Source organism: Agelaius phoeniceus, chromosome 10 (assembly GCF_051311805.1).
Source record: "Agelaius phoeniceus isolate bAgePho1 chromosome 10, bAgePho1.hap1, whole genome shotgun sequence".
Classification (NCBI taxonomy): domain Eukaryota; kingdom Metazoa; phylum Chordata; class Aves; order Passeriformes; family Icteridae; genus Agelaius; species Agelaius phoeniceus.
The window spans coordinates 8,600,681-8,744,859 of record NC_135274.1 but is presented as its reverse complement, the minus strand read 5'-3'; the positions used below and the strand labels follow the sequence as shown (position 1 = coordinate 8,744,859).

Here is a 144,179-nt window from a genome sequence, read left to right as displayed (position 1 = left end):
TGTTGTGCAGACTGCTGGTACCTGCTGGGCTGTGGGAAATGGTCTGCAAGGACAAGCAGTCCACAGAGCCTCTTGGGACAGAGTGTGATGAGAGGGCATTGCCACTTGGGAGAGCCAGAGATGACAGAGGAAAACACACAGCAACACTTTGCTCATAGTATTGAAGCCAATGAATTTTTATTTTATGTTTCCCATGGGCGAAGAAGATTTGTGCAGTCAGTTCCTCAAGTGTTTGGCAATTTGTTAAGGAGTAGTAAATGGTTCACCTGCTCACCATTTCACCTGATTTGTAACTTGTTTCTTGTATCTAGCTCTGCTGTAGACCTAGCAAATGACTTTTTGAAACTTTTCTGGTACTCTTGGCATGGAAGTAACAGCACATGTTCTTTGATGCCCGGATTTGGCAGTTTCTTGAAGGTGTTTCACTGTCCCATCTTCTTTTTAGAAGATGGACTTCATTAAGTATTATAGACTTTATCTTCTTTTCTCTCCTCAGTGCCAGACCCTGTCTTGCACTCAAACAATGATGAGCCAACTGATTCAGTGGGAACTTTATGCAGTTGAATTTTGTAATTGGCCCAATCAGCTTGTGAACTGCCACTTGATTTTGCTTCCCACAGAAGTTCCCTCTTGGAAAGGGAGTTTTAATTTCCAGCTCTAACTGTCTCAAGTAGACACCTTGCAGAGTGTGCTCATCCCCAGCAGTGGAGAACAGCAGCCCAAGCAGAATTCCTGGAGTCTGGAGCTCATGTACATGGCCTGCAACACAGGGAAGGAGTGAGCCATGTTAGAAATGCCTGCTGTGCTCTCAAATTGCTGACTGGGGAGAAGCCTTAGAAAGCTCCACTAGTCCACACTAGCAGAACTGGGTCTGCTAGGGTCCAGGTGCATCTTTTCATACTTTTTCACAAAAATTAATATGAAATCTTCTCTCTGTATTCTGGTAACCATTTTTATTTCCTTTCTTTTTTTTCTTTTTTTATTTTTTACATCTCAATGATGGTGTGAACCTCTCACACCTTATAGGAAAAGGATTTGGAGAATGTTTCCCTCTATGAGGGAAATGGAGTACCCCAGCTGTGCTTCCCAGGCTTGTTAATAGATCTGTTTTATTGTGTTCTGTTCCAGTGCCAGAGAATTTTGTCAGGCAATCCACAGTGATTGATTCTAGGGAAACAAAACACCATTTCCTTCTGTTTTCAGTCTCGAGTCACGCTGTAGCTCTCATACCAGATTTTTTTCCCAGTAATTCCAGAATTCATGCACTTGTCTACCCACAGCTGTTCAAAATTAACTGAAAATAACTTTCAATTCTGGTCTTCATTCCTAAAAGTTATGACTCAGAGACTAATAAAAATGGCCCGTCATCCTTCTGGATTTTATATGGAACAAAAAAGACATGTCCCAGACAACAGTTTCTGTAACTTCTTGAGTTTCATATTGGTTTTTTGATGTAAGGTACTCCAGTGCTGCATGGAATCCTTTCTCTTTCTGATTCTAACTACTGGACACCAGTAACAGAACTTGAGAATTTGATGCAACATTTACAGTTTACTTTGTCTTATTCTCCTTTCGGATGAACCTCTACAGAAACAGTAGAAAGATAGAAAGACCCAGCAAACATGAATGTTCTTCTTTCCATTTGCAAACTCTGTAGAAAGCCAGTGTTCCATCTAAGTTGAAGCTGATATAGAAATATTTGCCATGGCAATACCCTGTTCTTAGTGACACATGTGAAGTGTGTTCTGCTAAGTAACAAACGGACAAATTTAGGCAGAGGCTGCAGGGGCCAGCATGCTGTCTGCTAGGCAGCCTCCCCCATAATAATCAGGGATTCACTGCTCTTCCTAGAAATGCTGCTTCTCCTGAGGATCACATCCATACAGTTCTCTTCCCACTGGCATTCTCCATTAAGGTGTTTGAAATCTCTTGGTTCAGAGTGAACATTTTTTATTGTGTTACTGTGCAGAACAAGTTGACTGTTGAGCATGAGAAGGGGGGAGATGATAAATGCTTGGAAAAGGCTGCTGGGACGAGTCAGCTGAATAGAAAAGAGGTGATGGGGAGGATGGGTTGAATGTAAAAAACATTCAGGTTGCAGGCTTGATGGGGAGTAGTGAAATTTTGTAAAAAGCTGTTCCATAATAAAGCACATCTATTTTCCAAAATACTGTCACCCACAAGGTGTGTGAGTCTCTGTAGGCCTGACAAGGTGAATCCATGCCAGTCCATCTGGCATGGTAGGATATCAGCTGAGGGAAGTTAACCTTTTCTTCTGTGGGGTTAGACTGCTGCCTGTCACAGCCCAAACACCAGCCAAGGTGTACTCACCTTTCCATTGCAGCCAACTTCCAAGAGTCATTCCATGTCATGTTGTCATGGAAAAAGAGGAATAACATGAGTTACTGTGGGTCAATTTTATCCTAAATAGCTGGAAATTTACTACTCACTTAGAATATTTGTGAAACTCACCCCCCTTAAAAAACAACCTACAAAGAAGCAGCAGTAGTAGCAGTATACTGTTTCTAGAGCAATTTTAATTCTATGGGAAGATCAGCCATATTATTTGCAGTCCCCCACAGGTTCTGATGTATTTTGTGATGAGTTTAAGCCTTCAGTTTTTCTCTTTTTGGTTCAGTTCCCTGATGATTAATTTTCAAATTCTCCATGAACAAAAAGACAAATTTTTTTTCTTTTGTTGACCAGGCTGTCATAATATAATACAAAATAATACTGCATTAAATAAAATGCCAGGTTGTTACATTTCCTTCATGGAATGCTGAAATATTTTCATGCTCTTAGAAGTTTCATCCTTTGGATTTTGTACCTGGTGCATTTTCCCAGAGCTCTCTGGCTATTCAAAGCCAGCCAGCTTCCTTTCACAGAGATTGGTTCCATTGAGGACCTGCTCACTGGGACTGCATCTTTGCCTTGGTGCAGACAGCTGACCTTTGGGTTAACTTCCAGTAATTTGCTTTTTCTGTTTGTTAATGATTGGAGATTTTGTAGAGGATTTGTATGGCAGCAGAAGAGCAGATGAACAGTAATGTATGTCTTCATTAAGTCTTCATTATTTATTTTTCATTGGACTTTTCTTTGAGTGGCAAGAACAAAGCCCTTATTCAACAGGGAATGGCATCAGAATTGTCCTTAAGTGAGCAAGTACTACTGTACTTCTTAATTTACTTTTAGTGGAAGGATTGCACAGAGGCAAAATTATTTGGAGTTCAGCAGTGTAGCTGTATGTTTGGTTGGGTATTTTTGTTTTCCCTGACATGGCTTTTTCCCTTTCCAGGCTGATGGGAAGTTCCTCCATTACATGCTATCCAAGCAGCCTGGGAACAGCCAGAGGTCTTTTTGTCAGTGTTCCAGAGCATTCCCACACCTCTGTTTTGCATTGATAATGAACTATTTTGTCACCACCTTCCATGTTATGTCAATTAGTATCAAAAGGTTTCAGACTATTTTATGGAGTTTCTAGCACTTCTTTTTGCCCTCACTTCTGGAGACAATATATTTTGCTGACTTTTACAGTGGTTTTTCATTTAAGACCCTTTTGTTTTTCTTTCCCCTTGTTTGTTCTCCCCACTAGCCACCATCCTTTTTTATCTTGTAGCAGAAAGTGTTGCATTTATCTTTGAGCTTGTATTGATGTTCTTCCATTGACCTTGCTTTTTTATAGGAATATAAATAAATTTCTGTACATCACTAATGAGTGGTGTCTGCTGTAAAATCATTGTTTAGATAACATTATAAAATTACTGAAACTTATATTAATATGTCTTTTCATATCATGCCACACTTCAAAAAGTGAAATTGCAGACACTGGGGAAGTTTGAATTCAATTCTGATGTGACATGTTCCTATGCATTTAACATATGGCAGCAGCTTTTCTTTTTCTGGCTGTGATCCAAGCCTTGAGTCTCCATTCCTGTTTCTTTGCTCATTGAAACATCCAGTGGCTTTGGGTGGATTTAAGGAAAGGCTATTAGGAAAAAAAATGGCAAAATAATGGTTAATGCAATGAAAAGTATATGAAATGCAGTCTAAACTGGGTAATTAACTGCTTTCTGGTGCTCTTCATTCCTACATCATCAACACCATTCCACCAGGTTTGGTTGTTTTTTGGTTTTTTTTAATTTTGGAAATGTAAGGCCTCTCTGCTTTGGGTTTGGATTGTCCTTTTTCTATTGCAAATGAAACACTCTTATTTTTGATGTTTTTGTCATTGGTAACTTAAGAATTTAATGAGATATTCTTATGAATACCTGTGTGCAATTACTGTGTGGTGTCTCCTTATAATTTATCACATTTAGGTCACTTCTAGGATTGTGCTAATGAGCAGCCTTGTTTGCATGTAACTTCCTGTGTTAATAGAACAGTGTGACAGTTCATAAAAATATTTTGTAATGAAAATTTTATTATCTGTAGACAAATAAGTACTGCACAAAGCATACTTTTTTCCTGTCAGCTATTGCATCCTCCTTCACAGCAAAGCACTAATTTTAAATTATACCCCATGTTGTTTTCCAAAGTTCCTTTCTCTGAGTCTTCCTTGAGTTCCTTTGTCTTTCTCTTCCTTAAGCAACATGTTCAAACTGCCTGATGCACATGGTAACCTTTATGTCAATGTCAAATAGGATTGTTTTAAAAAGATCCACTGACAGAGTGAAAAGGAACAAACAAATCCATCAACTTGCTAAAATGAGGTTAAAAAGACTGGAGATGTTAGCATTTAAATTTTAAAAATGTTGATCTCCTGCCAGCCTCCTACTTTCTGTGCTGAACTCCTATGAATTGGTAGGGTATCAGCTGAGGGAAGTTAACCTCTGAAGCTTTTAGGGGGAAGCTGTTTAGTCTCCTTTAGTTCCCTGCTGACTCAGGGGAAAGAAGCTGGCAGGTTGAGCTGGGAAGTGTGCGTTTGGAGTGGACACATTCTCAGTTTTATTTATCTTCCAGCTCTGCTGCAAAGTGAAGGGTAAGTTTTAAACATAGATTTTGAAGTAGTCATGAAATAATTCTTCATGCTATGTTATCCTACTTTTGAAAGAATTGGAACTGGCAACACTGGTTCCTAACCAGGAGCATGAAAAATGTCCTTAGGCTGGTTAAACTTTCTGGCTGTGTGGACAGTTTGGTGCCTGCCTAGAAACAGGTGAAAAAACTGATGGCTACCTTGAACTCCTATTTTAGAGACTGTATCTCTCAAGCTAAAGAATAATTTCTTTATCTGCACAATGTTTGACTTTTTAATGGTCAGGAAGGAAAGAAGCTCCTGTTTCTTCTGTACAACCACAGTATATGCCAACAGGAGATGTGCTCTACATCCATGATGGTTTAGAGCACGTGATGTGAAGCAGTCTTAGCAAAATTCCCTACTGTTCTGGATGTTACCTCCTTCCTCCAGCAGAAGGAATAATTCACGATGATGAGCTTCGTTGTTTTAGTCCTGAAATCACTCTGTTCTCATAAATGAAATTGGGCTCATTGCTTCTTGATATTATGGTTTTCCTTTTTCTTCCTCAGTGAAATGTACTGCTTTATCTTGCAGGGTTCTCTAAGCTTTGGGAATCACTGCAGGGATGGCAAAGTCAAACAAAACTGTTTTATTTTAGTTATAATTACTTCTGCCTGGTAGCAATTAGGAAACCAGAGAGGCTAGACTGGGTTTTAAGTGGCAGGAAGGCTATGTTTATTGAGATTTTCGTGCACTTTAAAATTATTTTTTCCGAAGAGATTTTTCAGGAAGAAGCCTTTAAAGAGAAAGGTAAAGTAATGAGAACTCAGACTGGAGTCCAATTGTGCTACCAATGTGTCCTTTTTGCTCTTTAGAACAAATAATCTTCCATCTCTTGCTCAATAGTGAATCCCTACAGTGTATTACCTTGCAGTAGTATTTTTGTAGTCTCCATAAAGATCATTAAGAGGGAAATGTACGAGGAATTGCATGACGTAGTTGATCTTAATTTGGTATAAGAGAGTAAATTAAAGAAACTTCTACTTTATGATTCATCAGTTAAGCTACAGCAAGTTTCTGCACAGGATGCTGAAAGGTCAAATCTGTTGTTTCTCAGTGATGTGTCAGAGCTTGTTTTGTTCTGTTCTCTTTCTTTGGCCACCTAATTATGGTTTGCCTGCAGAAGGGAACTGGATGATCCATGATGAGTGCTGTGCCTTTGGCAGATAGACATTGCAGTCATACTCTTAGGCTTTCATTTGCACGTTTCTTACATCTCTGTATTTGCACAGAAAAATTCTTAGAATACATTAAAGTTCCAATGTTACATAGCAAACCATTTTAAAGATACATTTCACAGTTTTAACGTTTGGCCAACACATAGCTCTTGTTTTTACATGAGATGATCCCCTGCAGTACAGACTGGAGCTGTACTCCAACCACCATCTTTTAAACTGGCACCACACCCCAGGAACCTTGCTGCTTGGTTGTGTATGGCTCAGCCTGGTTATTGAAAGAGGAGGGTGCATTCCTGTCTGTGTGGAAAACCTCCTAGTGCACACTCATGCTGGATGGCACTGATTTCTCTGAGCACTGTCAAGACCAGCACCTGCCTCTTTAGGGCATTTGTACTCCAAGTGCTACTGATGTGCCTGTCCTGGGGAGTCCCCCAGTATTAATTCTGTGCATGGTGTGCTCCATGGGGCTGCCCTGAGCAATTCTGGTGTCAGCATGATCCCTGCACACTATCCAAATTTGCACTTATCTCTCTGTCTGGAACATTTTTTTTTGAATGCCTAACAAGTTTATTGTTTGTAGCCAATGTTGCTCTAGAGACCCACTATATACTGAATGGAAAAGGATGGCTGCCATGGAAGTGTGTTGAACTTAAATGTTAGATGTGACAAAACTTGCTGATACAGACTCACTGTCTATAGGAAAATGTTAGTTGAGGAAAGACAGGGATTACTGCACCATCAGTTGATGATACTCAGATCATACATTCACATGTATTAGACTTGTTATTTATGAGAAATAATCCAGATGTACACTCATGGCTGTTGAGAATTTCCTTATTGCAATGCAATGTTATGAAAAGGACTTAATCCAAAGAGATACAAGGCTGTGTCTTTCCCAGTCAGCAAAAAACAAACCATGTTTAAATGGCTTCCTGAGTATGACTTTACTTGGACACATCCATAAATGGCCTAAAGAACTGGATGAACGTGTGTAAATGTAAGAGGTGTAATTATCTTTGAAATAAAAAGCAGGCATCTTCCAGACTGGAGTGAAATAAAGTCAAACCTTTACTGAAATTATTTTGGCAGCACAGTCATAGGAACAATCAAAATGCGAGGATCAACTTGCAAACCTTGACTTGTGTGGAATGTTTCACAGACAGGTAAACAGAGAAAGGGAGGAGAGCAGACAGTGAGCACATCCACAGGCAGTCCCAAGTGAAGCTTGATGTGGCAGATTTCTACCTGGGCACTTCCAAAATTCCCAGCACAATGAGCATTTCTTTCTCTCCAGCCCACAGCTGTTCCAGTGAAGCTGAGTCTTTCACAACAAAACCTGCCTGAACTGAACTAATCCCTGCTGCTGCTTTTCAGGGTGGAAATGGTGTGCAGCAGGAGGGAAGGAAAAGATTAAATGATCCTTGACTTTAGTGGTCAGTGTTAGAATCCAGTTTAAAGCAAAGTAAAGATCTTATTGGTTTTCTGCAATTATGGACTTAGGACAAGTTTATTTTATGAGTGGTTTTATTTTATCTTGAATTCAGTGGTAAGAAGTTTAAGTTTCCTTGTTTGTACCCATTACCTTTTGTTTCCCTTAGCACCTCTTGTTTCTGTTGAGCCTTGTAAGTTTCTAATCTCTTGTGCCTTTACATCTGTCTAAACACAAATGGTGTTTCTGATGTTTTTAACACCCTGAAGGAATTTATAAACTCTGACCCCATGGTTGACATGATTGGTTCTGACTGGCCATGGTTTGTTTTGGGCTGGCTGGGTACAGTAGCACTGGTGGAGGGGACTGAGACACCATTTTTAGTTGTAGGATTTAAGAAATTGGTTTAAACATTAATTTTCTTTGATGTTAGAATAAAATGGGCAGGCAAGCACGTTGCTTCTATACTTGTACCTATAAATAGAACAAATTTTCCTTTTAAGTCTTTGATAAAGACTTGAACCAGCTGAAACGCCTGCTTCTTGTGTTCCAGCCACTAGCAATGAAATGGCTTTAATATTTAAGTAACTGTTTTTATTAGACTCTGGTAGGCTTTAATAGGTGTTCCTGGAGTGCTGTTGACTTGCTCTTTATTGGTTAGCTGAGAGAGAAAGCTTTTATTCTTTTCCAGCAGGACCCTGAGGGTGTCATTCAACACCCTAGGGCAAGATGCTGAGCCAAACCCAGCAAAAAGAGGCAATGATAAATCTGGATTTGAGGGAAATAGAGCAGGTTAGGCCTCAGCTGCACTCTCAGTTTGTTAAATTTCATTTTTGACACATTCAAAATGTAATCATAAGGTTCTATTTCCAACTGATGGCCTTAAAAATATGTTTATTCACACAAAATTTCTGTTGGTGCTTTGAACCAGACTAACTTTCATGTGAAAGATGGTTCTGATAAGTTGTCTTCTTGCCTTACATCAAAGACAACTTTGTCACTTTCAAAGAAATATTTTGAAGAAATAATAAACAGTAGAAAATTGTACCATAAGACATTAGGTCTTCTGTGAAAGTAGGGCCTGGAGTGAGACTCCTGTCCTACCCCCCTAACACTGCTAACCATCATTTTAGCAGGAGTGGAAGGAAAGGATTTTCATGTTAGACTGAAAAAAACAAAACAGAAATGCCACTTGCACCAGTGCAAGTTGAGTCTTTTGCAATGTCAATTGCCATCTTTTTGTGGGTAGGTTTGGGAAAGAATAAAGAACTTTTGGCTTGTTTAAAACCCACCAGAACAACAACAAAGCAGCAATAATTTTTGCTAGTTGGGTGTTGAGCTTTGTATTTTATGTTTGGGTTTATAATTTGAATTAAGGAGAAAATGTATATTTAGACTCTCTCCTAAGTGATAGGATCCCTGTTTGGTAGATAAATACTGCATTCCCATAAGGAATGTTGAAGCATTATTGGTTCCCACCAGATGTTACAATCCCTGTCTAAGGTGGGACTCAGGCTAAAGCCTCCCTTTAGGAAAGGGAAATTCTGCAGAGGCTTGAGAAGTAAAACCAGAGCCACCACCAAGGCTGGGCAGGGCAGAATGGGGCTGGGAAACGTCTGCACTGCTGGAGTATTGTGATGATGTCCAGTCCTGGGGTAATTGCTAATAAAATAATTCATTAATATTGTTAAACTTCTTAGACAAGACTGTTCTGAAGAACTAGATCTATTTATGGGAAGGGGCTTTCACATAGAAAATAGGTTAGTGAGTGCTTATGGAAACTCAGTTTTGCAGAAGTGAAGGTACCAAATGAGTTGTTTGTACCATGGAGATGCAAACATTTGTAAGCTACCTGCATAAATATGTCAGCTTGATGCATTATTCCATGATCCAAGGAAAATTAATACAATTTTAAAATTTCAACTTTATCATTTAAGCTTTTCCTTCAAAATTACTCTGTAATTTTTGGAGTTTTTACAATCTTAACCTAGTCTAAAGTAGCAAAAATATTATTGTTCAGTGAGGATAATTTCTATGTCTTTAACATATTTTTCTTGAAAAAAAGGACCTGTAAAATACCTTTACAACTCAAGGACTGTTCCAAGTAATTTTGCTGAAAATACTAAAAGAAAAGTGTCATCTTATAAGTAGGACCTGGCACAGAAAATGCCATCTGAAAAAAAAAATATAGGAAGGTTTAAGGATATGTACCTAGGTTAAAATAAAGTAATGAGAGTATTTGCTGTCAGATTCTAGAGTATTAAACAGTCCAGAACTGAAATGTGAATATGTGTTTTTCTGAGTTTTCACCTTGTTTTTCTGTTACTGCTTTCAGTAGCTACTGTTGTCAACCGGGCACTCAGGATATTTTTTCTCCTGCACAGAAGTGTTGATGGGTTGGGAACACTGCTTTAGGGTTAATTTTCTGAAGTAATGTTTTGAAATGTGGTTATTTTTGTAAGTCACTAGTCAGAGTAGAGCGGACAAACTAACAAAATGTGAAATATTGGGGCTGCTGGGGATGGATTGAAGACTAAATATAATTAAATTGAAACAACAGGATGAATGATGTCAGGCTCAAAATAGAACTCACATAATTTACAGTCCAATTTGATGTACTTACTGTTTCTTGCTTGAGCAGGTCTAGGACGTTGAGCAATGGGCATTTAGTGGTTAGTATTTAAAATATTACCAAAAAGAGGCATTTACTAACAGAATTTATTGTTTAATGTAAAGGATACAGTTTGATATAGAAGCTAAATAAGGTGAATCTCTACTTTTTAAACATAAAAAAGAGTCTATCTTTATTTGGTGGGAGAAGGTCCAAAGACATGGGTGTAAATAGGTGGTCAGTTTCAGTAAGCAAGTCTTTAGGATGAGATCAGAAAAGCAGAATCTTAATTTTCCACTGTAATTTCCCCCTTAACACTTCCTAACCCCCAGTTTATAAATCTTAGTGGCACAGTGGGGTATGTTTTATAGCAAAGTACCTGTGTGGGACTGTTCCAGGCCTCCATGAGGTCCTGGCTGCTCCTCCCCATCCTGAGCTGTCCCATCAGCAGCTTCTCCCTCCTTTTCCTGAGGGCTCTGTGTAGGAGAGACCACAGAGCCTGGATCCAGCTGCTCCCTACCAACCCAACACGAGCAGAGATGAGGAATGCTGTTTGTTTAGCTCACTCACACACGAGGATGACTCCTCTCCTTCAATCCCTCTTCTGTCCTCCTCCAGAGGTGCATTCCTGACTCCTGGCTGGGGCACTGTGCTGCTGCACAGCCACAAAAACTGAGTCATGGAGCCTCCATGAGCTGCACACCCTCCATGACTGAGCTGAGGAGTCTTCTTGACCTATGCCTGAGAAGACTTGACTGTCTTTTCTCTCAGCAGTCATTTCACTTTCATTTCCCCTATGCACGTGTAGCATAATGAGCCATGTGTTCTTGTGCAAGCACTGTTTGTAACACACGTGGGATATTCTAGAATGGCTCCTTTTCTTTCAGATTCTTCCCACATACCTGCTGATGCTTTTCTGAGGCTGAAATTTCAAAGGTAAAAAGCAGGTTTTTTTCTGTCCTGGGTTATAAGGACAGAAAGACTGTTATGAAGGTGGATCAGGGTTGCAGTGTAAATCAGGGATAATCACAGCAGACCTAAACTGTTTCCAGAGGTACTGGATGGAGCCTAACTGCACCTGCACAGGAGTTTTCTCTTCCTCCTCTAGCAGGGTGTTGGGCCATTGTCCTGTGGCTGCACATCCTGGTGTTGGAAGGATGAATTCCAACACACTGAGTGAATTTCAGCTCCCTGAAAGCCCATTTTTCTCAGGTCTCCTTCTCCTCTATTCTGATCTAACTGTGCCAGCAGCACAGAGAGCTGCTGATCCCCAGGAAATAAGTTCATGGATACCCCATGGATTGACTTTTACTGAGCTGTGTGAGGCATTCAGGAGCATCTGTAATTGTTCAAAATACATTTACCTGTGCCTAAGATGACCAAGAGGAATTATCTATAGATAAATATGAAACCTTTTGCCAACTAAGACTACCACTGCAAACAGTAAAAAATCTGATCCATTTATATATATAAATAATATATAAACATTGTATATTATGGACATTTGTATATTTGCATGTGTACATTTGTAATTTTGCTTCCTTCATATTGTAGAATTGCTAGAAAAAATAGTTTATTAGCTTTTCTAAAAAAACCAAAAATGGATGAAAAAAATCTAGTTAGAAAAATTTGTTTGGCTTTCAGCTAGAATAAACATATCAAATTAAACATCCTAATCTAGGTAATTTAGTTCAGCTCTGACATTTCTGCCTTAGGCACTGATTGGAAATTTATGGTTTATGTCATAACCAGCCATCTAAGCTGCCTAATTTTGATCTTGATATGTCCCTGATCAACATAGTTTGGTTTGTTTTGCCCTTGAAATTGAAGCCTTTTTACTCTGCCTGGTTTTTAGCTAATTAATATTTTCCACTCCTCCAAAATGTTTATGCTTACCATGAAGTAATGAGGAGCTGGACCTTTTGCAAGGCAAATGCAATTCCCTTTGAATTTTTTATAAAAGCTGTGGGGTTTATTCCTGGTTCTTCTGATCAGGTGAAGAAGTTTTCTGGAAAGCTCCCACATATTTTACCAAGCAGTCAAACTTATGGGAAAAGCAGTGTGCCATTCTTTATGAAGCACCAGGCTTTTCACTGTGAAAGGATGAAAGACAACAGACAGAAATTGAAACAAAACAGGAGCACATTGGATAAAATCTTTCTTTTTTTTAAATGTATGAGAGTGAGGCAGTGAAACAAGCTGCTTAGAGAGATTCTGCAGTCTCCATCCTCTGAGAGTTTCAAAACTCAGCCATAAAAACCTTGAGCAGCCTGATCTGACCTCATAACTGACCCTGCTTTGAGCAGGAGTTTGGATTAGAGACCTCAGGTCTCTTCAGGGTGATTATTGTGTCAAGTCACCCAGTTGCTCTGAAAAACACACAAACCCAGCCTTTTTTATATACAAGGAACATGTATGTATGTTACATAGGAAACACAGAGTCTGAAAATCACAACCTCTGAGGAAGAGCTGAGCCTGAGACACTTCAGTAGAATAAGCAGTTAAAATTGTACCTGTTTGAGAAATACCTCTAACAGACACTTGCTTCCCCTTACTGCTGTCCATTTTTGGGAGTTTTTCTGCTTTTTGTTGCCTTAAGGACTTTAAAGTTATCTTCATTCTTTCTTGCCTGCTTGATCATATGTGGAAGCACCTGTCTCAGAATTGGTTGCTACATTCCAGCTTGAGGCTCCTTTTTCATTGTATGAAAAGGTTAAAATAAATATCCTGGGAAATGTGTGAGAAATTAGATTTATGTGTTGAAGCTGCTTCTGTGCAACCAATAAGGCAAGAATTACCCAACTCAAAGATACAAGATATAAATGCCTGATAAGATGATTACAAAACTGGAAAGAAAGCTTAAGAAAGAGCATCTCTTTACTAGAAAGAATGTGGTCTTAACTAGTGTTGAAGGCTTTATTTCTGAATCTCAGAGCTTAGAATTTCTTGGTTTGCTTGGAATCTTTCTTTCTATTCACAGACCTTTTTTTCCCCCATTATGTTTCTGGTCTTTATTCATCATCAAGTTCCTACTAACCCTTTGTTAGCTGCTCTGATTCTGCTGCTGCTGGGAGAGTTAAGCTCTAAGGTAGGTTGAGAAATCCTATTTTCAACTTTTGAATAGGGAAACCAGTGCAGTGGTAGTGGAAAAGGGCAGGAGGTGAAAAAACAGTGACGTTTACAACTCTCAGTTTGGTTGTTTGTAATGCAAGCCTGACAACTGAACTGGTCCAGTAAAAACAAACAAAAAAGCTTTAAAGAATTAATTCTCCAGCAGCCATACCAAACCAAATATCCAAACAAAAAGTGACCAACTGAAAACCAACCCACATTTCTTAGTGCTCCTTTGACCCAGAGCAGCTGCAGTGGTAGTAGGAAAGCTCTGCAGAGGCTCTGCCTCTGACTTGCATGAATGTCTGGCTGCACAGGGAGCAATATTGGAGGAAACCTGTCCTTCTTCCCATCTCACAAATCCCTTCTTTAGCTTTACAGTTACTTATTTAGATATATATATTTTAAACCCAAAGTTCAACCCCTTCTAAGGGGCTTTGAGGGTAAGGTTTGAGTTGTTTATTCTCATATCAAGTAAACCTTTAGTTTATATTGATTAAGAAAATCTGACCCCTCCTCTAATGCAAATGTGTAAGGGTATTCTGAATTCTGTGTAATGGCTGAGCAGATTCAGACCCACGTGTCTCAGGTTCAGTTGTGTTGCTTAAATCCACAATAGAAAAACCTTGCTAGCCAGCAAGAAAGCAAATATTCAAAGATCTGGGAGCTCTATAGAGAACACTGACCATAATGCACTGCAAATTAATTTAAAATCATGTAATATCACATGTATGGAAAGAGAATGTGTACACAAGTTATTACTCATTTATAACTCTATTTGACATCTTTCCATCCTGGAGCTTGGGTGGGATTGATTCTTATTCTGCAAAGATGTGAAGGCCTCAGTAGTACAGAATTCATAGAAATGCAGAAAGCACTACTGTGAACCTGGGAAGAGTAGAAGCAGTGCCTTCCCAAGTGCTCCCGTTCTCTGTGTTTACCTGAGCATGGCAGGTCCAGTGCCCTGTACCCCTGTAGCTTTCAGGGGTGAGACTGAGTGTCTTCAGTTCTCAGTTGTGAGCACGTCTCTCTATTCTTTTCTTTTCTGACCATTCTTTTTTGGCCTTTCTTATGCTAAAAAGATTTACTTTTCAAAGCTTTTAACTTAAAAGAACATACTTCCTAGAGAAATGGTAATTTTAAGGCCAGCTGAAAAGGCTGACAGAAGGATTCTCCCTTCCTTTGTACAGGGTTGCAATTTGGCCTTTAGGGAAAGAGCAGCATTTGCAAAGCACCTGTGGGGGTTTATCTGTGGCTGGGACCCCTGAGTGATTCTGGGTGTGGGCTGCTTGCACCAAGCTCCTGTGCCCGGTGGGGAGCTGGAGGAACGGTGTCTGTGCTTCTGCTGCTTGTGGGAGAGCATCCTCTGTGCTCACAGCTGACTGTCAGCAGTGCTCAGACACCTCCTGGGGTCTGAGCCCCACCTTCCACGTTTGTGTCACTACTGGCAATGTAATTGCATTAAAGTGCAAAGGAAAAAAAATCCTGTGGTGTTTGATTTGAGGACGGCTTGAAGAAAGCTGAACAAAACCCCAGCATCAGCTGTGTTTTAATATAAACTTGTGTGAAGTGATCATGATGTTATTTGGGAGATAGAATGCAATGCTGTGTATGCCTGGGAAAAACAAACAAACAAAAACCCATAAAAGAAAACAAAACCCAAAAAACCTAACCAAACAAACAAAAAAACCACAGAAAGGACAAAGAGGAAAAGGACACAAAAGAGACACTTTTCTTCCATGCCACTTCTTCTAAGTGATTCTTCTTTATGCCATCTGCTGTAATTTTGGCACTGGCTGAGGTGATGTTTCTAGCAAATCACTTCACTCTGTGTTTTGTTTTTCCCTTTTTCATCTCTGATTGACAGTCCCACCAAGAGACAACAATGAAAAGGACTTTCATGGGATTAGATAGAGGCAGTTAAATTTCCTGGGGCACAAGTGTGTTTTGAGGAAAGGGATAAAAGTGTATTATTCTCTGGATAATCCTGGCTGAAATATAAAAGACCCCTTTTGGTGAATAATTAGAGAAAATGTCCCAAAACTATCTTTAATTGGTATAGCATAAAAACATGTATTAACAGAGATGAAAGATATTTTTGCTTTGTCTCCAGATAAGTGAGTAATCTGTTGTATTTTACTTGCATTGGGTTGTAACTTTAATTATTGGTTCACTTTAGTGGCAATAGTGATTCAGTAACTCTGACTAAATCAGTAAAGTACAAAATTTTTAAATGAGTATTAAGGTGAATCTTTGTTGTATGGCATGACTTGTATTCTTGCATTTTCCTTCATTTTCTTCCTCTGTAGGTAAGGATGTTTTGTTTTGCTTTGTTTTTTTTAACTCAGGAGAAAACATAAAAAGGATATATATGACTGACATTAATTTGTGTTTATGATCTGAATTGCTAGGAGATAAGAAGCTCTTTGTTCCTATCAATTGGAAAGTGTGCAGAAGAACAGCTACAGAATTAAGCTGTGCAGGATTCACTTCCTTCATGTGACAGTCTGTTGTGTGCTGGCAATCAGCCCCAGGGCTTGAACAGGAGGAGGTAAAGCCACCTCGGGAAACCAAGCACTCCTCTGTGTTGATCTGCTGGCACTTACAGGACTTTCTGAGGAGGCTGAGGCAAAGGAAGTCCAGGTCTTGCAATGATGTGTAGCCAGAGAAGTCTAGTTCATGAGCTCTGGAAAGAACAAGTATTTCTCATGGTGTGGGGGAGCCTCATGGGGTATGTTGGCAGCCTCTCAGGGCTGCTGGGAGAGCACCAGCACCAAACCAGCCGTGCTCAGGGGGCTGCCCAGGTGCCTTGAGTGCAGCCCACAGGACAAGGGTGTGGCATGCTGAATCCTCACTGTGTCTTTAGGGTTTCACTTGGATTGCCATGTTAAGCTGAGTTTGGACAGGTTTTTTGTCCTTTGCAGAATGAGTCTTGCCTTGGTCTTGCTGACTTTATGGTGTGTGCATCTGAGGCTGCCCATTTTCTTTGTTTCTGTGGCTCATGGTAGCTGCACTATAACCTTCTGTTGGGCAAAGAGGAAGAGAAATTACTGTCTGCCTGATCTGGGTGGAAGCAGCATGCTTTGGTGCCTGCCAGTTTGAGTAGTGTCAGCCAGGCATCAGCACATGTCAGAATCACAGCTCAGAACCATTCTCCTTGGATAATTCATTACCATGAGAGCTGTAAGCTTTCACACACTGCTCTGCCAAAAGGAAAAATGTAACATTGATATAGAGAAATCATAGGGAAAATTGGTACTTATAAGAAAAAAATCTGCATTTTTTATGACAGTGTTTAAAGTATTTTTGGGCAGTCTAGATATGTTGTGACAGTGCTTACCACAAGGTTACTTCTTTCTTTGAGTGATGTGTAGTCATACACATCCCTATATGCTGAAATAGGTTTTGTGTCTTTAAAGTTTAAATTTTATTACGGAAAAAAGTGTCCCTTTGAAAAAATATAAATATGCTCCCTTTGTCTGATATCTTGGCAGTAGACATTCTCTGTCCATCTCATTCTCACTGAGAAATGTCCCTGCTCCTCAGCATGGCTATTTTGGTTCTGCTGGGACTGCTTTAAACCAATGAATGATTTCTAAAGACCACAGAACACGTTTGAGGGGATTTACTTGTGTTGGGAAAGTTTTGGGGTTGTACTGAAAGAAAAGGTTACAAAGTAACTTCTGTATTACAACTCACAGTCCTTAGTTTCCATTGCTGCCCGTTTTAATTAGATGTACTGATAACATATACAAGATTAATCCATTTCTGATGAGGTCATGATTCCTTAGTGCTCTCAGAACATTCAGGCTGCCTGTTGCTGCTTTACCCAAACGCCTTTTTAGCCTTTCAGCTTGTGCTTCTGCTGTTTTTCCAGAAGGAACTGACTCCACTTGCCTTTCTGTAACAGCAGAGGAAGCTGAGGCTATGAGCACTGTGATAGTGAGGGCATTAACTGAGCTATTTCCCAGAAAGCCTCTGCAGAGGTGTTGGGAGCACTTGGATCTGCGAGCTTCCACAGTTGGGTGGTCTGTGAAGCAGCCACGGAGAGCCCAGGCTCTCGCTGGGAAAGGAAAGAATGCAATTACAGCCTAATTAGAAATCCAGATTCCCTTCTGCAAAATGCATAGTTTCCTTTTCTGCCACAAAAGTGACCTTTAAGGCACTTAAAAACAAATGCTCCAGCAAAGAAGAAATTACATAGTTCAGAATAGCCAGTAACCACTGGTCAGGTTTTCTGTTGGATTCATCTCTGCAATCTCCAGCCACTTGCCTAGTGGCTACTCTGATGGGAAAATAAAGCCCAGTCATTACAAATGTCTCCCATAAAACCTCTTTGACATGGGTACGTTCCAAGGAAAAAGGTTATTATTTTTTCCTTTCCTCCTTCCTGCACCCCTGAAATGAGAATATTCTGACTGCAAGAATTTGTTTTTGAATAGCCCTAACACCTATAACTAGCAGCTGCTGAGTATTTTTTTTGTTGAGGAGTGAAGCAGTGTGCTCTGAGCAATGTGGGAACTGGCCTTTCTGGAGAAGAGGCAGTCACTTGTGAACATGATTAATGACAAATCCATGCTGTGAAGCTGATTGGGTACTTGCTTTGGGTGGTGTCTAAGGAATTTATTAGTGGGTAAAAACAGTTTGCAGAAGGATCAGTTTACTAAATGGGTCTAGCAGAGGTTTTTCCTCAAACTTACTACATGTTTTAGGATTGCAGGAAAGCACCTCTCCTCAAATGTGTTATGTTCCTAGTAGAAATACTTGTCAGATATTCACAGTCAGATTTCATACCTGATTTAATTTCACATAACTGTTAACTAGAGTATATTGATTATCTATGTTAATTACATATTTTAGAATGTCAATTGCCTTACTGCAGAGTTCTCAGATCATTTTGAAGCTTTATTTTTCCCTTGACTTAATCATGTCTCCTGAATATAACCAAGGAAAGCAGGAAGCAGCATGGAGCTGTGTGAATAGCTCACACCAAGCAATATTGGACCTTGGGCTATCTTTTCTTTCCTTGCAGTGACTATTTCACTGTCAAGGGATGAATTGTCCATGAGTCCTGTTAGAACCAAGCTGTGGATAATGAATGTCCACAGCAGAGAATGACTCAATACTTCCCAATGGGTGATACAGGAAAGAGCAAAACAAATCTGAGTCAGCTACACCTGCCTTGGGCTTCTATTTCAGTATCCTTTTAAATCATCTGTTCCTCTGCTGAGATCCTTTACAGTCATGCAAACAGACTCTTCAGCTGGGCCCTCCAAACTGACCAGAGATGAGAAAAGATTGCTGCCTAAACTGGACAGGGTTCCACTTATGTATTTGGAAAAAATAGTGTTGACGTTAAAAACTTTTTTTAAGTTAAAAAAGTTAAAACTTTTTTTAACATAAACATGGGTATTTTGTCACCCTGTCGATGATTGGTATATTCCATATTGGCAACTCACTTTTTGGGGGAAGAGAAAATCGAACTTATTAAAATATTTCAAGGCAGAGATGAGCACATCATCTGAATGCCACTGGGGCAGGTGGGGAACAGAGATGGCAGCAATCCCAAGCAGTAGTAGAATCGGGAAACAGGAACTATTTGTGAAGTCATTTAACCTACTTCCCTGCCCCAGGGCGGGATTAAATTCAGCTGGTGGAGTTTCAGACAAAGCGGTACATGAAATGTTCATTTACACACTGCTAGGCAGAATTTGATTTTGCTTGGGTTACAGAACAAGCTACAGCCTGGAGGGGAGGAACCTCTGCTCAGAGGACTGGTCTGGGATTTGATACTTGTCAAGCTAATTCTGTGATCCATCAAATGACTCTGGTCATTCTTTCTCCATTGTACTGTGTGCAGGGTACAAAAAAGGACTGAGCTGGCTGCAAGCACCTCTTGGAGCACTCAGATCAATGGGGCCATACAAAGACACCAGTTCTCGTTCTTTGAAAAGCAGCATAGCCCCGGGGCAGTGTATATGATTCACCAAGCCCTGCTGGTGGGACTGTGCTGCTTTGTTTTAGCTGGCACTGGGAGCTCAGGTGTCATTTTACTGCTCTTTATTACACGATGCGGGTGTGCTCTGTCAGCACCGGGAATCCCAGGAGAACAAGGTTTGTAAAGCAGCTCACACACAGAGGCACCTACGTGCACAAGCACACAAATACTTGTTCATCACAGGTACCTACATATGTTCTGTTTGTCTCTGCCTCCCTGAACGTGAGCAGTCACCAGAGCATTTGTCCCTGTGCTGCTGGGGTTTTATTATTCCAGGAAATGTCCCATCTGTGAAATAAAAGCAGCTTTCTCCTATGTCACTGTAGTGATTGCTAGGTACATAGTGACAGGGAGTGTAAAATACCCACAGGAGATAAAAGTTTAGAAAATCTATACCGGTGTAAGAATTCCCTTGGGTCGTTTGTCCTTCTGCTTGTCTGAAGCTATTCCCGATTTATATCATCCTGAAGGAATCGTCAGGTCTGGGCTGGAAATAGCAGCTGAATCTAGCATGGCTAAAAGGAGAGTCTTGCAGCTCGAAGCTCTGCCCCAGTGTCCACCAGCTGTGCCCCGTTCAGTGCCAGCACAGCGGCCCCAGCCCTGCACAATTCCACTGTCCTGTGTCCCTTCTGCCTGGGTTCCTCTCATCCCCTCTCTGGGTTTGCATTGTGTCAGGCTCGCAGCCAACCTCGAGCAGTGTTTGATCCCTGGTTTTTCAGTGTGTGACACTTTGCTAAGGCTATCACAAGGAGCACCGAAAGGCGTCTGCTCATCCGTAACACATCTGGGCCAGCGAGGCCAGGCTCGCTAGGACCGGTTAACAGGGACAATGCTCATTTGCCTTTCTAAGGGTAAATGTGGAGAGCTCTGTTGGAGTTTGGGTAGTTTGGGGTGTTTTGTTTTGAATTTTCTGCTCATACTAGCCTGTTTTATCTTCTTTATGTTGCTTTTTCAGCAAAGAAACTAAAATAGCGACCCGGGTACTTAAACTACTAAGTAGCTTTGAATCTGTTTATTGAAGTCTGCTCAGTTTGACCTGAATTTGAGGCTCTTCTGTGCTAATTCAAGTTACTTTAAATTAGTTGTTGGGTTTTTTTTTTTCTTCTGTACTCACTTGTTTTAGCTTCTTGCTGTTACAGTGTGTTTATATATGTGCTGTGTCGGACTCTATAAAAATCCCTTTTTGAGAGCTTTAAAGATGACAGTACTGTATGAAGCTGTAGTATGCTTTAATCACATTTTTCCCTTCTTAATCAGCCGTTATGGGTTCTGCCAGACGGTCAGATTACTGTCACCATTCGTCCAGAAATCTGCCTGTGCTCTTTATCCTCTCTTCCTAAATCAGGGTACCCTCTTCTATTTCATATTTATGTAACACTCGTCTGTCAGAGACCTGTCCTTTTCCAGCATTATTTTCTTTCTTAAACCCAAACAGAAACACACCTACACCCACGCAGCACCCCGTGTTGGTGATGGCCCCTTATGCACCACGGACACCAGTAAATTCAGCATATGCCAGCAGTTTGCTGCAGTTACTCCCCAGTCTGATGAGAGCAGAGCTTGGTCCTTGCATTACAGAAACTCTTGTGTTACTCACTAGAGCTGCAGCTTTCCTCTCAGGCTGAATTTAGGTTTAAGTGTCTTCCCTCCTCTCAGCCCTTTTAATCAGGCATCATAAAGTACATTAGTAAATGACTTGCTTTCCCACTTCCACGACTAATGAGCACAGGGCAGAGCAGTGAGTCCTAAAAGCTCGCTGGTGAATGGATTGATTTCAGTCCCCTTGGAAAGAGATTATTTTGTAGCGGTGCCAAGTGAGGCATCTCATTCTGCTTAAAATCCATTTAACCACAGGCAGTTCGTGCAGGAGCCGCGTTCTCAGCTGACGCCCTGGTGCAGACTGGTAATGGCAGCAATATCAGAGGGGCATTGGAGGAAGCTTAGACCCTGATCCTATCTACAACTCCCTGTGAGAGAACAGATTTGGCAGCAGACAGACAAGGATTATGTGTTCCATCAGTAATTAATGTGGTCCCCTGGGTTTTAAAAAAGTAGCCATGGACCATGGGTATTCTGCTCTATTTTTTTTTTTTTACCAAAGTCATATGAGCAAGACATTTAGATATTTTTAATATGCCTCCAGTCTCAAAAAAAAACCCCAAACAACAAAACAACACAAACTCCACCAAACCAACTCACAACAGCAACAAAACACCACCAAAAACCCTCAACAAAAATAATAGAGTTCCAAGATAATTTGTAAGCCTAAACAAGGTGGGAAAGTGGGATTGTGGTGAGGGGTTTGTTTGTATTTGTTTAATTTTTGGTTGTTTATTTACATTTATCTAAAAACTAGGATGATTTTAATTTAATTTTTTAACTATACATTGAAAGCAAATCTTGTAACTTGAAATTAAAGACAGAATTCCCTCACCTTTTGCTAGTTGCCATTATATTCTAGGCTAGTTGGAGTAAGGTAGGGAAACCTCTGGAGAGCCATGTCCAAATCCCAGCTCTTAATGTGTCTGAGTGAGATGCAAAATAATAAACCTGGTATTTTGTGTCTTGTTGATGAGTAAGACTTCAAGACTAGTTTATAATGGATAAAAGTTTACTTTTTTCCCCATGCTTATCATATCTTTATTTCCTATATGGGCACAATCTTGAGTTTCTTTCTCCCTGACTCAGTACAGGCAATTCATGTCTCATATTTATGCTTGCAAGCCTCCAGGATTTATGTTCTTTTCTGGGAAACACAAACCAACTCCAGGCTAACAAATGTTTGTGGACCTTAACACTACTTAAGGAACAAATGATAAAAAATAGAAGTAAAATAAAACGTGCATCTTGGCTATTTCACTATAAGATCTCATGGAATTTGTGGCCTGACTCAGCATCTTTGAACGCTTTGATCTGAAAGTTTCTCATCACCCAGAATATGTCCTTGAATCAAAAGATGATATTTAAGAACAATAAAGAAAACCTCCTAAACTCTTAATTTAATTTGTACTTCATGTTTAAATTTTAAAATTCCCTTCTGTAGTGGTAAAGAAAGTGGTTGGGAAACACTTGAGAGCATAGTGCATCTTGGCAGAAACAGTCTGCTCTCTCTTCCTGATATACATTGACCCCAAAAAAGGCTAAAACCCATGGAAGCAGTTTTAGGTTATGAGCAGTGTTCTTGCTCCCTGTACAACATTTGTTATCAGTGTGTGTATTGCCTTTCCATGGAAATCCTCCAGAAATATTCAGATTAGTAAAGAGGTTAATCAAGGATGAACTCCTTCCTAGTAGGCAATGTGTTAGCAGCAATAATTTTATCTTTTTATAAAATAATTTTATATTTCAAAATAATTTTGAAAATTTAAATTATTGAAAATATATGGATCAGGTGAAAAAAAACAGATTTTTTTTCATATGCTATTCTTTTTTCATGTGTAGCTTTTCCTCTACAACTTCTGACATTCCTTCACCTTTTTTAAAGCTTTCCTAAAAAAAAAAAAAAAATAGTGTCAGGAAAATCCACAAATGCCAGAGGTTTGTAAAGATATTAGCACACATCTTTCCTCTCAATTGCACATGGGATAATTTGCTCTGATTTTCTCCCCTAAACATGTGTATGTGCAGTTTCTTACAGGTTAAATCACACTAGCTACCCTTTGTGTGAACTTTCACTGGGCTCAGATGAAATCAGGAAGAACAATTAAAGTCCTTGAAACTACAGATTAATTCTTATTGATTGCTCTAGTTTGAGAGCCCCATGGGGCCAACAGCTTTGTCCTGGGGACAGTTCTGTCCATGTCCATCTTCCCCTTTTGGGAGAAGTTATTTTGTCCTGTGGCTGGAAATGTGTCAGTGTGTGGTGCTCCTCACCAGCTGGGGCTTCTGTGGCTTAATTTTACATAGATGTAACATATATTCAGCAGAATGTAGGTGATGCTCTCTGAACTGGCAAAGGACTCAGAGGAGGAAAGGGTTAAGAAATGAGCTTTACCCGGGCCACACACAAGCTGCAGCACTCCCATCTCCCTGTTAGTCTGATCCAGACAGGGAGAGGTGTCAGCCTCTGCCAGGGGTAACACACAGAATCCTCCTCTGCTCTTGCTGACTTGTGAGGGCGCTGAGGAGCCCCAGCCAAGGGAACACAGAGGAGAGACAAGCTCCAGACCAAAACTGGGCATAGGAGGAAATTTAAGAAGCAGCTGAGGTTAATTTACATTCAGACCTGTGGAAGACAGTTGGGTGTTCTGCATGCACTGAGGCAGCACTTGATAGTTGGCGTTTCTTTATTACATTCTTTCTGTGCTTCTAATAATTTTGAGGTGATAAAGCAGCCCAAATGTACCTAAACCAGCATCATCTGCACTAAAAGAAATCATGCAAACTGCTCATCCCTTTCTGGGCACAGTGCACCTGGATTGCTGCAGTGGTGGCTGCAGGGTGATCAGCTGGCAAATTGGCTGTCCCTGTGCTGTTACACTTGGCTGCACGCTGGGCACTGAAGGAATGCTACCCAAACTGCTCAAATGGATGGACATGTCCAAGGGGAACTTCTCAGAGTTATAGAATTTTTGTCTTATCAGGAGATTTCTAATCCCTCACAGGCTTTGCAACTCTTACTTCACCGAAGTCTAATAGCAGTTCAAGTCATGAGATGTATAAACCGAAGAAGGAAAATTAAGACATAGGTGAGGGGAAGACAGGAATTCTTGAAGTAAGGGGGAAATGATCCTTGTGTGTGTGTACAGACTCTTTATTTGGTTTTGTTGCTACCCATTTTTGCAACAAGCAGATTTACAAGGAGCTCATTGGTGGCGTGTTGTGCTGCAGTAATTGGGATGTTCCAGGTGTAGATAATGGAGTGTGGAAGATCAGACAGGCACAGAAGATGAGCTGGGTAGCACAACAGATCTCCTGGCCCTGGTACAGTGGAAGCTGTGGGAGAGATAAACTCCAAGAACAAAAATGAAGACACCATGTCTGGTCACCGTGACCCCTCTGAGGAGAGAAGATGTAGCAAGGACACTTCTGGCGCAAAAGAACGTAACAGGGACTTGATAACAGAAAAGATTGTGTTCCTAAGGGAATGGGGCAAAGGGGTCTGAGTGGAAAATTTTGTAGGGAAGTTAGAGAGCTATAAATACTGGTGATTAGTGTAATAAACTGGCTTTGTTTGCACAGCATGGTCTGTGTCTGTCAGTCCCTGCAGTGGAGCACAGAGCAGCCCTGCAGCTGCGGCCTCGCTGGTGGGACAGAGCTGAGCTGTGAGGAGCCGATTGTGTTCAGAGCTTTTTTGGGTCGGGCCAGGGGCTGGGTTTGGTGGTTGTTAACACCACCCATTGATCAGGTAGGACATGCCACAAAGCTTGTTTATAATGCTTTTCTCCATCAAACAAAATAGTGTCTGTAGTGGTGAATAATGACTTCCAAATTAATCTCACTCTGGCCAGTTTGCCCAGACGTTTATTTGAAACAAAAGACCAACACTTCAGTAATTTTTGTTTCTAAAGCAGAGCCTGGACTGGTTCCAGCTGCATCCCCTGGTTTACTAAGTATTGGGTTTGTGACAAACCCAAACAAAGACAAACAAAGCCCACTCCTCAGTTAAAATTTAAAGAAAATTAAATAAGAGATAATAGGGGACAAATTCAATAAAGCAAAAGGAGCAGCACTGAGTGCTTAGCTGCAGCTGGGGGCAGCAGTCAACACAGCAACACCTCTTATATTGTATCAGCCAAATACATATTCATAAATGGTTATAGATATTAAAATATTTTAATATAGTCCCTCCTCTGTCCTTCCACTTCAGAGCATGTGCAGTCATCCTCATTGTGGCCATCTGCTGCTTTTCAATACATTCAACAGGCCTGATTCTTTCACTGGTTAAATGTTAACAGTACAACAACTCCCAGCCTACACTGGTATCACAACACAGCATTCACATTGTAAAAGAACTCTGAACTTCAGCAAAACTTCTCTTACAAAAGTCAACATTATAAAACATTATAAAACACACTGTATTTACTCTAACAATTGTGAAAGTCAATACTGTAATATATTTATCACAGGTTGCTTGCAGAATTTTCCATGTAGGAGGAATTAAAAGAAAAGTTCTCTCCCTCTTCTTCTTCTTCTTTTCACCTGTCTTATTACCCTTTTATGCTTACAAACCACATATTATGTAAAAATAAATGCTAGGGAGAAATCTAAGTTTCACACTGTTTTCAATAATGCTTTTGCAGACATTGAGAACCAATACCAATTCTCTCTGAAAGAGTTTTAAATCTTCATGTTCAATTACTGGGGAGATCTGGTTGCTGTAAATGAATAATTGCATTGGCTGTGCAATCTGGAGCTGATTGACCCTGCACTTAAAGGGACTCCAAAACAGTAATGGCCACATGCACTCCTTTATGCATGTGAAAGAGGTGTGTAATTACCCACAGTTACTGTGAACATCGGGCTTCTTGCTTTCTGAGAGGCTTGAGTATAAATTTTGTAAATATATGATATTATTATGAAATTTCCTCGTACTTGTTCACAGGAATTACTACAAAATAAATTAATGTTTGAAATATTAAAGGTATAAATGTTTCCATTCTTCCATACAGATTTTTATACTCCTACTCTTTATACTTAAGTGGTACAAATGTAGTCATTTTCCTTATAAACTCCTTTATTTTTATGGGTTGATTGTGTGTCAGATGATGAGTTATGCCATGGAAACTAACTCTTAGTTTTCTTTCAGAGAAATCCTACTGATTTTTTCTTTTTTTATTAAATCATACTAGGGCTGACATTTAGCAGGAATGTCTTACGAACTGGGAAAAGGAGTTTTCAAGAAATTTTAAACTTTTCTGAAGAAAGTGTATTCATACAACATAATCCTGTTGCATTCTGTGGGATAGTTTTGAAGCAACATATAGAAATGACTGTGTTTTTAATATATTAATTTTTATTAAGTTTTGATAACATATAGCTCTCTGGGGTTTTTTACTGAAAAAGTAAGAAAATTCAAACTTCTCATGTGTGTGATTGATAGTCTATTTTCTTTTGAATTAAATGTAGTTTCTAAAGTCTTTTTTACCTTTTAGTGAAAGTATCAGTAGAAGATCATGTTGCTTCAGCCTCAGTTTTAACCAATATTAATAGAAAGGATAGGTTCTGTAAATATCTATGTACTTGAGTACCACTGAAAATTAATCAGTGTAGAATTACTCAGATAACGTTAATATATAGAAAATTAAAAGGAGGGGGAACCCAAATGAAGTCCAGTCACCAATTGTACAAACAGTGTGCTCTTATTTATTTTTAACAGCACATGGTGAACTTAAAATTTGTGGATATGTAGTTAAATGATGTAATTTTTTCATTTAATTATATTTCTTAGGGCATCTCTTAAATTTTTCTTTTTATGGAAGGACTTTATAATTTGTCTATGCAAATGTTGAAAGTTTAGGCATCACCTTCAGATGAACCCAGTTCAACTGGGTTCATCTGAAGGTGATGAAAGTTGTAGGTATCTTGTAAAGTACTTTCTTAATGGCTCATATATATATGTATGAAGTAGATTCTTTAAATTATTTAAGAATTCAATTTAGAATGTTTCTTTGAAAAATTGGGAATGATATAGTGTGGCACTGTTTGTCTAATCTAGGATGTTATTGATTATACCCTGATGCTGACAGAACTGTTTTTCTTCCTTTTGTGGCTTTTTCACCTTCAGAAATTGCACAAGGTGACTCAGATATCTACAGCCACATTCACTGATATGTAAAATTAATAAATTATAAATCTCCAGGCAGAGTCTGAAGTTATAATTAAATGGAAATGTATTGGGCATTTTTAACCACAGTTTGTAGATATTCTTAGGAAGTCAAACATGTAGAAATTAAGTTCTCTGAGGTTTGCCATCCAAAATCAAATCTGTCTGTGCCACAGTTCAGAGTGGGATCTCTTAATAATAAGACACAAAATGAATATATTAAAAAAATACAGGCTCAATTGGACATGATTACTGTATGACATAAATATTCATACTGTTATTAATACAGACTGTAAATACACAAGTGAAAATCCCTTATCTAGTTGTACTTTTGTGCTTGGGTAGGAATTGGTCTAAATTTAAAATCAACAAGCAAATGGAAGAAGTAAACAAGAAAATGATCCAGACTGCCCCAGCCATCTGCTTGAAATAGTATATTTGAAATCTATGTAATGGGAGTCACCACTATTTGATTTTCAGACCAAATGCCACTGTAACTCAGCAAATAAATCAGTAGTTGTGAATTAGTGAATGAATTGTAGCTTTTTAATCTTTCTATTTCCCCATTATCCTCAAGCAGACTGTGGACAACTTCTTGTTTATTTTGGTTTATGTTTGTCATTCACAGGTTATTTCAGCAAATCATTGCTGGTTGGCAAATCATTTGAGTTCCTTTCTGTGAAAATTTGCTGTTTGTTTTCTGATAGTTTGGGCTTCTGTTCCACAGTCAGTTTCATATGTAGAGGATCTTTAGTTTGATGCTCTTACGTGAAATTTTAGGAAGAGTAATTTAGGGCAAGGAGTGTAGAAACCAAAATTGGACAGTGTGTGTCCAGAAGTAACATTTATTAAATGACTTTTCAGTGCAAGTAGTTTCTCTGGAGAGTAATAGTCACTGATTTTCCATTCCACATAGAAAAGAGCATGAGGTTATAAAAAACATTTCTAGAGTGAAAGCAATCCTATTTTTATATCTGCTTGATACTTTGGAAATTAGCTTGCTTGGGGCTTGCTTTGCATTAAAAAGGAAATGTTAAAAAATTAGTCTGCCAGAAGTGTCCTTTGTTTGTGGATATTATTGATTTAAAATCCCGGAGTAGAATAACATGGATAGATTCTCGAGGAAACACAAATACTGCCTGTGACAAGTTGACAAAATCACGGTAGTGAAGGTGAAACATTTGTCAATAGTATTGCAAATGCTTCCCTCGCCTGCAGGTTGTCACTGTCACCGTCACCCATCTGGGGGTGGTACATAGCAGGAAGATAAGGTCCCGGTGCCGTGTCCTCACACACCTGTCCGCAGTGAGTGTGACACAAAGCCACCCTGATCCCTTCTCAAGTGCTCCAGATTGCCTGCTGTAACCCACTGGTGACTTTTATTTGATATGTCAGGGATACGTGGAACAGTCTCCAAACTCCAGTGTGAGGATGTGCTCTTGAGCCAAGGGTTAGATGAAGATTACGGGGAACATCAAAGCTGCAGTTAAAATGAAAAAAGATGAAATAAAACCAAGTTATTAGAGCTCACTTTGAAGTGTTTACAGATTAAGCCCTGTCTCTTTTAAGTAGAATACTTATCTGCCTTTCAATATTTAAATAACAAGACACGACAGGCAGTGCTTTTCTGAAGGGTTATTGTATGGCTGGGCTGTGCTGAACAGCATCAGGCCAGAGGGAAGTGTCTTCAGTCCTGGAACACCTGGAATAATGCTTTAATATCTCTCTACACTGATGTCAAGCAGACCTTCTGAAGGTGAGAAGACCACACAGTAACACACTTCTGCTAAGTGTTGGAGATGATGATGTGACACTGGCACTGGGCAGACCTGAGGCTGGCTTTGTACTTTAGGACAGATGATACATCTTCCTGTAGAATATTTTAATGACATTTTACAAGAAAAAAATTTATGACTTGATCAATTTGAAATGCCTCCTGTTCCTGCTACCTGTGCTAATCCCTTTTGGCCTGCCAGTCTTGTTACAATTGTTAGAATAGGCACAGGAGACCTGGTGGATTGTTACTGTGCATATGTTAATGCAAACGAGGGCAAACTGAGTCTCAGAATGTTTTTCTGCACAGAAATGGACAGCTAGCTTCTCATATGTAGATATAGTGGATATATATTTTAGAAAACTCATGGCATTCCACAAATAATTCTAAATATTCATGGCCATATCCAGAATCATTACTTTTATGGTGTGAAATATAAAATTGTTTTTTGGTTGGATCTCTGTATAAAGTGCTTTTTCCCTGGAGAACCTTCAGGATTCTTGCAGTACAAAGGTTAATGGAATCATAAAGTAATTTTTTTTTGGAGAGAGGAGAGACTTCTGCAGGTCATCTGGTCTAGCTTCCTGTAGGCACACAGTTTGTGGTGATTGGGAGTGGGGCTGTGTGAGCCTGATCCCCAATGGGCTACAGCTGTGAGCAGCAGGTGAGCAGCACTGGCAGCAATGAGCCATGGAGTGCCCAGGGGCACTGCCCAGCCACCAAAGGGAGCAGAGGGCACACAGGTGCAGTGCATCAACAGGAGGGGATAAAAGGCTGGGCTAAAGAGCAAGGAGGGCAGATGCTTGCAGCCTTCTGAAGTGATCTGATGTTACTCTGTATGGGCAGGTGCCTGAAGCCTTCTGATGTGGTATGGAGTTACTCTGGCTGGGTTGAAGCTTTCTGAAATTGTGGGGTGATACTCTGTGTATTGTGGTTGTGTCAACTGTGGCAGCTTCCTAAGATGCACTATAACAGGAGAGATAGATGGGAGGTAGGAAGGGAATAATCCATACAAGTATAAAAAATGTGCAATTTTCATCCATGTCACATCATGGCCACTGGATGCAGAGGTTTGTGTTTTAACAAGTAGTGGTGAATTGTGACAAGTCCTTTCAGGGAGAGTTTGATCAGTAGGTGCACTGAGAAATGAGTGGTGCTGAGCAGGAAGGGGAGAAAAAGGCAGGCTTGTTTCTGCTTTTTGTTGTAAAAAAAATAAAAAATTCATTGTTTTATAACATGAAATTTGCATTCCATGGTAGGGTTTCTGTGCTTGGCTTTGAAAGTAAGGGACTGTCTATAGGTAGTGGAAGGAAATAAATATGCTGTACTGCCATAACAGCATTTACTGGGAAAAATAATCATAATAATGGCTTTGGATAATTGCAACTACATTTCATGGAAACACGATATCCTGAACAAATATCTCTTGTGGAGTTTTACTGCAGCCTGTGTATTCATCCCTTCCCTTGAGAACTGTTTCCTGTCATTTCTGTTGGGGCACCTCCCAGGCTGCTGGAGCAGGGAGTGTGTTCCTGGCTGGTAGTAGCTGGTCTGCCAGTGGAAGATTGGAATTAGATTGGGTGTTACCTTAAGCTGAGGTGGGGGAACACATTTCCAAGGTAGCTCTAAAGTAAAGCCTCCTCTGTGTGAATTAACCTTGAACACATACAGGTGCCTGTGGTGGGCATGAATTTGTCCTGGCTGCTTGTCGGTGGGAAGGTGATTCCATGAGAATCAATTTTCCTGAGGTTCAAACTCTCTTTCCCTGATGATGTGAAGATGCAGACGTCTGATAACTGAGCTATTGTAAGCACCTGGAGTGCTCCCTTGGTTCTAGAACTCTCTTTCAAGAGGATGAATACTGCAAAATTATTACCTGTAGGTCTTCAGGACTCATTGTTTAGTCCCAGGTTGACTAATGTGAGCTTCACATGCATCGTGGGTTTTGTGGGTTGCTTTCCATAAAAACCACTGCATTCCACACCCACATTTCCCTATTTATTTTTAGTGCCATTTACAGTACAAAAAAGGAATTTTATTTTTTCATGGAAGAAAAATATTTCTTTTTGACATGGTGCTGTTCAATCCACATTTGATGCCTTTTTAGTATTTAAAATTTTACCATTGGAGTTACAGATCATTCATCATTGTCATTGCTGGAACTGAAGCTGTCTAATTGTGGTGCTTTCAATATGAGGAAGACTGACTGCCCCCTTCCATGCTACATCACTGCCATTCTCTACCATGATACCTGTGCGGTTTTTGTCAGGGCTTGCTGAAGCAGCTGATGAAGTGCTGAGAAGCTGAATATTTTCTGTGTTTGCCATCTGGTTCTGATATAAAGAAAAACTAAAGAAGCTACACAGCAAGCTGACCAGCAAATTTGATTACATATAATATGTATTTCTGATAATGTGAGAGGTTTCTAGGAAAAAAGTGATTTCCCAAACTTCATGGTGCAGTCAGAGTGACAGCCCCCGTGGCCCAGAGCAGGAGATGGAATGTGCAGGCAGTGCCCACTGCACAGGCTGAGTCAGCAGCCCCAGCCTGGGAGCCTCCCCTCAGGGATGTGTCCATGCCCCTGTGCTCCCTAGAAGCTGTTCCATGTGCTGCAGCTCTGAGCCTGTGTGGCCCCAGCCATGGCACAGGCATGGTTTTCCTTTCTGGAGGTACTTCAGTTTTGCTTAGCAGTAATATTTTCAGTTTAGCTAATACTCTTTGCTGGAAGGTTCAAGGTAAATTCCAAACAAAATTGCTGTATGATAATGAAATTCCCGTGGGTTTGTCCTGGCATGGCCCTACCTGTGCAACTGGCAAGTACTTTTCCCTCTGGGCAGTAGGTAATTTTTTGATAATGTGCACATGACACATAATTTTCATGTTAATGCTGTTTTCTGCTTGCAGCAGTTAAAGGCACAATAGTTGGCATCATTCCTGCTAAAAATATACCTTAGAACATTGATTTTTCATTATTTTTCCCCCTAAATTCAAAAATATTTGGATTATAAATGAAACAAAATTATACCTTTATAAAGTACATTTGGAAACTGTACCCAGACACAAACTTCCAGCTTCTCCCTGTCAAACACAGAGTGCCAGGACAGAAATCCTGTTGGGGGAGGGAAGTAGATACAAGGAAATCACAGAGTCCCTGCAGATGGTTAAAGGATATTGAAAGGTCTCTGCTGTTTCGGAGCCTTATGGGTATCAGTTGTATTGTGTCTTGTGTGAAATGTTGTCCCTTAACACGGGGATAACCATCAGTATCACATAATAGGAAAGCTTATTAATCATTCATGAGTCTTGTATTGACTATTGCTAAATGCACCTTACTATGTAATCCAGAAGACATAGGCAAAAGAATTCTGGAGAAAGCAGTAATTTATGGTGAGAATTCCTGTTTTTGTCTGCTGCAGGTTTCCAGATTGCTTGAGCTTTCCTTGCACAGGGCACAGCTGAATGGCTCTCAAGCAGTTTCCTGACAAGTATCATTTTCAGTTTCTATTTTTTTGCCGCTTTTCTCCAAAATTGTCAATATGTTAATTTATTACGGTTTCAGGTTTTTTCCCCCCAGTGGAAAACTGGAGAGTGTTTGTGTTTCTTGGCTAGGCGAGGAGGATTGGTGGATGAGTAGCTTATTATGTGTCAGGTGAGAGAAAGCTTAGGCTGAGAAGAGCAGGAGATGATGGCTTGATGAGAGTAGCTGGGCTGCCTGGTGGGACATGACGGGCTTCAGGTTGTTCTGCCTGAGGTGTTTGGGTGGGAGGGCGCTTCCCTGGAATGGCAATTAAAAGCTGTTGGATTGAACAGAGAGTTTCTATTTGAACTTGCTCTGTTTTGCTGTTCAGCTCTCTAACAGGATGTAAGTGAGGAATGCTGTATTTCTGTATTCCAGGTCCCAATCTGTTTGGGATTTAGCTGTTTGGGGAATGCACAATAGATGATGTTATTGAAACAGAAACTTTTTCTCTCTTGGTGCCTCGTATTACTTTCATCATTTAGGAACTAATGGAGGGTGCCGTTTTCCAATCTGGAGCTTTCTCTTCCAATCAGATTTCTAAAAAGGAGTTTCACAAACATGAAACAGTACACAGTAAAACTGTTCCCTCGAATTATAACTCATACTGCTAAAATACGTGACTCCCTCAGATACATTTCGTCTACCTGCCCTTTTTGTTTCACTTGGCAAATAGGAGGTGGCAAGAAAAGTCTTTAGGATAAACCTTTAGATTGGAGTTGTCAGAATGGCCTAAGGGAATTCTTGTGTCAAAATCCCTGCCCCAGCCAGAGGCTTTAAAACCGTATTTTATTCCTGCCTATCAGCTCATCAGCAGCGATGGGGCCAAATTAGGTCTTTCAATTCAGTCAGGTTTTGTGGGCTCATGTTAACTAAGTGTTTTAGCTGAGCCACTGGCTTTTTTCTACAGCATCTGCTGCTTTACCCCAGGGGTTTCTCTCTCAACCCAAGGTCAGGCCCACCTTGGCTTCGCTGTAAGGTCAGGTACATTCAGCCCAATGTGATTGTGAAAAGCATAATTTGCCAAAACCACTCTTTTTTGGGGTTAAGATTAATTTTTCCACTATTGGTTTTTATTGTAATGAGAAATTATAGTACCTAAACAAAAAACTGGTAGTGGTTATAATAAATTAATTTTCCTCTTATTTATATTGCTGAGGATTGTGCCTATAAAATTTTTTATTGACTACAGCACTGTGGATGTCTCATTAAAAACATTCATCATTGTATGCTGGCATCTTTTATTATGTCATAAAACTGCAATGCTACATAATGCCTGGTTTGTCATCCTGCTGTGGTAAAAAAGCTTAAATCCTGCTTTCCTTTTGGAAGGTAGAGAGGTAGTTTTATACTAGCAAGATTAGAGCTAAATGTTACCAACCTCAGCCATATTCCTCAGGAAATGATGAAACAAAATCCAGTGAGATGATTTGGAGTTGGAATTCTTCATTTTAGTCCTATACCCTACCATCGATAGGTAGTGTAAGACAGGAAGTCTGTTAACTGACTTCAAGAAAGAGCTGCCTGATTTAAATTTAAATTGTATTGTTCAACAATGTTGTGTAATTAGATGGAAAAGCAGCAAAGTCCTTTTATTAGAGATGTCTTTGTAGACAGTAGCCATGAAAGCAGTGGTTGATGCTAATTACCATATTTTGTTTAAACTTCCATCTAAATGAAAGGATCATTCAATTCCGAAGCTGCAGCCATACAAAAACCACAAGTGCAGTTGAATTGCTGCTGCCAAGCAGATGGGGCTTTGATCAGAATAAGTTATTTGCAGCTTTATTGTCTGGCTGCCAGGGAGGAGCTTGTATTGAACCACCTCTCTCAGAAGAAGGGGAAGGGGAGAAGTGAGTCTTGCTGATCTAAGTTCATGGGAAAATGAATTTTCCCATTCTTAGATTATTTTTGCAGATGAAAATCCAGTGTTGAAAAGAACAGCAGTAAGGCACTCGATATTGGGCTGCTGTAACGTGTCAGATGGGTTTGGTAGGAAGGGATTGGAATGTTTATTTTAGAGGAATAGAGGGGGGAACACACAGTGTTGGGCACAGCTGACTGCATATTTCTCCAAGTCAATTCTGTCTGGAGCATACGAGCTAAAACTTGCACTACTGTGCTTTTTCATTTTGTGTTTCACACCATATGGGAGGTACGAAAACTGAGCAGCCTCACACATCCAGGATGCTCCCTGCAAAGACAGAGATGGCCCTTTACAAAGCCATCGAGAGAATGGGACTGTGGTGAGAAGAAGGGGTTGAGATTTTAGGGGGTTTGGGGGTATTGTGGGCTTTTTCCAGTTATTTAGTATTCCATGTGCAAGGGGATTTTTATTTACAGCAATTCACTGATACAAAAACTGATTTCCAAGAAAGAGTGGAGAAGGAAGGAAACATTACATGGCACTGTGTGAATTTGAGGTATCAGTCTAAAAGTAGAAAGGACAACTGTAGAACAGGACTGTCCTGGGAGATGCACAGCAAACTTATTTTCTATTTTTAAATTGTATTGGTTGTTCTCAAACTTGTCTCACAGTGAAAGTATAGAAGTGAGAGTTGATTGCTTCTGTGATCTTTTAGTCAAAAAGTCTGGCCATGAACGTGGTCTTATTCTGACCTATACCATAACTATCTAGATTCAGGCAGTAAAGCTTTCTCCAGCTTAGAAATGCAAAGACAGAAAGGAGGGGAGTATGGGGTAGGGGAAAAGCCAAACCCAAAACTGATAACTCTGAATTTCTTCAATATTGCACTACAAATACTGTGGCAGAACTGTATTATTTCCAGGCAATTACAGCTGGGGATGTTTTGAGGCCACTTCAGAGTTACATGATTTTTCTTTTTTTCTGAGATGCTGGTCCTGTTCATGTGCATGTTTGTACAAGCTGGAGCTCAGTGGTTGGGACTTGGCCATGCATATGAAGCTTGATAATGGTTTGCCCCCAAAAAACAGTGTGTGGCCTCAAACTGGTTTGGATATTGAGATCTGTGTGATTGGTACAGTTGAAGTGGATTCAAGATAAAGCTGTAGATTTGCTGAGACTGGCTTCTATTTTCATGTACTCATTACAAAACCAAGCCAAATCAAAACCCTCAAAGCCAATAATTTAGATACATTTTGCTTTTTTCTTTAATTTTGTTCTTTTTCTTTTACAGTTGCATTTCTTGTCATCTCTCTGAAAACATCTCCATGGTCTTTCCACATTTGAGGGGTTTCAAAAGAAAGTATAACAATCTAGACCTTGTCAGACTATCTTTAAAAAAAAACATGAAAAATTTTAAAGTGAAAGGGTATTTCTTAGCACTTAGAAATTTTAATCACATTTTATAAGTCAAGCTTTGTTTTAGAAGCACAGCAACACAGATGTCTTTGTTTTAAGTAAGTTGAGTGCTCCTCCCAAAAGAAATAAATATGAACACTATTTTTGTAGTAAACAAAGAAACCCAAATTTGTGTTAAAACCAACAGATTTTGGGTGCAAATTCTTACTCTTGTTTGAGAATTTTCAACCCCCTCCTGCTTTGTCCCTGAAATAAGACAATAATAGATATATTTTAGTAGCTTATACAATAGAGTGTTATCATAAACATAGGGCAGTGGAGCATCCTCTAAAATTCCTTTAACTCTGTGGTCATTGCCCCTAGAATGGCAGATTGCCAAATGGAGTGGGAACAAATGAGTGAGGCACCCAAAACTCCAACTCTTCTGTTGGGATTACAAGCCAAAACTGCACACTTAGGAGTAAGGGGATCAAATACTTGTTCCAAGACTGTATTGATCTGATTTTCTAAAAGATCTCAGAAGAATTTAAAAACTCCTAGGGCACATTTTTTAGAAAGTCTGTTGAATTGTAAGATAGGCTGTCTTCCCCCCTCTCCCCCTCCAGGAGTGATGGTGAATAGGCAAAACCTTTTTGTTATATTTTTGGCAGCAATATTATTTACAAAAAAATGAAAGTGGAGGGGAGTGACTTTAAATGAAAGTTTAAAAACCTCCTTTCTGTAAGCTTTGGCTTTTTTCCAGGTACAGAAAGCATCAGTGGTGATGGAGAGAGAAGGCATTGGTGGCAGGCAGAAACTTTGAGGTTTCCAGTTAGTTTTTTTTTTTCCATGATAATGGGGCAGTTCTGATTTTTATCACTGTAGAAATTAGTTTAATGAGAAGGTAAAAATCTCATGTTTTGATCACACACAGCTTGAATTTGAGCAGAGCTGGGTGTCAGGTGAACCCTCACACTGCTTCCCTCTCTCACTGCCTCATGCCAAGAACTACCTGGTGGAGAAGGAGTGTGTGTAAGATGTGTAAGGCAATCGTGGCTGTTGGCTCTTGGGGATTTCACCACAATATTTCCTTGAGCAGTAGAACCTTTTCCTCAGTAAAATGTTCAGATCAATCCTCAAATTGAATTTTCAGATCACATATTATGGTATCATTGAAATACTTTTTGCTATTGAAATAGTTCTTGATGTAGAATTAGATGGAGTTTTGAAATTTTCAAAACTGGGATTGAAAATCTTTCCATGTTGAACTTGCTGTGGTAAAGAACAATACATGTGCATACTCTGTATTGCTTAAAGACCTGTGCAGATGGCCACTCCTTCCACTGAGCCAGGGCATGAAGCCAAGGGCTGACATTGCAATTTGTGATCTTGACAGTACAATGGGTGTTGCAGTCTAATTTGCAGCTTTAAGAATTAATGGTGAGGTGATAAAGATCATAATCTGTGTGAAGTAACAAGGAGCAGGACAGAGTTGTGTCATTTACTTTGATGCAATTAAGGCATTGCTCTGGCAGTTCAAATGAGGTGAAGCACATGCAGGAAATCAGAGAAAATGTATTTGTGAATATTTACCATATCTGTTCCTTTACCACCAAGCTATGCTAGAGACAGATATGTTTTTATTGGCTGGTTCATATCTTTATGTTTGGGCATCTTTACCAGAACAAAATAAAAATGGTTAACTGAAGAGCACTGTACTCATGTGGCTTGTTTTCTTTGTGCTTTGTTTATTGAAACTTCAAGGTATTTCATGAACCATTATCATAACAACCGCTCAGATTTCTGGTCTTATTGATTAATTAAATATATAAGGTGACAGCTCTGCGGCCGTAGTGATAGTTTGAAAATAAGAAATGCAGTATTTTTTTAACCAGGAAGGAGGAAAGAGCAAACCAAATGTCTGATCATGTGTAAGCAATCTAAAACTGGCAGCAATTTGGAGAACTTCCCAAATTGTTAAGGATGGATTACAGCCATTTTGGCATGCTTGCATTGGTATTGGTTGTGCAATGGCATTTAATGCAGTAGCTGCATGTTTTTACCATATTTTGGGGGACTATGTCAGTTCTTAGAAACTTTCATGTAGTGATTTCAGTCTTTTCAGCCTTTCAAGAACTAGTTCTATTTTTGAGTTGAAGAAGTCTCTATGAATAACATTAAGGATTACTGAAGCAAAAGGCTCTGTGAGTTATGGATTTGTGTTGCTTAGTTTCTGCAGAGCTGGTGGTGCATATATGGCTGTTTTCTGGTTTATGTGGGGAAATGACTGCTCCCCAGGTTGAGGGTGAAATCAGTGTATTCATGCTGTTGAACAGTGCTTCTACTTTTACCCTCTCACATGAGGCTCAGGATTCCCATAGAGCTAAAAGTCACACACAGGTACCCCCAGCAGGTGATTAACGAGGTAACAATAATTGTCTCATGGCTAATTGATCTCTAGATGAGCATGCCCAGATCCTTAGGGACACCCCGGTGCTGCCCTCCCAGGGTGAGTGCCCAGGGAAAGGACAGAAGCTCTGGCTGTCCTGGCTTTGGACACCCAGACCTTGTGGGCTCTGGGCTCTCAGCCACACCTCTGCAGCCAGGCTTGGGCAGCCTTCCATGGCTTTTGATGACCTCATTTTATAAACATACCTGGTAATGCCTCTGAATCACAGCAATCTGAGAACCTGTTGATGTGGAAAGCCTGCTCCAGGCAAGATTTTAATCTCCATGATGAGCTTTAATGTACATTTTGTCTATTCAGTGAGCATCGGTGTCTCCATGTGTAGTGAGTTGTGATTGACTACTGTTTTCTACATAGTAGAATTTTCCTTCTGTTGTGTTCAAAGAGTAAATTTTGTGCAAACAAATGTTCTTCAGACACATAGCCAATCTGCCACTAATTTCAGAGTAAGTCTACTTACAAAACAGGTGTAATTAAGGAAATGCTTTAAAAAACACCTGCCCTGACAGTTCATAGTAGTTTTGTAAACTTTTACCAGAACATGAAAATTTCATTGGGATAGCTTTAGTAAGGTATCAGCAGCATATTTAATCTAAATATACGGTTCTGCGATAGATGCATGACAATGCGTGTAAATATAACTTTCTAAAAATAAGAAATAAAGCTTAAAATAATAGAACCTAATCCAAGAAGGTTTTCCCTCAATTTTACTAAAACCAATCTCCTTCAGAGTAGGTTCACTAGAACACTGATTCATTTCACTAAATTGATACTTTTTGTTCTGCTCTAAGAAAACCTACATGGTGAATTGCTTAGAGAATTGTAGTTAACTCATACATTGAGAATTACTTTTTTCTAGAAAGAACATAATTGTGCATTTAACCAATTTTAGGATGATTTTTTTATTTAGAGAGAACTTTACTTTTGCAAAAGAGCCCTGGCGGGACAGACTGCAAAGGAAACAGGGAGAGCTTCCTCCAGGTTGTTTTGCTAAGGAATATTTTTCCCTTACAAGACTTTCCCCTCCCTGTTGGCTCAAGGTCAGCAGCGACTTTCCTGGCTTGCTTGAAGCACAGCAGTAATGAGAACACACTTCTGGAAATGTCTTTGTTGTCTGTTGCCCTTGGAACTTGTCCTTAAGGAGGAGGTTGTCCTTAAAAGCATGGAGGAGAAACAGCCATAGCTCAATTCCTTTTCCTTGGATTCACAGATTGTGGAATAGGAGGCTGCATGTGTTCCTTGGGCTTTCTGCAAGTTTGTGCCCCTGTCTCCTGGCTCAGTGACCCTGTGGGGGTGTCACAGGACAGGGGACAGGAGAGCTGAGCTGCACCAGCCTTTGTGCTGCTCCTCAGGGTTTGCCCACCGCAGTTCCTCCAGCGCTTGACGTTAATTAAGACCTTGGTACATTGTCTTGAAGATTAGTTAATGCTGTCATTGTTTTAGAGCTGACTGCTAATGAAATTAGCAGACATTAATTCCTGTGCTCTGAAATGAAACAATAATATGAAATTATGAACAATAATAAATGAAATGAACAATAATAGGTATGAGCAATAATAAATTAAGTGATTGATAATAGAAATGAGCAACAATAGATTTCCATATCAGCTTGGTTTTTGCAAGCATCTTTCCTGAGCTATATGGCAAGATGGTACTAACTGGAGCTATGTGCAGTTCTACTCAATTTTATAAGTCCACCATTTAATTAGAAATGGCTTAAGAGGCCCTAAAAATACATTTGAATTGTAGATGCCTTCAGATAGCTGTACCAAATATTGAGGGTTATTTTTGTTTTTAGTTTCCATATTTCCAATGCGACAGCACTTCCCTTTACAAGGTCTGTTGTCAACAGCATGAATTATTGTTATCAATCAAGCTATTTTCCTACATAACATAATTTTCAAAAGCCTGCATTTTGCGAAATGGTAGTTGGTGCCTTACCACGGTGTCTTGGGTTTGAAAGACAGATGTCTGCTAAGGAGGGCAGGAGCCTCCCTTGGAATGGAAAATGTAAATCCCCACCATCTGAATTATTATAATTTTGAAATTAGGGGGCTCTCAGGCAAAGATATGAGGATAGGAATAACAGTTCTTTACTGGTATGTACAATAAAGCAAACAAACACCAGCAGCTCTGGCGCTGGCACCGACCAGGACCGGAGACCCCGTCCCGGCCTCTTCCCCTTGGGTGCAGTTCCGGGCACGGCCGGCAGGGGCGCTGCTGGCTCCCGGCGGGCAGCGGGTGCCATGGCCGCTCCCAGCGGGGCGGGGAGAGCGCAGGGCCCCACACCCGAACAGGGGGGACAGGTGCCCTTGGTTGTGAGGTGGCTGGTAACGAGGTCCCAGCTCTGTGGCTGCTCTCACACACGGACAAGAAGCGGCTCTGTCACCCCATGGCAGAAGCAGCAGCTCTGGTGGGAGCAGTGTGTAAGAGTGAGCCAGAGCCAGCAGCTGCCCCAGCCCCATCCTTCACATGCCAAATTCTCATGGTCTCTCAGAGAAACTCCCAGATAAGAGAAGTGCAAACAAATGCCCTCCTCCCCTGAGCCTGGCCACTTCTTTTGTTTTTCCTAAATACTCAGTCATTAGTATTTCTTAGCAACTTATGGGTAAAAAAAAAATCTGTAAGTAAAAAGGAACAAAAGGAAAGAAACCTAACCCCTAACAAATTGTTATGCTGAGATATTGTTATGTATATATTTTTTTTGCTACTTTTAAACGTCTTATGGGTCAAATTGGTTATAAAGGGCTCTGCACTTAATATTTTAAATTTTTTCCCATCAGTGTTTTATGCTACTTGCATCATGGTTTCACTGTTACATAATTAAATTAGATCTTGAATTTATTTAATTTTCACAGATATGTTTAGCATCTTCATTTTAGAAATATCATAAAGAGATTATCTTTTACTAAGGGGTCAAAAATTTTTTCTGTCATTTTTGTTGGTAAAAGTGTAGATTTTATTGGGCTTTTCCTTACCTGGAAAAGGGTGTAACTTTGGGGTTTTGTTTGTTGGTTGTTGTTTTGTTTTGAGGAGAATTATGAACACTTTTTTTTGCTTAGTGAAAATACTTTTTCTGTAGTGAAAATCTGTAAATATATGCAGTTGAATTAGCATTTTGAGATGTTGATTGAACTGTATTAAATTTCTTCAATTAGCTGGATCCACCTTATCAGGGAAAAAAAACCCTGAGAATGTTCTCAAGAGTTCCTTATTCAAAGTCAAGTGTAACTATCTCGAAGCCCAGAGAGAGAAACACATTCACAGGGAGCCATGTCTCAAAAGCAAGGTTTCAATGGCAAACAAGCAATTATTTAAATAATAAAACAAACACCTGCTCCTTCAAGGCCAAAAGCAAAGAGAATGCCGTGCCCCCTGCCAGCCCCCAAGGCAGGCACACACTCCTGGGCAGGCTGAGTCACTGCCTCGGGAGTTTGTGACGCAGAGGCTCCCAGTGGACAATGCACTCAGCTCACAGCATTCTATTTAAATAGATGTGCTTTGGGTGCCTCTTTACTGAACGTGCTCTTTGTTGGTTTTGGGTTTTCTGTAGCATCCTCCTTTCATCTCTTAGATTTCGAAAACATTTTTGACAGAGTGATGTATTTAAAAAAAAAAAATCTGTATCTGTGTCCTGTAGGGGGGAATTAATTTTTATTTTTCAAAACTTAACCTTGACAAGATCCTTTACAATTTTATTAAGTTCTTTGTGTTGATCTAAAGAACTTGAGTTAAAAGCCTTTTGAAGTGTGTGGCAACTGCATCAGCAATTTATATGGATGGAAGATCAGCTATATAATAAATAACTTGCTGCATATTTATAACTTCTGAAAGCCTACTATCTTGTCCATTAAATAACTTTCTTTTAATTAAAAAGCCTCTAATTAAGCATGTGGTAATGTTGTGGTGTGATTAAGGGAAGTTTCATTTGAGCTAGATTTCATTTATTTGCCAACATTTTGACAACGTACAATTTAACTCCATCTCTGACTTGAGCTCTCTGCATGGCAGTAACATTATTAGTTTAATGATAGAGCTGCTGGGTTACAATTCAGTGAGTGTGCAATTACAGAGCCTCCTGAGCAGCCTGTCCTCCTCCCTGCTCCACTGGCAGAGATTCCTGGGAATGATGCCCCAGGGATGACTCACACTCCACGGCTGTGGTTCACCTCAGCATCCCATGCTAACACATTTTGGGGAAGAGAGGCCTGTGCTCCCAAATGATTTCTGGAGGGAAGGATTGACCACTCCCCCCTACTCCATTGTATCAGGTTTAACAGGGAATGCTCAAGTCCTAAAACTAACAGGCAACAGCAAAATCTCCCCCCACACCCTCAGCCATCACCTCCTGAGACTCAAGCTTTGCTTTGCTCTCTTCCTGCAGAGCTGGGGAAAGGGTATCCCTGGAGCATCATTCTCCATCCAGCTCAGAGTAGGTGGTGCAGAATGCAATTTCGTGCTCCTCTGAGCTGCCTCAGGGGCTCTCTTGAGTGCCCAGCACGCAGCCAGGTCCTTGTAGGGGGTGGCAGGGCTGGTTTTCCTCCCTGCTTCACTCCCAGTGTGATTGTGCAGGCTCCTGCTGGAGGCACCTGCCTGCCCCTGGGACCTCATGGGCAGCCCCTGCCAAAACCAGCGAGGAGGTGCTGCTCAGACAGTTCCTCAAACTGCCTCTGCTGCCCAGAGCTCTGCTGTGAATGTGATTGTTTCAAGTCATACTGAAACAAACACTGGTTTTGTTTAAAGTACCCATGTAGTAGAACTCTGAAATTTAGAAGTAACAGAAATTCTCTTATCACATGTTTTGGGATTGGACTGATTGCTGCAGGATATGGCGGGGGGAAGGGGGGGGGCGGAAATAACTTGAGCCTCCTTCCAGGGTTTAATGTGAAACCTTTGGTTTCCTAACCCATGATTGAAATAGTTGCCTTTAAGGCTTCTTTGTGTGAAAAATCTGTGGTAAAAGCAGTTGACCACATGGTCTCCAGTAATACATGAAATATATCATTTTGACTGGATTTGTGCTGATGCTGTTCTGTCTACTGTGTGAAAACAAGGAGAGGTGACAAGATGACAATCTATTTTTTTCCCTTTTTCTGAGCAAAGAGGATAGTTTCTCCATATGTGTTTAAACTTAACATTTTAGGTCTCATGTCTTTTCTCATCAAAAGTCCTCCCTTTTTGGTACACCTGAAATAGACTGCAGCTTTGGTTGGTGGGGAAGGCAAGTGAGTGTTTAGAAGGGGTAAGAAAATGTCTTTCTGACAAAAATGTCATGGAAACTTGTTTTAACTCAAGAAAGCCCAGTTTGTATATGTATATACATACATACATGTATATATATATATATATATATATTTTTTTTTTTTTTAAGTATCATCATTGATATGTATGTCTGTATTTGTATATGTGTGGCTTGTGTTTTGCTGGTGGTGGGCAGCCAATGTAAGAGATGAGCATGGCCTTGCTGGCTGAGAGGAGCTGCTGGTTTGGGCTGGGATAAAGTTAATTCTGTTCCCTGCACAACATCGAGGCCCTTTCTGCTTCTCACACCACCAGTGAGGAGACTTGGGAGTGCACAAGGATTGGGAGGAGACACAGCCAGGACAGCAACCCCAGCTGACCCCAGGGAATTCCTGTGTCATCATGCTCAGCATGTGAAGCTGGGGCAAGAAGAAGGAAGGGGGAACTTTTGGAGGGAAGGCGTTTGCCTTCCCAAGTGACTGTCACGCATGATGGAGCCCTGCTGTCCTCAGGGTGGCTGAGCACCTGCCTGCCTATGGGAGTGATGAATGAATTCCTTGTTCTGCTTTGCTTTACCTTTTAAACTCTTTACCTCACACCACAAATTCAGTTCTACTCTTCCAATTCTCTCCCCCATCTGAGGGGAGCAGTGAGCAAGGGGCTGTGTGGGGCTGAGTTGCTGGCAAGGGTTAAGCCATGACTGAGGGTATCTCAGATGATGGCAGGACAGGGCAGAACCACCCAAGTCAGCATCCTCTGTGGCACTGAACTGTATCCTGCTCTGCTTGGATTAAAAACTCAGCAAACGAATTTTGGGAGTGTATTAGCATTATTGGTACTGAGAGGTTTTTTAAATGGTACTTTGTAGGCTTATAAAAACAGAAAGGGAGCCTGTAAGTAGTATCAGTTTTCCCCAAAGACCTTGCAGAGTGAGTAGATTTGCCTTTTTGGAAGATGAGGTTTAGTATTTTGCATGTACACAAGATGGGGTTTATTGTTCTGGCACTACAGGCACATTTAACTGCTGGAACATGGTGTATTTACCAGTTGAACTCAACTTGGGCACTGAACAACACAAGATTACTGTTACAGGTCCTCTTTCTTTCTTGTCAAATGGCTCTTCTGCCATATGACAGAACTGGGAAGAATTTACTGTTCTAATATATTTTTCTGGACAGAACAATCTGCAGCTGCAGACATTAAATGTTCCATTACATACCATGTATACAGAATCCATAAGACATTTTATAACCTATTTTGGAGCACACCCTGAGAATGTAGTTCATTATTAGAGCTAAAAAATGACTTTGTTTCCCTTAAAGATGTTTTCTGGTAAGTCTGATTAAAAGAAAGAGAAAACTTGTTTTTCTAAGTGAAAACAGTTGAAGTACTTGGAGTTCAGCATAAGGAGAGCCATAGTACCATGCAATTATTAATTTAGATACAAACCAGTCAGTCTTTCAAATGAAAGGAGCTCTTGGCACATTCTGTTTCATGTACTGACTGCGCTTCCTGGTGTCACTAAGTGAGGTATGTGGCAGCACTCCTTCCCAAAAGGCTCTTCTCCTGTTAAAATCTTTGGATCATGGCATCTAGGAAGAAATTAATTACAAGTGAATTACTTGTAGGTAGGAATGCTGTGTTGCAGGCCATGTATTGGTCCAAGTAACTGGATGAAGGAAAAAAATTAAGAGTTAATGAAGTCCTTCTTAAACTTTCAGCACAGAAAAATCTTAATTTTTCCAGTCCTGCTGTCCACAGTTTCTATTAAATGTTCTTTTCTCCCAGTGAATTCAAGCAAACGCAAGCTGTTAACTGGCTTGTAGGATGGTGTTTGTAGCATGGAGTTTGTCTCAAGCTAAATGCAGGCTAAAATTTGAAAAGCAGGCTAACTTAGAGACAAAATATACAGTAGCATTAACTTCTAAGAAAACCAGGTTGTTACAGTGGAAATTCTGCCTGACTCAGCTACATCGATATGAGCAGGACCATTTGATTGATGACAATGTATAACTCCAAAGGTGAAAAAACAAAGATATCTCCAGCTGCACACATACGTCATTTTCATTTTTTGAGGGTTGGAGCTCTGCTGTGATAGAAATATGAAACAAATCCTGAGTTTCAAGGTTTAGGGGCCTTTACACCAAAATTGCAAATATCAGAGGGGACTCTATATTAGTCCTGAATAGTTTTTTTATATTCTTTCTCTAAACAAATTAAAAAAAGAAATCAAACAGGACTATGTTAAAGTTGCATTGTGTTTTCTCTGTGCTGATATGGTAGTGGCACATTTCTAAATTGGCTCATCTTGAAATCATTCAAAATTCACATGCTTTCTGGATAAAAGCTCTCCTCCATGTGTTCCTCATCCTTGTTCTTCCATGTCCTGCTGTACTGGTGGCTGGAGTCCCACATAGCCCCTCACTCACTCCCTTGTCAGATGGAGGGAGACAATGGGAAGAGTAAAAGGCACAAAATGAGCTGAGCTCAAGACTGTTCAACAGGTAAAGCAAAGCAGAACAAGGAATGCATTCATCCCTTCCCCTGGGTGCAGTGCTCAGCCATGCCCGGGCAGCAGGGCTCCAGCAGTGTCAGAGTGACCTGGGACACCCCCACCATCACTGGCAATGTTCCCCCTTCCCTCCTCCCCCAGCTTTCCTGGGATCAGCTGTCCCTGCTGTGTCTGCCCCCAGTCCTTCTGCACGCCCACCCCACTCACTGCTGGGATGAGCAGCAGGAGAGCCCTGCCTGTGCAGTCACTGCTCAGCAGTAACAAAAACACCCCTGCATTCTCTACACTGCTCCCAGCACAAATCCAAACTGCTGCTCTGAGGAAAATTAACTCTATCCCAGCCAAAACCAGCACAACTTGTGGGAGCAGCTGTTACTACAATACCACCTTTTCCCCCAGCTGGCAGGCAGATGGGCTAATCCACAAAGAGCCACTATTTGTTCATGGATCAATTTTCAGAGTCTAAAGTGAACAACTGACAACCTTTCCAAAGATGCTGAACATGTCCATGCCTGGGCAATGTTTCACAAAACAAGAAAAGTCTTTCAAGGCTTTTAAATATTCCTCTGTCTCTCTCAGAAAAGGAAAAAAGACAGACCACAGTTATTTTTTTTTAAATTAGGAGGTTGTTTTGTGTACCTGAATATGCAAATTAAGTTAATTATATTTTTCAGGAGAGAAAGAGAGAAAATATTAAAAATGGAAAAAGGAAGGACTTTTTTCTCCTCAACAGCAGCAACTGCAGTAGTTTAAGTATTTTATGAATTTGGCAAGGATTGTACCTGATCAGAAGACTGATATGCTTTCTTGTATTGAGTTATGATCTCTTTGATTTTTTTGTTTTCCTGCTGACGTTCCTGCTCTTTATTTAAATATTTGGGCTTTATTGCCTGTTGAGTCACTATATCCTTGCTGTTTAAATAAGATGCAAAACATTTTATCTTTTTTTTTTTTTTTTTTTTTTTTTAGTTTTTAGAAAAGCACAAGGTGGGCTAGAACTCTTGCTCTTTCAGAGTTTATTTAGCAGCAGGATGTATGCCAGAGTGTATCTGACACTGTGTAAACTGCACATAAACCACCATAAGAAAAAGTTCTATTGGAGGGCAGCTTGTTACTTTATGAATCCTATTTTTAAATCAATCATAAGAGATTAGAAGATAAGTGAATTATGGCTGAGTGTGTCAAATGAGACAATTGTTTCCTTGGTCTGCTCAGACCCTGAGTTTCTGTTGCAGAAGTCAGCCAGTGAACTGTCTCCCCTGACAAACAATAAGCCAGAGCAGGATCTGGCTGCAGCCCATGTTGTTTTCATTCACAGAGGTGGTACCTCTCTCAAAAGCCTTGTGCATCCTCCCAGGTAGGGCTGGCAATACTTCAGAGACAATATTAACAGTGGGTTGCTGCCCTGCAGGGCCACACTTTTCCCTTCACAGCCCAGGGTGTCCCAGGAACTGTAGCAACTTCGAAGGGAGCAGTGGAAGTGCTCTCCTGGCCCTTGTGCATTCTGTGCTTTTCACCTTTGTTCACCATCTGTCCTTGCTGGGCTCACGTCTGCCATCTGAGGGTGCCTCCCAGTGCTCGGATGGGCTGCTTATGGCACCCTCAAAACCCCCCTCACTAACCCAGAGACAAACAGGGGCCTTTGTGAGGCACACACTTCCCTGTCCCCACGGTGCTTTTGTGTGTGCACCCTTCCCAACAGCCTTTTGTGTGTTCAGACCCCAGATGGTTGCCTGCAGACACTGCCTGTAGCAGGAGAATCATATTCTAATTGTCTAATGGATAATAAACAGTACTGACTTTGCTTCTGAGGTGAATTGGATGCCTTCAAGTTGAAGAAACAAGATCTCCTGGGGAAAATTGCTGAAGATATGTATCACTGTAAATCTCAAACTGGGGAGGGAGGGAAGCTGAATAAATTAAAGCTCCATATTGGGTTTGCTGAGGAAACAAGCACTGCAGAAATTGAAGATTAAACCCCAGAAAATATCATAAAATTAGTGGAGTGTCTCTTATATCCTGTTTTCTAGATTATTGCAGCTAAGAAACTAAAACAGCCTTTTTTCCTATGTTCTGAATTCACATGGGCCATATTTGATACCTGGAATGCTTAGCAGTTTAATTTTACTGAAACAAAATGCTTTTGAGAAGACTTTACGGTTGCTAGAGTATTCCCAGAAATTTTCAGTGGCAAAAACTGAAAACTTTTGAGGCTCTCTTCTGCCCTTCAAATAAGGGAACAGAAAAATGTGACACATCCTGACAGTTGTTTCAGATGTTGGTAGTCATTCTGAGCAAAAAAAAGAGTCCACACTGATATTAGTCAGGCTTAAGTGTTAACTTTGAGTAAGTATTCCAGGGTTGGAAAATAAAGCTGTACGGTTTTATGCTTGGTTTGGGGCTTTTTGTTTGGTTGGTTTTTAATGGGATGAAAAAATGTGTTAATGTAAATTTTTTTAGCTCTCCAAGGCATGTTGCTAGGACATGTTTTTCTAATATCTAAACAGAGATTTTTAATCTTTTTAGAAGTAGTAATTATCACCAGACTTTTTAACATGCAAGTAAGATTATAGACTAGTAAAAGACTTAGGTGTACTAATGGCTCTAGAATATTATATATACAAGTATATTTAAAAAACCATCTAAATCAAAGGTGATTGTTTGGAATGTGCTGAGTAACAGCAATAGTGTATTTTTATATGAAGGATTTTAATAAATCCATCTTTGATACAGCTTCCATAAATTTTGGAAAATGCAGAATTTTCCTTCCAGAAGCAAGGAAGAATGCAGGATAAACTTGAAAAAAAGGATCATTTTTTTGACCTCCCTCTTCATTTGTCTGATAGTTATATGTTGAAATCTCATGGATTTCAACACTAAGCAGTTGGAACACTAATTTCTCACTAAGCAGTTTAGGAAAGCAGTTTTGAAACAAAAGCAGTCTGTTTCAGTTAAAAAATTTCTGGGCACTATGTGTGAGAAATACATTACTATTATTTACATTTCCAGAAATATATTGTGGAGAAATCTGGGTGACAGACCTACCCACATGAGCTTATGACAGGATTTGGAAGAGCAGTTAATATGCTGTGATTCTGCTCACCCAAATTGCCTGTGATCCAAAGTATGCACCTTGTGGCTTTCCACAACTAATTATTTTGGGATGTTGTATTCACAGTAAAAGAAAAAAGGAGAGAAAGACCATTGCAGCCACTTCTTGCTAACTAGAGAGTCAAAACTTTCCTGTGGGAGGCCATAAAGCCCTATTCTCTCCCTGGCTCAATGGACAAGAACCAATACTATCAAAAGTATCAATAACATCTGAGTTTCCTTCGTGTGTGTAGCTGAGGTAACAGCAGAATGAATGCACAGGGACCAAATGCAGCCAGAGAGGTTGGATCAGTCATGATTTAATCTAAACCAAGGGGAGATGCTATTGATGCACCAAAGAGACTTAAGTGAGCTAATGAGGACCCACTTGCACCCCAAACTTGTCAGTGTCACTGTCCTGTCCTTTAGCAAAACAACCACATTTTGTCCAGTGCCAGCATCTTTTATACTGCCCTGGGTTTAGATGGTGTTGTGTCAGCCACTGTCCCAGACTCTGTATCCATCTCTTCTAACTGAAAAATCTGTGTTTCATTTTTCTCTTGATATCCACATTCCTACAGTTCCATGTCATTCCTGCAATGCAATGAAGGCAGTGTGATGTAGTAATACCATGTGAAATTAAAGCTAGTGCAAGATATGATTACAGTTATGATTGAAGTTCAAAGCAGAGACCACAGAGCTTGGGATGTCAATTAGGCACCAGCCAGGTTCTGATGGGCTTTGTGGCACTGTAATGACTTAAAGGGTCTGATGTAGTCTCAAAGCAAGTTTTAAGCAAATGCCTGTGTGACCTGGACTGCAGCAGCCAGCTGGAGGAGCCAGCAGGAGGCACAGGCTCTCTGGGCTTCCCAAACAGGAACTGCCACTTCAGAGACCATTCTCAGACAGAGGTTTCTGTGTTTGAATTTAACCACTGGAATTTGCTCCTTAGGTTTTGCAGAACCCAAAATAAGTAAGTAGAATGAGTTTTGGATTGTTTTCAGTACTGTAATAATGATTTCCATTGTTTATCAGCTGACTCTGTTGCAGCCTCTGAGATGTCCCTACCCTGTTTACTGCTGGCCCAGGCCAGGGAGTGTTTAAGGGAAAACCCTTCCCTAAAAAGCTTGTACTCTCCTGTTTCTGTGTTGGTGAAAACTTATGGCTGTCTTTGTCCAATGAAATTTTGCCTGAGAGAAAAAATTGAATACCAGCTCCATAGAAAAGCAGCTCCTTCAGATAGTCCTTGAGACCATGAGCTCTGATGGAGATAACACACCAGGAAAATGAAGGGGAAGTTGAGCTGCTTTCTTCTTACCTGGGAGTATTGTGTACTTATAGTTTGATTATTTTTCCCCCTTTATCTGATGTGTTTGGGAAAGGGATTTCACTGTGTTACATGGACATGAAGTACATAGTGAGCTTTGGAAACACATCTGAGAGTGCAGGTAGCTCTGCTTTTGAATAGATGGACTTCTGACATTTTAAAATACTCTACTTTTGAATTGTTAAGTATTTCTGAATGCCATCCTTATTTGTCTAATGTGGTGTGCAGGATCTTTATGCTCACTTAAGAATCTTTGAACTAAGGAAACATTGAGGCAAGTGCTGATTTCCTAATCTCTGTGGGGTTTTGTCTTTGCTTGTAGGGGGATGAACTCCAAGAAGGTAAATTCTAACTTCGGCCCAATGGCCTAGGGAAGCAGATCTCAGTTCCAGCAGCAATTTGTCAGTTCATTAAGAGATGCAGTATCCTGACTTCTTGGGTAATGGTTTTGCTAGGCTCCAAGGAGCAGTGGTAAATCTGATTTCATGGCTACCAGGATACGGCCAGGTCAGAATGGAAACACCCAGGTAGAGGAGCTCTGTCCAGACAGTGTTTTGAATGGCTGGAGCAAGGCAGAGGCTGCTGTGCCTCTCCGGGTAATTTCATACAAATGTCCAGTGCTCATGGAGCAGAGCTATAGGACTGGAACACTTAAAGTTTAAACATCTTGTGTGGGAATTCTGTGGACTTTAGACTTAGAGTTAAGGTCACATCTTCACATGTGGATATCTAAAATGCATGGAAATACAGATTTTCATAAAAACTTTCAACTTTGGCTCCTCTGTAGGAATGATGACTGTAGTATTGCTGTACTTAAGAGGGCTGTTAGAAATAACATGCATTACTTAAGCTCCATAAATAGAAATTATGGTGCAAAACACAGTTCCATAAATCTCAGATGTGTATTTGTTTTGTCTTAGGGATTTCTAGGTGGGCTTTGTCCACACTGTCCATCAGCTTATAACCTTTTCTCTGTGGCCTCACTCAATTCTCCCCTCTACCTTTATCTGGAGCTCACCCAAAACTCCAGTCTGGAAGGAGGAAGAATCCCAGGGATGTAAATACACAAGATATAGCAGTGCCTAAATGGCCTTTTGTTCCAAGTTCCTCCTGCCTGTGCTGGGACACAGCTCTGTCTGCAAAGCTGGGCAGCTGCAGGGCAGCCTGGAATGTCAGCAGAGCAGCTCAGCCTGCTGCTACAAACCAGAGCAGATGTAGCCACCCCAAGTATAGGAGTGCCCAAAAACCAGGTGGGTCAAATATCAGTGATCTGATGAGTTATTTAGATGGATCACACGATCAGGACTCAGTACTTTTGTGAGTGTGTGTAGGAAATGTTTCCTAATTGCTTCTGAGTGGAGTTGAGGGTGTAGGAAGGTTCACCATGCAATAATGTGGAACTTACCTTGAAGGTGAGTGTGTAGGGGAAGAACAAATTTGGGCAGTTATATTTTTTTGGCCTGTTTGCCATCAGATGACAAGATGCAACTTCAAATGATGAGTCTCACGTGAGACACAAGCAGAAAGCAATTACCATCTTCTTGATCTAAATCAACTTTCTTTTTCCTCACTTTTTCTTAACTGCACTTACTGTTTCATGGGTAACAGTGAACAATTTTTATTCTCAACTCTCTGCCCATGAATTCCAAGTGACTGGAGAGGCAGAAGATTTCTCACCTGGCCCTCATTACCTAACCATGGTGTTTCTCAGTCAAGCATCAAGTGTGTTATTCTCAAGATTTCCTTTCTGACTGTGATTTTTATTTTGTGAGGTAATTTCAAAGTACTGGAAGACTTTGGGGAATGTGAGCAATGCACAGTGCTTATGACACAGCCTGTGCTCTGCCCTTTGTGATGCACAGCTCCAGGAACTGTACCAAATGGTTCATTTTGTTGACTTTGTGTCACAGAGTTTATCTTGAAAGGTTTGTAGTGTTACACAAACATGTGCCTCTTCCTCCTCTCCCCAGGTATTTTGCAGGATCAGCTCAAAAGAATGGGCTGTATCTGTACCATGCTCAAGTGTGTTTTAAAATCACAGTTAATATTTTAACAGGTGATTGTTTCCTATTCTTTTACATTCTCATCTATCTACAAATAGCATGTTGTAGCCCTCATTAATCAAAATGACACTTTCTACACCCTCAAGTGTTTTCACATTTGCACATGAAGCGTGTTCCCAAAACTCTGTGCTGCCTGATTGATCTCTGCATTGTGCACTTTTCAGACCTATGTGTCTAAAGCTGCCTGAAAAGATACAAAGCTTAACTTCTAATGTGATTTCTTTAATCTCCTTTTGTAGAATTAGTATTACAAACCATGTAGAAAGTCTTTCCAAGTTCGCTTTTTGCATCAAGCTTGGCACAGGCACAAAGGACCACATCCCATCTTACACTGGGAAACACACTGCTGGCTGCCAAAAGAAGTGTGAGGAGACACTGCTGTTTTGGGAAAGGGTGTAAGAGAAATAAGGCTGTTAAAAACTGAGGAAAGCAAAACATCCTCCAAGGCACAGACTTGCCCCACTGACTGTTCAGACACGGCTCATTCCAGGGCTCCTCTTCCCACTGAGTGCCACAGAACAGACATTAGCTGGTGGTCACATCCAAGAGAAGGATTTACATTCACTAACTTGTCTGCTGCTAAGAGCACAGAGGACTACTCATGTCCGTGTATGTATATATAAACCAGACAAAGACTGCCTGAGGGAATGGGAAGTGGCACAAAGCCTTTCCTAGGCATAAAGAACTGTGGAGCAGATAGAAAACTCCTATTCATCCTGTGCTTTTTATTTACTGTACATCCCAAAGGCTGTGGGGATGGGTCAGTGTGCAGGGTCTGGAGAGAAACTGGACTTTAATACTCTTTAAAAGATTTCATTTGGGTTCAGGAGTGTCTGACCCCTGGAGACACCTCTAGGTCCCCACAGAAGGGGTGCTGCCATTGTCTGACACTTTTTCTGCCCACATGGCATGTGTGAAACACAGCCAGTTTTACAGCAGCTCATATGGAGGATTTATTGACTGAAGACTCTCAAAGAATTTGCAGAATTTCCTTTCAATTTTTTTTATGGTCTGAGCATGGATATTTCTCTTGTCTGGCTCAGTTTTTTCCTAAAAGCCTGTCTGAACATTTTAGTAAAAGAAATAAAAATACTATAGAAATAAGTATCAGCATGAAAGTGGAGGGGGGAAAAATTCTGCCCTCTCCATTGCCAGAAGTAGAGTGTAGGTAGAACAGCAGAATTTGAGGAAAAATACTTACTAATCAGTAAGGCTTTCCTCACCTTTCTCAATTTTTAGTTTCTTGTCCTAGAAGAGACAGTTATTTTATGTCACCGTTCCGGTCTAAGGTCTCTAAGAGAAGATAATCTATTTTAGGGGTGAGAACTGCACAGCTTGAGCAGAAGCAGCTTGTAACACTTCTTGAGTGTGGACCCAAGTACTGCATACATGAGAGAACACATGTGTGTCAACCTATGTTGGGGGCAGAGGGGAGGGAGGGTGATTTAGACCGAGCTTATTAGGGTTAGAAACCACAGCTTTTCAGGTTGTTATTTACTGATATTAACGAGTAGTGACTGAAGCACTTGCCTTATGACTGTTTTGTAACTTGCACTGGTTTGACAGGACTTGCCTTGCCTGTAGCCTTCTCGAAGACGTGAAGCTCACCTAAGAGTGTGAGGTTGGTTTTGGCAGCCAAAAGTATAATTAGAGTTTCACCCGCGTGCATCTGGCTCACAGAGCCCGCACAATGCAAACCTCCCCTCTCCTGCCGCCAGACCCAAGGACGCGTGTGCTGAGTTTTCACGGCGGCGGCGCCCGATGCGCGGCACGGATCCCCGCCCGGCCGCGGCTCGGCTGTGCCCCGCACACCACGGGCCGCCCGCAGGGACTCGCTAGCCGGACTTCGGGCGCCTCCCTGTTGCTTCCCCTTGGAAGCGCACGCCGGAAGATGCTGCTGCGCCTTGCCGGAGGTGCGAAGCCGCTCGCTGTGGCCCGTAGGGCGGCGGCCAGACGCGGTGCTGAGAAAGTTTCCTGGTGCCCGAGGGCGACTTTGACGCGTGAGCGGCGGGGGCTGCCGGGCCGGCCCGAGGCGTTCCGGCCGCGCTCTGCGGGTGCCGGAGCCGCGCCGCGTCCGCGGGGGCCGGGCCGGGCCGGGGGGAAGGGGCGTTGCCATCTGCTGTTAATTCCGCGGTCATTGGATTAGTAACCAGCGGTGATGAGATCAGCGGGATCGGCTTTCGCGAGGGGGCACGGCGCTCCCCAGCTGTGCCGGCTCTCGCATGAGGCGGCGGCGGGCGGCGCAGGGGGAGGCAGCGCGCACAAAGCCCGGTAGCCGCCGCAGGCCGCCGCCCCCGGGCAGGGCTCCCGGGCGGCCCGGCCGCCCCGAGCCCCGCAGCCGCCCGCGGGCCCCCGGGCGCGGCGCCCGCCTCGCTCCGAGCCGCGGCTCCCCCCGGCTCCTGTGGCCTCCCCGGGCAGCCGCAGGCGGCGGGAGCAGCCTCTGCTGGGCGGGCGCGCTCCGGGCGGGGGGCACGGGCTCCGAGCGCGGCGAGTCGGCCACGGCGGCTCCCGAGTTTGTTTACTTGTGCTTCGCCTCTCGTCCCCGGTATCTGCTCTCTGCCGGCATAGCGGATCGGTGGCGGTGCCGTGCGAGGGGTTTATGGTAAGTTTGCGATGGGCGAAGCCCTCAGTTCGTGGGAATTCGGTGGTTTTTTGCACAGTATGTGAAGACGCGTTTGTGAGGGGGGAGTTCTTGTTTGTTTGTTTTTTAGTAGTGCTGGGTTTCAAGTGGTGTGTGAAGAAATACACTTGAGAACCGTTTTCCGCTTTATAATGAAGTGGCTTACAATATAAATTAGTTTCTTGAGCTACGTAAGAAAATTATTTCTAGATGTTGGATGAGAGATCTAGAGATCTACGTTTTCTCATAAACTGTCTGTATCTGACTTTGCGCTGCCGGACGCAAACCCTTTTGCCTCACGATTGCTATAAGCTAATGTTTTACAGTGGTTACTTGGTGCTTTTCGGGCAGTAAAAACCAGACCTCGGTTCAGGTGTTTAGATGAATCTGAAATATTAAACTGTGTTCTCCGTAAGAATATGAGGGAAGCTGAACCTTCGTCTGAATTTGTATGCGAGACTTGAGTTTCAACAAAGAAAGGTATTGACTGAATTTGCCCTCGCGTTGCTGTAAGCGCTCGGAGCCCGGCCGTGGCTTTGCTGTCGCTGCTGGGAAGCTGTTCCTGCCCAGGCACCAAGGGCAGAGCAGCTGAGCGCTGCCCCCGCCGCCCCATTCCTTCCTGGAGGGGCTCCGGCGTTGATGTGGCAGCGTCCGTGCTGGCAGCAACTCATTCGTATTTCTTTGTGCCTAGCACTTGGAGTGTAGACTGCTACAGGGGGGAAAGTGTCCTATATAGAGAGATGGCCAGCTACCACTTCAGCTGCTGGTTTGATGCTGGCTGCAGCCCTTCGGTGCTTAAGTCATACCTGATATTTTCACAGTGCTCTGTTTGCCTTCCGGTGACAGAAGCAATCCCTGATAAGCTATCTCCACGCTGCAAAAGAGCTTATCAGGAGAAAAAAAAAGCACTCCCAGAGAGTTGATGCTTGTGGCTGAAACTGGCCTCACTTGTGCAGCGTATCTCGAAGAATGCTACATTTTTAATGTTGTTTCTGTAACTAAAGCAGCCCGTCAGGGACATGAATATCAAATTGCTGTTAGATTATTTGGTGCTGCTGACAGAGAAATGCCAGATACTGTAAGTTCTCCTAACAACAAGCGGAAGTTTTATAACTGGCCTTAGTCATATAAGTCTGGTTTCCTTGGTAGCTAATGTGCCTCGGTGTCTTGCTGCTGACTCCGGATGTCCTTGGATGACCGTCCTGTGCTTCAGTGACCCTGCCAGGGCTGAAGGGAGACTCGGTACTTCCCTGCATCGCCAGGATGAGAAAACTTCCCAGCGCCGTGCCTTGCTGCGGCCCTCATGTGGGTGTTGCTCTGGAAGCACACACTGGTGCTGCTGGGCTCCGGGAGCCCTGTGTTCACTCCCATCCCATCCCATCGGCCTGTTTGTCTTTGCAAATGTCACTGCAGCCAGCTCCGAAGCACCGGGCTTCCTACGCAACAGGCTCTGGGCTCGGGATGAGAAAGCAGTGCCACCTTTTTGCAAAGAGCTTTTCAGAGTTGTGAGACTTCAGGGTTGGGTTTTTTTTTCTGGGGAGGGGGGGTTGTTTTTGTTGTTGTTTCTGGGGGGGTGTTGTTCGGGTTTGTTTGTTTTTGGAGAGGTTGTTATTGGTGGGGTGTTTTTGTTTTGGTTTGGATATTTGGGGTTTTTTTAAGAGAAGCACCCCCCCCCCCCCCCATGAGAAGTACTAATTGGATATCTTGTTTCTTGTGTTTCTTGAAAGAACAGATTTTTCTGATTCTTGGTTTGACTAAATTGCAGTCATCTTTATGACTCGTGTTTGTGCAGCATGTGAATTTCTGAATGATGGGACATCTCTCCTATGACTCTACAAGCAACAAGTCATGAACTTGTCAGGCTTCGTTGTTGCTGTGCAAACTTTTTTAATGGATTTTCCATGTACCAAGAAAATTCAAGGCAGCTATTTTTGTCTCATTTTCCTTCACAATCACTGTTTTCCCCTCTTCTGTTTATAGGGCATTGACCTCTTTTTATGGAGAAGGAAAATAATTTTCACAGTGGCACTCAATGACATGTTGCAGGACTCCATGTAATGCTTACTTTGCCTTGACTTCCTTTAATTGAGACAGCTGGAGAGTTTTCCTATAAGGAGCTGATTTGCCTACCCATTTGAGCATAGTGACAGCATTGAGGAAGAAGGCATTACATGATTTTCTGAGATATCATTGTTAAAAATCCTTGGCTGAAGTGATTAGCAAGATTATGCTAGGTACTCAACTGTCCCATCCTGGTAATTCTTCATGGCCAAGAAGAGGAAGGTAGAAAGAGGGATGCCTTATTCAAATTCTGTAAGCCATGCTGTGTTTTAGCTGTCTGCTCTCTTCAGTCTGCTTGGCTGCTCACTCCTGCTGCACTGACATCCTCTGCTCAATTCTTTTTGTGCTGGGGCAACCTCACTTCAATGTAAACTTGAGGCTCTTGCAGTGGTAAATCCCAGGTTGAATAACGATAATGCAGAGTGGCCTTGATACTCACATCTATTTCCTGCATCAATTAGTGAGGATAAATGCAATGTTCTTAATAGAATATCCATGTAAAGGAAATCTAGATGTAATTTCTTCTCAGCAAGTTTCCCAGGACAGAGGGTGGATGTAAATGTTGCTGGACTTCTTAAATCCTCTCTGAAGGCTGAGGTGAGGCTGATGGTAGAGGAGTGGAGGCTGGTACTGCTGGGTGCCCGCCTTCCTGGCACTGCCCAGGAAGCAAAGCTGGGCTCATGGCTGCAGGGATGAGGGGCTCCATGCTGGCAGAGGATGGATGGATGGATGCCATCGGTCCATCTGAGCTATGTCAATGCCGTGTGTACCTTGAGGCTAGTGAAGGTGCAGGCCACACATGTTGTCCTGGGAATTTTAAGTATTTATTAAGCCAGAATAGATCATTTTTCTGTGATGGAGACATGGGTTAGACCTGCCCACTGAACAGCTAACCAGTTTTGAAATCAAAACTCTCTGTAAAGTTTCTGTGTTATGGATAAATATTTGCCTATAATTCTGGAAGTTGATGTTGTTGGACTGACTGAAATCAACAAGTACTGTGGATTGAAACTTGCCAGACCAGACAGCTCCCTCACACACTGTGTTTTTAATGGGGTTGTGTACATGTCGGTGAATCTGTGTCACTCTCTGCAGCACACACAGCCCTCGGGGGTGACTCTAGGCTGTCTTTGCAACATCCTCTGTTAGCTGACACAGGTTGTACTGGAGGATAAGATGTTAATGCATCACGTGCTTCCTGGAAGAGCAGTTCGTGTCTTCTGACTTCTTTAACTTAGGCTCAGGTTGTTTGTGGGGGTTGTTTGTTTGCTTTTTGCCTAGAGAATGTGTGTGTGTGTGTGCATCACTGCCCCTGGTGCTGGGCTGTGTATTGCCCATGAACTGGAGGGTGCTGCTCCAGAAGGGCTGGAGGCAGCTTCATGGGTAACCAGCTTTCCCAAAGAACAGCAGATGTGTTCTTCTGGTACAGGATCCAAGCGGCTGTTGCTTGAAGCCAGCAGTGCAATGTCAGGTGCTCCCTCAAGAGTTAAAAAGTATCTGAAATGGTGAATGCTGTCTGAATCCTGCTTCCAGGTGACCTTTGCAATGATGTCAGGAAATGCCTTATCCTCAGCTCTACAGCCCACAGCCATTTAGATTGGATGGTGATAAAGTTAAAAGTTACTTTTGGTTTGTTTTTTTGTGTTTGGAAAGCTGGCAGGATACTCAGCAGCATTCACAGCCCATCAGGGAAAAATCCTTGCCCTGAAGAGTTTTAACGGTGCTCCTGTGGCCTTGGTGGCAGCATGGAAAAATGCATAAAGGAGAGCTAGAAGATGTGAGTTATGTTTTTGGTAGCAGTCGTGGTTAAGAGAGATCAGTGCTCACAGGGTGCCATGACTTTGGGCTAAGAACTGCCATTTGACTGGCAGTAATTGATTAAAACTTGATGGCTCTAATTTGGCTGCCTCTGCTCTTTTAAAGACTGGCCCATCAAGAGTTCTGTGCAGAGCTCACCTCTTTCCTTCCTTTGGCTCCTTCCACCAGAAATGGAGTAGTGTCAGGTACTAGCCTGTTGAAATGCACATATGTGTATGTTTGTATTTTTTGGAGGGTGTCTTTTTTAAGTGGATGTTACCTTTGCCTCAGAGGCCAATGTGATGCAGCATTTTATTTCTGTAGCAATTGAATGAAGAAATTTTACGTAATTTATTGTGGTTTGGCCATAGCAAAGAAGCATGTGAGGAGAATTTATATCTGTTTCCATCCTTAGTAAAAGGCGAGGTGCCTGGACTTAAACATGGGTGTTCTGTGACCTAAATCTGTTCATGCTGAAGTCATTTGAACTTAGACCAATGCTGAGCAGTATTCTGTATAATTTTTTTGCTTCCCTGTGCTTATTTTCTGTATCTTTGAATTGAACATTGTGGGGTAATCCTGCTCATGAGTAGTGTCAGATGACAAGTTTTATTGTGTTGCATTGCAGAGTGTGGTGACTTAGCAACTTTATCTTTGAGGATTTGTCAGAGGCTGAAGGGACAAGTAAGCTTTGGTGTGCAGCAGTGTAGGAAATCCATTTTGGAGCTGATTGCAAGCTATTTCTTCAGAGCTGTACAGCAGAGTCTTTGATGAGTTTGCTTTCTTGATTTAAATACGTATTTTCAAAAAATTGTGTTATACTGCATTTCTCATCCTAACCCATTGCTGAAGTCTGCTGTGCACTTGTCTGCTGTTGTGCCTTTCTGCAGTAGCAACCCCTAAGGAAAATTTTGCCAAGAGATTTTGAGAAAGAGAAAAGATTGGTTGTATTTACAGTGTCTCATCAGAAGAATGAGGATTTCCTGCAGAAATGGGTCCATGTCCTGGGACCCAGCCATGGCCCAGACTGCAGGAGCTCATCCCCCAGAGCCTCCCCTTGCTGGGGTAGGGAGCTGCTGAGGGAATTCCCTGAAGAGGGGCTGGCATTTCTGCTTTGTCCTGAGGCAGCAGAGGCACTGCTGACAGCTGACTTGGCTGCTCTGTTCCTTCAGCAGTTTTTCTGCTTGGCACCTGAATATGGCCCAGCTCTTTGTGAGAGGGGGAAGCCAGGCCAGTACCTAGAGACCTTTCAGGCTCCATCTTCACCTCACAGCAGCAGCCTCATGTAGCCTTTGTAGAGATCAGTTTCTTGAATGTTTAAAAATCAACATATTTAGAGTTGCTTTTTAAAGGAGTATTAATCATGCAAGAGCACTTGTATAGCTTTAGGCATGGAAAAAAGGTGTGATTTTTCAAATCTGATGAAAGGTTTATGTACTTAATTATAATTTAATTTTAACTGCTTCTCCTCTATCTCTTTTTCAAATGAATGCGGAAACAAATTACCTCCAGCAGAAAGATGCCTTTTTTCAGTAGATATTGGTGGTCATGATTTTTAAAAAGAGCCACATTGCACTAAGTATTTACATCAGTGCTACATTTCATACCGAGAGTGTGCTGTCCACAGAAATCCCCAGGTGATGGAGGATTTCTGCTGTGTGTTGGTTATGAGCTGTGTGATGGTTCTTTGTTTTTCTATAAGAACATTCTGAACAATAGTTTTGCTCTGGAAGAATGAAAATGGCTTGAAATAAAGTTGGCTGTTGTCTTTGAACACTGAACTAATTCTCGAAAATGTTGATCTTATTCCCTAATTAAACTATTTCATTATAGAAGCCGCATAAAATTAAGCAATGAATTCACAGTGTTCTCAACAAGGACTGTATTACTTCAGATGTGAGAAACTGCCATGGGAGTCAAATCTATATATATAGCCAAAGAAATAGGTGCTCTAAGTGGTAAAGGCAATTTTGAGCTTTAACTTCTTTCTGAGTTACTGGTGAAATTATAAACAATTTCTTGTTTTGAGAATGACTTTAAGTTGGCTTGGACACACTCAGTAATCTGCTGGCCAGTACTGGTAACTGGTTACTTTTTAAACTTTGTTTTCCCAGTGTTTTAGACTCCATTTCCAGAATAAGCTCTGCTGTCATTTGCTTTTGACAACAGAATCATTGCAGTGTTGTCAAGTGAATGGTTGCTTTAAAATAAAGTTTACATGTTAATTTGTTTGTACTTGTATTCCTTGCATATAATTTTGTAGTGTGTCCATTTGTCTCCATAGTGTTCCATTTATGTTAATTATTAGTTAAAATTATAAATAATCCCAAAATTGAGTGTAGCTGACCTGGGAATTTAAGAGTTAAAATTGAAACCTGGTCCTTATGGTGCTGTTTGTGTGGTATTTTCTGGCTGAGACATTTTCTTGAGTTTAAAAAAAGAGGCCATTAAAATGAAAATTTACTGCTTCATTTGTTTGATTATCTTGAAAGTTAATCCTAATTTAACATGTTAAAAGGTGTACTTGTAGATACTTCAAAATTGTGTAACATCTGTGCATGGGGAACTGAGTATCTGTTCCTCATGGCTTATCACTAGTCTGCTTGGGTTTAAATTGAGGAGCTGAGAGTGTGATAGGAGCACATGCTGAACTCTTTCAGAGATTTAGGGTATTTTGAGCCTCCACCTAGTTCACCTGGGCAGGGCCATTACTTTGTTCTTTGCCTAGGAAAGGAGCAGCAGTAGTGCTAAACCTGAGAATAATAAATTAAATTCTGACCTTTGGTATTTTTATCCCATGCTTGAGCAAAATCTCTGTCTATGGAGCACATTTTGGGAGTCTGACCCTGCAAGCAGGTTCAGGTGCATTGCTATCTTGCTTTCAAAAATTATGGTACAGCATAAAGAAATCAAAATACTGTTTTCCTTGTTGTTGAAAACTATTGTCAAGTGTGTCAGAGATGACAGAAGTTGTTTGAACTAAAGATGGTAGTACATCAAAGTGTATGAAAGACAGAAGCATTGCCATCCCAACCTCATTTTACTGTGTTGCTGCATATTAGTGTAATTTGTGGTTTGTTCCAGCACCTAACTATCCCTGCACTTCAGCACCATCAGCCTCTGATGCTGTTAACATCTGGGTAACACTTGCTGTGATATTCTCACTTCTAAGTGTACTGGTCATTCACTAAATATTTATAGAGTCCTTTGGTTTTGATGTTCCAAGATAAAAAGGGTGGGTTTTCTATCATCTTTTGTATTCAAAGGCAAATAGTACATTGAAGCTGGTGATTATTTAAAATATTATCACATCAAGAAGTTCCTTTGTACTTGGGTCAGTGCTGATGTAACTGTTTCTAGGAGTCTGGAAAACCTTGCAGAGTTCACTGCTGGCTTGTTTAGACTAAGATGCTGTGCTGTAAGTGCAATGATCATCTACCAAAGATGTGAGAATGTGCTCAGGAAGGATTTGTTACAACATGTGCAGTATCTTATCCTTTGAGTTAAATAGAACAAGATGTATTAAACAAGCATGAGCATGAGACCTGGCATATGTCCTTGTTCTTTTTAAATTTTTTTGCATTCTTATTAGTGTTATTTGAAACCAAGTGTGTGGGTGGAGAGAAGGAAGAGAGGCTCACCTGTGAGATCTCCTGGTAGCAATGTACTGAAGTGTGGACAGGGAAAGAGAGGAACATTCAACAGCCGTTTCTGAAGGTGATGGAGAAAAAGGTGATTAATTTGTCAAAGGGACTAAGGCTAAGTATTTTTCAGGATTTAAAAAATGAAAGAGGGAGTGAAAATAGACCCCCCAGGCAGGGTGCATGAAGGGAACAATCAGGAATTGCTGCAATGTCCTCCTGCTGTGGTGCTCCAGCTCCTTGAGGAGTCAGCAGTGATGTGGTATCAGAACTTCCCTCACCTCAGTGAGCTGCAGTGGGATGGGAGGAGGTGCACGAGGCTGCAGCCTTGAGTTTGTGTCTAGGGATACAGTGGGCTTTCAGTTTATAATAATTGGGGTTTTTTTCAGTGAGTCACCTTCAGCATTGATAATTTGCTTGCATTTCCTGCTCTTAGACCCAGTAACAAGAATCAATAGTTTGTTTTCACTTGAATACACCTCTGTCTAGCAATGGTGAATAATGGTGCAAGGGAAGAAAAAAAATCCATATGTTTTAGTTTGTGACAGTTTGACTGCTGGAAAAAGACACCAAAGGGAAATTCAAAGTGAAATGTCTCAACACTCTGGGGACGTGAGAGTGACTGATGAGCTTGGTTTTACCGCTTTACTCCATCCACATCCTGCTAATAGAGGACATGGCAGCAGGAAGTCTTTGGGAATGCAGAAGCCAACCCCCCTCCCTTCACTCCCTTTATTTTAAGATTTTGTTTTCCCTGTGGTAACATCTTTGGAACCTGGGTGAGCAGTGCCCAGGGTTAGATGGAGATGTGACTCAGTAGAGCCTGGTGTGCAGTCATTCAGGAGAAGAGCAGGAATTGTCTCTGACCCTGTAGCTGGAGGTTGGGAATGTAATTCCAATGTGTACTTCTGACATCATGTTTTCTTCTGCACATGGATGAAGATAGTGAATTGATGCAGAACTGTTTTGCTTTTGCTTTTAACTTATTGGAATAAGTGGAAAAACCATTGGCTAAACCTAGCATCTAAATTTAGACATCTGAATTAGCAATGCAGGAAGCAGTAGTGTAGCAAACAGCTCAGTTCCTCCGGAGCACTGCTGGCTGGCAGGATAGAAAATCTGGGCACTTAACAGATGCAGGCATCTCTTTACACCTCCTGGGAAAAATGTGTGTGGGATGCTTCCTCTGGATAATCCTTAAACCAAGGCTAAACTGGCAGTTTAACTTTCGTCAGAATTCCCAGTGAATGGGTTTTCACAAGGGATTTTTTTACTTGTAGGTTTTTTTTTGGTCTGAATATATGCTTACAGTGGGGTTTGCTTCCACAGCTGTTCTGCATTTGGTTTCCGTAGTGGTGAGGAATGTGGTGTGCTGCAATCAAAGCTGAGACTAACAGTCTATTGTAGAAATAGGATTGTAAGGAAAAATTCAAGCAGTTACTTTATTACAGCAAAGATGTGTGGGTTGATGGTCTTGGTAGAATTCAGTTCAGTCTCATGGTACAAGAAGAAATTTCATTATGTGTAATAATTAGCTTTTGAAATAAAGAGGATTATCTTTCATTTTAATCACCCTGTCTTAATAGCAGGGAAGAAAAACCATTTCATAAGAGTACCAACTCTGTTCTCTGTGTTTTCTAAAAGAACATTTTAATTGAATTTTATATTTATGGGACTGATACTTAAAACTTGTCATTCTTGTGGATTCTTACCTGTTTCCCCCTGTATATTAACCAGCTGTATTTTTAAAGACTGTAAGCTTCTGTCCTGCTCTCTTGCCAAAAAAATTTCCACAAACAGTTCCTTGTGAGGAGAATTATTACTTACATTGGTCATTTTTAATGTGCAACTCTTTAATACTCAGCCACATTTCTCTTGTTAACACAAAGCGTTGTGTATATATATGCTTCATATCCAGTATGTGAATAGCTTGTAAATAAATTACAAAACTAGGTTTTGTAGGTTTAAACTAGGTTTAAATTCATTAGTACTTAGCAAAACTAATGGATTGTAATCAGTGTAATGGCTGATGATAGATTGTGCTGTGCCAGCAGGGAACTGGCTCCCAGAAGAAGTTACACCAGCTCAGGAATGACTAGAGACTGGCTGGTGAACATGTTCTTCTCCAGATGCTTTTTTAATTCCTTCAATTAACTTGATTAAGCAGCTTAGCTTAAGTAAGCAGAATTTGTGACTTGGAAGTTCTCCCATGTAGTATGTTCCCAGTGCCTTAGGAATGAGTCCCTTTAATGCTGTGTCTGTGTAAGGCAGGCAGCCGTGGTCTCCCACAGACACAGGATGGTGTGTGCTTAGTATGAGGGGCACACACAGGGGAGGTGTTTCCCCTCTCTGCACTTGGTTCTGGGCAGAAGTCATAAATCACAGTGATTTCTGCACAGTGCAATTGAATGGAGCCTGACTACCTTTATTTTTTTATTGGTGTTGGAAGTTCCCTCCTGCTTAGATCACTCTGAATCCTCCATCAGGGGAGAGGGGAACACTCTCTTCTCTGTGCCCTGTGGTTCCCAAGCAAGGGAATTGCATTTCCTAATTGTACCACCAGTGTCCCTCCCAGGGAACCCAGTGCATTCTCTTTTCTGCCCAATGATTTATTTTCACAGCATGTGTCATTAGGGAATAGGGAAAGGGGTGTTAAATAGGGAGTCAGATGGTAGCACAGAGTTCTTGTCCATCTGTCTGCTTTCCTTGCAGACATCCCCTCCCTTTCCAGCAAGGATGGTGGTTATGTTACAGTATCCTATATTTTTCAGAGCACAGAAAAGTGGCCTCAGCTGGAACCAATTTCTATCCTACAGATCCCTGTGGTACTGGGAACCCACCCATCAGTAACTACTGCAACACAAACAGTATTGACTGCTCAGTATTGTGGCAGCCTGGAGCTCTGCAAGGCTCAGCTCTTGTGTTTACAGCTACTGGCTCAACAAATTATTTTCCAAATTATAAATCATTCATCCTTGTCCCAGCTTGCAGTTTTTTGTAGAAATAGAAATGATTTCTGCAGTATCAGAAGTTGCAGTGCACAGGCTGTCATTAAATCCATGCAGTAATTTCAGAAATTTAGATCTTTGTTTACAGGTGGGTTTTTTTTTTCCTTAGGAGAGTTTCAGAGAGGAGCTTGACATTACATAGACTTTTTCAGCTCCCCTTGATTATGCTGTGTTAATAAGATGATAATGTATTCTGATAATTGCTCATGAGTCTGCTACCTAACGAAAGGTGAGGGTTGAGTGTGCTTCCATATGCTTCTCTTTCTAGCAGTGCCAGGTGGGGAGGTGAATATCTGAAAAGGATGCTAAAAAATGGGTTAAATTTTAAGCCAAATGTGGCTTCCCAGTATTAAGGAAACTGACAATGGGATGTACAGGAAAAGGAGGGGAAGGATTGAAAAAGAGAGGGAAACTAGAAAGACTGGGATTGTAACAAAGAGCTGTTAGCCATAGATGTGATGAACATTATATGTGGGGCAATTGAAAATACTTTTGTTTTCCATTCCTTCCTTCACTGTGGAGAAAGACCTCTGTTCATGAGAGAGATTCTCCAGGTGTTTAGAAGTGTTAATAGACTTCTGGGTTTTAATGCTCCATTAAACTTTCATACTGTGTAAATTATTTTCTTCAATCTTGCCTCTATTTTTGATCTCTTGACTGTGAATTGTGACAAGACTTCATGCTAAATATGAAAATGCACAACTTCTCTGCACCCCATGATTCTTGTAGCAATTTCTGTGTCCACACAGCACTTCAGGGAACAGTTCATCTGTTCAAAGAATGGTTGGAATTTAAACCCCCTCAGATTTCCAGTATCCTTAGATATTTTTTTCCTTAACCTCTTGGCCAAAAGACTTACTTTCCTCCTCTGAAACTATTTGTAGTGTTTGTGCAGTATCCCACATGGTTTTATATTCAACAGTGCTGTGGTTTGTACATGTCTTGCAAGTCTTTTGCAGCAGTAAATGATTGTTTGAGAAATGCAAGTTTGTATTTAGGCTCAAGTGAACATCTTGGTGAGTTCAAATGGTTCTGGAAGGATCTTTATATAAATCTACTTCATTTTGCACTACTTGTGCTGCTCTTGAGGATGTTGTAAGCAAAAACAAGTTTAGCTCTGATGAAATAGAAAAAAGAATAATTTTCCCAGTATTTGTTCAGGAATGCAGGCTATACTGACTATAATTTTTACAACTCAGTGGGAAGATGACTTATTTTTCTGGAGGTAGTCCTTTACTTTTAAAGATATTTCTACATACTGCTTTTATTCCTTATCATGCTGGAAATCAAGATTATCTATATATCCCAATACAATGTAGGGTTTTGTTTTTCCAGAATTAAAAACTCAGAGCACTTTGTTTTCAGTGTGTTCTACCTGTTGCTGAAGATTAACTTGTAATTACTGATGTGCTTTCCCTTTGTCTAAAGTGCTGCTGATCCAAATTTAGACTGAACACATTTTTCTCCAGGGCAGAGCAGGTCCCTTCCTGAGTTATTGGAGAATCAGAGTCTGGCAGATTTAGATCACGTCTGGAAGATTTTCTGCCATCATATCAAATATAGGGAGGTTGTACAGAGATTAATTGGAATATGCTATATTTTTATTTTTAATATAGCTTTTGCAAGGCTTCCAAAACACAGTGTTACTTATTTTATTTCAGCAGCAGTACACCTAAAGATTAAGTACTAGTATATTTGTATATTTTTATTCACATCAAAACTTGCATCCTGGTGCAGTTTTCTTCCAAATAACTTTCAATGTTTTTTTCTCCCTTTTTATCCAATGCATTAAAGAAGGAAATATGGTTAGTAATTAATTGTTATAAATAAAATACTGCTTAAAAGAAAATTCACTGCAGAAGACTGCTTAGTAGAGGGAACTAGAGTGTAAAGTTATTTTGAGAAATACAGGCCTTGTGTTTGAGCTTATAGCTCACAGTTTGTGTTGAGAGTTGCCCTATAGGCAGGCACAAAGCTGATTTATTTTTATCCATACCTCTATGAGGAAGTCTAGTGTGGGCTTTTTAAAGTACTTTCCTGTGGTCAGAAATACCTGGAATTGTTGGCACTTGCAGCATGAATTTCTTTGAGGGTGTACATTGTTAGGTCAGTAATAGAGAGATGTCAATGCTACTCCAAGTAGCAACTTCTTTCACTGTGGCTTTTCCTAGTTGGAGGCCCTCTCTGATTTTAACACTGCCAAGTCTGGTATAGTTTTTCTCCATAGAACAGTATTGATTTGAAAGAGCAGCCTTTCTGCTTAATCTGGCTCTAGGACAATGAAAGAGCCAGAAAGAAAATCACATTCCACACAGCCAGCAGGGCTTTACTGAGGGCCAGTTTAGTGGCCTTCTGTGGTGAGATTATGGCATTGGTGGATCAGGGAAAGCAATGGATAGAATCTACCTGGATTTATGCAAAGCATCTAACACTGTCCCACAGGACATCTCTGTTTCTAAACTAGAGAGATGTGGATTTCACCAAAGAATCACTCAGGGGATAAGGAGCTGGCCAGAGCAGGGGGCCCAGAGATTTTATGGATGCCTCATCCCAGGAAGTGTTCGAGGCCAGGTTGGATGGGGCTTTGAACAACCTGGTCTAAGGACAGGTGTCCCTGACCATGGCAGAGAGGTAGGAACCAAATCTTAAAATCACAGAATATCCTCATTTGGAGGGGACCCAACAGGATCATTAAGCGAACTCCTGGCCCTGCACAGGACACTCCAAGAATCACACCATGTGTCTGAGAGCATTGACCAAACACTTCTTGAACAGGCTTGGTGCTGTGACCTTCCCTGGGGAGCCTGTTCAGTGCCCAACTACCCTCTGGGTGAAAAACATTTTCCTGATAGCCAAACTGAACTTCCCCTTACTCAGCTTTGTGCTATTAACCCGAGTCCTGCTGATCTTTAAAGTCCCTCCTAAACCAAACCATTCTGTGATTCACCACTGTGAGACCTGTTCTGGGATCTCACCAAGGTGGCCTTTGTGTCTTCAGGAGCCAGATTTTTGACATGGGAACATAACTGTCTGTAAGTCTTTAACTCCTTAAAGCCCTGTGCCTTTCCCCTGCCTCTCCTGTGTTACCAAGTGCCCTGTTTCCTAAATTTCCTAAATAAATAAAAACAGACACAAAAATATTACTTAGTAAAATGAAAAGCTTTTATAAGCATGAGGAAAATCAATTTTGTTGCTTAGAGCTTAGGCAGTTTGTTTCTTATGATATTACTTTCTCCATTATCTCCACTTGTCTGTGCAATTGTTCTCTACTGACAGATGGGCTGTAGTAGTGGCTGGTGTTTGAAACAGATGAAATTCATTGTTGTTGCTTAAATAATGTGGGGTTTTGCAAAAACATTTATTTGTTTAACAGGAAGTTATTTTGTTGTTTGGTCTTTTTGTCAGCACTCCAAAGAAACTTGATTCGTTGCATCACCTGGAAATACAGATTCTGTGCAATCTGATTTTGTCATATTGTTTCCTTAACATATGTGAAGTGTGTTTACTTAATTTCTGTTGTTTAGAAGAAGGAACTGTGGGACTGATGAAGCATTGCTTCCTGGTTTTGTGTCTTGTGGCTGACTTGACATGAAATCTTCAGGACACTTTGCCTGCAGTTGCAGCTTTGATGTGAGCTCCTTCTCATCAGGGTTTCTTGGCAAGATGTGGCCTGGCAGCCTAGCCTGATGTTCCATGTGCTCACTTCCAGGATGTCTGTCCTGTCCTGTAGGAACAGTTATTCCTGAGCCTGCTGCTGCCCTGTCAGAGTTGGCTGAGGCTGGCTATTGACTGAAGTAGCTGAGGGGGAAGGACTGGGAGGGATGCAGATGGTGTGATTGTGTAAGTCTATTTTCCTATTAAACAAAAGAATACGCTTTTGTTCAGCATCAAACTTATTCTCATGCATTCATCTCCTGCATGTTTGTGCAAGAACAATGGCTGGGTTCCCTCCAGCCTTGGCCTCCCCCTCTCACTCTGCAGCCCTGACTGGGGCAATGGGCCTGACCCCGTGTGCATTTGTGTGCACCCGTGGTTTGTCCAAGACAGCCTTTTGGGGCATCTCTTCTGCATCAGTCTGTTCAGTTCACAAGGGGAACAATACCTCCAGCTCTTGTGTGCTGTGTTTGGCCAGAGGCATGGTCTCTTTGTGTCACTGGACTGCTGCAGCACTGCTGGAAGAAGTAATGACATCCAGGTGACATCAGGAAGTGCCTCTGATGGGCTGCTTCAGCTGAGCACATCTCACAGGTGTTGTCTAACTGCTTCAGTCTAATGGGAATTACACAAAGTAAGACTTGGGTGCAAAAGATGATCACAAAAGTATCCTGGTCATTCCAGAAGCATTGTAAATTTTAAGCTGTTAGTGAATGTCTTTTATAAAAGATAGCGAGGCAAGGCCCTAGAATCATCCACTGCAATGTACAGACAGGCACTGTGAGAGTGGAGCCATCTCTTGTGGAGTCTGGCAAATCTGCAGTAGCCTTGTGATGTTGTAGACACCCACAGAGCTGCTACTTGTGAGTGTTCCTCCTTAGCCCCATCCTTATCATGGTACTGGTAAAAACCAGTTGCAAACCAAGGCTGCCTTATGATTTACAAAGTCTTGCCAAGCTTGGAAAACACTGACACAATCAAAGACTGAATCTTGAGCTGAGGGGCCAAATTTTCACTCCAGTGTGATGTTACAGTTTCTGCAGTTGCAGCAAAGTTCTGGTGAACCATTCTGTCAAGCCAGAGGAGCTCTCATCTGTCTGCTTGTCACTTCCTACCATCTGCAGGCCTTCCCTCAGTCTGCTCAGGGATCATCTCTGGCACGTTCCCTGGGATTTGCAGCTGGCTAGACTGAGGAATGATGCTTTCCAGGAGTATTTCTCTCATTTATGGCTTTTTAACTTATTTCATTTTAAAGGCCAACTGGCTCCACAGCACATTACAGCAAAAGGAACTGCAGTAAAAGAAAGGCAGTGGAAATGTATTCAGCCACATTTTGAGGCTGTCACTTAATGGATGTTCTGATTTTGAAACTGAAGCTGTAGGGCTATTGATCCTCTACAAAGCTGTAGAGGTAAAATGTAAAATGAATTGTCTAAAAAGAAAAGGGTTAGGCTGATGAAAAGTAGGAATGACCGGTGAGAAATTGCAATATCAAAATTTAATTATTCCTTGGGTTTTAAATCTCATGTGTGTGACACCTATTGGTATTACTTACTTGGTGAAGCATGGTGAGTAGAAATATAAAATGGCAAAGGATCCTGTAAAATGCAAAGTGGAGCTGAAAGCATAATTTTCAATTTAGTGTTAAGCCTTTTTCAAGTGTTAATTTGCTCTTTTGATACAACCCTGACACTTGAATATTAAAAATGATCACATCAGCTGTTTGGAAAAAAAACAGGAAGGTATTTGCTGTGACAGAAGGGTGGAAGATGAATGATTCTGAAGACAGAGGAAGATGTAAGCAGAAGCTCATGCCTGTGCTGAATTCAGACATGAGGTTTAGCTGTGCCCCTTTGAGCAGCTTGAAGTGACTGTGGAAATTTGCTCCATGGTTTGGACTGCTGCCTAAAGGAATGGTTCTGCCTTTGAGATTTTAATTTTTTTTTCTCTCTTTCCTTTTGCCAGAGCAAGTATTTACATAACTGTCTGGTATTCTAGATCAGAGGGCTTATTCACCTGAAAATAACCTGGCAAAATAAAACACTAGATTTTACTCACTTTAGATTTCTGAGGCAGACCCATTTCAAGGCCATTTGAATGCAGGTGGCTGAAGACAAAAGAGAGGAATGACTAGGAAAGGGTGGTAGAAAGGATGTAGCAGCTTAAACATCTGTACCCTTATGGTAATTGTGGGATTGCATGGATATTCCTGTTATATACCCTGGAAAGAAAAGTGCTCTTTCAGGAACTTAAGAACTAAAATATCTCTATTTTAAAAGGACTTGCATAGTGAAAAAAGTAGTTTTTGTTGCATTGTGTTACTATATTTGTTTTTCAAATTGCATTGCTGTATTCTGAGAAGTGATTACACAGAAAAACTGTTTACAGACTTGAAGTATTTTCAGTTCATGTTTCTTCAGAATAGAAATGTCTTCATCTAAAACCAACTTTCAGCATGAAAAGGGAGAATTACAGAAACGCATGCAGAGAGAGGAAGGCATAAAACCAACCCAAAACCTCAAGTCAGCTCTGTTCCAAAATACAGTAGATGGAAGTATTTAAAAATATACATTCCACTGTATTCATTGCTACTCAGGATTCTTTCTGCATTCTTCATCATATGACTAAACTGCTTCTAAGTCAGATGGTACAGATGGTATGGTATTTCAGATTATTCTAATTCCAAGCAGCTAAATGCACAGTCTTTTTTAATAACAAGCTTATCCTGATTTTTGAAACAATTACATTTTTGTAGCATTACAAAACAAGTTACTCTTTATGGAGGAATGTCCTTGGGATTTTCAGGATTTGCATTCCTTTCAGGAATCGAAGAAGTCATGATTTACTGCTGCATTGTTCATCCCACATATTAAATGTCACTTGCTAAGTGTGCATGCAGCATCAAATTTTGTCTGTAGCACAGGATAACTTGGAATAGCCAAACATTTTTGTCTGGTTGCATTGTTATTGCATATTCCCAGTTTGACCAAGGAAGCCAACACTGGTGATTTATTGCCCATTCTGAACAATGTTGGATACCAGGATCTATAGTTGAATCCAGGCTACCCAGTCTCTTTAAGTGCCAAAAATGTGCTTAATTCATTGTCACCCTCAAAACAGTGTTGTCATGGTTATGTCGCTGTTTGCACACTGGGAGCAAAGTTGATAGACACTGGGCCTTGTGCCTTCACATTGTCTGGCTAGGGGTAAAAGTCCTTGTCCTTGAACATACATAAACCCTTTTCATTGATCTGCCCAGCATAGCACATCATGTGTTTTTCTTCTTCCTATTCCTTCTGTAGGGACTTTGGGACTGGAGTTACATTCAGAGTGTTCAGACACTGTGTCTGTTCTGTTCAGGCATCTGGGGAAGGAGCAGTTCTGGTGCCCACAGAGGAGTGGCCTTGCTCCAATGCTGCCTCTCTTGACATTCAGGGGTCCTTGCTGGCTGGCAAGGACAAAGCCCACATTGGCAGGGGAGGTGGCAGTGAGGTCTGGCTGCAGGAGGAAAAAAAAGAATGAGGGCCAATAGCAGAAAGAGTGAGAAGTGCCTCTCATCTCCTTCCCTGCATTTTCTGATGGCCACTTTCACTGGTCAGTGTCATGAGCTGGGACTCACCTTCTGCTTCTCACTCTTTGGGTAAGTGTTATTTTAGGAGGATTAACCTGAGCCCTAGCGTGTTCCTAATGTAGTTTTGAATTGTATTTATGTGCTGTCATTTCTTATGCGTTTTTATCAAGTTTCCTGCATGTCTAGTTTGTGATCCAGAGGGAAATACAACTATGAATGCTGACAGCTGACTTTGCTGAAAGCATGTTTCTTTTATCAGTTATGTTCTACTGATGCCAGCATACCAAACTTAAGAAATGCACCCTATTTAATTACAGCAAAGTGATGTCCCAGCTTTATATAGTAAGTGTAATTTGTGCTTTTTTTGTGAATGATTTCCCTAAATATTTTAGCACTCTGAGTGAAGATACTGCTAAGTGACATTGACACGCTTTTCCTGTTTGGAGTTGTATTGTTCCTGTACAGTGCATTTACTCTGATCATTGTAGCCTGACAAAGCTCAGCATGAATGGGAAGCTGTGGGACAGAAATTATTTAGGCTGCAAAAACTAGCAGTCTTTTCACACAGGGATAAGTGGTGAAATGTAGTGTTAGTCACTAAACCAGTGTAATGGAGAGGTCATATATTAAACCAGTTTGAAATAGTTTATTGTTTTTTAACTCCTGTAGAGGTTTGAAATTACAGGAAGAGCAAAGATTCGGGAAAACCTTCAAAGCAAAGCTATACAGTGAAAATTTATGCTCTTTCTATTTCTGAATATTTACGTATCTGGTGAGAAGATTTACCCAAGGAAATCTAAGTTTCTCTACTTTGGTCTAAGATTGCAAAACAAGCAGTTGAATGACACTGTGCTTTGACAAGTTTTTATTGACTCAGGTGATGGTAAGAAGGTTTTACAACCAATTATTTCTGTAAGTGGGTTGAACACTAAGGAGTCTGACAGGAATAATGTGTTGTCCCTAACCCACAGCTTTTGGTAATGCTGTGTAGGTACTGATCCCGTGCTGCAGACGGGAAGCAGGTCTGGGGTACCTTTGCCAGGTGAATTGTCACTCCCCTTCCCTCCATGGGAGTGTGCATGGCTTTACCACAGCGGCTGGTGTGAGGAGAAGCTGCCTGCAGATCCCCATGGTAGTGAGGCAGGAGTGACTGTCCTGAGGCTTCTGTGCTGCCAGTGTGTGACCTGTGGAAGTAGGGAGGATTGTGTTGGTGAAGACAGGCTGAGCCTTGGTGAGCTGTGTCCCTGCAGCAGCAGCTGCTGATAAGGTGGAGGGCATAGCAGCTCAGCTGGGTCTCTGCCATCTGCTTGGTGAAAAAGGACAGGACACAGGCAAGGCCACGGATGATCTGGTTTTTGAGACACATTGCTCCTGCAAGCACCCAAGGGGACTGTAGTGAGCTGCCAGGAGGACTTTAGGGATGAGTTGCTCCCTGTGGAGCTCACGTTGCTGCTGCTTGGGTTGGGAGGCAAGGCTGCTCCTCAGATAAAGTTTTCATGTCAGCTATTGTAAGAAATTGTGCCTGAACAAACCATGTGATACAACATAAACTGTTCAGTGCAATATAAAGACTACTCAGTGCAAATCTCCAATCACCCAGTGCAAAACAACAACTAAATAAACTATTTAGTGCAATACAACAAGCTGCTACTCAGCTCCAGCAACCAGAGCTGCCTAACTGTAAGATTTTCCACTGTTGTTCCATACTATGTCCATGCAAAGCTATTTGGCAAAATATTTAATTATCTAATTAATTTATGTGGTAATGTTCATGTGTAATGAAAGATTTAATATTGTAAGATACAGTTTCAAATTAAAGTACTTACTGAGGGCATCCCAGAGTGCAGGCACAGTTGTGTGTATATCAAGGTACTCATAATGATGCATTTTACTCCTCTGAAATACTGATCTATCTATTAGCAGCCTATTTATGTTGCAGTTTGGGGCACATGAGGAAGAATGTCTGTGGCTTGCCAAGTGAGTCAATTCAGTGTTTATAATTTCTTGGTGATTTGCCAGGCAAACATCTGTGCCAAGTTTAGTTTCTCATGTGATCAGGAAGTGATACAGCAGGATGCACTGAGGACTTCCCCGCCTGTCTCCCCTCAGCACCCTGACAGGAATGTGGCAATTGTCTTGTGCTTTAAAGTAGAAATTTTCAAAGGCATGTAGAGCTAAATCTCAAATAGATGTCACTGACTTTCCCTTTGAAAGTCTGACGTTTTCCCTTTTCATTTCCTTTCAAGCTCAAATAATGACTTTTTAAAAGGAATTACCCAATCCCTGAGCATGTGTCCTCCTATGAAAGTTTGCTTACAACATTTACTCCCATTCCTTCCCTGTGTGTTTATTAGTGTCACTATTTAATTTCTCCTGGCATTATAGGTGTGGAATAAAGTATTGAACTTGCTTTACTGGGCCAAATTGGCATCATAGCTTTGAAACAACCCATGAGCGCTTGTGCACTATTGGAAATGGGAAGCGTCAGCTTAAATGTAATTGCTGTTTAAAGTTTTGGATTCCTCTTACATGGTTTGGAAAGGAATAAAGGGGATCATTCAAGTTGACCTCACATGGAGAGCTCCTGTGAATTGTGAGTCTTCCTGCAAATGTGATATGAGGGGGTTGGATACTTACATATATTGTTTAATTTTCAAACATTAAAAGTACCTGCAATGAGCTGGCACTTTTACACTGATGTGTGTGCATATGCTCTTGTGGGAACCAACCACCAGAAAATATTTTCCTATAACTTAACTGTGATGTGGTTTTGGAAAATGGCCTTTGTACTTCTAAGTAGTAGTACTTCTAAGAAGTACTAAATTTGTACTTCTTTTTTTCTGTTTTTTTTAAAGAAGACTAGATGTGGTTTAATGTCTGTATTTAATACATGCAGAAAATACTTTACATGTTATTTGCCATTGGAAATAGTAAGAGGACTTCATTCACTTCTCAAACTTGGTTGGATGGTAAATTGTATAGGATATTTTTCCTAAACTTCTTTTTGTTCCCTTTTATTACACATACATGTTTCTTAACTTCTTTCAGGAATTATCTTTGGAATGGGACTGTGCGTTTGGAGTAGATGTTCTTTAAAAGGAAGGACACGGGCTTGACTTACCAAGTGAAATATTGCAGGATGATTTTGCAAGAATATTTCTGCCCATCTGCTGTTTGGTATTTTATGACAAGCAACTGTCACTTGGGCTCTTCAGCCTCTTGAGAGTGTGGAGATTTTTTGCTACTTGAAACATGTCATCACTCTGTCAATAAATAAACAGAGTGGGTCTACTCTGCTATATTTGAGCATTCCTGGATTTGGTACTGATTTTGCTAGAGGACAGATGTATGTCTGCTGCTTCAGTACTGTATTTGATTCCAAGTCAATCATGTATTTGAGTTTATAGGACTTTGTCTTAATTTCTATTCCTCTAGTACTTTTAGCAGTTCTTGATTTATCTCTACACTCTACCTGAGCTCTGAAATGTGAACAAATCTAACTTGTTCAGGCTGCAGAGAAGCTTTCCTTGTGCTTTTTTGCCCTGTTTGTCTGTGGAAGCAGAGAAATAATACATTTCAAAATCATGTATTCCCCATAATGTGTCTTACTGTGTTCTGGGTCAGCTGAATACTGAAATAGAGGAACTGTGGATTAGCCTGCTGTCCATTAGGAACATCCCCTGTTGCAGTAGCTGCCCATTAGAAATGTCTGCCAAAGAACTGAAAAAGCCATTCTTCATTTGTCCTTCCATGGCTCCTTTTCCTACTGCCTTCTTTTTTTTCTCTTTTAGCTCCTTTATTAAAAAAAAAAAAAAGAACAAAACCCCTCAAAGTCTTGATGATTTTTTGTTGTTTTTCTCCTTTTTTTTAGTGTCAGGGTAAATTCAAAACAAACATTTAAATTTTGCTGCCATTTGCTGTTGGCTGCATTTGTTTTTAGAAGAACAGAGAAGCTGAAGTCTCTGTAACCAGGGCCCAGGACACAGCTTGTCTGGAAATAAAAGATTCTGCTCTAGTGTGTGTCTGGGACTGAACCAAAAGCACAAGTGAAAGTGAAGCTACCGCAGCACATAAAGTTTGTCCCTGTTGTTGGGGAACAGCATCTGCCTGCTTTGGGCCTGCTGTGAACTTGGCCAGACAAAATAGGTGGAAGGGCAGAAGGTGAGGAATGTCTGCATCCTATCATGAATTGGAGGAAATGACTGTCTGCGCTGGTGGGCTCCGCATCCTGCTGGCAGCCTGGCTAGCGCTGCAGGACACTGCACAAGGAGCAGTGAATTTAGCTCTGGTGTTTAAAATAGCTCCTAGGGATGAGAAGAAGCGCTTCAAAAATATGCTGTGGGTTTCCTATTGGCTTGCTTAAACTAACTGGAAACTTTCTGCTTTCTTTCAGGAGCATTTTTTACTCTGAAAACATTGCTGCTAAAAAACTCCAAACAGGAGGAGTAAATCCACTCAGCTTGTCAGGTCACTGGCTCAGTGTAACGGCGCTTTCATGAGGTGACGTTGGGCCAAAGTCAACTTTTCTTTCTCCTTTGTAAACCTGCAGCCAAGCAATGGGCCAGAAAATCTCAGGGAGCATAAAGTCTGTGGATGTGAGGGAGCCCCCTTATAGACCCGTGAAACGAGAGCTGAGAGGCCCGGATTTCTGCAAGCCCGCACGCCTGGACATGCTGTTGGATATGCCCCCTGCCAAGCTGGAGGTCCAGTACAAACACGCTTGGAATAACGAAGATCGCTCGTTAAATATCTTTGTAAAGGAGGACGACAAACTGACTTTCCACAGGCACCCGGTGGCACAAAGCACAGATTGCATCCGGGGCAAGGTGGGCTACACGCGGGGCCTGCACGTGTGGCAGATCCACTGGCCCACGAGGCAGCGCGGGACTCACGCCGTGGTGGGCGTCTCCACGGCCGACGCGCCGCTGCACTCGGTGGGATACACGTCCCTGGTTGGTAGCAACAATGAATCCTGGGGCTGGGATCTGGGGCGCAACAAACTCTACCACAACTGTAAAAACCAGCCCGGGGTCACGTACCCCGTCTTTTTGGAACCAGATGAGTCATTTGTACTCCCAGACTCCTTACTGGTGGTTTTGGATATGGATGAAGGGACGCTTAGCTTCATGGTCGATGGACAGTATCTTGGAGTGGCCTTCAGAGGACTAAAAGGGAAAAAACTTTACCCCATAGTCAGTGCAGTTTGGGGGCACTGTGAAATTACAATGAGATACATCAATGGACTTGACCGTAAGTGTTACCACTTTTTTTTTTTTTTGTTACCCTCTTGATTTTTCTCATATAGAGGTTTTTCTTTCTCCTTCTGCTGTGGACAGTATGCTGGGGGGAGCTGACTGTTCAGCTGTGAGGGGACTGCACCCTGTCATTACTGCCCACAATGAATATATCCCTGTGTCTTGTAACGATGGTATGGATTGTGTCAAAATACCTTCCTTTTTGACAGGCAGAGTGGCAAGAATTCTATGTCCAAAGAAACTGAACAGGCTGAGAAAAAGATATTGAGAAACTTCCTGGGTATATTTAACAGTAGAACTCTTGTTTACTGGAGGATATGTTTTAAATCTGTGGTTTCCAAATAGGATTTGTGGATCCTGTAAAAATTTCCTGTAGTAGTGGAAACTCTTACTTGGTGTGCATAAACATACTTGAAGACTGGCCAGACAGCTTTCTTTCTGTAGTTGCCTTCTCAGAACCCTCAGAAGCAGCTGTGGATCCCCAAGAATCTGGAAACTTGGGTCAAATACTGCTTTCAGCAGTTTTTCTGAAAGAGAGCTATGTTCTGTAGTTCATTTCAGAAGGTAGTTTCTCTGGGTATTGTCCAGAAATCCAAGCTTTTGGATAAGCATGAGCTATTCCTGATCTAACAGGGTAATATCTAATGGAATTGTTACATAACAAGGAGAAGCATGTTGCTGCTGCAACCCCCAGGCAGTGGCCCAGCAGAAGGTGAGTGGCAGAAGTGGGTCCTGTCCAGTTCTCCATGCACAGGAGGGCGTGGGCTCTGCCAGGTCTGTGCCCAGTTCACTCACAGGAGCATGTACTGCCTCAGCTCCCTAACTCAGCCAACTTGCAGGCAGAGTGAGCAGGCTACTGGCACACAAAAACAAAAGCCAAAATTTCTGTCTGGATGATCTTTAGTCCACCTGTTCCTTCAGGGTAGGTAAATTCAAAGAATATACTTGGAATAATACTTCTGTTTCCTTTGGGGGTGTCAGCAGAGATGTTAAAAGCAGGGGATCTGTTGCATGGTGGGCTCAGCAGCTGCTGAGAGAGCCCAGGGAGCCGTGCTGGTGAGGGCCAGGCCCTGCAAGAATGAATGCTACTCACTGTCAGCTTCTCAGCTGCTGAAAGCTGGGGAATAAAAGAATGGACAAGGTAGCAAGTGGAACTTGGTTCTTGTTTTAACTGTATTATCTGAGGTGTAGTAGGAGATACAAATATATATATCAATATATAGGAAAAAAATAGATGACTGGGCAACATTTTCATGTTATTTTGGGCTCTTCAAATGGAACATGGTCCTTCAAGAAGGCAGTAAGAGCAAGTGTTCAATACTTGCCTTTTAATTAGTAATTTCTAAAAGAATTTACTATCCTTTTCCATTAGGATGGAGTGGTCTAAATTTTTTTTCTGTCAAAAATTATTTCTCTGTTCATTAATCTTGTATCTGACATACCGAGTAGCAACAAAATTAAATAGTTGGACCCTGCTTAAGATTACCTTTTCTAAACATCTGTAATAAGCTCTGGGGGAAGGACTTTTTTTATCCACAGAAGCCTTTCAGGTTTTACAGCTGGATGCTAAATGGCAGCTTACCAAGTGCTTTCATACAGGGGAATATCCAAGGATCTTAGGTATTTTGCAGTAACTCAGTCATTGCAGAAGGATGTGCTGACAGTCTTTTTCTTGGATTGTGGGGGAGAGAGACTTTTGCAAACTGAGTATTTGTTTGTGAAAGCAGTTTTTTTAATACTGTGAATATCTGCCAAACTAAGCAAAGTACAGCTCAGCTTTGTCCATCACGTCCACACAAGGAATTGTTCTGCATTCCTTTTGTAGCTTTCACAGGGCTGCTCAAGGGAGCTCTAGGAGGATGAAAACACAGGAGGAGGATGTGAATGAGTTTGGTAGAAATTACAAAATAAAAGGGACTGAGTGGAGAAGGATAGCTGTGGTCTGTGACATGGCAGAGAGAAAAATTCCCATCTGGTTTCTCGTGGGATAATTTTGCTGGAAGAGGCAGGATAGATTCCTAAACTATCCCTGAGAAAGTCAAAGTCTGTATTGTTTTTAAACACATGAACCCATGGATAAAAGTTAACTTGTGAACCAAACTTTTATGTAGGCCTGAGTTAATCTGATCATGTGAAGAGGAAGTTTAAAGCCACTTGGCTGTGGGGCAGTTTGACATCTTGGAATCACATCATTTGTTATCACATGTTCACTGATCCATTACTGTCCTGAAACAAAAACAGCATTCAAGAAACCAAATGAGCTTGTTTAGCTGGTGCTCCAGAGCAAACACTGTCTGTTTTCCACTAAGGGTGTTTGTATCCAGCCAGCCCTTGTGCAACAGTGCAGGTTTGGCTGTGGCACTCTCCATGTTTGCTCTCATTGCACTTTTGATTGCAGGTTTTTATAATTGCTTGTTCTTGTGAAAATCAGAGCAGGTATTGAAGAACACTTGTGTTCACAAATTTAAATACATTTGAACATATATGTATGTGCGGAATTGTTACTGTTTGATTCCTCTCTGACCTTACCAGTTAACTCTTCTTTTCCCCCTTTTTTTTCCCCCATAATCTTTTTCCCCCCTTTTCCCTGGAAGTATTTCCTGCTCCTGAGTGCAGCTTTTGGTAGATCTGCCCATAGTAACTTAGCTGGTCTTGAAGCTGCTGTCAGACAGTGCCTGGTAACTTTCTATTCAGTGATTGATTGCTGCCGTTCAGAATGCAAACCACAGCTTGGGATGGTTGTTTGTGTGGAGTCCTGCAGGGCAAATGGAGACCTCCACGGCAGGGATTTCTAGTGTTTTCAATACTTGCTGCTTAAATTGAAGACCTCTGAATACTTTAAAGGCCCCTGTATTTCAGTTGCTTGGCAGAGAGTGAAAGGCTTGCAGGAATGGAAGAGTGAAAGGCTCAGATGATGGCTTTCATGCAGCTGCAATGAACTTAAACATACGTCACAGATGGTGCAGAGTTCCAAGTGTGTTAATTACTGCAGGGATGGCAGATTCACAGGAGGATAAGGCTGCAGGTCAAAGATCAAGGACCTCTGTGCCCTCTGGACTCTAGATATTGCTCCTAGAATAATGCTGTAATTAAAATCAGTTGTACTTCTGCCAGCTGCATCTGATACCCACAGTATTCTGTTTCAGAAACTACCTTGAACATCACATGATGATGATCTTTGACTTTACACAAGACATTTTTTCCCTTTTTTTTATTTTGAGAGACTTGGAGTTGGAAATGTTTTCAGGGTTTGGGAGGAAAGGCAGAGGGACAGGATGGAGACTGCTCAGAGTAAATACAGTGAGTTCTTCCCAGCACAAACTCCTTTGATCGAATGCTATCAGTACCTACCACACTGATGTCTGCCCAGTTCCTGGGCAGAAGACAGAATTTTACATCAATCTTCTGACTTACTGCCTATTGCAATAATTAGAAGCCTCAAATAACATAAAAGCAGAAAATGTTACTTTTTAGATCAGGGCACGTGCTTGTTTACAAAAAGCTGGTCTATTTATATCTGGTGTCTGATGAGGAGTCCTGGAGACTATTTATAGACTGGAACAGAGAAATAGCAAAATACTTGTGTGTAAATGTACATTGCATATCATGACTGATCCATTAGTGTTTAAACAAAGATTGGGAGGACAATCAATATAACAATGCTGTGATGGGAAACTTGGTCATTGAGTAGGTAAACAGAACTCATTGCAGTTCTTGCACTAAACCTCCCACAGGTTGAAAATAATTGTTGAGCTCAGGAAGCTGGAAGCATTTGTCTCAGAGGAGAAGACTTTACTTACATGTATAATTTATGGAACACATTTGTCTGTACCTATTTGCATTTGTTCTTGCAGGACCTGGCCCTCACCAGCACGGCTCCCTGGGCTCTCTCAGCAGCTGCTGAGCCCTACCATGCAACAGATTCCCTGCTTTTAACATCTCTGCTGACACCCCCAAAGGAAACAGAAGTATTATTCCAAGTATATTCTTTGAATTTAGCTACCCTGAAGGAACAGGTGGACTAAAGATCATCCAGACAGAAATTTTGGCTTTTGTTTTTGTGTGCCAGTAGCCTGCTCACTCTGCCTGCAAGTTGGCTGAGTTCAGGGAGTTCTGAGGCAGTACATGCTCCTGTGAGTGAACAGGGCCCAGGAACAGTAGATCATATTCCTGGATCTTGGGTTGCCTCAGGAGAGGGTGGTGATCCCTGTGGCTCCTGCCTCTCCTGGCTGCTGAGGCACTTGCAGCTCCAGGGAGGACATGGGTGCTGTTCTCTGTGGAGGGAGGAGGGGCTCAGTGCACATCCTCTCTGCTGCTGATACAGCTGCAGGAGCTCTGGCTTGTGCTCTGTTCACTTCTTTTGCTCTCAGCTGTGCAGAGATCACAGTGGAAACCCATGAAACTCTTTCAGACCTGAGGCTCTCTGTGTTTAGCATTTTGAATTAAAGGTGATGCTTCTAAGCTAAAAGACCAATTTTGGAGCTATGCACAAGTTCTTTGCTACTGTTCTCAGTTTATTTTAATTCACATTGGTCTGTGTCTAACATACCACAATTGCTAGTTATAAACATACAGTCTTCCCCTTGGAGGCTTTTTTGCTATAAAGAAATCTAAGTCAAAATAGTGACATTATTAACTGCCAGAAGAAATCCATAATCTCTCATCACACTCTGGGTTTTCCCCCGCAATGGGTTTCAATTAAAATTTCTTAATGGATTTGGTTTTTTGTTTATCTAAACTTGTTTTATGCTATTTATATAATACAAGACTCTGGAGGCCGCAGTGGAAATAACATATTCTGAAAATCCAGTATTGCTAGACCTTAGAAAGGATTTTCCCTACAGACATGCAGTCAGAGGATGAAGAGCAGCAATTAAGCAGCCAATGCTGTGAAGAAGCAATCTTTAACTTTTGAGATAATTTAACAGGAAACAGCATTTTCAGTGCCTGCTTTAGGAGTCCTATAGCTATTGTTAGGGGGGTTTTGTCTTCTTCTAAATTCACTCCCCTTCCCTGGGTTAAGTGAATTTTTTTGTCCTTGAATCTTAATTTGTTGACACTTCCTAATTAATTCTCAGCCTTTTCCCAGCAGGTTGAAACCACTGTATTGTTACTAGAATATGCCACTCTGCTAAGTGGCTTTTCACCACAGCCACCCCCTGCCCCTTCTTGGTGGTCTCTGCATTACATCTCTCTCCCAGATACTCTTCATTTATTCAGTCCCCATTTCTTTCTTTCCTTCCCCAGCTGAGTTTCTCTTCTGTTGCCACACTAAGCAATAATAAATTCTTACCTAAACCTTGTTGGGTTTTTTTGTCCTTGTCCCCAACTTCAGGTAGTGCATTTTTGTTACTGATAACTGTAGAAGATCAGGTGCAGTGTCACTCTTCCAGAGAAGGACTTTCCGATTTAAATGTGTGACTTTAGCTGTAATGATGAATGGGATTTGTTTTATCGAACTTTTTCCTGTTCAGACCTCCAGTGACAGAGCCTCCTGACAGTCTAAGGCACAGATCAGCTTTACAGTTAGCAAGTTGTTTGGTTTTATGGTCTGGGAGTTATTTGTGGATTTGGTTTCTTTTTTCCTTGCAGTCTTGTCTAATTTATTAGCAAGGAATCCAGTTATCATTGGCCTAGCACAAAAGAAGGTGCTGGGATATTTTCTTTCAAGCTCTGTAGCTCCCAAGGCTAAGAGCAGCCATCAGTAGTGCACTTTGCATCCTGACATACCTGTGTTTATTCTTCCCTCTCTGGTTCATAAAAGTGCCATGGCAACTGTCACATCTGCAGTTTTAAGGAAAAAATGCTTGATAATGTGTTCTGATCATATTTCCACTGATTTCCCATGTATCCTGTTCTTAGGAAACAAGAATCTTGAAGAGCAGTGACTACAATTCTGAATTGAACAAGTTACGCTGTGAATATTGTACTTATTACACTAAAATAGCAACTTGATAGCCTTGCTTAATTCTTTCATGAATTTGCTTGAGCTACAATGATGGAATTGCTAAGCAATGTGAATTAATTCTCACAGGTTTGTATTAGAAGTGGAAATTTGTAAAGGACTATTGTTTTGGATTTGCTGTGTCTGTATTGCTTTTGGGAACTGTAGGCTGTAAATCCAAGTTTCAGGGCAAACAGGGATGCTTCTGTCATTGAGTGAAATATTTATTTTATTGCCAAATATGCATATGCTTTTTAAATTTTGACTGTTTTCTGTTTCATATGTGTTTTCTCATAAGTTATATTTCTCTTTAAGATACTCCTTTGTCTCTCTAGCCATGGAAATTTCTACCCTTCTGTAATTACAAGCTCTTTTTGCAGATAGCCTCTTTCTCCTAAATCAGTGCAGCTTCTCTACTAGAGAAGCAGTTAAACAACCTGATTTCTAGTTTGAGCTCAGAGAAAATTCCACTCTAAAAGAGAGTGTGTTTTGGCTCATGAGTGGCTATTCTATACCCATCTTCATATTATGGCAAAATTCATATTTTTATGGTAAATTGACAGCCAATGGGCCTGAAAATGAGCATGTCCAGAGATGCTGCTGTGCCCTGCAGGTGGTTCTGCTGAAAGTAGTGCTGGTGCTCCCTGTGTACAGGAGAATAAAGCTGCCCTAGCAGTAACACTGTGTGAAAATAATGCTGAGGCTGTGAAGTACTTGGAAGCTGGCAAACAGCAGAATGGGATTTGTTTTTTTGCTGCTGTAATTCTGAGCTGGGCAGCCTTATCCCACTTTCTGGGATAGTGTTTCACTCTGCTAAAAGGTGGTAGGTTCAGCTGCAAGTCATCCTTTTGTACTCACTTTTTCCTTGACTCTTTTCTCCCCAGCCCTGTGTGTCCATGAGTTGGTGTATTGTGTATTTCCCCAGCCAGCCAGTGTGGAAACCCCCAGAGCATGACAGTCCCTGTGTTCTCAGGTTCAGGTTGTGTTGCCCTTTGAAGATAAGAGCAGAAAAGCCCTCCTAGCAGGACAGCACTGGATCAAAGCTCCCCCTCATCTGCTTTGATTTGGCAATACACCTTCAGTCTTTCGCTTTAAACTGTTTGGGTTGGGACTGATGATCAAATCTGTCTTCCAGTCTGTTATCAAACTTGATTTTTGCTGAAAACCCTCAATGCTAGAAGTGTGAGATAGGACATTTCATTCTTCAGTGCTGGAGCTCACTCAGGGTTGAGGCAGAGGAGATGCTAGAAGTTATTATCCCCCCCCTTTCTTTTTTTGAGAAGGTTCATATTAGCTCTGTCTCTACCAATTTCTTATCACTGGTTGGGAAAAAAAATGGCCTTATTCCAGAGAAATTATTTGTATTAAACCAAAATGCATTATGAACAAAGTAGGTAACATTAAAAAGTTACAGTTTTTGTTGACAGTTGAATTTCTCATAATAGATACTTTTACAGCATGCTGTCCTCCCATTGGAAATGGAACTCCATTTCTGTGTGTGTTGGTTCAGACATGGCATTTAAAAACATGGTGCTTCTGTTTTTCAGTGAAAAGATAATAATATTGTTGTGTGTGCCACATACCTGCATGTCTGTTCACTGTGTAACTAAAAGGGCCACAAAGCTTTGAGACAGGATCTTAAAGCTAACAAAAAAATCTACTTCCTCCTTCTTCTGGTTTTAGCAAGTTTGACAGCTACAGTTTATCTGAGCAAGACAAAGTGATTAATTTCTTTTAGATCCTGCTGTGTTCCTTCATTTCTTGTAGTGTTTACCTCTCATATTTTGGCATTCTCTTAAGCATGAGCCTGTAATTGCTCTCAAAAATGCATTTCTCTGTCCATCAAAACAAAACAGAATGTGGGGTTATACTAATGACCTGTTCACGTGTTCAAAACTAAAATGCTTTATGCTTCTGAAAACTCCTAATTTTCAAGTGATTTGTATTATGTAAAATAAAATATTTTGAAGGTACTTTAAAAAATATCTTTATGAAAGGGAAAATAATATTTAAAGGCTTAGGAGTTTGTTTTGTTTAGAACCTGGTGCTCAAACAACCACAACCAGGCAGTGTGTTTGGGGTTTGTGTATTGTCAGTGACTGCTTCTCTTTCAGCCTTGCTTTTTGAGCTTTTCTATTCTTTACAGCATTAACTCCCACCCTGATGAATTAGCTCATGCACTTAAAATTTTTGTTATATTTTGATGATGTCAAAGGCTCCCACTTCTCATGAAACAAGTGATGTTGGGGTAAGTGACTTGGGTTAGGTTGGTGTGGAATGTGTGCCTTGGCTCCAGAAGAAATACCATTTAATTTCTTGGTTCATACTGAGTTTCACTGCACTAGAAGGCCTCCCCATCATGTGTGTGGACTCACTCTATCTTTGTTGTTTTAACTTCAGCAGTTGCTTTAATGTGCTGTGTTGTAGCCCTGACTCCAGCCCTGCTGCATGCATGCTTGCCATATGTGTAAACAATTTGCTGATTTTAGTGGTATGACCTGCTGGCCTCTGCCTGTATAAACAAATGGAGGCCAAAGTTCAGAGAGATCAGAGGGGAAACTTTAAACATCCTGCAAAATCTGCAGTCCATTAAGTGTACGTTAGTATTTGGTTACAGCCAATCCTTTTGTACTTCTCAGTAATTTGTTCATGGCATGTTTGGGAAAGGAGGGATGGCTTCACCTGGGGCTTGGGCTTGCCCTGAGAGAAACAAGCTTCAGTGGTATTTTCTTGGTTTGGGAAGGGAATGCTCTCACAGGTGCTTCACTTTTCATTCAGATTGAGATTTGGAAGTTAGGGTTGTGGGGACATTGGCCAAAGGGCTATAGTGTGCAAAGAATGAATGATATGAGAGACCTGTGACACAAGCAGCAGAATGAAACGTGTGGCAAAGAAGGGGGAAAGCAAGGAGAAAAGTGAGAAGTGCCAGCAAAATCTAGAAAGAGGTACTTGAAAGAGCAAATGTGAAGAAGGCAGTGCTTAAAAGGAAGAGAGAAGGCAGGTAAGTCTGGAAAGAGGGTTAAAAAAAAGATGCTGAGATTTTGACAGGAAATAAGCCTTGATGTAGTAAGCCAAGTAGCTCATGGAAAAGAAAGGTCAGGACTGTCCAAGCTCCTGAATGGCCAGACATCCCTCCTGTGCTTTCTTTACTTTCATCACCACTTTTTCTGGCAGGAGCTCTGAGTCCAACCCTCAGCTCTATGGTGTTAAGCACAGCCATGCTGAGCTTTCCTGGACATTTCTTGTAGCTGCTTGTTACTTTTTTGTAAAGCAGGCTAAGAGCTTGTATAAGTCAAAGAAACTTACCTAATTTCTGATGGACTTCTATAAGTTTTTAAATGTTATTTTTCCCAGTTTTTCTGAACTTACTGTAAATTTAAATCTGTTACTTCTACATTATAGATCTTGTGTCCTCTAAAATAATTTGCTAAACTTCCAGGTATAGCTGATCATCAGGAAGATGTTCAAGGCATTTTATAATTTCATTTCAAGAATAAAGCAGAAACTAAATAATCTGTGATGCAAATGTTTTCAGAATCCTGCATGTAACTTGATGTACTTGAAACACTGGAGTTCCAGCCTTTCAGCATCATCCCCAGCAGCATTTCTGATAGAAAACTCTGATAACATCTCTGAAATGCAACTCTGTTAACTGGCAAGCATCTGTATGCAAGCAGCACCTTCCTGAGAATGTGATTTTTTTTCCTAAATCACTTATGCAGAGGAAGTTCCAGACTTCCTCTGGCCCATTTTTCCAAACACCTTTAATACATAATGCATACATAGTCTATTATCTTAAAATGTTTATGAAAGTAAGTTTGTCTTTAAAACAGAACAGAGGAGGAACAAACCAGGGTGTTTTGGACTTGGTACCAAAGAGGTAATGCTTTCAGCAGCTTCCTTGGCCACAGGGCAGCAGTTCTGTACTTTTGTGGCTCTTGATGTCGCAGCTCCTGGCTGGGTTGCATGTGAGGTGTTGCACACAGCAGCAGCAGCAAGTGGTGACAGCTCTGCAGAGAAGGAGCTGCAGGAGGAGTTGGCCAGGAATTGACTACTACAGGAAAATGAGTTTGGGGAGGGGTGTCTGGCAGTTTGGCTGCTGTCAGAGGTTCTCTCCTAGAGGGGGAAGCAGACCCTGCTCTGGAGAAAGAGGAGCCATTACACTGTGGTGGTGGATGGGTTTCTCAGCAGCCCACAGCCAAGTCCAGGTCAACAAATGCCACAGCTCCAGGAACTTGTCATCAGCTGGAACCACCATCTGCTTTCTGTTCCCCAGATTATTGTGCTGATAGAAACTTCCTTAAAGTGACAATATACCAAGAAACATTTTGTGTATGAAATGTGAACATCAAATCTAAGGGTCACTTTTACCATGGTACACCAAATCACTTAGTCCCCATGCTTGTGAATCACGGTAATTTTGGTTTAACAGCAATTTACTCTAAGCTACTCATTTGCTTTTTCAGACAACTTAACAAATTGTTTCAGTAGGGATGTTATGTTAAACAGGAAAAAGGTTTGCTTTCCTAGGTAGAAAATAACAAACCATTTTGTAGAATTATTTGTTTTCCCATCACTGACAGTTCCTTGCAATAACAAATGGCATTGTTTGCTATTTTCCCCTGCTGTATGTTTAACTACCCTTATAAGCAGGATAAGCTGTAGGCCCAATACCCTATCAATTTTAGCATCTTCTTGTTTTGTTCTCAGTACACAATTGCCTTTGCAGTGGTGATTTTTAAAAAAGAGATTAGGCTTTTAAGCCAGACCTTTTGGCTAACTCTGCAGTATTAGTTTATGAAGTAATGCATTAAAGGAGGTGTTTGGTAGGAGCTGCTCTTGGAGCAGGTGAAAATGAAAATCCAGTGTTCTCTCTACTTGGGATGTTGCTCAGTACTATGAAAAGAAGAAAACCACATTTATATAACCAATACAAGAACACACATTAAGTGTAAAAAAACTTTGTTTTTCAGGCTTTTAGGATTAAGATTGAGCCAAAAAGGCAGATGGTAAATCCATTTCCCAATGCTAATCTGACAGTAATGTTCTGATCCTCTGTGGAGCTCAGTAATGCTGTGTGCTCCTCTGAAATCCACTGGCTGCTGGGAAATGGTGTCTCCCTGTGCAAGAAAGTCTTCTTTGCTTTAGCTGGAGACAGAGGAGTGTCTCCTTTTAGTGAGCAGGTGGGCAATACTGTTTCTCTAGTTTCTCTGCAGGAAGTATGATGACACGTTTTTTTCAGGAGTTGGGGAAGAAGAGTGCTTTGGTGTCCTCCTCTGAGTGTACAGCTGTAAGCTGTCTTTTAGTCATTCTTTCCTTTCTTTAATCTGCAAATGATACTGTCTCTATTTGCACAGATTTGAAAAATGGGCTCTGAGCAGCTGATCCTGCCAGCTGTTTTGCAAAAACAGTATTTTAAAATAGTCTTTTGAGCTAAAATGTGAAAAATGACCTTTGAAGAAATTGGGGTAAACCAAGTGAGTTATACAAGTGCAATTGGCAAAGCTGTCTAGATGTGTCTTGAACACAACTAGATTTTACTTGATCCCCTGAATAAGCTCTAAAATTCTTGTGTTTTTAAAAAAAGAACTATTTTCTTTGTCTGTGAAGAAGTCACTAGTTTTGTTTAAAGTGGAAAATCATGATAAAGCTGAATCAAATGTAGAGCACTCCTTTAACTTTGCAGAATAAGGAGGATGGATTTTCAGGTGGTAGATGGGGGAGGTACTGACTAAAGGCCCTTCTAGACTTGGTTGCTGCCACTGCTTTGAAAGACCTGTTTGACTGTTTCTCTGTCCAAGTTAGTTGCAGTCACAGGAGTTTTTAGGGGCTCTTTGGTTTTGTTTGACAATTCTTACTCTGTTCTACCTGGAGTGCAGTAAATATGTAAGCAAAAGGAGCCTTTTCACAGAAGGGCTGATGTTCTGTATTACACAACACATCCAAAGAATGAAGTGTTCTGGATTAAGCAGGAATAGATCTGTAATTTTTCAGATCTTTATCTGGGTTTTTTTTTGGTAATAACTTCCACATTTGGCCACATTATAATTTTAAAAATAAGCTTCTGCAGACAGAGCCAAACTACCTGTGTGCCAAATGGCCATCCAAGATGAATGGTACATATATTTCAGATATAGATATATATATATGTGTGTGTGTATGTAATTCTTATCCATTTTAGGGCCTTTCTTCAAATTCTCATAGAACACATTCGGCTGTTTTTGGAAAAGTGAAACCAAATCCTTCATTAAAGACGTAACTGTTGCTGCAGACAGCAGTCTCCAAAGATGTTACTGCTCTTTTTGCCAGGTAATTGTAGCAGGGAATTCGGTGCCTCCTGGGGCACTTCTGCCAGCGGTCTCCAGTCGTTTCCTGCCTCAAAGGGAAAAACAAGGAGCAGTAAATGATTTCTGGTTTTAATTAGGCTGACAACAATTGTGCCCTGAAGTATGTTAGGAGAGACAGTCATTAAGTGTGGTGTCCCTGGAGGCATTTCCTGCCCTGTCCGGGGTTTGCTGGTGTGCAGCATCTCTTTTGGCTTTGTTTTGTGGTGATTCTGCATCCCTTTCTGGCCTTTTGTGTTCAGGCTACAGCAATTCTCACATCTCTCCTGTTGGCACCTCAGACTTACTTTGGCATTGCTTTTGTATTTATCTAGATGTTCCAGTTGAGAAAACATGTATATTTTCAATTATCTAGTCTACATTATGTACAATAGAGTCCATTACAGAGGACACCTCATCTAGTTTGTGCTTCCATTGATCCAGGCTGGAGATCTAGTGTTCAGATAAAGATTAAGTTTAAAATCTAACAAGAATTTGGGCTTTTGATATTAGAAACTGTAACAAAGGATAGTATGATTAGATTGGTGAATATATATGATGATTATTTCAGGGAAGGGAATGTAATGCTTTTTAGTTTTCTGAAGGTGGGAATGTGTGGGAGTAAGGGCAGTCCAATAGGTTTTGAAATTTCAGATACTTCAGAGAACCTGATGAAAGAATCCCTTCTGAAAAACCTGTATTACGGTGAAGTTGAGCAGTTCTATTGGGAACCTCCTTTAAAAACAGGCAAGAAAAGATGGAAGCAAATAGTCAGGTTCTGAGTTGGGAAGAGCATATTAGTAGAATCTCTTTGGGGATCTACTCTGCTCAGAACAGTAACAGTGAATTGGAAAATAAGGTGAAATAATTTAGACACAATCTTTCAAGGTAGATAAATCTAAACACAGGACTTTGAGCAGAGTCTTGTAGTAATTAATTTCACAGTAAAAAAGTAGGTGAGGTTTGGTGATGTTTTGTGCCCAGTGCTGTGTAACAGGATGGGGTGAGGGGAACAGATCTCCTTCTGTGTGGTGTATGGGTTCTGTGCAGGATGAACTGTTGCCACCTGGAAAGAGATCCTGGAGACATTGTGCATCACATGATGAAAATGTCACTAATGAGTCACCCAGGGGGTGCATGTGATGTTGTGAACTGGGACAGAGCAGGGAACTTGTGATGTTGGTGTGTCTTGATGTCTGCGTGCTCTTGTCCATACCTGCCCTCTGCTGCCCCTTCTCCCCAGATGTTAAAATATGTAAAAATACTAAACTAAATAGATACTAAAAATTAATAGTTTGAATAGGAAGAAAAGCATGGCTTCTGCAGAAGGAAAGAATAAATAAACCAGGATCTGACCAATAGCCCACCTACATCTGTATCCGGGCCTCAACAGCAACAATTACTAGCTGGCTAAGGGACAGCGTGGGAACTGGGCAGGGTTAGAGGGAGAGTGAGCCCTTTATTTAGCTGATTCCTCTGAAGCTTCATTTCATCTGGGTGATCCCCTAGCCTGTAATCATCTGGATTTCATATTTTACCAGATGGATATGTGTTTAGTAACCTTTAATAGTTACTTTCCTAAAAGCTCTGGTCTTTTTCTGTGGAGCTGTGTCAGCTTTTTGCATCCAGAGCACGTTGTGGCAGCTTACATATGTGTTATGTGACAAAACACCTCTCTTGATGTGTTTTGGCTTAACTCTTCAGCCTGAAAAATAACTGCAGAGAATATTAAAAAAATGTCTGTGCATTCACAAATGGCACAGAAAATGTTGACTGTGGAAGGTTCTGTGTCAAAATCTGGTGATGGAGGTGTTCCAGCAAAATACCAGGTCCCTTATTTAAAAAAAAAATAAATAAATTATACATCAAAAACATCAACCCAATAAAATATTGCACTGAGATTAAGTGAAAATCAAAAGTATAAAGGGGCTTGAAAAGGAATGAAATATATTCATAAAGGATCTACTGATATTTGTTGGACACGCAGTTCAGTTACATCTTTCAGCACAGGAAATGTAATAAAACAGAAAACAAAAGAGTGCCAGGCAAGCTATCATAAAATTATCTACTCATTTAAAAAATTTGAAATTTAATATGATGCTTCCTCATATATTAAAATAAATACAAGATTTAGCCATGTGTTTTTTGAAACACCAAAAGGTAACAAAAGTGAATCTGTGAATCTGCACATTCTGTGATCTCTGACAGGAGAGACAGAATAATGTGATATTTAGTAAAATGTCAGGTATTTCTGAAGAGCACTAAAGCTGCTGCAGGAGTTGCAGCAGGGATTACAGGTTTGTCTGGTCATGTAAGGTGAATTTAATTTCCACTTCACCTCTATGAATAAGATGAAAATAAAATATGGAAATACTGCTGCTAGAATTACTTGATATTCTGTTTGTCACATGTATTTTCTATTACCAAGTAAATGCTTAAAATAGTTCCAGGAGACTGAAAAAAAGTTTTTGCCAGACACAGTTTATAAAATAGTTTCAACCACTTAAAATGGAAGCAGCTTAAAATGGATTATTATAGGTAAGCCTAAAAACTGCCCTCAATAAAGATTAGACCATGGCAGAATTCCTGCTGTTGCTTGGTAGTGAAGTTAATTCTTTTTTCTTGAGCTGAATATGGGCATCTGTTCATATTTAGGTAACCTTTAGACCTAAAAGGAAGCTGTGCCTGTTGTTTGCAGGTATCTTTATGGCTACTGACCAGCTGTTCATTCAGAGCTGGTCATCACAAACTCTCTGTAAATGTAAAACCTCCCCTGGTGAAGAATGGATGCAGATCCTTTGCCTTCTCTCTCACTGCAGAAAGTAGAAACAGCCTCATCTATGAAGAGGGAAAATATTTTGTTCAGAATTAAGTGCTTTATTAAGCCTGAGCTAAAAATGAGCTGTTAATTTAAACCCAGCACCAGTGCTTCAGCATAGCAAAGGAAGCAAATGCTGCCTCCTGACTAATTTTAGATTGACTTCATTAGACACAACTTTAGAAGAGTTCTTTTGGCTCTGATCACATAACAGGTACAGTATCTGAAATAGGAGTTGTGTTCAAAAAACAGGGAAAAACAGCTATTGCTAAAATACTGATAGGTATCCTTGAAATGGTTTGCTTAAGGGTGAGTTTTCTCTGACTTAGGGGAAATCTGCCCTTTCTGGTCTGCTTGCACTGTATGTGGATTGATTCTTTTTAGAGATGGTGTGTTTGTATCATAAACACTTGGTGACTGACACCAGTCTGCCCTGCCTTTCTGCCAACAGCTGGACTCTAATATTCCAGATAGATCCCTGAAGTGTTGTTTGGCATGGGACAAAAGCTGCCTTTTGCCTCGTGTCCTTGCAAGGCTGTCAGTCTAAGCCTTGCTGTAAGCTGGCTTTGGGTGGGCTGGCTGTGGAGCATCATTGCTGCTGAATCTGAGGGCAAGCAGTGAAGCATCAGAGCACCCTTCTGGCTGTCAGTGAGGTTAGAGTGACTCTGTTAGAGTGACTCTGTAGGAAATCCTCACCTCCACCAAAGCATTGCTAACAAATACATCGCTGAAATAGCATCCCAGTGGAGGTGTCTATTAGCAACACTTTGCTATCTAAAAAAGATGGATTGAAAACAAAAGTTCATTTTTTACTTTCCTCTTTTTTAAGCTGGATTGGAAAAGATACTGAGTTTTTAGGAAAATTAGTTATGGATACCTTGGATCCCTGAACCAGCTGGGAGTAGTTCATTTGCAGATTGACTTATCTGCCAGCAGCCTTAATCTATTTGACATCCATTGATCCAGTCGATTAAAGAAGGCCACTTTCTTGTTATTGCCTGAATTGGAGCTTAAGATTCCAAACTTTCATTAGGTAAGGAAGTTTTCTCCCAGCTCAGAATGACACCACCAACCCCTGCCTTGTTTTATCCTTCAGTAGCACCAGATGTTCTACAAGCTTATGTTTTTAGCAAACCTCCTGGGCCTGTTTATTGTCAGACTGTTGCACTGCAGTGTCAGGGAGGTCAGCAGTTGACCTATTTAAAAAAAAAAAAAAGTTGATTTCAGAGGAAAATAAAATGCCCGAAGTGGCATGTGAAAGCAGTGTGCATTTTTAATGTTTAATTCTGAGAGTGTGAGAGAGTGAGTGAATGAGGGGATGTTTTGTTGTTGGCACCTAATGATAAGTTCTTTAAAAAAAATCAAACTGTGGGAATTAATTTAGCAGGAGAACTTGCAGCAGCTTCTGCATGACAGTTTAAAACGACACCATTTGGGTTTTTTATTTAGTTGGTTGCTTTAATTTGAGTGCTGTTTAAATTCCCTTTGCCTGGGGAGGTTGTGTTTTCCTGAGGTGGGGATGCAGGGGGTCACCCCTCAGCTGCTGAGGTTGCACTTCAGCACTAACATCCCTTACAGAGCTGTGTGTGTGTCCTTCCAAAGGAATTACCTAAGCTCTGAATCTTTCCTACTTTTTTTTTTTTTGTGTCTCTAAATTGCTCTTTTTTTCCAAGTGTTGTTTATTATGTCCTGTAACTTCACAGTGGGGTCTGTGCAATCCTCCTCTGCACTCCTTGCTGCTGTTTTATTAAGTGAAAGTGACTTCAAAGACAACAATGTATCAGTGCTGTGATGATGCCAGGGTTTTGAAACACTTCAGGGTCTTTCTTGATGTTAAGGTCCTAATAAAGTGCCAAAATTACCCAGGAAGGGAACTGATAACATGTAGTGCACATCACACAAAGGACTTGACTGTAAAAAACATTGCTTTCCTTTTAATGTTGATGTTTTGGGTTTATTGTCTGGGTGCAATTGAAAAAAATTATCACCTACCCCTTCTTAAAAAAAAAATCTCTTTCCCCCCCCCATACCCCCCTCCCCAGCACTGTGTGTACTTGGGGTCACTTTTGATGTTCTGTTCATAGTTTGATTTTTCATCCTTTGCAAGCACTGAATTTGCTTTCTCTTGGGAAAGTGAAAATACTGAAGTAAGCAAACTTGGACTGCAGTCTCAAGATAAGAAGGGACTTTAAGGGTCAGTGTTGTCCAATGACATTTAATACTTGACTAGATTGCTCCCAGAGCATAGGAGCTAAGTTTAGATACTGAGGCTGTGTTGAACATACTGAGTTAAGCTTAGAGGTGGAAGAAAAGTATATGAAATCACACAGGATAACTCTTGGTGTTATTTATAACACTCATGTTCTCAAGTATCTGAGAGAGTAACATATATTTTAATGAAACTGTAATAAATCCTGGACTGAAAAGGAGGGTAACTCATAGCATGGTCACTTTGGGCTATAGGATGATTTTGAAGATAATTTCCTTAATGAAAACATATTTAATAAAACTGAGCTTCATACTCCCATTTAAGTAGACATCAGCATATTAAAAATAAGAAACATGAAAAACAGACAGAAGAGGCATTTGTATAAGAAACAGTTTTATCAGATACTTTTTCTTGTTGTTACTCTCTATTTTTGAAGCATTTGTTTGCTGCATTAGCTCTCTGTGCAAATTTTTATTTGCTATGAAATTCCATTACAAAGCCCTTTTGACTGCAGTACTACTGCATAGAAACACAGACTCTATTATTAAGACGTGTCCTGCTAGACATTGCTTTATTACAAAGGAACTTTTTGTGGAGAAAGTGGTTGTCTCTCTTGCTTGAGCTGAGATTACTGCAGCATTAACATGGCCATGTGCCCCTAGAAAGTTCATAAGGCAAGGAAAAAAGCTTGGCACTTCTGAGCTGAAGAGCTTGTGTTGGGATGAGGCCAAGCTAAACACCTCCAGGTTTATGATTTGCATCTCTCCTCAGCTGTTGGGGTTCCCTGGCATTTCTGCCATTGCTCAGGGCTGCCTGCAGGCTGTATGGATCCCACTGTGGTGTGGAACAAATACATGGAGAGCATCTGGGGAGAAATGAAATTCCAATTCTTTGACCATTTTAAGAGAAACTTAACTGCATCTGCCTTGACAAGCAGGCAGTTCCTGTAGGTGAGGGATTAGGGATTCCTGTTTTCCATGAGAGGAAGTGTTGAGAAATGTGTGGGTGAATCCATGCACTTTTCCATTGCTGTTTAAATGTGTACTTCAGTGTTAGGTTTTAAAATATTTGTAAACCAGCCAGCAAACCATAAATCCTTATTAATACTCGCTGAAACTGTTGAAATGTGTGTTTTTCTTGAAATCACACTCAAGCCTTGTTTGTTTCTTTGGGTTTTGTTTTAAAAAGTTCAGAAAAGTTTGGTTTTCAGAAAACTCTACATCAAGTCCCGTATCAGATTTTTCTCTCCCTCTCCATACACCTACCTATTTTTATAGGTATAAATAATAACCATAACATTCTTGAATAACCCTCTTCTGTCTTAGTCCATCAGGGATGAGGTTGCCCTCTGTACTCAGCTGTCAGCTGTCTTGCTCCAGTCCATGCATGGTTCAGTGCTCCTGGCTGAATGCTCCTGCAGCCAGAACCCACATCATGCTCTAGGAGTTGGTATTCAAGGAAAAAATGACAAGAAAGAGCCCTTTGAAGTTCACATGTGCAGGGCCCAGCAGGAGCTGCTGGTTAGAAGGAAAATATGAACTAGAAGTTGTATGTTTTAGTAGTTAGGGTAATTTATTACCCTTTGGTACACTTTATTGGGATGTGCAGTAAATTGCCCAGTTGTGTGGCTTTTTTCATTTAAGTTCAGCTACCTTGACACAGCTGCTAATTCTGCTCACTGGATCAGATCAGGGAGTGACAGGCTGATTTTGTGGCTGTTGCTGTGCTGGGTCAACATTGGGTGATTTTGGTTCTCCTGGATGAAGAGGAGCTGCTGAGATTCATTCAGTCACAGTAGAGGCAAATTCTGCCTTGGCTTTATTCTGCCACAGCCAGGGCAACTCCACTTCTGATTTTTCCATGAGTGCACAGCTGAACACCTCTGGAAATGCCCCTCCCTGGCCACTGGAGTAGTTTCAGCTATGGCAGCCAAGGTGACTCTCCTGTTGCTGCTCAGAGCAGTTTTATTGCTGTGATGAGGCACATAATGTGGCCATTGTGTCTCCACTGGGAAATGGAAAATCAGCCCAGGCTGGGGATCTGTCAGTTCCTGGGCACAGCCTGTCCTCTCCCTCTGCATCCCATCTGGAAGTTAAAAGGTTTTCAGGTACACATGCTGCAAAGTAGCCCTTAATACCAGGTCATTTCCATGGCCAGCTGGATAAAGCACAAAGCCTGTGACAGATTTTTTTGTGTGCAAAGCCTCTGATGCCCTTGAGTAATGCCTGGCTGGCAGCTACTTCCATGGATCCCTGGGCAGGATGAGGGGCTGGTTTGAGAGATTTGTGCCATGGGGTTCTTGTCTCTTTGCCATTAAATATCATGTACTTACTAACATTTCTTTCAGACAGCAGCTAATGGAATTAGGGATATTTTATGTCATCTCTACATCAATAATGCAGTATGGGCCACATCAAGAATTGATTTTTTTGGTATGTGTTTGGGGAAGGAAGCAGAATGATAATTTAACTCTTGACAGTGAGGGATTTCTTTCTGTAACTCCAGTTTGATGTAGGTTCTGGTTGTGACCTTGAAGTCACATCTAGAAGCAAGGAGGCTAATTAGTGGAATTTTGTAATTACTTTGGATGACTCCCTAAATTACAGCCATGCAAGAAAATCAATACCCCTGGAGCAAAGCAAGTTGTACTGCAAAGACAGGTTAGTGTGTAGGATTATTCTAGTTGTACTGCTGTGCTGCAGAGGTTTTAATATCCGTATTTAAATGTGTCTGCAAACTGGGTGTTGGTTGGTTGAATTTGTTTGGTTTTGTTGGTTTAGTTTTTTTCCTTTCTCTGCAGGGTAGCCTGTGAGCAGAATTGTTAATTCTTGCATGTGCTATTTCCACGCCTGTTCTCCTTCAGTCAGAGAAAATCAGCACTTCTATTTGCTAGTGCCAAGTTTGCTGTGTCCTTTGAGAGGATCAGTGGCATCCTCTAAGCTGCCTCCAAAAGGAGGAATAACTTGAGCTTGCCTGTGCCTTTGCAGATGGTGAGGGAATGCTGTGACTCAGCAGAAATAATCCAAGGCAAGAGCATATCCAAAAGGTGATGGCAATTCCATGGGGCAGTAGAGAGCATTGGCAGTGTTTGCCACTTCTAGATAAGCAAGGAATGGACTTTTACAAGCTGCAGGTTTGGTTGACAAAGCTTCCCCTGAAGGCTGACAGGAAGCTTTTAATTCAGCATTGAACATTGCAGAAGTCTGGAGTTTGTATGCATGAGCTGACATACACCTGCTTGGGTTTGTTTACCCTGCATATTAAGTATTGAAAAAACAGAATTGATGTGTTTATTTCTGCAATTTTATTTTTTGGTTTTGCACATTGTAAGTATATATTCAAACATTTGTAGCAAACATGTATTTGGGGACATGATGTGCAAGAACTGATATTTTAAACATAGAATTATTTGTTCATTTGTTTGTTTTTTAAAGTGGAAAGCATTTTACATGAAGCTTTTGCTTATCTCTGTAGTACTGAAGACTTTCTGTTCAAGATGCAGCATTTCTGTGTAGCAAATACTTCAAAAGTCATATGACTGTTACTGTTAATTCACTTTTAATTAAGTAATCTAATGGAGATTATTTGTTGATGGAAGGGCAGCGTTTAGATTTCCAGATTAATATCTTGCTTTTTTCTTTGTTTTAGGGAAAGGGTGATAAAGTACTGGAATTGTCTGCCTGGGGAGGTGGTGGAGTCACTATCCCTGGATGTGTTTAAAAAAGATTAGATGTGGCACTTGGTGCCATGGTCTTGTTGAGGTGTTGGGGCACGGGCTGGACTCAATGATTTGAAGATCTCTTCCAACCTAGTGATTCTGTAAATTCATTGAAACTCAGCAACATGGAGGCACATGCTTGACTGTCCATGAGGACTCCTGGTGCCTGGTCAGAATCTGTAGGAAGAGCCCAACCCACCTGTGGCCGGAGCTGGTGACACATCCTGCACATCCTGCTGAGCCAGCTGATCCATCATTACCAATGGAGCTTAGGGATCCTGGCTCTCCTCTGGTACACCCTGAATTAGGGTAATAGGCTGTGATTATAGACTGACTGAGCCAGGTTAAAAAACAAAACCACAAGCTCTTTTCCAGCCTTTTATCAAATATTCTTTTGCTGATGCTGACAGGAATGAGAGCAGGCAGGCTGTGAATACACTTATCCCTCTTTTAAATTTTTCTGTGGCAGTGCAGAGTCCCATCCTTGCCCATTGACACACGGAGCAGACGTGCTCCTTGCCTGCAGCCTTGCTGAGTTGACTGTCTCTGTCACCAGTCTGTGCTAGCAGCCCATCATCTGGTCATATTTTTATTCTGCTGGCAAATCTGCCTCACCGAGATCATAGATGGAAAATGTCAAGTTTTTGTTTCTTCTGACACTTCATCCTCCTGTAATGTATTAAATTTATGATAATTGATTTTTAATTTATTGCATGCTGTTTAATATACATGGCAAGGAGACATGCACTCATGGCACTGGGATACCAGCCTTTGCAAGCACACAGGTACTGGAACTCTGGAATAAGTGCCTGTTTATTGTTGGTTTATATGTACCAAAGCATTGAAAATTATATATATTCTAGGATTATTTTTTGCCATTGCATACACAAGTAAAGACTTATATTCTAATGTGTTTTAAACACAGAGCAAAGTCTTTGCAGTTCACCTCTCCCTGCTTCCCATGGGCTGTCATTCTGTCTCCATCTTCCTTTGTGTGATTTCAGCTGAAGGGGGAAAAGGGATGAGTCATCCATCAGCTTATTGTAAGACAGTGTAGACAGCTGTAAATATATCCTGTCTGGAGATTGGATTGCAGTAATCAGCACAAAATAACCATTGACATCACACAGGGTAACTCTGAGCTCATCTCACTCAAAAAAGGGGGTGGGGGAAAGGGATTAATGGTGCTAAAATAGCAAAGGGCAGTACTCCTTCTTGTGTACATCATGTGTGTCCCTGTGGTGTTTGTGGCCTCCACAAACTGCATGGAAACAATTCCCTTGCACACTGTTGCTGTGGACTAGTATCTTAATATCTTTCTTTTAAAAAATATTAATAATAAAAATCTAGACATAAGAACACAGCAGTTTCTGTGCTTAGAGCTAAACTCGTGGCATGGGGAACAGGTACATCATGGCACCCTTCTTAATTGTAGACAGCTTGGGTTGAAATCTTGAATTTTGCTTGCCAGAAATAATTGAGGAGGATGTGGCTGAAATGGGATGTGTATTTATTTTTTTATGAGCATGGCTTTTGTATGTGTGTGGTTCAAGACTTATGACTTGCATGTCTCCACTTGAAGTCTGAAAGAAGTGGAAGTGAGTGAAGTGAGCCAGTTTCCCCTGCATATCTTGTGTTTGTTTATTTGGAGTGCTCAAAACTACCAAGGCATTAAGGCAAAATAGCTGCTTCCAAAGGCAAATGAGAAACATGGCCAAGAGCTAGGAATAGCATAAGGTTTGACATTATTTTCTGTCTGGCTGAAACAACAGTGAGAGAGACAACAAATATCCAGTAGAGATTGAGGAAGAGATTGCACTCTGTAACATTGCTATGGCCAGCTGCTAGTTCCTTCAGGAATAGCACTTTAGCAGTATGGGTCTTTTTTAAAGCCCCTTTTTCTTTCTGGAGTTATTAGAGTGATTAGAATCACTCCATAATAACCCTGTCCAAACCAGCAGTTACAATTGATAAGTTTTATTTAACCCAATATTATGAGTTTCATAATCTATTGAATATGTGCACAGTGTAAATTAGGGATTTTGCATTCATTTGAAACAGGCTAATTTGTAGTGCCTCATGCAAATCAACTCTTTATCAAAAAGCTGCAGGGAGCATGTGTGTCCTTTGTTTTCAGGCCCTTCTCAGATGGATCTGTAGGTTGGAAGATTCCACAGTACAGACCAGAAGAAGCAGGTCTCTGCATGGCACATGGAAATGAGATTTAAGAAATCATTCAAACAGTAATGCCTAGATTTGCTGTTTTGAAATGGAAATTGGTTGCAAAACAAAAATGTTGCTTTTGTACGGGTTCTGGTAGTCTTGCTAGTGCTGCTACAGGAGGCAGGAATGAAGTGAAAGATATTTTAATAACTAAAGCACCAAATCCTCTTTTTTCATTTCACCCTAGTTGTATATAGTTCATATTCAAAGAGTTGTTGCTTCTGTTGGAAACTTCTCAGATTAACATAAAGTCTGTAATTCTGTTAAACAAATGTTTGAAATGTTCACATCAAATATGGGTGAGTAGGATCTACATAGATCTGGAAGCAGGGAGCCTGAAAATCCAGCTTGGCTTGTGGCTCCCCAGGCTCCTGTGCCTTCAGGAGGCCCCAGATTTGGTGAACAAGTGCTGGCAATCCTGGGCCCCACACACTGTGTGTGGCTCAAAACCAGCAGGAAATGGAGCTCCTAGACTGGGGTTTAAGATGCTTTATCTTGGAAATAGTGTCTCTATGGAGACTTGTATGAGTTAATCAGTGCTATTACATTGTTTGGGTTTTGTTTTTCTTCTCCTTGTTTTCCCCCAAGTTTTTAGAACCTAATATTATTAATTGTAATTTTACTGGTGTCTTCCTCCTTGAAGCAGCAGCAGGTCTGCCCTGCTGTTGCTGGGCACAGAGTACAGGTGACAGTGCTGCTAATGAAGAGCAGGACTTGAACCAGCCAGAGCAGCAGCCCTCTCTCTCTCATACAGTACAAATAATGAAAAGTTTCCTCTTCTGATTCAGAACTACTTTTCATGCATTAAAAATTTCAAAAGAAGAGGAGGATGGTGACTGTGTGTGGTCTGAGGAAAGAGATTCACCAGTTTAATACTGAAAGATGTGCCTTAACTGCTGAATCATCCTCTTGGGGATCCTTTGAACTTTGGCTGGAAAGTGAACATACTGTTTTTGTGCAGTATAGCATAAATGTGGTGTCTTCCTCTAAGGACTTAGTATTTAATGGGAAATTTGTCATTTGCATTTAAAAATGTGTTCAGAAGTTTGTACATAAGCAGCTCAGGTTAATTGTTGGAATTAGCATGTGCAAAATGCTTGGTCTTTCCCAGAGGTAATTCTGGATGAGCACTTTAGGGTTTATTCCTTGTGCAGCTACCTCATCTTTTTCAGATTACTTGAAAGGCTGCCAGCATCTCTGCTGATTCAGAACAGGCTGATAGTGTTCTCTGCAGAGCTGGCTGTGTCTTTAGGGGCTGACCTGAATGAATTAACACAATGTTTATGGGGACAGTCTGGAAAACCAGGGCAGAATCAGTTTTAGAGAGCCTCTCTTCTCATGTAAAATCAAGCAAACCAAAACAGCAGCATATTTCATATAGGTGTAATTAGGAAATTTCAGTGGGGTGTCTGGTGAGCACTGTGCTAAGGAAGGTCATAACTGGGTGGAGATCAGGAGCTTGTGTTTCTGTGTGTTTTCTAGGAATTTGTACAGCAGCTCAAGCTGCTGGCACAAGTGGTGTGGTGATATCTGCTTCTTATGGCTATTGGAATTGGTATTACAGGAAGTGGTGTTCCTGTATCAATGTCTCATTTTTATTTGGAAAAAAATCTTGACTTGAATGTTACATATTATTGAAGATAATGGAGAATATGCAGAAAGTTGTTGTGTACAATTGTATGCAATATGGAACGTGAAATTCTCTTTTATTCTTTATTCTTTTCCTTTTCTGTGATGAAGTGGTTGTTTTACTGTATTGTGGTCTACTTTCTGCTTTAAAAACCTGGGGATGAGTTGCTGCCAACAGCACAAGAAAATTTCTGTGCCTTTGCTTCATAGTGGTGTAATGCAGGAGGAACCCCTGCACTCCCTGCTGTCAGTAGGGTTTGCAGCAAGTGCTATGGACTTGCTTAAAGTTACTTCCCATAGTAACTTCACCAGCTCTGGGCCTGACAGCTCCTCATCCTTGTGGGCATCTTGGCCTTTTTCTTACTGTTTCCAACCCCTCAACCTTTTGGTTTCAGCTGATGTGCTGTAGCTCTGAGTATTTGGAATTGTGTTCATATTCTGGCTCTCCAGGTGTGTTGCTATAATCGAGGGCAACTTTTACCCTTTTGTTAACCAAGGAAACAAGATCAGAAACATGTAATTGTATCACTCTGCAGTTTATAAAAGAGAAATTATCAGATTAGGATTTACAGGATGGTTTTTTGAAACATATTTCCTTGCACTTTATTTCTCCTTTATTAGAAATCTGAAAATTATACTCTTGCAGGAAGTTTGAGCACAGAAATAAAGTCAGTGAATGCAGGAGCTGAAGAAGCAGGAGCAGCCTGTGTGGAGAAGCCATGAGGCTCCCAGGGACAGTGGTGTTCCTGGAGTCTGGTTCTACCCTGGCCAGTTGTGATCCAAGGTGATGGAAACCCATCAGCATATTGCTGCAGACTGTTGGATTTTTTTCTTAAAATCTTTGAATAAGAGCATGAAGAGAAGAAATCCAGTCCAGGCCTTATGTGTATCTGTGAATAATGATCCTCAGCAAGAAAGTGTCAGGGAATAAATCTGTTTTTCATGAATGAGCACCTGTTGCTCTCCATGGAAGTGATAATCTGGAGCAGCTGCTGCTCAGGACCAGTGGTATCAGCTCTTGGCCCTGCTTTAGCACAGGGTGTTTCAGCCCCATGTCTGGACTCACTGATCTGCTTTGGTAAACACAGACAGCCCTTGCATCACGAGGGCTGACAGATGGAAAGTCACAGAAGGCTCCTTGTGGGAGCCCCCCATAAGTTCCTTTGCCCGCTGGAGGAGGTGTCACTGCAGGGCTCAGTCACCCTCTGTGCTGCCCTAGGCACTGCCTGCTCCTGTCCTTCCAGCCTCCCTGGAGCACAGAAACCCCCACTGTGTTCCAAAGTGAATAAATGGGTATGTTTCTGTTTCTTGAACCTCATATTCAGAATGTTAGAGCAGAGAAAATTGCTGAACTGTGGTTGTGCTGCTTCTCTCGTGTGCTGAACTGGCACTGATGGAGACAGGACTCCAGGAGGTTCAGATTTAACAGGAGCTCAGAAGCCTGGTGGCACTGATGAGCCCTTTAAAACCTATTTTTAGACTGGGAATACCGAAGACTGACAGTGTAGTCTTTTGGGATCAGTCTTTTCCCATATTTCTCTGTAATGCCAGCTCAATGGCTGTTTTGTGTGCAGAATGTTTGCATAAAATGAGGGGAGAAAACCAAACTCAAAACATTTTAAGCTCTTGTATAATCTAATGCAAGCACAGAGATTTCTGTGTAATTACAGGGGCTTTCTTCTGAAACAAGTAGGTTTTTTCCTGTATCTGTCTTATTTCTTTCTTCCTCTTAAAGTGCCTGCAGATGACTTTTTGAAGATGCAATTGTCCTTACAAGGGCTGTGCAACTTCTTGGTAATGTCATTTATGTAGACCCAAGTGGCTGCTGTATTTCAGTGATTTCATTTGAAAGAATTGGACTGATAAGCCTCAGGTCAGATCCACCATTCCTATACCTGTGCAGAGCTCTGAAATTGTGTGGCTTATGGAAGCAGACATGGGTATTTACGAGCAGAAAATCAGAGGATGCTGCTTCATTAACCACTGCTTCTTATAATTTGCCTTCTGTAGAAAGTACCATGTTCATGTGTGTGTGTGCAGATGCTCAGAGTACATGTACAAGTGTATGCACATGCACACCCTCTCAGCATTGTATCATAAAATTTTAGTTGCAGCACCAGGCAAGCAGAGTTATCCTAAGCACTCCCAGAAGAAACTCTTGGTTACCAGAAAAGTCTTTCCAGCCCCAGTTCCTTACATGGAAGCAGTGCTTATTAGTAAGAGATGTGGCTTTCTCAGTTATCTAAAAGTTACAAAGCATGTCATAATTATCTGAAAGATGAGATTAAAAATTCCTTTCCCATTTTCCTTCTCTCCCTACTATCTCTACTTCTCTTTTTCATCTGTTTTGGGGTGTGTCTGTGTATTTAAAATTGTTGAGGGGCAGGGAAATTTGTAGGGTTTTTTTTTTTTTAATCAATCAGGATATTCCTTTAATGCACTAGAAATCACCATTTTAATCTACATTTATTGCAGTGTTTTCTGGAAGCTGGGAGGAGGAAAAGACAAGTGGAGCAGCAGCTGCCTTTTAGCTGTGTTAGATGGCTGCAACCTAAAGCACACAGCTAGCTCTTGAGATGACCAGACACATATTCATGCTTCAACTTCTTTCTGTTAAATACAAAAGACAATTTTAAAACAAAGTCTTTTTGTTCTGGCTTTTGCTGTTGTTCAGGTATCATTTGTCAAGCTCGAGCAGGTGTGGTGAATCCATTGGCAGAGGTTTATCTGGGCCTGCAGTGCAGCACCAGCAGCACTCTGAGCCCTGGGCCCAGGCCAGGTGCTTGGCCAAGCCACATCAGTTGATAAATGTTGATAACCGAATGGGCAGTGGGGCAGCTTTCAACATTTATCAAGGTATTAAATATATTTATGGCAAAAAATATAATTACAGTATTTTTAGGTGTCCAATACATGCTACCAGCTGTATTAATTTTCTTTCCTCATCACTGCAGGTTTTCCATCATTCCTCCTTTCACAAGTCCTGGTGAACTTCAGTGTTTCCATGACTCAGGCTAGAACATTTGTTAGTTTTTCAAAACATTTATTACAGTATCATGTGCCCCAGTGGTTGAGACAATACCCTTTGGAATGTGCACAGACAGATAATTGTAAGCAATGCTCAGTTTATACCAGCAGAAAATAAAATTAGATTCCTGGCTGAGGCAGTGGAGAACCCCTTACACAGAGCAGGGCCTCTCAGGAGCCATCTGTGTGTCCTGTGCTCCCAGCCTGGGAACACCTGGCCTTGACAGGGAGGGCATCTCTTGATGGACACAGCAAGACAAGTTATTGGATGCATTTCCTGAGCCTGAGAAGTGATAGAAGGATGAGGCTGCATTTCATAGAGCTTTTTTAAAGTCATTGTGGGTGTCTGCCTGCAGAGGATAAGATTTTGTCAGTCAGCACTGCTGCCATGAGGTGCAGTGATGTTCTGCTGACTGCAATAGCAGCTGATCAAGCCCTGTCATGTTTGTAACAGCTGAAGCTCCTTTTTCCACCTCATTCCCACTCTGGCAGCATCTGGTGAGCATCTGCACATTCTGTTGGAGCCACAACAATGAGACTTCTGTTACATGGAGTATTTTGGGAGAGGAGGAGGCTGTGTGAAAATGATCCTGGGGGGTGGCAGCTCATCCCAGCGTGTTTCCCATCACCTTGGGTTGGTGCTGCTGATGCAGTGATCTGTTGCCTGGTAAGGAAACTTGAGCAACTTTGTCACAACAGAAGTTAAACCTTGTAGAAGAAATCATTCTCTGGAGGTGTTTGTGGCCTCCTTAATGAGTGGGAGCTGGGATTTGAGTGAACTACAGAAGTAGGGCTCATGAAGTGGAACTTTTACAGCCTTTCATCTCTCATAGCTTTGATTCAACAATGGCTTTTGTATTCAGTTATTTTATTTGGTCTCCTGTTGCAGTCAGGTTTGGAGACACATGTTGGTTAAATTATTTAGTAGTAATAGATCTGAAGCACTCACATCTAAGTTTACAGGAATATTAAAGAAGTCAAATGCTATTCCAGGTGGGAAATAATATTTGAGTAGATGATTCATAATAACATGAGCTCCTAAAACATTCTCAGAATTGAGGGAGGGAAGGCAGTTTGTAAAAACAAACTCTAAATGTCAAGTTTATTGCTTTTGTTGTTAATATTTATATATTATTGATTATAATGTATACCATAGCAGTGCTATGCAACCAAGTTACTTTTTCCCCAATGAGCAAAAGAGTTTAGTGTCTGATCAAAAAGCAGAACCCAAAGGAAACCTTTACAAGTCTGTATTAATGTTTGCTCTCATCCTCTTCCTTAATAACAGAAATGGCTCAAAGCTGTTCAGGTGGGCAAGTTGGGGGTGTTTTTTTTTGTTGTTGGTTTTCCCCAGATCTTTCAGTAGAAATGCTTTAAGATTGAGAGTGAGGACTCCTGTCCCTGGATTTCCAGAGGGCCTTTCTGCTGCTCACACTGCTGCCCCCCGTCCTCTCAGTGTTCTCATACTCACTAAGGGAGTGGGCACAGTCTGTGCCCACCCAACCTCTTCCTGGTCCAGTGCTTAAGTTACAGATGTCTTTTTTCATACACATCAAAACTTACTCTAATTCAGCTTTTAAGCAGTCAGTAAGATTTCTACAGGTAAATGTTTTTAACAAAGTTAGAACCAGAAGAGAAAAATATTGGTTTCACAGTGAAGGCTGAGCAATCCTCCCAAAAGTTAAGAAGGTATGACTGGTGATAAACCTGATTTTAATGCCTTCATTCCCCATTTACTGAATGTGTGTAGATGTTGTGTTTTTAAAAGGGGAGGGGAGCCAGGAGTGCCGGTTCCTTCCTCAAAAGCAGCCCCTGCCACGCTGGGAGGTGACCTCGAGCTCAGCAGGACTCAGTGGCTGCCAGAAGGAGCAGGAAGCTGAGGCATGGCCAAGGTCTGGGTCTCTGAGGCAATGGAAGAAACAGCATCTCTGTGGATGTGCTGGAGGAATTCCTTCCAGCCCGGAAAAGGGCTGAGTGGGTGAGCAAAAGGCAAGCCAGATGACAGGACCTCAGTGCCAAACCATGGCAGGAGATTTCTTTGCAAACCTTCTCACTTGGTTTCTATTACCTATGGGAGACAAATTCCATTATTTAACACTTTCTTATTCTAGTTTGTCTGATGAAGTGAGGCTTTGAAAATGGGTGTCTCTGGGATGATTACTTTAGGTAAAGGTTTCAGATGATCTTTCCCAAAATATTTGCAGACTTCCACGTCCTTTTCTATTGCTCTCCAAATATTAAGGAGCAAGTAAATTCTTTAAGCTCTCATTTCTGTGAGTAGAAGAGCTCACTAGATAATAGGCCAGAGAGAATGTATTTGCTCTAAATACTTGAGATCTGCAGAACTGGTGTGTGCATGTGATGAAGCAGCTGGATTCAGCTGGTTATGGTGAATGTTACACAAGATGCAGCGAGGAAGGTGTTTGACTGGGGTGACTCTTGCTAATGAGTTTATAGCAGAGCTTTGTCATGGGATTTAATGTCTATGTGCTCTGGAGAGGAGGGTGGGATTTGAGAAAGAAAAGTAGGCTGCATGGAGCAGTGGAAAGGTCTGTGGTGGTGCTGTAATGGAGTAGTAATTAATCACTCTGGTGACCTGCAAAGAGAGGGTGTGGGGGGAAAACTCTTGGCTGAAATGATGTTTGACAGATAAGTCACCATACATCTACAGAATGTTAGCAAAAGTTTACTTGAAAACTATTTACTTTATAAATTTAGTTAAGCTTTGATTATGGGAGATCTGTCTGGAGCAGTCAAGCACATTGCTCTTCTCTGTCCACATCTCTGGGCTGTGTGAGGCTGGGAGTTCTCTCCTCATTTGTCTTGCCTGCAGAGGAGCTGACAGCAGTAAAGAAGAGGATTCAGTGGGGGAAAGTACAACTAAATCTCTTGTAAACAGTGAAACTACCAATGCCTCTGTCTGTCACAGGGTGCTGGAGTTTGGAAATGGGTGGGGCAGCAGGAGCTGGTGCTGGTGCCTGTGTTGGGGTGGCTGTGCTGTCAGGGACAGTTTGGTGGCTGTGTTGGGGTGGCTGTGCTGGCAGGGACAGTGTGCAGGGCTGGAGCTGGAGGCAGCTTGTAGCATGCAGGCAATCTTTGGAGCAGGGGAAGAAGGAAGCTGGTTAGGGATAGAAAAATAAACAAGCAAAGAGGTTTGAAGCATTAAATATTTCCCTCACAGTAAGGGATTGAACTCATAGTTTTTGCTTGTAGAGGAATCAAAAAAACCCACTTGGAGTTTATTTGCAGAGCACAGTTAGTACCTTGACTGACTTACAGAACAATGGAAAACTGAAGCCTCTTCACTGGCAGCAGGATGCCCAGCCTGGTGGTTCTCATGGCTGTGGGATCAGGCCATGGGGAGGGCAGAAGGTGGCAGGTTATGTCCCACTGCAGTTTCAATATGTGGAGAACCAGCTCCTTTGCAATGCTCTTCATTGCTGGACACAGCTCCATGTGCAATTGTATTTCTCTATTTCTGACTCAGAATCTTTGATGTCACACACCCACCACAGACCAGAGCAGCAGCACCTCAGACACAGACAGAGTGGACAAGGATGAGCCTAAGGCTGCACAGAAAAGGAGATTTAGACAGTGGAGAAGGGGCATGGATAGCCAAAGCAGAAAATGGGGGAAGGAGGAAAGAATCAATAGTTCATTAGACTTATAGAGTAGAAGAAGGAGAAAAGGGATCAATAGTTCATCTGCTCTGGAGACACTGCTTGTGAGATGTGGGTGGTTAAGGGCATTATGCAACAGCTCATATCAGCATATGGGAAAGAATGAAGAAGTAGAAATTAAGGGTAGCCAAATTGTAAAGCTTGGTTTAAGGGAGCAGAACCCCTTCAAAAGAGCTTGTTTGTCAAATATTAAATAATTCTTTGAAGTTCAGCCTTCCTTCACCAACACTGTCTGTGTGTGAACATCATTCTCAAAATTCTGCAATCTTTCTCAGAATTGGGATTTCAGTGAATGTGAGTTTTGTCTACAGGATTTGGTGTTGTGGTTTTAATAGTTTACAGCCCAAGTAAAAAGTAAATATTGTATTGTAACAGATTGCAGACATGGGTGTGAAATTTTCTACAAAATTAGCTCACTTATTTAACACATATGGACTAGCAGTAATGCAGTCATGCAGTTCCATGATTATACTGTAGAGAAATAATAGCCACTGTACTATGAGGGTGTATTTTTAGAAAGAAGATTTCAAACATGCAATATTAGTTTGGACTGGCACTTCATAGTGATGTAAATAGCTTAAGTGTAAAGGGCTGCTTTTAGTACAAAATAACTTTTTTTTTCTGGTGAGTTTATTAATTTAAAGGATTGTGTATTGGCCAGCATTAAGTGCTGATGGTCTCATTAGGGCCCAGGAAAGCACCTGTGTAACAGCCACATGCACTGACATCTTCTAGTAACCCAAGAAATCTTTCTTGCCTTTAGGAATATCAGTTGGCTGAAATATTCCTTCATGTTTCCTTGCTGTGCCTGAGGGAGAACAGCCAAGTTCTGTGAGCTCTGCAACAGAAGTTCCTGCATTGTCTGTGAGATGCAGAAGCAATCCCTTTGTCTCCATGCGCCTCTGTAGGAGATGCAGCAGTTAACTGTCTTTTGCTTTCAGATAAAATAATGCAGCTTGCCTTTTTAATGGCTACAAATCATGAGAGCTTCAGAGTTCAAGTTCCCTGTAGCCCTCTTAGCTGAGTGTACTGCTGTCCCTGCATGAATAATGCAGGACCTCATGGCTTTAGGAAGACACAGTTAATTCTCTTGGCCTTTAAGGTTTTTTCCTCCCTGTTATTACTTAGCTGCCATCCTGTTGGAAGGGAATGAATTAACCACAAACATTCAAGACTACAAAGACTGGTGAATGTAGGAGACAATAACATTATATGGGTAAAGCAGCTCCAGAGTTCAAATTCTTCAGCAGAGATTTGTCTCTCTGGATTTACTAAACATCCCTCTTGTGCTGTGGACACAGTTGGCGTGCCAATATTCAGCCAGTGTTGTGTGTAAAGCTTTATTGGAGGCAGTGAAAGCCCCTGGGCATTGCTGTGTGGGCGAGGTGGGCAGGGCAGAGCAGGGAGCTGCCCACACCAGGCAGGATCTGCAGCTGGTCCCACCTGTTCTGCTGGCCTTGCCAGTGAGCATGGCCCTGGGGTGCTGGCAGGGTGCCCTTTGCAGTCCTTTCTTGATGTTTGATACCATATCTGAAGGTCAGGCAGCTGTTGGATCACAGATGTACCCTTCCTAGGATGACTAGAGAAGAGAAAACTGCCTTTCTGTATTTGTTTATCCATACAGAATATCCTTTTGAAAGTCTTACTTAAAGCTTAAATCTTTTTCTCCTGTTTACCCAGCACAGCTGCAGGGAGAATTTTGGCGTGGTCTGTTCGTTTTAGTGACATATTCTCTCCACGTTGAGTAGGTGAGGCAAAACTTGAAAAGGCAGGGATTGACAAAGCACCTGCTGAAACAGACTGCTTTTTATAATCTGTAATTCAAACGTTTCCTTTAAAAGGAAATACTTTGGTTGGCAGGCTGTGAAGTGTGTGATGATAGCTGAGTAAGCCTCAGGCAGGCTGGTTAACAGGAGGTAGAACCAGGTCGTGACACATTGTGCTTTTTCTCAAGGCACAATTTTTCATCTGGTTAACTTGATGTGCTGATCCCAGTAAGGAATAACTGAACCCTAACAAAATGATTTTTGATTCATGGCAAACCGTAGCTGGACTGGCAAATCAGGAACATTTAAAGCCTTTTGTGGTATCTAGGGACATTTATATACAGTCCTAAATAGTTGACAATAGGTGAGATTTGTTGGCATAACATACTAACAGCTCAGTGCTGTCTTATTTCTTATTCATTCTAAAATGAGAAAGGGAGACCACTTACATCATTTCACAGTACATGAGAAACATTTTAGAAAACAATAGGTGATGGTAAAATTAACTTACGCTGACAACACTGTGTTATTTTCTTTTCTTAAAAGATATTTATTCTAAAAGAAAAGTGGTATTGTAAGATAAGATTTTAAATCCACAAGTGCTGCATGTTATTTGCAATATTTATCTGGCTTGAATTTTTGTGAGTTCTAACAATTGTTTAATTGGTGCATAAATTACTTACATGTCTTGTTCTTCCTGACAGTGTTTCAATGAATTTTGTAAAGACTAATTACTGTCATCCCCAGTAGAGTTGTTCTTTTACATCAGCAATCATTCATAACTTACTAGGTGCCTGCAGCTACAGATCAGTCATTTAAGCAACCCTGGGAAGTGTTTCACATTATCCAGCCCATCTGGTAATGGAAGAAGCTAATAGTTCTAACCATATTATCAAGTTGAAACCCAGCCATTTCAGAAGCACTGTAATTAGCAGTTCCCTCAGCCAGTGACACAACTTTCAATGTGCACGTGTGCCACTGTGTGCAGAGAGGACAGGGGCTTTCCCCTCTTTTTTTTGTCTGCCTGAAACACTTCCAGGAGGACAGAAGGAGTAGTTGGAGCTCTGATGTGAAGACAGGTAGTACATACAAAAATTAAACTAAATTAATTGTGTTGAATACTAACTTAAACTAAAAGCTATGGCTTTGTTCAACCAACCAGGCAATTTCTGAGGAAAAACAGTTTATACCTGAGACCCACCTTCCTTGAACTATCCCTCTGTCTGGAACAGGGCAGTGACAAGCTTTAATTTGGGCAGCAGTTGCTCATCCATCAGCTTAAGAGTCAGGGGGCTGACTTCCAGGAGCAGGAGTCAGATGTGGGCAGCAGGAAGAGCCACCTGTCCTGTGAGCCTGTGTCACCTGTCCTGTGAGCCTGTGTCACCTGCCCAGCCCTGCCCCTGCTGCAGTGCTGCTGCTCTGGTGCAGCCAGAGCATGCCTGGGAGCTGCCAACCAACACAAACACCATGTGGAGCCTGCTTGAAAGGCACATTTTGCATTGCTCCATGGTAATAGTGGGTATATTTTGTAGCAGGAGTCAATTTAAAAAATAAAACTAAAAAATTAATGAAAAAGGCAGGTTTTATTGGATTCCTCAGCCATTTATTCAAAACCAGTTTATTTTAAATGGCCCTTGAATGGAAGGCAACTAGAAGTTTATTGCAAAAATGCAAAGTAACTTTCCTGTAGGTCCTGTAGGAAACAATATTTCTCTTCAGATTATAGCTGTATATTCAGTGTTTCATTTTCCAGTGCCTGTTGGAGTAATAAGAGGATAGAAAAAAAATTTTTTACTTATCCCTTTTCCAATTCCCAGTTTATTTTTAGGTGTTGGAACTGACCTTTTGCTACTCTAATACTTGTTACAAGGGAAGGAAACTCAGCATGCTCTAAGATGAGGCTCAATCAGGTAATGAAAGTGTGTGCTGCATTACTTACAGTAGCAACACAGTAAACTCAATGACCCTTTCATTTAGTTTTTTTCAAGGCTTTTGTTCATCTGCCTGAAGACTTTGTTTTTCTGGGCTGAACAGTTCTAGCGTCTTTTTTGTCTCCACACCTCCATTCCTATTCTGCAAGTACCAAATTATAAAACTCCCATAGTCTGGCTCAGGAGGTTATTTCACAGCTCATTTCTGGTATTCATTTTGGACCACTTTTGTGGTCCAAAACTTGTAGTATTTCCTGAGCAGTTGCTTTTCATGCTGAGAGCTGCCACATTTGATGTTTTTCTGTCGCATCATCTCCTCATTACTGCTTTCATTTTAACAAGTTCTGTGGTGTGAGTTCTTTAAATCTCCCCATCCGAGCTAAATTTAGTCAATCTTAGATAAGACTTAAATGTTGTAATATTGCATAAAAGCATCAGAACATTAGAACTGTACTAATGTAATGCAGTCATATCCCATATACAGTTTAATGGTTCTGCACCAGGAAAGTGGATTAGGGAAGTTGAAGGCTGTTTTTTCCTTGCTGTGAACTGGAAGGAGCTGGAGACGTGGCTGGGCTTTGCCTTGGAGTCACGCTCCATAATTCACCTCTGGGAGACACTTTGTGTGTCCATCCCCTTGGCATGTTTTGCCACCCAGTCTCAGAGCAAGCCATCTGTTATGCTCTCAGTGTATTTCACAGTCACTGTTATTCAAATATGCTGAAAGCTGCTTAAGAAGAGATTTTTTTTTCAGACTCATAAGTCTGACTGTGTGGAATGAGTGATGTCTAGCGTTGCTCTTCAAGACTGAGTGGTTTAATAATGGAATTAGGCCAGGCACATCCAAACCCAGAGTGCTTCGATGTCATTCCTGCCTGCCTGAACAGCCACTGTGATTCTTTCCAGCTTGTCATGATAAACCAGAATAAGAAGACAGTATTAATCTTCTGAAAAATTAATTTGACAGGCGCTTTTGCTACTAAATTAGTTCCTGAAAGTGAACTATTCTTTGCAGAGTGTTTTGGTGCCTTCCCCAAAGCTTTCTTGAACCCTTGCAATATTTGTTCTGTTTCAGAACAAATTATTATTTCCGTAATAAGGGCTGGTTAAACTTTCTCTCTCTATGGCTGTTAGTCTGTGCAACATATAATTAATGTAGAAAAAGCAATGTATCATTTGTTTATGCAGATGGACCACACTATTTTAAAGAGTCTAGTAAAACTTGATGGTTTACCACTTAGAAACATTCTTAAATGTTCAGAGTCCGTGGTATTTCCCCAGAGTGATTTATAATAGAGCAAGAAATGGAAAGCTTAGGAAAAAGGAGGAGGGTTTGGATGGGAACACTTAAAATTTCTTGGCAGATGTTTATTGCTAGGGAAGCTTAGGGCTTTTTTCTCTTTCCTTCTAGAATGAGAGATTTCAAGGAGGAAATGGCAGATCTGGGTTCCTGAGAGTGTTTTCTGAAGGCAGGCTCAGGGAGCAGCCTCATTTACGTCACAGACCACATCCCTGGGAAAATGTAGCCTGGGCTTCTCACCTGGAGGCTGCCTGGGGCTCCTGGGAAGGAGCTGAGCAGGGTGGCTGGCACTGCTGCCAGGCTGGGGCTCCCTGCACTGCCCACAGTTCATAGAGGAGCAGTAAGAAATGGCCTTTTTCTCCTTGGAGAAAATGGAGTCACAGAGGGGCAACTAGAAATTTAAATTACTGTTCCTGAAACCCAGGGGTAAAAACCTGCATAGGATTTAAACTGTTTTGGCTTTGCATGAGCAGTGGTATTTTCCCCTTATCAGATACACTTCAGGGTTGTGAAGTGATGTTTGAAATTCTCACAAATGGTAGATGCAGAGGGTCATGCTATTTGTTGCATTGAAAAAACGAATGAATTTACAGCACTGTGGGGGGATAATCATCATTTAAATTTCAGATAACAGTTTCTAATTTTACATTCTTCTGAGCTTCCCAAAAATGTGGCTGAGTGCTCCCAGTAGGCAGTTTTAGTGAGGCTCTGCAGGGTTAAGACCATAACCCATGTTAGATCTGCAGAGCACAGCTTGCACAGAGGAATCCTCAGAAGAGTTGGAGGCTCCAGAGAGCTGTTGGTTTGCTTACTTTTTGCTTTCTTTGTCATTCTTTCAACTCCCCTGCTTCGTGGGCTCTAGATTACTTTGTGCGTGCACATATAATTAGTTTAATTGTCAAATTTAATTACTAAGGCTTTAGTAATGGGTTGGAAATTCATTATGGACATGTTCCATCTGGATGGCAATGGGTGTAGCTGTATATTAGCAGTGTATTTGTTGTAATACTGTGTGTCTTAAGGGCCATGCTGCCCAGGAGGGGTGCTTTGGGGAAACAGGAAAGCCAAAGCATGGCAGGTGTCGTCATGGCTACCTGTCAGCCAAAAATAATTTTGGGGTTGACCTGTCTACGTGGTGATGTTTGCCTTTATTTTCTCTGAACTACAGCTTTGGCCTGGATAGGCAGTGGAAAAACAAATGCCAAACTCTGCAATGGGTTTTCAGGAAGGAAACAGGCAGTAGCTATTTAGAACAGCACTGAAATGTCTGTAGGGAGCCATCAGCACCTGAGGGGTCACCAGGCATTGGGACCTCAGGGAAGACAGAAATTTGTGTAGGCTTGCTCTGAAGTACTTTTTCTCTAAATATTTTGTTACTACTGATAAATGCCCTCGCATTCCTCTCCTTTCCCCCTCTGGTGCACTTGTCCTAAGAGGAACCACAAGTCCTGGGCATGGTTGGAATTCTGGTGGGGAGTGGCACAGTTTAACTCAGGGAGGAACTGTATCCCTGCTGCCAGGAGCATGGCAACAAGCTGAATCTTTCATCAAAACTGGGTAAAGCCCATAAGGAAAAAGGTACATAAAATTAATTGAGCTTTGCATACTTGGGGAATAATCACTGGAAGCAAGGATTCAGTCCTGCTGTGACTACTGAGCAACAGTTGAAGAGGAACAGACAGGTTTGGAACCAGCAAAATTCTGAGACCTTTTCTGTCAGTGGTAATTGCTAAATCCATATGGATCATCCTAGGCATGAATTTGATGAAATTACAAGTATCATGCACAATTGGCTTCTAAAATAATATGGGATGCTTCTAAGAGAGAAGTGGATGAAATGTTTTTTTGTTGGGAATGTGTTCGCATGGTGCTGGAAGGTTGCAAACACAATGTCCCAGTCCTGCTCCACACTGGAAATCTACTTGGAAGGGCTGTGGTCTTTTGTTGCTGCAGGGTGAGTGTTGCTTTTCTGTGAGACCCTCAAGCAGTGATACAAGTTGCTCTCTATGAAGTTTGCTTGTGTCCAGGCATAGAAGTTCTTGTTGAAAGATGAATGGGAGGGGTCCAGGAGTTTTGAGGAATTGTCATTTGGCTTTGTTGTTTTGAAGGGGAGAATGTCTGAATGTCCTGGAAGGTCAGTTTTAATTGATGTTACCTACCAAGAAAGAAGCAGTGAGGAAGAATATACAGTCCTGCTTTTGTCTTTGGAAGATACTTCAGGAAAGGAAAAAAAATAAAATGTTGCCCTTTTTACTAATCTGGAAAGTTACCTGAGAGACAGTGAAATGCATATTTCAGTTGCTACCAAGATTCCAAATATCCAAAGCCCAGAATTCTGGTTTTGTGTCAGTAAATAAAAATTACAGTATATATAATAAAAATATTTCATTCAGAATATGAAATTCATGACATCAACATTCAAATATGTCAAGCAGAGATGATGAAAGCAATGCACTGAACAGAAACACAGAGAAAGGAAAGCCTTTATTTTTCCTTTGTTTATTGACATTTTAACACTGATCTTTATGTGGTGCTGGCCACTCCCAATTTTTTTTTATCTTTGTCCATTAGGAATCTCCTGCTCTCTCCACCTTCCCAGGCAGGGGATCAGCAGGAGGAAGCATGCCCTGCCTCCCTGGGAATGTCTGCAGAGGAAAGCAGGAGAGACAGGCTGTGGAGGGCTGCAGGTCTTCCCTCTGTCACTGCAGCACACACAGAGCTGCATTTTGAGCTCCCAGGGAGGTATCTGGATGGGCACTGCCCTTCTTTCCTCAGCACCTCTTGAGCTGGAAGGTGCTTGGAAGGATAAAGTCAGCCCAGTTCTCTTTCCTCTGGTGCCCCTTTGGTTTTTGCTGCTGTCTCCCAGCTCTGAAGGAAAGCATCTTCCTTCATGTGTTAGTCCTTCTTATTGAAGAATTCTTTTCTGATCTTTGAAAGGACAAGGAGATGCAAACCAGATCTCAGCACCTTTGGAAGTGGGATACCTCCTGTTTCTCCCATTACTGCTGGACTGCAGTCTGCTTTGGGGTTGTGGGTTTGATTCTCTGTATGGTTGAATAAGATGTAAAACAAGCACGAGGTCTTGGTCTCTCCTCCTGGGGTAAAAGCAAATCCAAAGTAAACAACAAACTAATGCCATGGGTTTAGAGGATGGGTTTGGAATGCTCCCCAGGAAGTCTGCTCTGGTTGGCTGTTCCCACCCCTGAGAAGAGTGGTTTTGGAAAGCTCTGTGTAGCTTTTTGCTCAGTCATTGTCTACATGATGAACTTAATTAGTTAAGAAATATCCAAGACATCAGAATGGCCTGGGCATGTTCCTGTGCCTGAGGAGCCAGCGTTTATCTCAAAACTCTGAGTGCTTGGGAAGAAAAATCCAGTTACTCTTACAGGCAGATTGACTTGGCAATCAGAAAGGACTTGGCAACAGAGATAAAGTGAAATTTATATGGATGGGGGACCCCATTTAGCAGTATTTACCCTGGCAAAAATCCCTTTGGCTTTGCTGACAGTGCTGTAGAGTCAGAAAGGCTGAGTCGCCAGGGAGCAGAAGGAATTCTGTGGGAAGCCTTCTTTTGTGCTCTGTGCAATTCTGAATTGGGTGAGTTGTATTTTGGACTAAGTACCCTTTGAAAGAATTTAGGCTTATAATTTAGCATTTCATCTGTTGCACCAATGTCACCTAGATTTTTACATAAAACAAGTAAAATATTCTGTGCCTGATGTTTCCCTTCTACTCACAGGTAGAAGGACATTTTCTTTTTAAACCCCAGTTCACTGAGTGACACAGTTTGAGAGTAGGAGATTAGAAGATAGGGAAGGAGCCAGCTGATAAGACAGAAAATAAGACAAATGGTCTAATAGGTCAGAAGATTTGACTGAAAAGAATCAGAATGGAGTTACATATATATACACTATTAAAATTATATATATGTTTATATCTACCACACAAGCTTAAAATGGGATTGATATTTGTCTCTCACCTTTTTGGTTTTGTAATCTCATTAATAAAACCCTGAAAATCCAAAATATGAGGCTGATAGTTAAGGAGTCTGTCCAGAATCTATTTAAACATAGTGGAAATTTAGCATCAAATTGATACTCCAGTACCTGAAAAAAACCCTAAAACAGAAGTCCCCACTATTATTCCCATTGAAGGACTTACTGTGTAAATTCAGAATTGATATTCCAAACTGTAAATAAAATGACAAAACCCCATCCCTGTTGTAGGGGCTAGAAATAGCTCCATTGTGTTCAGTAAGCTGTGCTGCCTGCTTGGCACTGTAATGAACCAAGTCATTTATTGTGGGACCTCAGTATGGGCTTGTATTAATTAACTCACTCACTATAGAAAACTGTTACCTGCCTATTGACCAATGCACAGATCAGAAAATAGACCCTAATGGAGCTAAAACCATGCTGAAACCAGTTTATATTTTGTATTAAGAAATTATTGCACATCTGCTGAGCAATCTGAGGTTGTTGAGTTCTAGAAATGGGGTTTTTTTCTATGATAATAATCACAAACACACACGTAATAGTGAGCCGAGTGCCTCGAGCTCCTGCCTGAATGCCTTCAGGAATCTGAAAACAGAAACATGTAGAAACTGTGATAAGGTTTTTCATACATATTCAGTTTCTTTCATTTTAGTTTTTTATTTGCTATCAGCTGTATTAGTGGGTGGATGAGATTCCCTTTCCTAAAGAAATCAGGTGTGCAAGTACATGAAAGAGGTGGGTGAATTGCTCAGCTTTGCTTTGTTGTTCCCAAATGCCTTTTTTAATTGCCAGCCTCACAGATTGACTTTGGGACCTGAAATTCTAGATAAATCTTTGTTCATAATACCTTTCCTGCAGGCCAAATGATGCTTTCATTTACACCTGTGCATCTGCTGCCAGCTGGCAGCTGGGGCAGAGCGAGCTGGAACAGGCTGTTTATGGACAGGGTGTGTTTGCTGAATGAATCAGTGAGAAGCAATAACCCCAGAGCACAGCCACAGCACTCAGGGCTTCAGCTGTTCCTGGCTTTCTCTTCTCCTCCTGATCTTACACCTGGGGGTCCTGTGCAGATGGTGGCCCTAAAATCAGGAGTGGGGGCAGAAGGACAGAAGTGTGAAGCTGGGAAATGTGTGAGGAGGAGAGGGCTGGGGTTAATGTCCCCCTGGTCATTCCTTACCCTCCCCTTTGTGCCTGAATTCATTGGAACAGCAAGTGAGCACCCCTGGGGGAGGGAGGGTCCTTGTGCAGAGGTCCCAAGGAAATGTGTTGGCTGGATCTGGTGGGCTGCAGAGGACAGGGAGAAGTTGTGAGTGGTATTACCCTGCAGGCTGAGTTCTCAAAATATATTAAGCAGCGTGGTGAGGAGTAGGCTGAAGGATGGTTGGAGAATGGCAGCAGGTCCATCCCAGATGCCACCCCCCTTTCAGCTGTCCTGGCCAGAGAAGGCAGCTCAGAGGGGGCTCCTGCTGTCCAGGTACCCAGAAGGACCAAGTACAGGAAAGTTTAGCTCAGTGATTCTGCCCTAGAGGTGAAGAAATTCAGTGAGAGCAAAACTCGAGTTAGCTATCAGATTCTAGGAATCCTGTGTGAAATTCCAGGGGGTGTTTCTGTGAGTTTTAATGTTTGTCTCCATGCTGTATTCCCCTACCCCACATGCCTAGGAACAAGAAAAGTCACTTCAGTGGGCAAACCTTACTGCAGCCCACCTACCCTCTCATCTCTCCCATCCCATCACTGGATTTGTGCTGGTGCTTCAGAGGCTTGGGAGCTGATAACACATCTCATACAGCAGCTGTAGAGTGCATAATATGGAAATCCTCTTTCTACACTCCTATTTCTCAGAAAATGGGTTTGTAAGATGACATGGCAGGACTGCTGATTGTAGGTGGGGCAGAGGGGTGTGATATTTCAGACAGAGCTTTGCCAGAGTTGAAAGATGGTAACAAGAGTTTGTGATTGAGAAGAGCTGCACAATGGTGAGTGGAGGCAGCCCTGTGTGCTCTCTCTGTGCTATGAGAGTGTATTTGTGTTCAAACTGAATGCTTTAGAAATGTGTTCAGAGAACATCAGCTGTGTTTGCATGCCAGGAACAATGATGAATCCTAAATTCAGTATGAAAATAATTCAGATCATCTCCAGCACCCATTTACTGCTGGTGAAGATTATAGTGCTTAAGAAAAAAAATCACTTTCAACAAGTCCAAAATATAAATGGTACTAAACTAATGGGATCAAATTCATTATATTAAGCTTAATTGCAACTTCATGGCTCCAGATTTATTCCAATGTAATTCTGTTAATACCAAAACTAGAATAATAAAGTGATGAGTCAGGTCTATTGTTTGTAAATCTCCACTAGAGATCATTAGCTTGTATACAACTGCATTAAAATTTAAATGACATGCTGCTGTAATTTTTTCGCTTGGTTTGAGGAAATCTGCATATGTTGGAGCCTCTGGGTAATTTAAATTGAAGTAGTTAAGGAAATGTCATGTAACAATGATATGAGGAATGTAGTCAAATATTAATTGTCTTAAACAGCTCAGCACAATCTGTACTAATATAAGTAGGTGAGTCATCGGTTCTGTTACCCTGTCAATATGGTGAAACTTTGAAGTGTGGTGCAAAAGATGCTCTGAATCAATTTAATTGCTAACTGAGGTAAACAACTTTGGTGCAATACTAAACAGACACACAGGAAACTATTGTGAGAGGTTCCAGCTGAGAAAGGGAGTTGTAAGCAGTGGAAATGTTGAATGAGGGTGTGTTATTTCTGTTATTTCAGTGTGGTAGTGTGGAGAAATTGTGCTGAGGCTCCAGCATGCTGGGCACAGTACAAGAAAAGGTGACAGGGAGTATTTCACTGTCCCACACAAAGAATATGTCACACAAAATACAACAGGTAAAAATGAGGCAAATGGGAGAAGGGCAGAGGGGGCAGTCAGGCAACCAGGGACCCACTGGGTTCAGCACATAGTGCCAGCATTTTGGTTCTTTGCAGCTTCTCATTCATTCTCTTCCCTTTTCCCTCTCCCCCTCTCATCCTTGATTAGCTAACCCAAAATAAAAAAATGTGTTTAAGAACAGCTGTGAAAATGTACAAGTTTGAATTTTAGGATATTTTAATCAGTATGATTAGGTTTCCCACCAAGAAGTCTCCTCATCTGCTGTCATGCTATTAAAGCAGAAATGTGTAAATGAATTAAAGGAATTATAAGAGGTTCACCAAAAATATCTTTGACTTCCTGTCCCCCTTTCCTGAGCAATAAGGACTTGTTCACAGCCATAAAGGCAGTTACAGGTGTGTACCTATGTGTGCTATTTTATATGCCCATTTATGAAGTACATCTCATGAAGAGAGAAAATGCAGGGAATTGTTTCAGCATATTTCAGCCAGGATGTTGCTCACAGTGTGCAGGTGCCTGTTGCAATAGTTGTCTGCCGTGGTTTGTCCTTGAATCTTGAACTTTCCTTCAACTTTTTCTGTTATTACTTTTTCCATAAATCTGTCCATAACCCCTAACAACATTGTCTTTGAACTCCAGTGCATCTACTCAGTGAAATTTTCATCCAAGCTTTTATTTTCTCTCACCTTGATATATTTTAACTCCCCTTTTTATGGGCTGGCACACAAACTGAATTTAATGGTGATAAATGTATTTCTGAGATTAAAAGCTATAAAGTATACATTACAGATTAATCAGAGCCAAATCTTCATTCTCAGTGTGGTAAATTTGGGGAAGGCTGATCAGGGAGGAGCCAAGGAGCCTTAGGCTCATCTCTGATGTCAAGCACATGGTTTTGTTTGTTGGTTTAAAGAGTGTCTATTATTTTTTGGTGTCTTTGCTACAAAAGAACATTTAAATCATCACTGAAGCAACTGTCCCAATTTACCTTCACACTGTGTTCAAGTGCAAAGCTTGAAACGTGGAAGTATCTGAGGGGAGGAGAAGAGCAAACAAATCAAGGCCAGAAAGGAAATCTTTCCAGCCCATCCTCCTTATTTGCATTTTCTGATGCACATAGGGAATGAATTCATGTGTCCTTTCTCTTTCAGAAGGGAAGTGGCCACTGGTTTTGCTTATGCTCTTTGTCACCATGCAAATTTATCAAGATATTGCAAAAAAAATTATTACAGTTTTGCTGCATTTTTTAAAAAGCCACTTGTTTCCTGTTAAAATTCCTTATTATCTGACTGTTTTGCAGTTTCTGAATCAGATAAAGCAATACAATTTAGTAATCTAAACTGTAGAAATAGTGTAGTAAAAAGTTTTAAATATGAGTTATACCCTTGATTTTGGTGGTGGAAATTGGATTATTATGATGCATATGTACATTTAAATTAGAAGTTGGAATTCAGAAAAGAAGATTTTCAGGTGAGTTTCCACAGTAAGGTATGCATGTAGATTTGGCCAGGGCCAGACTTTGTACTGTGCCTGTTCTTCATATGAAATGTGGTGTGTCAGGGCCCTTTTTTGGGTGGATCATAAACCTACCTAGAGGGTAAGAACTATTAGAGACCACAAGGAGCTTCTCAGAGGGGTTGCTGCAGGTATGGATGTGTGTGGCTAGAAATACAGCTTTCCTACAAAAGTACACAGACAAAAATTACTTTTCTAAGAACATTCCTATAACCAATATGATAAATGTTTACATCTATGTTTAAGCCTACTAAATTTAAATCTTTAGGAGAGAATTTTAAGCCTGTGTTGAATTAATTGAATTTAGGCTCTGGTGTTCCTGAGTGAGATCAGTTGTCTGAGTCTTGTGTGTCTACATCCCAAGAGATTTCAAACTCTGAATTGCAAAAAAGGCATTGCATGGAGCTGTATATTTGTGCTTAAAGGACAGATTCTTTATCCAACCCATAACAAGAGGCCACTTGTTGCAGTAATAAGCAGACAGGACTCAGTTTCTTTATGTAGAAAAGCTTATTTTTTATTCACATAACTTATTTTTATATAGTTTTTACAGAGTTTGTGTTTAACTTCGATTGGCTAGTAGTTTTCTTGCCACTTAATTCATTGGTTAAAAAAGGTGTTTTGTGTGTACAGGCTAAGACTTTTTGTTTTACTCAGATATTTACATTTTTCTTTTGTAGATTCTCAGGGGACAGATCTTTTGTTATTACAGGTGTAAATGGTTCTCGTACTAGAATAGCTTGTTGTGTTAACTGCTTTCACTCTTATGATTTTTCACATGGGAAGTTAGCTAGCTGCACTTAGAAGAAGTAACTGACTAGCTGGCAATTTAGCAGAGCAAGGTTTGATTTTATAAGGCTTTTCTTTTATAATATCTCTACTTGTATGCAACAGCCACTGGCGTTGGGGGTCGGTTTTGGTTGTTTTCATTCTGTTCTGCTTTTCAACCATTTCCTCTCAAGAAAGCACAGCTGGAGAGCATTAACTGGAAACAAATGATGTTGCAGAATATCTGCTTGTTCACTGCTGCTTTTTCGGCTTAATTCTGCTAAATGCTGCTTGATTCAAGTTTTGAACTGCCCTTAACTGCATTTACCACTTAAAAGATAAACCTGTAAACCAATTCTCCCTTCCCAGCCCAAGGTATGCAGAGGAGGATTGGGGGGCAGGGTTACCCTTGAGTCCTTCCCTCTGTTCAAGCTTTCTTGCCTTCCTTTCTCCCTCAACATATTAAATTTCAAGTGCCGAATTTTTGTGGGATGCCGGTGAGCTCAACTACAGGGCGGTGTTTGTGTTGTTTTATGTATTTCACCTTCCCCACGGTGCCTGCTAAAAGCAAGGGCGGGTGTGGACAGCACAAAGCTTTATTTGTGCTGGCAGACAACTGCTGGAGACAGCGTCTCCTTATCAGCCGTGCCTGATAACACAGAATCCCCCATCTGCCACCCGGGAGCTTTGGAAGGCACTGCCAAAGCTGCAGCTGCTGGGAAGGGGCTGCCCGTGGGAGGCAGGGGGATGGATAAACCTGTGACTTTGGGAAAAAGGATAACGCTCTCCTGAACATCACACCGTGCCCTCTGGGATTGCAGAATTCTTCAGAGAGGTGATTGCTCTGGATCGCCTGGACCGTGATTTAAATGGGATTTCTAAGGTGCTTCACTGATTTAGGCTGCAGAGCTTAAAGACATCTGTGGGGAAAATAGATAAGTGTTATCCTTTGTCCGAGTTTCCATTGCTGTTAGGAGATTTATTAGCATTTTTTATGGCTGGTCATAGCCTGTGTTCTTTAATATATTATTTGCAATTTCCTTTCTCTAGATTGTGCCATTTCAGGAACACAACTCAAATTTTCCATCAGTTGCATCAGGGAAGCCATAAATATGTCACAAGGGGTGTATTTATGTACCCTATTATGTGTTGGAAAGAATTTGGCCTGTACTGTGTAAAATTAAAACAATAATTAGGCTTTGACACAAAGGTTGGAAGGAAAACTCCTGGCTTACATATATTTGTGTGCTTATTGTGTGTGATAATTAAATGGTAGTTAGAAATTTCTGCATACTCTAAATCACTCTAATGGAAGCACTTAGGCCATGTTACCTCTTAGCAGGTGTCTTAATAACTAGAGGAGGATGAAAATTGAGGAAAAAGAATTTAACAAAAGCATGCTGCAGTCTGTACAGTGGGTACTCAGTTGGCACTAGAATGGCCTGGTAGGGGACATAGGATTGTCCCTCAGAGCAGGGAGTCATCAGCTGTGTGCTGACTAGCCATGGAGAAGCTTTCCCTTCCTGCTTGCTGGATGTGGAAGTCCCACCAGGCCCCAGTGTAAGACTTGGTGTCCATATTGGAGCTCCTTCCATGGCAAGGGATCAGTCTTTGGGGACACCATCCCTCTGAAGGTCATGATGCTCACTGATCTTGGCAAAGTATGAGGTAAAAATGGAGCAGTGTAAGGCAGTGCTGGGGAGAGCTGGAGTGCTGCTGACTTAGAGAGGTGAAGGCTAGAAAGGAGAACAGGGCAATAGCCAGAAAGTACAGAAGATAAAGAAAACCTTGTGCCCAGGTGTGTTGATTGGGCACAGCCTGGGTTTTGGTAGGCAGGGAAGGCTCAGCTGTAGCAGAAGAGGGTGAGCAATGACTTTTGTGGGTGCCCTAGCATTTGGCCAGTGTTGACCATGACAACCAGGTAGGACACAAGCAGTGACATAAGGACATGAGCAATGGCAACCTGCTTTTCCCTCCTTTCCAGACTCCTCTCTGTGCACCAGGCATGCAGCCCTTCTGCAAGACTTTACATTCCCTTTCTGGAGACATTGTGGCTTCAGCTCCTTAATGAGCTGGCTCCATCCATTTTGAGAAAAGCAAAGTTAGAACTGGAGAGATGTCCCTCACTTATTTAATGGTGTGGATTCATATGTCTGGGGGTTTTGTTGGGTTTTGGTTTTGTTTTTTAAATCTGACTTTAAAAGTGCCTTTCAGCAATTGTTAACATTAACATGAATTGCTGAATTTAAGTGCTTTTTAATAAGTTAAAGGCAAAACTATCAAAATATAAGGTAGCTCAGTGTCTTAGGTATGTATCTATAAATTCCTAAGTTCTGGTGACATCAGTTCTCATGAAAACTTCCTTTGTCTTTCACCCAGCTTTAATTTTGCTGATTGTGGTTCTCCCTCCCAGTCATCTCTGCTTTTATAACACGAGATAAAAATACGTTCTTCATAGACTGTTACAGCTTTACAAATTTATTTTTAAAAATAGTATTGTCATTTGGCAAATAAGTGTTGTCTGCTAAGGGCAGCTCTTTAGTGTGAGCCGTATGTAACGTTGCAGTTAATAACATTTAGTGTTATCAGCTGCTCGATGACTTTATCTCCTCTACAAAAGCCTGTTTGCAGAGAGGAGGCAGCTTTGCTCGAGTGCCAGATTGTTAAATAACTACAGGTTGCCAAAACTAAATGAACTTTTCAGCTGGTAATGATGTGCAAATTGCTCTCAAAAATGTATGTGCACTGGAGGAATGCTCACAAGCACAGGGTTGTCTGGTTACAAACGTTTCTTTGCCTTTGTCCTTAACCCAGCAGTGACACCATTAGAATGACTATATCTATATGTATAATAACACAGTTATTTTGTGTTATTAACAGCTGAATCAATAGCTGAATCAACAGTTACTCAATAGCTGTTTTAATTAATGTAATTAACCAAACATATATTTAAGCGATTTTTACGTTATTAGTTACTATGTTAAATAGCCATTTAAGCTGTATTGTGGCCCTCTTGGTGAAATGCAGCTCTGGGTAAGAGGAGTGGCTGTGGCTGTGCTGCCCAACTGTCCCCCTGGGTGTGACTGTAGTGTCTGGAAAGGAGGGTTTGCAAATGGGCCTTTTTTTAAAACTACTGGTGCCAAAAGAGGAGACACAGGAATTAAACTCGGACATGTCAATTAAGCAGTATTTTTAAAATTCATTTTTTCTTCTCTTGAGAAATACTTTCCTGTAATGTGGCAGATATGGGGAGCTACCTTTGGGTGAAGGGGTCTCAGAGTAAACTTTGGATGAGGAGGTGGTTGGGTACAGGGTGTTCAGGAGGGTGCCTGGGGCTGGCCCAGGCCTGGAGCTGTTTCCCAAAGCTGCAGTTTCTCTCCTGGTGCTGCTGCAGCCCAGAGGAAGCGCTGGGTTTCCTGTGCAGAGCTTGCTCCCTTGCCCTGGAGTGTCTCACCTTGGGTTTCCTTAGCCTGGTTGGGAATTTAGTACAAAGAGCCATTCTTGTGAATCATGTTTTCTTTGCAATTTTGCATTCCAGCTCAACAATTCGTTCCTCTTTTTTTTTCTAATGGCAAGAACTTTACTGGAGTTCACATAACTTTGGAAAAATTGTTAGTTCAGGTTCTTCTGGGGGCCTTGAATGTTCCAGTTCCAATCCATTGAGGATTGTTTTAAAAATACAACTGTTAGTACACCTAATATGTGTTAGAATTAGTGGGATGTTCTGACAAACAGTTAATATCCCTGAATTTAAAAGTTTTTCAAAGGTAAATATTTAAAGGTGGGATGGAAAGGCTTTTTCTGTAGCCAAGTTAAAGCTAATGATGCGTCTTCAGTGTATTCATCTTTTCCCATCTCTTGCATTATTAGACTGTTCTCAGCAGTATTTCTATGGTCTCAAATGAAAACAGCATTTTGGAAGTATGGTTTGAACGTTTGAATGTGCTGTGGAGTGTTTTGGGTGCACTGAGTCTGTGTGTGTGTTTCAGCTGGCATGGCAACATCCTCAGCTTGAGCCAGTCCTTTCCCCTCTGCAAGGACTGACTTACTCTGATACTTTGATTCCTGATTTGTGAAATGTGTAGTGAAAATGTGAGATGTGGTGGAAGGGGAGTGACAGCATTAAGGTACACACCAAGTGCTTTATAATAGTTCTGTCAAGTTAGGCTGCCTGAGAATTGTCAGTCTTTAATTTTAAGAGTTCTACCTTTGTCCCATAAACTGTTTCAAAACTAAGATTATTTCTTTTTCTGAATTTAATTTTTATTCATTTAGGACTATGCACAGCTACATACACTTTTAATTTAAAATGCTATTATTACAATTTTTTTCTCAAGTTCTTACAGCCAGCACCCCAGAAAACATAATTTTTATTTAGTATAGTAGGACTAACCTGTTCTGAATTTGTTGTAGGTTTGAACTGCTGTCGGGTAGAATAAAAGAATATAGTTCAATTTTCAAGTTGCAAAAACACATTTAGCATGTGCAATTTAGCAGCTGTTGCAAACACTTGAGGGAATTTTCTTCAGCATTTGAAAATTCCCTGTAGAAGTGAGACAGGAGACATTCATTTAGCATTTCAAGCTTGAAAAATAATTTAACCTTTCCTTAAATTGTGTTTTGAAGTTTGGGATTAACACTGTGCCTGGCTGCACAGATGGTTACATTTTACATATTCCTTTGTCTAGGAAAAAAAAAGAGACCACATGGTCAGTTAATGGCTTTAAACACTCCTCCTGCTCATTTTATATCTTCCTAATGGGACCTCAGAGATTGTGGGAAGATACTCAGAAAATTGTTGTTTATGGTGTAAGGCTTGTAAGATGTGTTGTATTCTGTGTCCCAGAACTCATGAGCTATTTTTGCTCCTGCTTATTAATTCTGGTTAATGAATTTCACAGCTTTATCCCTTAAGATTTAACATCCATAATTCTGCTGTGGAAAAAATGAAAACTAAGATCACCTATGCAGAGAAAATGTTGCTTTATTAATGGAATGTGAGGGCTCTTATTGTGTAATTTTTAATAGGTAAAATTATCAATGAGGTGTATTGCCAAGAAATAGACTCCATATTGTCACTGAAGTGGTTATAAGCTAAAAAAACCTTTTAGTCTTTCAGAATGCTTTCTAAGCTTTTTTGCAGCCACTTTGGGGAAATATCTTAGTGAACTGTGGACGACACAAATCAAATGTGATGTTGGGATAAATGATGGAAAATCCATTAAGTCAGTGGTGTGTCACCAGAGCAGACAATTCTAGCATATAAATCCAGTCCTTAACTGGGTATTTTGTGCTTTGTAATGATTTTTTTTCCCAACTAGTTTTAAAATATCAGCTAACAGATTGATGGATTAACACAGAATTATAGAATAAAGTCATGGAATGGTCCCTAAAAGGGACCTTAAAAGTCATCTGGTTCCACCCCCCTGCCATGAGGGGACTCCTTCCTCTAGGCAGTGTGTGTAAATCTGCACATGGCTCATACACAGATCTGGATAAAACCACTGAGTGCTGTACAGTGTTGAGCACTTGTAAGAAATCTGTCAAGTTTATTAAATGTTACCATTACAATATAGGCACAATACTTTTTTTCCCCCTCCATTGAAAGTGCTAGTAAGGTTTTTAAGGCTACCACTCTTTCATCATGTAAAGAAGAAAAGTTTCCTCTAATCTTTTAAGTTCTTACCTTTATAAGCCAGCATGTGCAACAAAATCCATCTGGTTGGAATTCTTAAAGATAGCAGTAACTGGTACAAGACTTCACAGCTTTATTCCAGCTCCTGTGGCAGAAGGATTTCCATTGCCAACACTGCAGTCACAGAGATGATGCTTGCTACTGTGAGGTGGAAATTTTATGATATTCCTGCAATTCTGTGCTAGCTTTGCAGGCCAGGGTGAGATATAGGGGTGAGATGGTTTGAGATGCTGGGGATCAGAGTTTGGGTCTCCAATCTGAAGTGGTATCAGCAAGGCATTTCTGGCAGATACTTAATTCACTTTGATTAATTTAAACTGGAGACATCTGAAGATGTTGTTTATATATTTTGGGGGTGTTTGGTGCTTACATATGGGAACACACACTCTGGCTTCCAGTCAGCCAAATCCTCCTCCACTAATTTATTCACAGAGGAAAAGGTTATGTTTCCTCTAGATTTTGGAGGGTGTTTTGTTTAGTTTTTTCTTCCAAAGGAGCTCCTAGAAGGAAAGGCTAAAAGAGTGTTGCAGGAAAAGCACTGTTGGCTGAGAAGTTGGGTTACCCCTAAGTGCCATTTCCAGTTCCTAAGATGCAGAAGGAGCTGGGATGAAAAGGTCAGAAGTTGCCAGTGTAGTTCATGTTAACACGAAATGATGAATGTTGTGTTATAAACACAGTAGAAACTCCCTGTCTTGTTTGAGATCTGGAAATGTAGTAACTTCTCATGCTTGGTAGAGCAGCCTGAAGAGTGCTTTGGCACTATTGATTTAAACCTCACAGATAAAGAAGCTCAGTGTGAAACTTTGCAGCCCCTGACTATGGTGAAATGTAGAAAATTCTGCCTTGACTTCTACTGATTATCTTAATTGCCTCAAGATACAGAGGTTTTCCCAATACCATTGCTATCTTTGTGACTGACAATAGAATACAGAATCTCTGTTAATAAACAAAACAGTGTCTGTAAATGGAGATGCTGAGAAATTAACTCTTTGTTTTCTTTTCTTTCTCCTGTTTTTCCAGCGGAACCCCTGCCTTTAATGGACTTGTGCCGAAGATCAATTCGTTTTGCTCTTGGCAGAGACCGCCTGCATGACATAGAAGTTCTACCTTTGCCTCTGTCTCTGAAAAATTATTTACAGTACCAATAAGAAATCTAGAACCCTCTGGCCTCACATTGGAGTTCATCAATGCAAATGGCAGAAAATTGTTTACAGCAAAATATAAATTTTTGTGATGGACACTGAAGTGTTATTTAATTTTTAATATATGTATTTTTTTCTGAACCAGTGAAAGCAGATCACTGTGGGGGACTACTAAAGAATGTGAAAACATTGATTTGATTGAGGTTCATGTGTTACCTGTTGCCTTTTGTGTTTACAGTCCTGAAGGCTATAATTCTCATCTCTCATACACTGATTGGTTTTTCTTTGTTGCTTCTGGTAAATGCCAAAAGAAAATCTGACCTGCAAGATTCAGTGTCCTGCAGGCAGACCATTTTTCAATATTATGATTTTCATTTTTTGTTCTCTCTCCTACACTTTACTCCAGTAAATAAAAAAACATTAGCAAAGGAAAAGTCTTTACAGTAACTCTTGAAAAATATTTAAACCTTGGTATGCAGAGTTATTGAGAGCTCTGTGTGTTCAGTGCTCAACATAATTAGGCCTATAATATCTAAAAGCTCTAATGTTTAAAAAAAGCAGATTATTGTCTAAAAGAAGAGAATATGGTTTTAAAACATGGGAGGAAACAAATGGTTTATGTGTCAGATCAGTTTCTGGACTTGGTAACAGTAAGGTGCAGTTCATTGTTTTCAAGACCAAATCTAGTCCCTCCAAAGTTCTGCAGTTTATAACAAAGTGTTCATTGTCCCAAGAATTTAGGATATTCATATTTTAGGAAGCTTGTCACTTTTTTTTTAAACAAATTTATAATTTTTATGTGGTATGAACTCTAAGTACTTTGTTTTCTTTTTAATGTATGTGTGGTTATAATGTTTATTTATCTGTTTAGCGTCTGGAGTTCTCATTTAATTGTTTCCCATCTTGGGGTGACTGATTCTGGTTTTTTCCCCAGCTCCATCTGAAATGTATCAGTTTTTCAGGCTCATCCCTTTTTTTTAAGATGCTGCTTTCTGTTTGTGTTTCTTACATGTTTCAAGTTATCTGCCTGAATCAGTTATCTAGTTTTTAAACTGGAAGTTGTTGTTAGGGCAGAATGTCAAATGTTTAGACTGAGCTGCCTTCAGCATATTTTAATGTGAATTTACTGATGAATGAGGAGAAAATTTCTAATAAAGTCTACTGTCCAAAGTAAAACTCCCATCTCCTTTGATCAAGTGCTAAAACTGCTCTGAGCCCAGAGCTGAAGTTCAGCTCCTTGTGCAGCTTTGCAAATGTTTATTTGGGTCTTCTGTGGGATTGCTGCTGTAGGCTCCTGTGTGAGAGACATGGCAGGCAGTGACCTGTCCCATTCTGGATTTATCCCACTCAGCCTGAGTATGGACATGCTCTTGCTTTCAACACCATCCTGGTCAGATTCCTCTGAACAAAACCTCACTTCTGTGCCAAGCTGTGCTTTGGGACTTGGTGCTTTTGAGGCAGGTTGGAGACTGACAGCTGTGCACTGATGATCCAGGCAAAACCACTGCCCCACAGATGGCTGCCCTGCTCTCAGTCACCCCTGGGAACAGAATTACAGTTCCAGCTGGAAAAGAGAAATGTGAGATACAAAAACACAAGCAAGAGTGGAAGCAACAAGGACAAGGTAACACAGGGATGTCAGAAGTTAAATAACTAATATTTGATTGTCTGGGTTTAACTATAAGCTTCAGCATTAATTATTAATTAATTTGAAGAATTAATTAATAAGATTTAATTTGAAGAATTAATTAATAAGAATTATTTTGGACTCGCTTTCACTTAAGGTGAGAGGTACATACTGCATTCCTTCCCTTAATCTTACAAAGGGGAAGAAACTACAGCAATGATCCACATTTCTTACTTTTCCTACTTGCTTTATTTCATATAAACCTTTTGTCTCAGTAGGTACATTGGAAGAAGGAGCTATAAAAGTATGATATTCACACAAAAGGCAGAACTAAGGTGTGTCAAGTAATCTGTCATAAGCAAGTAGCTGTTCAGGAATGGCAATTCTGGTAGCACCAAGGTCCATGCTAGGTAAGCATTCCCTAAAATTAGTGTTCTACTGTGTGTAACTACAGACTTCATGTTCCTTTGAATAACTGCAGGGACACAACTGTTCTTTCACTTGACCCAGACCAACAGCTTTTTAATGTTACAGTAAAGGGGGAATTGATATTGTAAGACAAATTAATGGTGCCTCTTTATGTTAATTGACCTTATTGCTTTACAGTTGTTTTGGAATTTTAGTTGATGCCCCTTCTGTGATGATTTCTCTAAGCCAAACTTCCTTATTTCAACTTTCAAATATTTTTTCTAACACTTAGTGTCTTCTGAGGCATTATAGTTCTACAGGAATGACTATTTTATTATTTTACTGTTTCCTAATGACAAGTTGTGATTCTGTGGATGGTAGATACACTCCTTCATATGGTATTAGGGCCATGTTTTTGGGGACCAAAGTCTGTTTGATGCATTTTTCTCGGTCTGCAGAAGCCTTATAATGAGACTGCAGCATAGAGGATATTATTGATACTTCAAGGTTCTTCCTAAGCATCCCTGTGCAAGTGGATTCTCTTCCAGGAGAGTTTATAGGAAACATGGAGTACAGGTAAGGATGAATCAGGCATTGAGGCTAAACAAGTGGTCAGAGAATCTCCTCACAAAGGGTACCAGGAAGAGTCTCCTCTCTGCCAGTGAGCTCCAGCTTGGGTGCTGGGTCCCTCACTTTGATTGTCCAGGCTCCCTTCAGTGGAATGCAGATGTTGCTCACTGTCTGCTTCAGGAGGGCATTGAGCAATGATTTATAAAGTAGCCAGGCATTGGCTTTTGCCCAAATCAGAGGTCAAACACGAAGTTGTTACATTCCTTCAACCAGATCAGTTGAAACTTCTCAGAATCTCTATCCTGGCCACCTCAATGCAGGAAGATCCCTACCCAGAGGTCCACTCTGGGCAATATCTGACAGTGAGGGTGATCACTTACTACAAAGCTGGACTCTCTGAGATTTGGAGTGAGATCTTCCTTGCCTTCATATTTTCAATTTCCAGCCACTTCTGCCTTTCATCACATGAAAAAAACAGACAATCCATGTGATAGTTTTCAGCTTTCACTGTGTCCCTGTGCCTGAGAAAAAGGAGTGCAGTTTCTCTAGACATGATGTGGAAGTGAATTTCAGAATCACAGAATATTCTGTGTTGGAAGGACCCACAAGGATCATTGAGTCTGACTTTCAAGTGGATGGCCCATAAGGCAATCAAACCCACAGCCCTTTATACCCTGCTCTGACAGACTGAGCTAATCTCACACACAGTGTTCCCATGGCTGGTAAACTGAGGGCAGCAGAAGCTGTGTAATGCAAAACATGGGAGTTTATTGGTAGTATTTGAAGGAAAAGGGCACATGCCTGGGAGCTGCAATCAAATTGCAACCTCTGTGATGGGTGCATGCTAATTAGTGGGTTCCAAAAGGAAATATTTTACCTGCTCTGCATTTGGTTCTCTAATGTGGCCCCTTCCTAGGAATTAATGATGGTTCAGAATTCCTTCTATTGTAACTGTGGTTGAGATTTGTGGGAACATGTATCATAGCTTCTCTTCTTTACTTTCTCCCTTTTGCCATTCTTCAGCCTTCTGCAGCTCATGTGAGGTTGGGGAATTGATTGATCCCCCTGGAGGTGCTGCTCTGGTGATCACGATTCACAGATGCTATAACACACTGAGCTTTTACACTTAGTGAAACTGTAATTTTGTAACACCTACATTTGGAGGCAAATTTGAGAAGCTGCTGTGCTTTGATGTAGCAGCTGTCACAGGTATCCTGCTACTGGGCTGACAGAGTCTGTTCTACAAAGGCTTTATTTCTGCCTCACATTGAACCACTGGGGACGTGTTGAAATCCCTGCATTCTCACCCAATGTGCTACAATCTGTAGACAAATCATGAAGTTTTATTTTAGGCTTTATATGTAGTCTTTCTGGTGTCCATGTTTTTATATCAACAGATAAACTCTTCCTCAGGTAGGACCTAACTTTGGAGCAGTTTCTCAATGTTCACTTGAAGCTGGGAAAGCTGTTACAGAGCAGACGTGTACAGATCATTTAAGTGTTTTTGATAGTTATAAAAGAGCAGCAAGCCAGAAATGCTATAAAGTTTCCTTCTCATCTCCATTACAGTTGGTATTGTTAAACTATAACCACATGTTCTCCTGTCAGTGGAGCTCAGCACAGTGAGCTCTGTATCAGCTCCAGCAGAGCTCATTCAGGTGCAATTCCCACTGACATCAGCGGGAGATCTGCCTGAGTCAGCACTGCTGCCCTTGGTTCCCATGTAAAGATCCCCAAACATTTCCAACACATTGTATTGAGCCATACTTTATTATATGTAAGCAATGTCAAGCAGATGGTTTCTGCAGCAGTTTCTGTAATTTGGCAAAACATACTGGCAAGTGCAGTTAGGTGAATGCTGTGAGAAAGCTGAATGAAAAAATGTGTCTCCTTGAGGCTGAGAGCAGCATTCAAAGGGGGAGCCAGACTTCTTGGTTCCTTGGTGATGATTTTCCATTTATAAACCTTTAGAATCTCAGTGGGTTTTATTCTCTATGCTTAAAGGCATGTAGGATCTTTATCCACTCATGTTTATCTCAAAAGAATGTCTGGTAATCATAAAGTGGAAATCAGTTTTGTTTGCTTGTTTCAAAAAGACACCAAAAACCTCCTTCCTCCTTGGGAAATGTTCTCTGTAGACATAGAGCCATGGGAAATATACAACACACACCAGCCTGGATGCTCCACCAGGTACTGTTTTTTATTTTTTCTTAGGGTAGCAGCTGTTGCTTCAGAGAAGACCTCAGTGTGTTGTGCAGGCATTGTCTAAAATAGAAACATTTGGAAACATCTGCAGCAAAGCTGAACCCTGCTGAAGGTATGTTAAAGCAAATTTAGGTGTACTGTGGCAGGGGCAGAGAACAAAGGATCAGAGCTTAGGAGAATAGTGTTTGCCTTATTTTCTTTTTTTAGCCCCACTATAGAGTACAAGTAAATTCAGAGGGGAAAGGAATAAAGAAAAGTTGTTTATGCTTCCATCACCATCAGGTGTTTAGTGTTGATGTTTAAAGCTTAAGCATCTTCCCCACTAAACCTTTGTTGCACAGCCTTAACATCCCAAGGCTCTACCACTGATTGCTTCAGAAGCCTCTGAATGTCTCTGGGCTCTGCAGTTGTGTGTAATGGCACCCAATTCCACATCTTGTCCTGGTAGACCTTAATTCATTAACTTCAGGGCAAAAAGCACAGCTGCTCTCTCCTCATTGGCACTGCTGCAGGAACATGTGGGGGTACCCAAACCAGCTCCCATCCTGGGCAGAGAGAGCCCAGCCCTTGGCAGAGCCCAGTGTGGGGCAGCTCCTGTGCCAGGCAGCATCTGCAGCAGTGACGGATGGCTGAGCTCACATGGGTCTGCATTTCAGCTGGGAGGCAGCTCTGCAAATCCTCTTTAAAACAGCTGTCAGGATCAGGTACTTGCAGTTTCATTTGTGTAGCTGTGACAATTTGTAAGGTGTGTGTAGCTCTGATCTCTGCAGGTGACAGTAGCTGTAAAAGCAGAGCTCATGTTTTTAGTAGCTTTAACATATTAGGGGTGCTTACAGTGGAGGCAGGTATGTTGGATTTTCATGTACTGTTTCTCTGACTTTTGAAAGCTACACCACAAAAGGCAGGTGTCTTCAGACTTCTAAGGAAAAGCAAACAAAACACATAAATGAGGTGATATTTTATTTCTGCCAGTCCTCATGTATGACAAATGCTACTGCCAGTTTCAAATCCCAGTGACAGGCCAGCATCACAGAGGCACTTTGCTGAGATCAGGATATTCTCGGTGGTGCCTGTGTCAGTTTCCCCCATATTTGCCTATTTTTTAAAGAAGAAAAAGGTATTTTACAAAGTTATTCAAATTACAAGCTTAACTTGAAAATGCACTATTCTAAGGAATAAAATGCTTATAGCACACTTAAGACTTTATTAGCAGAGACACAAGAAACTGCTGCACACATACCTGGGAAACTAGTGAATGTTTTTAATGGGAAAATGGTTCAGCCTTTTCTAATTTTACTGAGAAAATCAGTTTGGCAAGTGCACTGCTTCTTATGTAGCAAAATATGAACAGCTGTAAGGCATGGGGCCAGAATTTCACTGTATGCATTTGGAAGTGACTTCTCAAGCACAGTAAAGGTACCTGTGACATTTTTTTGGGGACTGAAGTTTTACTTCATTTGGAGATAACTTTTAACTGTTGGGAATTGATAAGATTTGGATCCTTCTAAGCTATTCTATCTGGGTTTGTCTAGAGATGAACCAAACCAATACCAAACTTCCCCCCCCCCCATAAATTAAGCTACCTGGGTAAACTTGGCCCAGCATCAAGTGCTGCTGGTATTAAAATGTTTCCCAAGTCCTACATAATTGCATAAATAAACCCCCATTGGAAAAAGGAAAGGATGTTTTGAGTATTAAATTGGCCTCCAGAAGTTCTGAGATTAATTTCAAGTTGTGCCAGAAACTTTCATGTTCTTGCTTATTTGCTGATTCTCCCTCCACCCCTGCCTCTACCATTTCCTCTGTACATCAAAGACAGCAGTCCAATTTTTCATTGACCCTAAGTTTTCATGATACAAATAAAACCACCCAGTTATTCATCATTTCTAATCTTCCTGCATCTTTTACCTCACTGGTATTTGAGACTCAGGCTGTGTTTCCCAAGCCGAGCTTCTTAAAAATCCACATTGTAATTTCATTCTTCTCCTCACCATCCACTTTGGGAAAAGCATTCATAAGGTGAATCTTCACTCTGTCTTCACTGTTCACGACTCTGAGAGCCCACTCAAAGAATGTTGGGACATGTCACATTGGTGGCTTGCTGTTGAACTGACCTAATTAGTTTTTAGTTTAATAACTGTCCAGTTACTAAGGTCAGTGCCCCCAGATGGCCTCATTCTGTACATATACACAAAGACACAAGTGACCACTTTGATTTGCTGCTAATATACCTTTTGTCTTGTGTCTTTGCTATTTATATGCAATTTCTCTTGACTCTTCTACTGGGGCCCCACTCTGGGAAACAGTGGGTGCTTCAACCTTCTGTGAGCCCAGAATTTAATTTGCCTTCTCAGAAGGATCAGCAGTATTTAAAATAACAATTTGTTTTAGATCAAAGTTCTATGAGCTGTCACAAGCATTGCACAAGATTGGAATAAATATGAATTTTAATAATAGAGCTGCTTAATGTTGAGGTTTAAAACTCCATGCTTCAGTTCCTCTCACATCATTAACCCTCACCCACTAAGGAATGTTATACACAACTTTACTATCAGTGGTTACTCTCATATAAAAATAAGAGAAATAAATCTGTAGTTGTAGTACAGAAACTTCCTTCTCCTTGAGATCTGTGACTTCCAGTTTCCTGTTGAATCTGAGCTGAAAAAAAGAATTTGGAGAGGCTGGTTCCTTGCATTGCTTGGTATTCCCATCCCCAACAGAAGTGGGAACAAATGTTTTTAATTGTCAAATAACCAATGATAAATGGACAGCTGGGATAGGAATCCAGCCCATCTCAAGATGTTGTGTCTTGTGCACTAAAAGGTGAAATAAATGTTTTGGTTTTTTTGGTTTTTTTTTTCTCCAGAACTTTGTATCTCTAGAAAGATCTCCTAAACATTTATCTTCTGAACATGTTCATCTCATTGGACATGGGGAAATGCTTCTAATCCTTTTGAAATACCAGCCTTCTGGATCAGGCAACTTTGTGACTTTGGAAAAGGAAGGATGCTTTATATCGTGCCCTCTTTTTATTTATATTATCTTTAGTTAAGGCCTTAAAGTTTTGTTTGATTTATGGTTTAGGAATTTATTTGTAGAAATATAAAAAATATTCTTTTTTTCTTTTGTGAGTTTGCTAACTGAATCAAAAAGTTTTTATGGTCTTGCTATAATTACAGAAACTGGAGGGTCAAATGATGTCTTTTATGAGACCAGCTGAATGAAACTGGAGACACTTTCAGACACAGAAATGTTTCACTGAAATACAAACACCAGTTTTCAAAGTTAAATTCAGATAAAGAGCTGTTTAAGCTTTTAACAGTTCTTAAGCTGCACAGAAATTTAAGAGTCGATAAATATATTGGTTCTGTGCCCTGTTATAATTTTCCCATTCCTGAGCCACCAGCAGCTCCTGTGTGTTCTGCTGAACACACCTTTCCTCTCTCTCATGACTTACTGAATCTTCCCTCTCTGTGTTGCAGGTACAAACCTCTTTGATGATATAATTGATTAGCTTGTGCAAGTTAAACTTGTATCACAAGTTTGAAGCTGTATTTTGCCTTGAGGATCAAAGCTTCAGCCTGCATATCCTGAAAGCTGGTCTGGCTTTTAGAGTATAGCATTAGTCACATTAAAGATACTATCTTTGTAAATTCAATCCTGTATCTATCCTGCAGTAATGGTGTGCATGTTCACACCATCCCATCTTACAGAAACACTAACTAAAAAGAGCAGATGTCATATATTTAATCAAGACCTTTCCCTTTTGTGGTTTTCCTGTTCAAAGAAAACAAAGAGAATGAGTTCTGAGAATTTAAGTCCTCTGCTGTTTGCACAGAGCTCCTTTTTGAATGGTTTTGTAGGTGTACACCTCCTCTGCTGTCATGCAGAAACATGCCAGGAGCTCACTGTGAATTTCTGTAATGGAGTGAAGGAGTTCAGGCACAGGGCGGGGCTTCCCCCGGCCATTGGAGATTTCCTGGGGTTTGCTGTGTGTTCCTGTGTGGTGAGCAATGGGAACAGGTTGAGGCAGGGCATTAACAATGCTGGTGATGCTGACTGTCAGGTGAGGCTGTGGAGGCATTGGCCAAGCCTGGGAATGCTGCTGAGCCTCTGCCTGCCCTTTCCCAGGTACATGCTGCTGATGGGGGCCAGTGCCACGGCCCTGCACCTCACAGGTTCCTCTGAAAGGTGGAAGGGAGCTCTCTGCTGGGCAGACGCACCTGGCCAGGCTCCTGGAGAGGCTGCTGCACCTGGCTGATGAGACAAGCATAACTGGGCTTTATTGCCAAAATAAAACTCATCAGTTTTCTTATAAATCCCAGCAATTTGGTCCCCAGGGCTTTCAGTCTCTTTTTAAGATGGTTTGGAGGGGCTTGATCACAAGGTGATGGGTGCCAGGAGTGCACCTGTGTCCTTTTTCCTCACTTTTCTGTTCCAGTTGTGGGAAATAACTGGATTTTGGTTGTTTTTTGTTGCAGTTCACTGCAGATCCTAAAAAAACCCATCAGAGGGAAAGACCATAGCTCATCCTTCCATCACCAGGTGAGAGTAGAGATGGTCATATTTCAGGAGCCTAGTTGTAGAATATTTTATGGAATTGGCCAAGTAGCTTTTACTTCTGGAGTTTCCACAGTCTGTTCATGGCAGATCCAGCCTGTACTTCAATTTAGTGCCACTCTGAGCTCTCAGTCCACAGGAGAATGAATGTTTTGGGAACTTCCTACAGCTCTACTTAATGGTTTGTGGATTATGATGATTTTCTGGAAGTAGGCTATCCATCCTGAGCTGTTTTCTTCCCACTCCCTGTCAGACTGTGCCTGCAGGAAGGCTGAAATGAGACCAGTATCTGTAAAATCTATGACTCTCCCTGTCTCCCTGAGCCTGAAGCTGACAGAGTGGGAGATGTAAAAGACTGAAAACTCCTTTTTTGTCCCCTGAATCCCAAGACTCTGTATCTGTAAGGTGCTCCTTTCTTTGTGGCATCTTGGGGATACTTCCCAATGCATTGGGCAGAGGAACCTGTTGTGTGTCAGCATGGGAGCTGTCAGGACATACCAAGACCAGCCAGAGATGCTGGTTAAGAGATCTCCCTCAGGGCTGGAGTCACATATTGGGTCAGTGTGGTTCCTTGGGAACATTTCCAGAGTACCATACCCTTCCCTGTTCTATGGAATCCCACCATGGATATGCAGTAAAATATTTTTATTTTAAAAAAGCCAGTCCAGGATTGGAAATGCCACTCCAGGACTGGAAATTAGCTGTTCCATGGATTTATTTTTCACAATGTGTTTTTAATTTTACACAGAAGCCCTCTCCTTCCCTCAGAACCCCATATCCTTTAGCTTTGGCTTTTCTCAAAAACAATTCCCTGCCTACACCTATGAAAAATATTCCAAATTAGTGTACTCTGTGACCTGGGCTTAGCTGGTCACTTGGAACCCTTGGGAAGGAATTTGGTGACAATGGAAACTTGACTCTTGATGACAAGCTCAACCTGAACATAATTGAAGAAATAAAAAACAAAACCCAACCCACCATGTGCAGAGAGCGGGCAGGGCCTGGCACAGGAACACACAGCAGGAGCTGCCGTGCCCAGCAGGGCCCAGGGCACCCGTGGCTGTTCCATGCCCAGGGTCCCAGGAGCAGGGCAAACTCCCACTGTCCAGTCCCTGGATCTGCCCCTGCTGGCACTTGGCACCCCGGCTGTGCTTGGGTGCGAGTGCTCCAGTGCTGCTGCCTGGAGAGATTGGGAAAATGGGCATTAACCACTCCTGAGCTCGGGCTGGGGAAAGCATTTGGCACCTCTGACATTTCAACAAAAACAGTTTCCATCATTTTAAAAATATGTTGAACCAACCCACAGGAGACAAATAAGCCTTTTTCCCTAAGTACAGGCCTAGGGATTACACAATTATTCCTATGCCTGATCAAACAAACCAGCAGACAGTTTCTGAGGAGAGATTCCAGGCTCTTGTCTCCCTCCCTGGCTGTACAACATGTGCAGAGCACCAGGATTTGGATACTCGGGCCTTAATTTAAATCCCATAGATACCAAGGAACAGGAAGTGTCCTAAGGCACCTCCATTCATACTTCGATTTTTCATATTTTAATTTTAAGGCTTCTGTCACTAATGAATTTTGCTCTTCTTTTATTAAGAACATTTCGCCCCTTCTTCTTTAGGCATCCCCATCCAGGAGATAAAATAAATGTGGAAAGAAGTTTGGAATGCGGCTTCCAAGTCAAGTTACCTGGTAGGAAATTACTCCAGCTCTTTTGTACCTCAGTGTGTTTTAAATACAGCTTGGCCCTTCATGGCTGCAGACTCTCTGCTACTCCCAGGGAAGTAACATCAGCTGTGGTCTCATCCCTGTTGTACACAAAAGCATTGGTTTGGGGTTGAATTTGGATGCAGGCAGGTATGGGCCAATTTCAGAAAGCTTCAATCCCTGTTTTTCAGTGATTCAGTCAGTGACTGGGTGGTGGGACCTTCAGGATGGTCACCCCTCTCCTGGCCACCATCCCTCTCTATGGTCCGTTCCCACTCCTGCCTTGGCCTCTTCTTTAATAGTAGGAGGTTAAACCATAAATGTTTGCCTTGCTGGTTTTTGGGACATCAGTGACTCCCCCAAGGCAGCTGGCAATGCTCCTGTTTCCACACCCTCTGCTTCCCAAAGCCATGCTGGAGCCAAACAGAGCAAAGGAGATATCTTAGCTCCATGCTGGAAATTTCCACTTGTGCCCAGAAACCCAGAGAAATAGTGTCTGCCCCATTCTTGAAAGTGCCTGGGGCTGCACAGGGCTTGGAGCAACCTCAACTAGTGGATGGAATGGCAGGGAATGGAATAAGGGGATTCTTAAGGGCCCTTCACACCCAAACCCTTCTGGTATTGCTTGATGATTCTGTGGTGTCTTCCTGCATTTATTTTGCATTATTTCCTCTCAAATTTATTTTCTCAAATTTAGATGACTTGTTAAAGGAATCATTTTTAAATTATTCCAGGGATAAAAAGGGGAACACCAAACATTAAAAAATCATTCCTGCATCTATCAAATCATTATTAATTGGGAGCCTATTCCCTCATCTCTGTCCTTGTTTTGTTTTCTTGGAAAACCTTATGATCCTGCAGTTTATCAGAGACATCTGATGAGATTACAGAAAGGTTTGCCCTGTCAGAGAGCCAGGGGGATTTAGAACACTTGTTCCTCTCCATCTTTATTCTTCAACCAGGTTTCCCCCAAAAAGGTTTTGTGGAAGAAATTCAGAATTTCTGGAAATGGATGAGGTTCATTTTTTCTCCACTGTTTTTCACCTATATTTAAACTATTGGAATTACCCTCAAATGAGCCCTAGGAAACTACTGTGAAAAAGATCACTCAGAGGAACATCTTAAAAGAGAAAACCACATTCAGCAGCAGCAAAAACAATCCCATTGCTATTTTCACCTGGTCTCTAGGTGCTCTGCCAGAGCTCCCCACAGCCATTCCCATTCACAGACAAGCACTATGGAGGACACTCACTTTGTCCATGAGGGTAAGGAGGCAATTTTGGACACGTTCTTTGCCATGGAATGGGACAACTAAGTCCAGATGGTCTTTGTGGTCCCTTCCAAGCCAAACCAGGCCACGATTCCATGACAGAATCAGCACCTACCCCAATTCCATTCCAGGAACCTCCCACTACCTCAGAACTTCCCCCATCCTCTTTTTGCACCACATCAGGGATGTGCTGCCAAGTGCCACAGGCATGGGATGCCTCAGCATTCCCTGGGGATGCTGTTCAAAGATAAAGTTGTGGCTCCAAAATACTCGGTTGGCCCCAGTTCCAGTTTGGATGATGTCAAAGAGCAGTGCGGAGCATTCCCTCTCACATCCCACCATTGGGACAGCTCATATGGAATGTTAGCAACTTACTGCATTTGAAATTCCTGGCTTAAAAAGCAGGTGTTGTAATATCCTCTCCTGGGAATATCCAGAACACCAGGAGGGTCCCTGGAAGCCATGGGTAGGGACAGAGTCAGACAAACAACTGTTGACTGGTTTTCAGGAGATGCATCCGCAGCCTGTGGCTTCAACAACTCCAAAGCTGTTCCTTCCCCATGGGACAGCCAGGCAAAAGATCTGGATGGATTTCTGACAGAAGAAACCTCCAAGCTACTTGGCTCCTGCCAAAGCCAGACCAGAATTCCCAACAGGCTGTAAGTAATAAACAACAGGAAAGACCATCTCACAGTGCATACCACAAACTGGGCACCACATTCCTCACTGGAATTGGACATATCTGTGACAGCTGGGAGCATCCCCATTCCCCTACTCTTCCATTCAGGACAAAAAGACAACTCTTAGACACTCAGTGTGTAATCCCAACAATCAAGGGAAAATCACCTCGCCCTGGGAAGAAATGTAATGCCCAGTTTTGGCCAAGACCAAAAAAACCCAAACAGGAGTGCTGGCAACATTTCCAGGTGTGGAGCCTCCCAGCTCCAAAATGTAGCTCATAGGGTTGTTCCCTGGTGCTGTTCTGTTTGGATGCTGACTGTGAGACTGCAGGCTCAGGATGGTACTCAGTGCTGAGGAGGACAGCGCCAATAGCAGGGTCTGTGCTGGTCACTCGATGGGTGCAGGTGAAGTTGCAGGCAGCAAGAGCTTTCTCAGCTGGCACTTTACTGAGCTCTGTTTTTGACAGATGTTTTAAGGTTTATGGCTGGACTCTGCGAGAGTGAAAAGCTTTGTTAGGGCAAAGGAGTTCATGCTGCTGTTTGAGTGTGGTGCAAAGAAGAGTTTGCTCTTGGAAGAGGAAGATCAGCGAAA

General features: G+C 41.3%; 1 protein-coding gene and 1 long non-coding RNA gene across 3 annotated transcripts; both read left to right on the top strand.

Annotated features, from left to right (window-relative positions):
• The first annotated feature begins 54,164 nt into the window (after window positions 1–54,164).
• Window positions 54,165–131,733, top strand: SPSB4 (splA/ryanodine receptor domain and SOCS box containing 4). 2 transcript variants are annotated; one of them, XM_077183841.1, is made up of 3 exons: window positions 54,165–54,275; window positions 77,108–77,964; window positions 130,436–131,733. In XM_077183841.1, exons 2-3 carry the CDS (start codon window positions 77,271–77,273, stop codon window positions 130,561–130,563), a joined length of 822 nt encoding a protein of 273 aa, XP_077039956.1. In that variant the 5' UTR covers window positions 54,165–54,275; window positions 77,108–77,270; the 3' UTR covers window positions 130,564–131,733. The 2 variants fall into 2 exon arrangements, with proteins under 2 accessions (XP_077039956.1, XP_054495040.2); XM_054639065.2 differs by lacking the exon at window positions 54,165–54,275 and adding an exon at window positions 54,379–54,964.
• A 54-nt stretch (window positions 131,734–131,787) lies between these two features.
• On the top strand, window positions 131,788–133,156 carry LOC129124643 (uncharacterized). Its single transcript, XR_008534851.2, has 3 exons — window positions 131,788–132,181; window positions 132,460–132,594; window positions 133,051–133,156. It is a non-coding gene; the product is annotated as an uncharacterized LOC129124643 (long non-coding RNA).
• Window positions 133,157–144,179: the final 11,023 nt, after the last annotated feature.

What these genes read in the sequence shown, in the direction of transcription:
- SPSB4 (XM_077183841.1), top strand. Translation starts at nt 77,271, where the DNA reads ATGGGCCAGAAAATCTCAGGGAGCATAAAGTCTGTGGATGTGAGGGAG. An exon ending in ATACATCAATGGACTTGACC is followed by an intron (nt 77,965 to 130,435) that starts GTAAGTGTTACC and finishes CTGTTTTTCCAG; the next exon opens with CGGAACCCCTGCCTTTAATG.